This window comes from Tasmannia lanceolata, unplaced genomic scaffold, assembly GCF_043159265.1.
Source record: "Tasmannia lanceolata isolate RefF3 unplaced genomic scaffold, GAP_Taslan_0.1 ptg000003l, whole genome shotgun sequence".
Classification (NCBI taxonomy): domain Eukaryota; kingdom Viridiplantae; phylum Streptophyta; class Magnoliopsida; order Canellales; family Winteraceae; genus Tasmannia; species Tasmannia lanceolata.
Genome location: NW_027518680.1, coordinates 16,787,228 through 16,931,406, shown reverse-complemented (window position 1 = coordinate 16,931,406; position 144,179 = coordinate 16,787,228). Strand labels below are relative to the sequence as shown.

Sequence of the window (144,179 nt, the reverse complement as noted above, 5' to 3'; positions counted from 1 at the left end):
AGAACCTGATTTTATACCCCACAACCACTATGGAACCACATTTTATAGCCCACAACAACTATGGAACCACAATTTATACCTCAGAACCACTACGGAACCACATTTTCTACCCCGGAACCACTAGGGAACCACATTTTATACCCCGGAACCACTACGGAACCACATTTCCTACCCCGGAAGCACTAGGGAACCACATTTTATACCCCGGAACCACTACGGAACCTGATTTTATACCCCACAACCACTATGGAACCACATTTTATAGTCCACAACAACTATGGAACCACAATTTATACCTCAGAACCACTACGGAACCACATTTTCTACCCCGGAACCACTAGGGAACCACATTTTATACCCCGGAACCACTACGGAACCACATTTTATACCCCACAACCACTATGGAACCACATTTTATACCACGTAACCTCTACGGAACCACATTTTATACCTCGGAACCACTACGGAACCCCATTTTCTACCCCATAACCACTATGGAACCACATTTTATACCCCGGAACCACTACGGAACCACATTTTATACCCCGGAACCACTACTGAACCACATTTTATACCTCAGAACCACTACGGAACCACATTTCCTACCCCGGAAGCACTAGGGAACCACATTTTATACCCCGGAACCACTACGGAACCACATTTTATACCCCACAACCACTATGGAACCACATTTTATACCACGTAACCACTACGGAACTACATTTTATACCTCGGAACCATTACGGAACCACATTTCTTACCCCGGAAGCACTAGGGAACCACATTTTATACCCCGGAACCACTACGGAACCACATTTTATACCCCACAACCACTATGGAACCACATTTTATACCATGTAACCTCTACGGAACCACATTTTATACCTCGGAACCACTACAAAACCACATTTTCTACCCGGAACCACTATGGAACCACATTTTATACCTCGGAACCGCTACGGAACCAGATTTTCTACCCCGGAACCACTAGGGAACCACATTTTATACCCCGGAACTAGTACGGAACCACATTTTATACCCCACAACCACTATGAAATCATATTTTATACCACGTAACCTCTACGGAACCACATTTTATACCCCACAACCACTACGGAACCACATTTTATACCTCGGAACCACATTTTATACCCCAGATCCACTTGGGAACCACATTTTATACGCCAGACCCAGTAGGGAACCACATTTCATACCCTAGAACCACCACGGAACCACATTTTATACCCATGAACCTAGTATAGAACAACATTTTATACTCCGGAACCACTTGGGAACCACATTTTATTCACCGGAACCAGTACGGAACCACATTTCATACCCCGGAACCACTACGAAACCATATTTTATACCCCTGAAGCACTACGGAACCACATTTTACACCTCTGAACCACTAGGTAACCACATTTTATACCCCGGAACCACTAGAGAACCATATTTTATACCCCGGAACCACTAGGGAACCACATGTTATACTCCAAAACCATTACGGAACCACATTTTATACCTCGTAACCACTAGGGAACGACATTTTATACCCTCGAACCATTAGGGAACCACATTTTCAACCCTGGAACCACTTCGGGACCACATTTTATATACTGGAACCACTAGGGAACCACATTTCATACCCTAGAACCACTAGGGAACCACATTTTTTACCCTTGAACCTAGTACGAAACCAAATTTTATACCTCGGAACCACTTGGGAACCACATTTATATGCCGGAACCAGTACGAAGCGACATTTTCTACCCCAGAACCAGTACGAACCAAATTGGGTAGAAACAAGTAATGGTCTTTTTCCAACAGAGAAAATGGTGGTTCTGACTTTCTTTTAAAACCCAAGAAAAGAATGAAAACAATTATACAACCTACAACAACTTCGGTAATATCTCTGTTTTTTTCAACACAAAACAATTGGGCTTTTCTACTCCGGAACCCCTTTCGAACCACATTTTATACCCCGGAACCACTACATTCTAACATGTAACCAAACATGATTGTATGCATAGAGAGAGATAAAGAGAGGTCAAGATAAACATTGCAACCAAACAAAGAGTCTCATAAATAGGGTGAAAAAACCTAACCTCAAAAAACATGAAAACATTAACAGAAGATGTTAAACCTAACCGAAGCTATGTTGACCACCCAAATAAGCAATGGGGATTTTTTTCCCAAACTACAATGGCGCCATTGGAGCTATATCACGTTGGCAATGGCCTTCTTTCGAAAAGTACAATGGCAATGGACCTTTATCACGTTCCAAATGGAGTTTCTTTTTCAACACTAAAATGCTACTGGAGCTTGGAAACATTGGCATTGGAGCTTGGAAACGTTGGCAATGGAGTTTTTTCCCAAAACTTCAATGGCAATGGCAAGCTTCAAAAACCTTCCATCAAGCCTTGAGGAAGAAGAAGGTGGTAGGTAAATGGCAACCTTCAAAACCCTCTCATGGAGTTTTGCACGTTACAAATGCCTTGACGAAGAAAAAACCCTCCCATGGAGTTTTCCACGTTATAGATGGGTTGAGGGAGAAGACGGTAGGTGAGAACGTATAGGGATAGGGGAAATAGTGGAGGGAAAAAAGAGGAAGAGGGGTATATTTGTCCTACATCCCATCTTCTCTCACCTCACTACACGTTTTTTCTAATTTTCAAATTACTACCCTCTATTCACAATTTCAAATAAACTTTGCATTTTTTTCATCATTTGCCCTTTTTTTTTTCCTGTGGTCTCAATCTGTGTATCTTTTGCAGTACTTTTAGTTTGTGACTGATATTTGCAGGAGTTTGGCATCAAATGGTTTTTCAGGAACATTCTCACCTTCAATTACCAAACTAAAGTTCTTGGTTAGCTTGTAAGTTATCATCTTCGTACTGTATCATTTGTTTTGTACTCAGGATTTATTTCTGTAAAATTAATGTGTACCAAATTAAGATGCTCACCTTAATTGAGTGAACGATGTGTCATGAGGGTTAACTGACATGAATTTACGATGATTTCAGCTTTTATTACTGATTTATGCTTTATACCTTTATCTGTTAGGAATGAGTGTTATATAGATTGAAAAAATGTTCTTCCTAACTGTTTCGTTTCTTTTTTATTGGTATCTGACATGAATTTACGGTGATTTCCACTCGTACTACAGATTTATGCTCTATATCTTAACTGTTACGAATGAGAATGTTGTATAGATTGAAAAAGTTCTTCCAAATATGTTGGTTCTTTTTATTGGTCTGTGTGATGAAATTAAAGAAAGCTACTCATATAATAACATTTAACAACTAACCAGCAGTCGGAACTTGGAATGCCTTTTGCATTGTTGTACCTTTTATATTTAAAACTTAAACTTAATCAATGTTCACTTAATATGCTAGCATTATTTGGCTTTCTTATTGTTTGGTTTGTATTTTCAGCATGATATCCTTCACATTTGGAAAGTAATGTTGGTTGTGGTTATGCGCTTTTCTTGAATTGTATTTGTATCTACTGGAGTCATTGCTTCCCTTATCTGTGGGATGCTTTGACAGTGCTATGACTGACATATGTCAACCTGCTTGTAGCATTTTTTTAGAAAAATAAAATTTCAAGACCATGAATTATGTGGTTAATGGATATTTTTATGGGTTTATTTGAATGAAATTCATGCATGAATTCATCTGTATCACTCTATGAGTCTGTCATGTATGTATGGCATAATATGGCAAGGTTTTAAAGAACAAGAGCACAGAAAAACAGAGCATGCTGCTAAAAACATACATTTCTTTTCTTTATCAAAGTAGAACATGTAATTGTCCATGTCCATTGAAGTTCAAGAAATTGATACTGATAGCAAATAAAAGCATTGCAAAGCAGAAAAAAAAAGACTAAAAAAGATTGACACTAGATCTTATATTGTTCGAAATCAAGTTCCCAAGCATACATATTCAACTTCAAAACATTACAACCCAAAAATAGTGAAGAAGTGGTCACAATCTCAAATAAACTCCACAAAAACACCAATAGGTAACCTAGATACAATCTGAATGTTACAAGGAATATATGATACCCATATGCGGCCACAATCCATTCAATGATTGAAACATTATGAGATAAAAGAAGGGAACAAACCTAGTCAAGAGAAAGGGATTCTGTCACCTTGTATTTTAAAGATGTTGCATAGGTGCTGTTTCTATGGCAAGAGAAAGCAAATAGGGAGTCGAAAGGAAGGAATTCTCCCGCATAATGTTTTTTCTTGTAAAGAAATTTGTTTGTTTTCCATCAGCTGTAGCTAGGGAGTCATTAATTGATGAGAGTGAGTTTCCTGAAACTTTATTTTACAAAAGAGGTTATATACTAGGGGATATCTGCAATGCGATGGTTCCTGGATGGGGAATTTGTTCAATGGGGTGAGGACGAGAGAGAGGGAAGGAGGGAGATTTTCGTCTCACCTCACACCATTTTTTTAAACAGTGTAAAAGGTAAAAACCTAAACTAAGGGTAATTTTGTCTGTATACATTTTTTCTCTCACCTCACACCCTTTTTTTATAATTTACAAATTACTACCCTTTTTTCAGAATTTTCAATAAACATTGCATTTTTTTCATCATTTGCCCTATATCAAATGAATGCTTTGCATCACCCAAATATGTGGGACCCATGTGTTTTTGGGTGGCGGACTAGAGAATGATCTCTAGTCGGCCGGACTAGAAACACTTTCCTCATATATATATATATATATATGAGGAAAGTGAAGCTACACCGCCGGTGTAGCTAACTTAGCTACACCGCCGGCTTAAAATACAATGGGCCCACATTGTTTTGGTGATCCAAACCATTCATTTGATTGGCTCTCACATAGATAGGGTGTCCACCAAAAATCAGCTCCATATGATCATCCCAACCCTACGATTTGTGGAGGCAAAAATGAACGTGTAAAAACCTTCAAAAATTTGTCCATTTTTGCCTCCACAGTTTGAAGGGTTGGGATGATCCTATGGAGCTGATTTTTGGTGGACACCCTATCTATGTGAGGGCCAATCAAATGAATGGTTTGGATCACCAAAACAATGTGGGCCCATTGTATTTTAAGCCGGCGGTGTAGCTAAGTTGGCTACACCGGCTGTGTAGCTTCACTTTCCTCTATATATATATATATATAGAGGAAACTGTTGGTGAGCTTAAGCTCACCAAACTTATGGTGAGCTAGCTTGCCCAATCACATGGGGGCCCACTTTCTTAGGATGATCCAAACCATTCATTTGAAAGCCCCTTACATAGATGGGGGGTGTACCAAAAATCAGCTCCATAGGATCATCCTAACCCCTCCATTTGTGGAGGACAAAAATGGACAGACACAAATTTGCCCCATTTTTGTCCTCCACAAATGGAGGGGTTAGGATGATCCTATGGAGCTGATTTTTGGTACACCCCCTATCTATGATAAGGCCTTGCAAATGAATGGTTTGGATCACTCCCCAAAATGTGGGACCCATGTGATTGGGCAAGCTAGCTCACCATAAGTTTGGTGAGCTTAAGCTCACCAACAGTTTCCTCATATATATATATATATATATATATATATAGGCACGGGTTGAACTCCGGTCGGATTCGGGTTCGGGTTGGAAAAAACAAAGTTTCATCGCGTTGAACCTGGTCAGGTTGGAAATCAGATCGGGTTCGGGTTGAGTACCACTCTCCGAGTCCAAAGGTATGCCGGTTTTGTAATCTTCTGTTGCAAAATACTCACTGCATTTTTCAAATCCCACATTTTGCTTCCTACAAAATGATGTCTGTTTCATTGGGTTTGGTAAGATTTTTTTTTGTTTTTGTTTTGCGTTTTATGAGCTGATTGCTTGAGAGGTTTTCGTTCTGAAGCCTTAGTAATATGTTTCCATTTCCTTTTTCTTTATCCCTGTCTTGGAATGGTAAAGAAGAAGAAAATAGAAAAACCCATTACCCTTCAAAAAAAAAAAAGAAGGAAATCCCATTCCTCTGAATTCTCTCAAGAATTTTCTGGGTTTCGGGTTTGTGACGGTCATCTTCATTGATTTGTTACAGTTTGGCCACAATCCTCAGTTTTTTTTGTTTCAAATTCCCGTTCAATTTGTTGGGTTTTTTGTTATAATATAGCCTATTTGTTAAAAAAGAACTCAATTTTTTTTAACTATAATCTCTTGTCCGTTCTCTTTCTTAGTATCCAAATTGTTTGTTTTAGTGATATTTGCTTCATTAGTCCTTAAAGGCTGCATGTTTGTATAAATGCCTCAATGAGAAATTCTATTCATTCATTTTCAAATACTCTTGCAGCAATAGTAGTAGTCTGTGCAGAAATAGTGGGTGTAGAAGTACATGAGAGTTTCATTTGAAGCTTATGCTCATCTCCTAGAATGGTTTGAAGAGAAATTACTTATCAAAATATAATATTATGAACTAAAAATCTATCCATGATGCAGTCTTGAGTGAGATGTGATGAGATTGCCCATAATAATTTCTAGTGGAATAACACCCAGCGGATAAAACAAAGGGATATGTGGGAAGCAAGATGGAGAGGGGTAGTGACTTCGAAGCGGGATTTAGAATAAGGCCTCATTCAATGGGTGGAAGGAAGAATTCAGAGATCACTATTGAACAGTTCGTAAGGGGCAATGTACGGCCAAGTGGTCCTGCAACTAGGACTGTGATAAATACATTCTTTGGTGAAGGCATGCTGCTATACTCTGCTTTAATGTAACGAACTGCAGTTGAGTATTCTTTTGCTGGAACGAAGGACGGCAGCAAGCCTTCAAATTTGCTGTTGCTGAGATGATGGAAACAACAAACCTTCAAGAGCTACTGTTGTCTTAACTACTGTCAAGTGGCTGTGAAGTGGCGGCTTTGGGTTGACTGGTCGAAGGTTTGATCAGTCCTGTAAGGCTTAGATCTTATGTGAAAGAAGATGAAAAGAAGAAGAGAACTGAAGAAAAGAAATTATTCAATCTCGTAGTCTCTGGTTCAAGAAAATAATATAAAACTAAACTCCACGATGGACTGAAAAAACATAAATTTTCATCTCAACATCAACTGTATTTCTTCACACTTATTCCACACTCACGCACGCATGCACGCACGAACGTATATAAGAACTATCTTCTCTTACGAACAATGGCTGAGAAAATTCAGCACCACTTCGACAGTTCAGGGTTGTAAGCCCCATAAGGGTTGTAGATTGCGGAGATTAGAGCGGTTCATCAAGGAATTGGGATAATTGAGCCTACTGATTCCCTCAATGTTATAAAATGGCGGAAGGAATATCTCATTCTTGGCAGTTTGCGTATTGGATACTTGAAATTATGAATCAAGTGGCAGGATACTACATCTCCTTTCATTATGTAAGAAGATCGGCTAATAGTGAGGTTGATAGACTAGGCAGGGGAGGGCCTCTATGGTGGCCTTTGGAAATGTTCGACTTCCTTCCCCTCGACGGGTCTTTTGTTTGTGTTCTCTTCTTCCCCCTTGTTTGCTCTTTTGTATTGATCATTTAGTTCTGATTTCTGAAACTCTTTTGTATTTCTCTTTTCTTATTAATACAATTCTTTGACATTAAAAAAAAATCAGAACTTTTAATCTAAGGATTTCATGTAGCCATGCATATATGTTGAAGTGCAGTTATTATTCTTGGATTAGGCAATTCTGAAACTTCTCATGGTTAAAATAAATCAGATTATATAAAACCCTGTGAACATCACGAGTTTCAGAAATGGAAGCATTTCTGTGGCACATGCAACCTCCATGAACTCGTATACAGAAGCATTCACACTGATCTGCATCTTGCAAGATCGGCTATAGTTTTTTTTTTGAATGGTAAAGATCGGCTATAGTTATGACTAATATATATAGTAGCCCGATGTTTCGGAGCTCTCCAAGTCTGAGTTGGTAGATGTTGGACTACCCTTGTTCCTTGGGACACGTAGCTCATTGTCCACATGACTACGCTACTGGACGGACTCCCCTTTCTCTTCTCCTTCTTCTTCCTCCACTCTATCTTCCTTAACCAATGCCTCGCTAGCAGCAACGCCAAAGTCACAAAACACAGACCCCATACATCCCCCTCCAACTAATAGCAAAATGACTAAAACCCAGCTGGTTCCCCTACCAGTTGGCATGATCACCCACATGGCTGCTATGTAAGCCATTGCCATGAAAGACACAGCCACCCACATGACCTTATGTGTCATTACTAACAATTTCATCATCGATTTACGTCGGAAAGGTATGATGCTTACAAGGACGATGACAATGCCAAGTGACAAGAACAATGCCATGTTGTTGCTGACTAGGAACACCTTGAAAGGGGTAGTTCTTCCCATAGTTGATTTTCCGGCCAATGTTCCATCTTGGTAGACACCGCCCGGTGGGTTGATGCCGGCAGCAAAGGTGACAGTGGCAATAAGAACAGCGACTATCGTTATCGTGTTTCGGGCATTTCGGAGCCCTTCAAAGTGGATCTCGATCTGCTTTTCTTGGTGATTGTGATGCCGTCGGCGATGCGAATTGTTGTTTGAGGAATTAGGGACCTTCTTTGGTGGCAATAATGGTCCGTTCAAATTCAATTTGGGGAACCTTGTAGAGGAGGTCTCTATTGTTCTTTGTATTTCAGGTGATCTGGGTGGCAAATTAGTGCTTCCTTGACCACCAACGCCCTCTAGTATGGAAGTAAGCTGGAGCGCACCAGAATTACTAACATCAGTCTCAACGATGGGGAACCTTGTAGAGGAGGTCTCTATTGTTCTTTGTATTTCAGGTGATCTGGGTGGCAAATTAGAGCTTCCTTGACCACCAACGCCCTCTAGTATGGAAGTAAGCTGGAACGCACTAGAATTACTAACATCAGTCTCAACGATGTCAAGAGCCGTTGATCCACTGTGATTCAAGGCATTGATTTCAACATTGGTCTTGCTGACAAGGTATCTCACCATCTGTGCTCAAAAAAACCAATTCTTTCATCATGTTGGCAAGTTTTCAAATTTTATATGAGAATAAAACAAGAGATATATTAATAGGAACTGGTTATCCCAACCATAACTTATAGCGTTGACCCTAACTTAGACCTTTGTTCTCACATAGTTCACGTGTGGTCGGGATTATAAATCTTGTGTGCAATCACATGGTGGCCCACATAGTCCTTGTTAAATGTCGGAGAGACCTTCCATTTATTTATGAAACCAATATTTTTGCAACTCTTTATGGAACTTTAAACATTTCTCTATATCAAGGGGTTAGAATCATCCTTTTCTGTTGGCGGGATTGTGTCCTTTCTCACAACTCGAGTGGTTGTACCCTCTTGTAGGTTTGGATTTTATTAGAAAATAAAGATAGAAAGTTATGATGTGAGAGGCTTATACTTAGGTTTAGACGTAGTCTATATATGGTATGAAATACCTTATGGTACGGGTTGTGGGAGAAGAGAATTTCTCTTTGTTTCTTTTGGTTTTGTATTGTGAAGAGATGTGTTGGGTCTTGGTTGAGAGAGAAGAGAAATAGTTACAGATTGTGGGTTTGGGGTTAATCCTATTATAATCTTGCGTTATTTATTTTGCACAATGAAAGATTAGTTCTCTGAGTCCAAAAAAGGATCTCTCCACATGGCCATATAAACTTTATTATTATTTTATTAGTTTTCACTTGATCAGATTGGTTTTTACTTGTTAGATTTTTTACAAAGTGGTATCATAATTGTTGGTTCAAACTAATCGAAGAACAATAATGAAAGGTAGAAGCTTGTTCAAGAAATTCTCATTGGGCATAGTGTTCTGCGACGATGTATTTATCATCTATATTTCTCCGTGATTTTGAAAAGTTGTTGAATCAATTGTTTAGATTTATCAACATGTTGAAAGAGAATTATTTGCTCGTCTTTCTCAGGTTTCCTTGCTTTGTGGGTGACCAAATTTACGACATATTGTTTAGAAGTGTGGCGTGATTTGGAATGGAGACAAAGGGCTAAACCTTGAAATTATTGAAAATTTTGATGAAAAGTGTAGGTTCACTCTTTATTGTAGGGAGACGTAGAATGCCGGGCTGGATGACATCGAGTTGAGGGTTTTCAACACTATTTGATTATGGCTACCAGATAACATTATGTTCAACGTTATAGGGAAAGAAACAGTGCCAAAATTATGGGATAAGTTGGACAAACTTTATATGTTGAAAAGCTTGTCAGAATGAGGCAGAAATCTTATGAAAAGAATGAATAGGTTCAATGAGATTGTGGAAACTCTACAAGGCTGATGAAAAGATTAATGAAGAAGGCGCGCATTGATCTTTTTTCTTCCTTTCCATATTTAAACCCACCCCCCCCGGAAAAAGTAAGCCGAACAACTCTTCCTTCCGACTAAAAAAAACTGTTGCCGCATCAACATGGGAGAATCAAAGCCAGTCTTGATATTGTTTGAAGCGGATCTTCGGAAAGAGAAGAAGCAGGGTTGTTGTTTAACTTTCAAAAAAAGGAAAAAAAGAAGCAGGGTTGTCAAACAAAGCGGGAGAACTGAGAAGTGAACCTAGTCAAATGGAGCTGTTGTCAGTCATTTGGCTGTGGTAGAGGTGGCTAGCATGTGGGCACAGGTTCCACTTAGGAGATACTCTACTCTTTCATTAAGGGCTGTATTGCTTCTTACTTTGCTTAATGATTCGTACAATAATATGGTGAATACGCTACTATAAGGGAAGGCAATAAGGAAGTTTGAAGATGTCACGACAACACTATTGTGAAATGAAATTATGAGATGGCCTAATCAAGATGATACTCAGGACCATATATTGATTGTTCATTAGGAGAATTAGAGAAGGTCATCTGAAAGATTCGAAAAAGGCAGGTCAGGATCCAAGGTCGGCGAAAAGGTGTGTGTGTTATCATTGCAATAGTTACAATTACATCAAGCAGGATTTTCCAAAGCGAACTAACAAGTTGGACGCTGGTGCTCGAAATACAGTGGTGGTGATAACGAATGACCAAAGTGAAATGGTTGGAGATGTTCACATTTTCCTCAGGTAATCACAATTTTACTCGTGATGAGGGAATTCTAAATTCAAGATGAGCTATTTATATTCTTGGAGGGAATATTTTGATTCATTCCATGAGAGGAGTTGTGTCCTTAGGTGTTAGGTTCACTTGTGATGTCATGAGAATTGAGGTATTGAATAATAAGATATTTGATGGAGTAGTACGCGCTTTGGGTGGTGTAGCATATGTGCCAAAGATATAGAATAATTTAGTGTCTCTAGGCTATATGGACTCAAAGGGATGCATAAATTTAGCAGCAGGTGGAGACATGACAATCACATGCATTTGCATAGTTCTGGTTAATAGTGAGAAGTATGAAGGAGTGTATCCTCTAGTGGGGAACACAGTGAATTGTGATATTTCTTGTACTTAGAAATGGAATGACATTAGCCATGTTGATTGAGTCGGGTAGAGTTAGAACCAAGATGATTCGATTGTGTATAGCTAGTGATTCAGAAGGACAATAGTTTGCAATAATAGTTGACCGGTGGTGGCGCCAAAATATTTTCAGGTGGTTAAGAAACGAGCCGAGTTGGAGATTGTTCGGATTGCCACTTGTCTCCCAAAACCTGAGTGGAACCATCCCAGTTTGACTAGGAGTGGGACTTTCTTGTAGGTTTTCTTTTCTCTTAAGAAGGAAAGAGAGGAGTATAGGACTTGGGGTTTCTCTTGAAGTTTCACTAGTTGGAGAGAGAGAGAGAGAGAGAGAGAGAGAGAGAGAGAGAGAGAGAGAGAGATTTATAGACTTAGGTTTAGAATACCTTACTCTACGGGTGAGTGTCTTTTGTGAAAAGAGAGGTTTTTTCTCTTGATTTTCTATTGTTGTGAGGAGAATGGATTTTTTTCCTTATATTTCTCTAGATAAGAAAAGTGCAAGGTCCTGGTTGAGAGAGAAGTGAAAGTGTTACGGTTTTGGGGCTTTAGGTTAAATCTGGTGTAATCCTGTATTATTTCTTTCTCATAGTGAAAGATCAGTTCTTGTCTAATGGACATAGACATTGTTGCCGAACCATGTATAACCATGTATACCTTGTGTTTGAGTTTGTGTTTAGATTTTGATTATCTTTGTGACAGTATAAAAGATTAAATAACGCCTTCTCCAAAAGCTTTAGTAACTGAGAGATGCAGTTTTCATATTGATTATCTTTGTCGAACCATGTATACCTCGAGATGAAGATTTCATATTGATAGTTTCAGGCTGGGATGTGTGGTTAGTTGTAGTTTACACAAGGATTGAAATGTCAGTTTCGAACTTTTGATGTCGGTTTTGGCCACAACTGAAACCAATTTTTTATTTTTTGAAATTTTGGCCGAAATTTCGCCGAAATCTTGACCAACACCGATTCTATGTTCTCTTGGTGTCGGTTCCGACCGAAATCCGAAATTTAAATCTGTTAAAGTATGAAAGAATAAATAACTCCTTCTCCAACAGCTTAAGCTTTTGGAGTAACTGGTAGTTTAACATGGTATCAGAGCTTCAGGTCCTGGGTTCAAGTCTCACAACTCGCTGTTATTAAAAAAAGTCCACATGCAATGGCCAAACCCAAAAGAGGGGCCACATGTTCCACGTGTAGGCCAACCCAAAGAAAGAGGGGCCACACGTGAGGGGGAGTGTTAAAGTATAAAAGAATAAGTAACGCCTTCTCCAACAACTTAAGCTTTTGGAGTAACTCGTAGTTTAACAAAAACTATGTTAGTACAGTTAAAACTCTCACTCTATGCTTATGTGAACTAAAGCTGGTACTTGATTTGCAAGAGATTCTTACCGTAGAGAGTTTTGCAGCAGTTGCGAGGTGTAACACGGTGTTCCCATTGTTGTCAGGTGAGTTTACGAGTTCTGTAATGTCAAGCTTTTCCACCAAATACCGAACAACCTCATACTGGTTGTTCCTCACGCCTAGATGTAGAACCGTTTCTCCCCCTTTTGTTAACATCCAAGCTGGTTCGAGACTTATCGAGAGGATCTCATCGAGGATGGAAACTCGCCCTTTGGTTGCTGCTAAATGGAAAGGTGTCCTTCCCTCATTATCTCTTAGGAAGCAGAGGTCTGAATCGACTCTTAGAAACTCTCTTGTTATCTCCAGGTGCCCTTTGCTTGAAGCTAAATGCAATGGAGAAAATCCTTGCCCATCTCTTTTCCATGAGAAATCTGGACGAACATTTAGTATTTCTCGAAGAATATCTGTAACAATTTTTTTTAATGTAATATCTGTAACAAATTTAATAATTATACTATAAAGAGAAGCATGCTTAGCTGTTTAGGCTAAGTGAAGTTTCTCATTTCTTTTTCATTCTGTTAATAATTTACAGGTGAATGTAAGCATGGCATGACTAGAAAAATCTAACTTTCAAAACAAAAGTGAGGGTAGCTTACATCCAACTCTGGCGTGAGTTAATTTTTCTGGGCTGTTTTACTTGGAAAGATCACAAAGTGAGGGTAGCTTATTCTGTTTTTGGAATTTGGTATGCATCTTATGTTCCTTATTCTGGTGTAATAGTGTTTATATTAGGGAAGATCTGAGTCAAATGTCAAACTCTTGGTGTTTCATTAGGCTTCAGAACAGATTCTAGGTGAGGTGACCTAATTTTTTTTTTTGGTAGGGTAGTAGATGAGGGTGAATTTGTGTTTCTTTTGCACCAGTGTCTCTTCTTTAGTTCTGTCCTTTTGATGAACATATAGCTGCAAGAATTTTGGCAATGTGTTGGTTAAAAGAGCCCCACAACACTACATGAAATATAGGTTTTGGCATTGGATTTCAATATCTGTCTCTAAAAAATTAATATTTGCGTTAGGTTTCAAAAGTCTGTCGTTAATTTTCCATTAATAGAGAACTAATGTCCATTGCTAAAAAAATATTTTTTTCCCCACGGATTTATACGTGGTTTTGCTTGGAGTGCAAGTAGTAATCCTAGCACTAAATGGAGATTATGGTAAATCAATTCCAAGGCCCATTTATAATCAAATGTGATTAGATGGATGACTAGAGGTGAGAGGTTTCCTTGGAGACACCCAACTTATTAAGGGGATTTTAGACAATGTTTTACTGTTGGCAGTTGAAGTATCATTTCAGCATGTTCTTTGGGAGGCTAATTTTGAGGCTGATTATTTTGCAAATGAAGGGTTGGAGAGCGAAGAACTTGTCATGGGAGATTATGTTGGCATTTGAAATAGAATTACATTTCGTTACTGCTGTTATTGTGTTATTTTCTGAAGACCACCATGGTCAATCTCTTTGCACTTTAGTTCTTTTTTTAAATGTTTGTTTCTTTAGTTCGTGTCTGGTATTAATTGTCCTGAACTTGTTTCGATTGTCGTATTTTCTGCTTAAAGATTTGGCAAGTCTGTTTCCCCAACAATGGGAAATCGATTGGCTTATCATGTTTAATGTGGAACGTCCAGTGTTTGTTGTTTTATGTCTGTGAAAAGCTTTTTACTTGCAGAAGTATAATAGTTTGCATTTGGTTCCAAATGGTTTTCATATTTTTTCCAAGTGCTACAAAGATTGCTAGCGTTTGTTGTTTATTTATGTGGAAAGCCTTTTACTTGCAGAAGTATAATGGCTTGCATTTGGTTTCAATTAGTTTTGTTGGGAAAGGTGCCTTATTTCCCACCGCTCAATGGGAGGCAAAAATAGAAAGAGGGTTTCTTGGCTTTCTAGGAAATCTAGATATAAGTCTCAAAACCCTTCTGTGAATAGTGTGCGGCATGAGACTTGGTGCTTGGGGTGTGTCGGCTGCGCAGAGAGAGAGGGTCTCTTCTTGGGTTTCTCTCGGGGTTTCTTCTTGGGTTTTCTCTTGGAAATTCTCTTGAGGGTTTTTTCTCGTGGGTTTATCTTGTGTAAGGTCTCGAGTGAGAGAAGCAAATAAAGGTTTGCATGTTGTGGGTTTTGGGTTTAATTCATTATAATTCTTGTATATTGTTTTCTCATAGTTGAAGATCGTGTTTCTCACCCGTGGATGTAGGCTTGGCTGAATCATGTAAATCTCGGTGCTCATCTTTTGGCTTATGTTTATTTTACTTTTTCGTTAATTTGTGCACGATTGGATCAGATTTGCCCGGCAGATTTTCTCAACAAGTGGTATCAGAGCTGTGGTTGGAGTGATCGTTGAGTCCGGGTGGAGTGATTGTGGCTGTTGTGGTTGGATCACGGCTAGTGGGATCTTTGGGAGTAAAAAGATCGTCCAAGAAAGATTCTCATTCGAGGTGGAGCGCCACACCGAGAAGTGCGGAGCGATCTGAGATGGCGGTAAAATCGAATTCTACCCAATTCAACATCGACAAGTTTGACGGAGAGGGCAATTTCACCCTGTGGGAGATGAGGGTGAAGGACATCCTAGTTTAATGGGGACTGGATAAGGCATTGGAGGGAAATGATGGGAAGATGGACAAGATGACGGATGTTGAGTGGGAAGACATTGAGTCGAAGGCAGTCATCATGATTTTGCTGTGTGGCAGATAACGTTATGGAAGAAGATGAAGCACCTAAATTATGAGAGAAGTTGGAAAAGCTTTACATGTTGAAAAGCTTGGTCAACTGATTGTATCTGAAGCGACAGTTGTACGAGTTGAAGATGCAGGAAAGCGGGAATCTTCTTGAACACATTGCGTTGTTCAATGGGCTTGTGGATCAACTCCACAGGATTGATAAAATGTTGAAGGAAGAAGACAAGCCCTTTTACTTCTTACTTTGCTTCCTGATTCGTATGACAAATTAGTGACGCTTTATTGTATGGTAAGGATACAGTAAAGTTAGAGGAAGTCATGGCGTCACTCTCATCGAATGAGATGGGGAAGAAACATGTTCTTGATGGGAGTTAAGAGCATGGGTTGGTTGTCCATGGTAGTAATTAAAGAGGAAGGTTGTCTGACAGGGGATCAGGAAAAGTCATGTCAAGATCTAGGGCCAACGGAAAGGGCATGCAATGTGGCCGTTGCAAAAAATATGAGCAGATCAAGTGGGATTGTCCGAAGCGAGCCAACCAGGCGAACAATGGTGCTACAAATACAGTGGTGGTCGGAATGGATGAGCAGAGCAAAGAGGTTGGAGATGTTTTCACAGTCTCCACAGTTAATCACACTTCTTCTCATGATGAGATGATTTTAGATTCAGGGTGCTCTGTTTTTGTATGCTCCAGGAGGGAATATTTTGATACGTTTCAAGAGACGAGGGCGGGTGTAGTGTCCTTGGGTGACGAGTCTACTTGTGACATCATGAAAGCTGTAATGGTGAAGATCAAGATGTTCAATGGAGTAGTTCGTACTTTGCGTGGTGTGCCCAATGTCCCAAAGACACGGAAGAATCTAGTGTCGCTTGGCCGGTTGGACTACAAGGGTTGCAGGTATTTAGCTACAGGTGGAGCCATGAAAATCACATGCGGCGGTATGGTTCTGATGAAATGAAAGAAGTGTGATGGATTATATCGTATAGTCGGTGACATGGTGACTAGTGCTCATAAGATCCCAATGGCTAGCTGGAAACAGAGTGAAAGCGAGTCACGCGTAGGGTCTCTTTCGCAGTTGGTGAAGAGACAGGTTTCCAGGTTGTAGACGATGGTGAGAAGGTGACAGTACCTGCGTTGGGGATGATGGATCAAGTTCCCTCTCCATGGTTAATTATGTGAGTCAATGGGTTGGCAGCTACACGTGCACTGGCTGTGTTGATCGAATCAGGAGGAGTCAGAACCAAGATGATTCGAGGGTGTGTGGCTAGTACTTTGGAAGGCCAATGGTGGTTTCCGGCCACAACGGACCAGTGGTGACATCAACATCAAGGTGGAGATTGTTTGGTAAGTTGCCTTATTTCCCACAGCTTGATGGGAGGCAAAAAATAGAAAGAGGGTTTCTTGGGTTTTTAGGAAATCCGGATATGTCTCAAAACCCTTCCGTGAATACGGTGCGAAAAGAGACTTTGGGTTTCTTCTTTGGGTGTCTTCTTGGGTTCGTCTTGGGGTTTCTTCTTCTCGAGGTCGAGAGAGAGAGAGAGAGAGAGAGAGAGAGAGAGGGGTTCTTCTTGGGTTCCTTTTGGGGTTTCTTCTTGGGTCTTCTCTTGGAAATTCTCTTGTGGGTTTTTTCTCTTGGTTTCTCTTGTGTACGGTCTTGGGTGAGAGAAGTAAGGAAAGGGTTGAGGTTTATGGGTTTCAGGTTTAATCCATTGTAATCCTTATATATTGTTTTCTCATATTGGAAGATCCTGTTTCTCTCCCGTGGATGTAGGCTTGGCCGAACCATGTAAATTTCAGTGTTCATCTTGTGACTTGTGTTTATTTTACTTTTCCATTAATTTGTGCACGATCGGATTGGATTGCCCGGTGGATTTTCTCATCAACTTTGCATATTGTTTAGAAATGCTTGAAAGATTCCTACCCAAAAATTACCCTAGAGTCTGTTCATCTATGTTAAGAGCAAAAATCACTTCACATGTAATGCAAATTTTTGTTCGGATTGGTGGGCCAAAACGTGGTCAAAGCAGATCCTAGTTTCGATCGAGTACTCAGTTGACTTCGTCATAACTGGAGAATCATAAGAGATTAGTAGACTTTCTAGAGCAAAAAGCCGTATAGAACTCAACCAAGGTAAAAGGGAGTCGACTCGGGCTAGTCAACTCGCTTTGCGAGAGAGTTATGAAACTATAGGGCTGCAACAGGGTCGGGTTGGGCCGGGTTTTTCAAAACCCTAGCCCAACCATGGATCCTATTATCTTGGCCATGGCTAGCCCTGACCCTAGTCAGGGCCAAAGAAACCTCAACCCAATCCTGCCCTGCAGGGCTCAGCACTGCCCTGGCCCTGATTGAGCCGGGCTGGCCCGAATTGCCCCTAGTGCAATTACCTGTTAAGAGTGCCAAAAATAAAACAACCACATATCATATAGAACAAAATGATCAATAAACAGAGAAAGGGAACAAAATAAAACAATATGAATTCAACAACAACAGAGACAATAATAATAATATGAAGAAACCTCAATCCAAGAGAATAGAAAACATTAACAAAGAAACATGCACAGATGGTTCTATTGTTTAATAGAAAACTTAGGGTTCAATTCTTTAATAAAAAATTTAGGGTTGGGCCGGGTCGGGCTGACCCGAGGTATCAACCCTAAACCCATCCCGACCCTGAGTCAGGTGATATATCTGCCCCCTTCTTTACTTGCGACAACCCCCTCTAGTGTGTTTATGAATTCACTTTTACACTATAGGGGGTTGTCCCAAGTGAGAATAGGGGGTGGATATATCACTTCACTTTTACTTTACGTTTTACACAAGGAAGTGATATATTTGCCTCCTTTAGTGTATTTATGAATTCTCTTATACACTATAGGGTGTTGTCCCATGTAAAAATGGGGGGTGAATATATCGTCTCTCTCTGTATCTCTCTCTCTCTCTCATCTCTCTCTATCCTCTCTCTCATCTCTCTCTTAGACACTATGAACGACCATTAGACCCTCTAACCATTATGAACCACTAATTTCACCCTCTGAAATATTATGAACCACTAATTACATCCTCTGAACCACCACGAACCACTATTAGACCCTCTGAACCACTATTTAGACACCTCTTAGCCACTATTAGACCCACTGAACCACTCTCTATACGCTATGAACCACTATTAGACCATCTGCTGAACCACTATGAACCACTAATTATACCATCTGAACCACTATTTAGACACGATGAACCACTATTAGACACTAGAACCACCACGAACCACTATTAGACCCTCTGAACCACTATTTAGACACCTCTTAGCCACTATTAGACCATCTGAACCACTCTCTATACCTTATGAACCACTATTAGACCCTCTGCTGAACCACTATGAACCACTAATTACACCATCTAAACCACTATTTAGACATGATAAACCACTATTAGACACTATGAACTACAATTTGAAATGGAATGAGGTCGACTGTGCGGTCGACCTCGTATTAAAACTGATTTAACTGGTCGACTTAAAGGTTGATCATTGAATGTGGCTCATAGAATGTGGTTCATAGTGTCTAATAGTGGTTCATAGGGTCTAATAGTGGTTCAGAGTGTGTAATTAGTGGTTCAGAGGGTCTAATAGTAGTTCAAAGGTTCTAAATAGGTCTAATAGTTATTCAAAGGGTCTAATAGTGGTTCAGATGGTGTAAGTATTGGTTCAAACATTCTAAATAGGTGTAACAGTGGTTCATAGGGTCTAAATAGTAGTTCATACATTCTAAATAGGTCTAATAGTGGTTCAGTGGGTGTAAATAGTGGTTCAAACATTCTAAATAAGTCTAATAATGGTTCATAGGGTCTAACTAGTGGTTCATACAGCCTAAATAGGTCTAATAGTGGCTTAGAGGGCCTAAGTAGTGGTTCATATTGTATAATTAGTCATTTAAACATTCTAAATTGTGGTTAACTGTCTATAATTAGTCATTTAAACATTCTAAATTGTGGTTAACTGTCGCAAGAGTTCTAATTAGTGGTTTAGAGGGTCTAAGTAGTGGTTCATATTGTATAATTAATTAGTGGCTCGGACATCCTAAATCGTGGTTAACTATCTAAAGAGTTCAAATTAGTGGTTCAGAGGGACTAATAATCGTTCAAACATCCCAAATAGTGGTTAAGGCTGCCTAAATAGTTCTAATTAGTGGTTCAGAGGGCCTAATAATGGTTCGAGTTATAAAACTACTATTTGCCCATTGTTTTTACTCAGGACATACCCCATAGTCTAAAAGAGAATTCATAGATACACTAGAGGGGGCTATTCCAAGTAAAAAAGGGGGCAAATATATCACTTTCCACCGTAAAGAAGGAAATGCTATATTCACCCTACTTGGAACAACACCCTATAGTGTAAAGGATAATTCATAAATACACTAGAGGGGGTTGTCCTACGTAAAAAAGGGGGCGAATATATCACTTCCCAGTGCAAAACATAAAGTTCAAGTGAAATGATATATACGCCCCCTATTTTTACTTAGGACAGCCCCTAAAGTGTAAAAGAGAATTCATAAATACACTATAGGGGGTTGTCCCAAGCAAAAAAGGGGGCGAATATGTCATTTCCTATTGTAAAACATAAAGAAAAAGTGAAAATGATATATTCGCCCCCTATTTTAATTGGGACAGCCACATATAGTGTAAAAGAGAATTCATAAATACACTAGAGGGGGCTGTCTCAAGTAAAAAAGGGGGCAAATATATCACTTCCCTGTGTAAAATGCAAAAGTGAATGATTGTTGAAGATGACTTTAATAAGCCATAAGGGCATTTCTGTCCTCTTTGGCAAAAGTCGTTAATTTTCTCCTTTGGTCATTTCCAAAATACCCCCTCATGAACGCTTATTGCACGCTATTTGAGGAAAAGAGCTTATTATTCCAGTCATTTTCCTTAAATAAAATTGTTCTTTGGAATTTAGCAAATTTTGATAATAGTAATTATTAGATAATTTATTTTAGGGAAATGATGTGAGCACAACCATGTTTTAATAATTGCACTAGCTCTTCTTTTTTAATTGGCTTGTCGCCTTTGACAGCTGAGCTTGCGCACTTGAAAAAGCTCAGTTTGTACAATTTTTAAAACAAGGTTTGATTTCATTTCCCTTGTTATATATAGAATTTTGCGCGCATAACAACCTTGAAATTTTTTGTCCATCGAACACTTCTATGAACGATTACTATGCCATCGTTTGTGTCTGATTTCTGCTCCATGAATTCAATCAAAATTCCTTTCACTCGGTGTGGGGAAAATTTATCTTATCATTGACTTGCCTGACTCAACTCTTATTTTACCTTGACTAAGTTCTCAGATTCTAAGATCATAGGAGGATGATCTCATTCAAGGCCAGAATCAGTAAACCCTCAATTGTCCCAATCCTCCGAGTTAGCTCTTATATAACCTTCTAGCTTCCCCAAGTCATCAAAATGACTTGAGGAATCGGGAGGCAACTGATGGGGTATAAAAAGAGCCATCCAATCGCCGGTCGACACCTGGCATTATGGCAAAAAGGGAGTTATGCACCAAGGTTAGGGGTAAATAAGTAATCATACCCCCGGGAGAAAACCCTAAATCAAATTCTACCTAGTTAGAGGTTGACATCTGTCTAAGGGTGCGAAGGTAATCTGGCACCTGGGCTCCCACTATAAATAGCCTTCATAAATTCAAAGATAGAGGGCCGAATTTCAAAATTTACTATTGATAGCTCTACTTTCCTTATCTGATACAGTTACTGACTTAAGTATCGGAGGACCTATCCGGAGTTACCACTCCGGGTCGGTCGTCTGACCGGGTGCTACAAGATACAGCTCTGTACTGAGCTAACTCTTACAGCACTTTAGATCAACCTTTAATCACTTTCATCCCAGCCGGGTCAACATATCGTGTTACAGATTTTGACCGTAACGAGTACTCTGAGTTGACTCAGGTCAATTTGCGATTGACTAGGAAAGCTTCCAATAAACAGTGATTTTAATGATGTAAATTCCATGATTTACACCCAACAAGATTGAAATTTACCTGTATATCCTCCAGCCACAGCCACATGAAGACAAGTCGATTCACAGTCCTTTTCAAAGGTAAGAAGAAACGAGAACTCTCTCAAAAGATACTTCACCACTTCCAAATGCCCTCGAGCAGAAGCAACAAATAGAACGCTTTCATTCTTTTGGTTTAGTTTATAGGCCACACTAGGATCAGTCTCTAACAGTAGCTTCACCACTTGGACATGCCCCTCGTAAGATGCCAAGTGCAGTGGTGTCTCCATCTTCACATTCACCCCTGAAACCATGCCGGGCATTATTCTAATTATCTCCGATACCAATTTGATGTGTCTCCACCTCGAAGCAATGTGCAACACTGTGTTTGATGATCTCTGAGTCACTTGTTCCAGGATATTCGGATTTTCTAGAACAAGACTCCTAAAGGTGGGTATGTCTCCTGTCAGAGTTGCCTCGTAAAGCCTCTGATCCATTTCCGAGTTCCGAGGTCTAAATTCCGTGGAGAGAGGATCACAAAAGATTGGGGATGCATACATGGTGCTTAAAAAGAAGAAAAGCTGTTTTGGGAATATTTTGGAAAGGGTGCATCTTTAGATATTTTAATTTATTTTGTAGTGGCCTCCTTTGGTGTTTTTCTCGTAGCTGCCACGAAGTTGCTTTTGCATACTCTTTGTTATTTTTGGTGTCCCACCCCCGAACCCTCTTCGGGGGTAAGACCATTTCCCTACGGATGCGCGCAATCACTAGGAAACCACGCGCATCGTGTAAGCAAGGGGGGTTCTTTTGCATACTTGTGAAGGGGTAGGAGTAATGGTGATTTGTCATGGCTATTTAGACCATATTGTTCTATCAGGGACCACACGAAAGGTAGGCCAGCAAAAGATAAGGATATTAGTGGCTGAGGAAATGCTTCAGTAGGGGGTGACATCATTCTAATATAATGAGGCCCACCTAATAGGGGGACGACCTCATTCTTATACAATGAGGCAGACCTAATATTGCATAGTAAGCCCAACCTTTGCATAGAGTAGGATGGTAGGCCCTATGTTGGATCCCAGATATTAAGATTGCCTAATTGGATTAATTTTGGGGACATTGGAGATCCAACATAGATCCTGCGGTCCAAAAAAAAGTGGATCACAATAATTGTGCAACAGTGTGCATGCCTGAGTATATTATAATTACAACCCTTTTGTCTACCAGAAATGCCTCCATTCAGTCGCTTTATGACCAAATAGTTCGGGGGAGATTTGAGAGGGCATGATTGAGATGAGAGTGAAAAGTGGCTAGAAATTAGGAAAAAGTCCTTTTTATTTAATTGTTTCCTGATTTTTAGTCACTTCTCACCACTTGGAGACACTTGTTTCTTGTTTTTTGTTTGCTGATATTTAGCCACTTCTCACCACTTGGGGACACTAGTTTCCTGTTTTTCGTTTCTATATTTTTAGCCACTTCATGTGTTGTCACGCCCCAAACTGTATACACGGCCTAAGACGGGATAACGTCGTATACTTACAAAGAGAACTCTACAAGTATACAACGCTAGCAAAACAATAACAGAACCATCTATGGCAAACAAATTCTAGAGAGATAATAAGGTCATAAATAAATCAATCAATCAAAACCTTTCACTCCCAATACCCAAAATTAACATTTGAATGTAGTCTTATACAATGGTTCACATCATACTCACTATTTGAAGGTTCAAATAAAACTAACAAAGACTCTAAAAGCTATGTCTCTGCTTCCTCGTTCACACCACAAGGATCAAAATTTGAAAAATTGTTAAAAAACCACAGTCAAGCGAAGCCGGTACATAATAGCATGTTACTTTAGTATAGGATCTAAGATGTCAAGAACAAAGGGTTAAACAAAGAGGTCAATATGGGGTACCAGGTTTCAGATATAGTGGATTTCATAAAGCCACAGGATATGCATCACAAAATAAGGTTAAGCATAGGAGCAGTGTGATCCAATCAAAAGCAAAACATGGACACCAATGCAAAGAGACCTTATTTCAAGTTTATTCTATGGTCACAATCAAACGAAGAACAATACCACTTAGAGGTCATCCGCTTAGTTCAAAAAGCTTGTTGTTGCTGCCACTGACCGCCCCACGGTGTCGGAACAAGTTCCTCACATATCACATACCTGTCGACAGGGCCAACGTTCTTTCCCACTAACGGGATCCATTTAACCAGTTTACTACCCCCAAAATGGTAGGGCCCAATCAACTACACCCACTTGGTAGGGTACATATAACCCAAGTTTCCACAAGAAGTATTAAAGAGCAAAGGGTCGCATTGCAAGTACCATTGCCAATATCATGAGATGTGCTAATGTCAAAATGGCATAGGGGAATGACAAAGTAAGCATGCTAGACGCAAGGTAGTTGGTGAGATTTTCTTCATATGCATATGACCAGAAGTACACAAGTCTCACAAACAATGGTCGCAATCGAATAAGCATAACAAATCCCCGAAGTAATACACTATTACGTACCTCAAGGGGATCTGTCACATTTTTCCGGATTCAAAATCAATCACCTAACATCGTAATTTATTCCATTAATAGGGAGGTTTTATAGTTAAAGGAAACCTGAGACAAGAGTACATGAATTTCAACTCGAACGGAAAAAAAAATTCAACACAACAGGGTGCAGTGCGACTATCATAGTCGACGAAAAAAAAAATCAACACAACAGGGTGCAGTGCGACTATCATAGTCGACCGATGCTGCCGTGAAGTTTCTTTTGCATACATGTGAAGGGGAATGGATAATAGTGATTTGCCGTGTATATCTAGAAGTTAAAAGCCAATTGGATTAACAGTAGTCAAGAAGGGAGGCCAAGCAAGAGATAGACCGGCAAAAGATAAGGATATAGGTGGCTGAGTAAATGCTTCAGTAGTGGGATGACTTTATTATTCTAATACAATGAGGCACACCTAATAGGTGGTGCCCTCATTCTTATACAATTAGGCACACCTAATATTGCACAGTAAGCCCGACCTCTGATTAATCACAAGCGTTCATCGAGTAGGTCCCATGGTGGATCCCAGATTTTAAGATTGCCTAATTGGATTAATTTTTGGGACATCGGAGACCTATGTTGGATCCAAGATTTTAAGATTGCCTAATTGGATTAATTTTTTGGACATTGAAGATCCAACATAGATCCTGAGGTTAAAAAAAAGTGGATAGCGGTACTAATGCAACAGTGTGCATGACTGATTATATTATAAATACGAGTTTTTATATGGTGCCCGACCGTCAAGTACCGTGTGTGCGGTACCACCTTTGATATTTGATCCAACAGCAGCGCACTTTTTAAGAGGCTGCTGTCGGATCAAATATCAAGGGTGGTATTTTGATCATCCACATAGGCAGGACTCGACGGGCGGGCACCATATAATTTCTCAAAAAGACAGCCCTTTTGTTTACTACAAATTCTTCTATTCAGTGATTTTATGACGAAATAGTTCGGGGAAGATTATTTAAGATGGCCTGCTTTTTTGTTACCTCGATTTTTTAAGTGTAAAATAGGTGTAAAATTTTTGTATGCCCATTTTATGTATAAAACCTAAGGAAAACGATCATGTACATATGGGGTTAACCATAACAAATCCAGTCCATTGACATTGGTCAAATATCAAGGGTGCATCTTGAGATATTTTAATTTATTTTGTAGTGGCCTACTTTGGTATTTTTCTCCTAGCTGCCACGAAGTTTCTTTTGCATACTACGACTATTTCCCTACGGATGCGCGCAATCACCAGGAAACCACACGCATCGGGTAAGCAAGGGGGGATTCTTTTGCGTACTTGTGAAGGGGTAGGAGTACTGGTGATTTGTCATGGCTATTTAGACCATATTGTTCTAGCAGGGACCACACGAAAGGTAGGCCAGCAAAAAATAAGGATATTAGTGGCTGAGGAAATGCCTCAGTAGGGGGTGACATCATTCTAATATAATGAGGCCCACCTAATAGGGGGACGACCTCATTCTTATACAATGAGGCAGACCTAATATTGCATAGTAAGCCCAACCTAAGCCCAACCTTTGCATAGAGTAGGATGGTAGGCCCTATGTTGGATCCCAGATATTAAGATTGCCTAATTGGATTAATTTTGGGGACATTGGAGATCCAACATAGATCCTGCGGTCCAAAAAAAAGTGGATCACAATACTTGTGCAACAGTGTGTATGCCTGAGTATATAATAATTACAACCCTTTTGTCTACCAGAAATGCCTCCATTCAGTCGCTTTATGACCAAATAGTTCGGGGGAGATTTGAGAGGGCATGATTAAGATGAGAGTGAGAAGTGGCTAAAAATCAGAAAAAAATCTTTTTTTTTTAAATTGTTTCCTGATTTTTAGTCACTTCTCACCACTTGGAGACACTTGTTTCCTGTTTTTTGTTTGTTGATATTTAGCCACTTCTCACCACTTGGGGACACTGTTTCCTGTTTTTTGTTTCTATATTTTTAGCCACTTCATGTGTTGTCACGCCCCAAACTGTATACACGGCCTAAGACGGGATAACGTCGTATACTTACAAAGAGAACTCTACAAGTATACAACGCTAGCAAAACAATAACATTTGAATGTAGAGAGATAATAAGGTCATAAATAAATCAATTAATCAAAACCTCACTCCCAATACCCAAAATTAACATTTGAATGTAGTTTTATACAATGGTTCACATCATACTCACTATTTGAACGTTCAAATAAAACTAACAAAGACTCTAAAAGCTACCCCTCTGCTTCCTTGTTCACACCACGAGGATCAAAATTTGAAAAATTGTTAAAAAACCACAGTCAACCAAAGCCAGTACATATTAGCATGTTACTTTAGTTTAGGATCTAAGATGTCAAGAACAAAGGGTAAAACAAAGGGGTCAATATAGGGTACCAGGTTTCAGATATAGTGGGGATTTCATAAAGCCACAGGATATGCATCACAAAATAAGGTTAAGCATAGGAGCAGTGTGATCCAATCAAAAGCAGAACATGGACACCAATGCAGAGAGACCTTATATCAAGTTTATTCTATGGTCACAATCAAACGAAGAACGGCATCACTTAGAGGTCATCCGCTTAGTTCAAAAAGCTTGTTATTGCTGCCACTGACTGCCCCACGGTGTCGGAACAAGTTCCTCACATATCACATACCTGTCGTTAGGGGTGTAAATGGATATTTGAAAATTCGATTACCGTCCGCATCCGAATCCGTTTAAAGCGAATATTATCCAGATCCGTTTCAAGCGGATATTATCCGAATCCGTTTATGAGATATCCGACTCTTAGCGGATGCGAATCTGGTAAATAGTATATCCGATCCGTTTAACATCCGAATCCGAGAAGTAAATCTTTTTTATTTATTATTAATAATATCATTAATATTTATTTTTAGTAATGACACACTATCATTTGTTTCTAAAAGAAAAGTGAGTTTCTTTTTAGAAAAAAAAACAAAAAGTGTTTTGGGTAGGAAATGAAGTAATCTCTCATTTTAAGGGCATTCTTGGAGTTTGATATGGCTTCTTTATGAAGCAACAAATGTGGGCTGTAGGATGAAAGAGACAAATGGATGATGGTGATTGAAAGAAGAAGTCATAGTTTCTAGAGAATTCTAGAGCAAAAAGGCCATAATCATAGATGGTAAATGGAATTAAAAGAGGGGACTCCTAATGTTTGCAAGGAGAAGCAAGAGAGAGGAGAAAGGAGGAGGCTGAGACACCATCTTCGGCATTCCTTGGTGCTTCCAACCCCACCAAAAATCCACCGCCGTCCCTCTCCACCTTCTCATAGCCACCTCCATCACCGCCAGTCACTTCCATCTCTAACTCAATCCCCATCACCATCACCGCCAGCCACCTCCATCTCTAACTCAATCCCCATCTCCATCCCCATTTCTCTTCATCTTCCACAATCAGCACTCCCACTTCCCCTATTCAAAATAGTCCAAACCCATTCCATCATATACATAAAAAAAAAAAAAAACCCCAAAGACCACTACCAACACCATCATCTATCCCCACCGCCTCTCTTTCTCTGCCTTTGTTTTAAAAGGAAGAAGAGGATCTTATATACTTTAGGATTTGAGAGTTAATTTTGTGAAGAAAAGGTAGAGGTTTGGTTTTAGGGTTTGGAAAATTATTCGATGAGTAAGAAGGAGAAGAAAGATAAAGTGCTGCAATAAAATGCTTGAATTTACCGGATAAACGGATATGGATAATATCCGAATTCGAACAATATCCGACGGATACGAATTCGGTAATAGATATTAAATATCCGTCAAATTCGAATCTGAATCCGAATTCGGATAGTGTATACTGTAATCGAATTCGGATATAGCCATATCCGATTCGAATTCGATCCGTTTACACCCCTACCTGTCGTCGACATGGCCAACGTTCTTTCCCACTAACGGGATCCATATAACCAGTGTACTACCCCCAAAATGGTAGGGCCCAATCAACTACACCCACTTGGTAGGGTACATATAACCCAAGTTTCCACAAGAAGTATTAAAGAGCAAAGGGTCGCATTGCAAGTACCATTGCCAATATCATGAGATGTGCTAATGTCAAAATGGCATAGGCGAATGACAAAGTAAACATGCTAGACGCAAGGTAGTTGGTGAGATTTTCTTCATATGCATACGACCAGAAGTACACAAGTCTTACAAGCAATGGTTCGCAATCGAATAAGAACAACAAATCCCTGAAGTAATACACTATTACGTACCTCAAGGGGATCTGTCACATTTTTCCGGATTCAAAATCAATCACCTAACATCGTAATTTATTCCATTAATAGGGAGGTTTTATAGTTAAAGGAAACCTGAGACAAGAGTCATGAGACAAGAGTACATGAATTTCAACTCGAACAAAAAAAAAAAATCAACACAACAGGGTGCAGTGCGACTATCATAGTCGACCGATGCTGCCGTGAAGTTTCTTTTGCATACATGTGAAGGGGAATGCATAATAGTGATTTGCCGTGTATATCTAGAAGATAAAAGCCAATTGGATTAACAGTAGTCAAGAAGGGGGCCAAGCAAGAGATAGTCCATCAAAAGATAAGGATATAAGTGGCTGAGTAAATGCTTCAGTAGTGGGATGACTTTATTATTCTAATACAATGAGGCACACCTAATAGAGTAATAGGTGGTGCCCTCATTCTTATACAATTAGGCACAACTAATATTGCACAGTAAGCCTGACCTCTGATTAATCCCATGCGCTCATCGAGTAGGTCCTATGGTGGATCCCAGATTTTAAGATTGCCTAATTGGATTAATTTTTGGGACATTGGAGACCTATGTTCGATCCCAGATTTTAAGATTGCCTAATTGGATTAATTTTTTGGACATTGGAGATCCAACATAGATCCTGAGGTTCAAAAAAAGTGGATCACGGTACTAATGCAACAGTGTGCATGACTGATTATATTGTAAATACGAGTTTTTATATGGTGTCCGACCGTCAAGTACCGTGTGAGTGGTACCACCCTTGATATTTGATCCAACAGCAGCGCACTTTTTAAGAGGCTGCTGTCGGATCAAATATCAAGGGTGGTATTTTGATCATCCACATAGGCAGGACTCGATGGGCGGGCACCATATAATTTCTCAAAAAGACAGCCCTTTTGTTTACTACAAATGCTTCTATTCAGTGATTTTATGACCAAATAGTTCGGGGAAGATTATTTAAGATGGCCTGCTTTTTTGTTACCCTTATTTTTTAAGTGTAAAATAGGTGTAAAATTTTTGTATGCCCATTTTATGTATAAAGCCTAAGGAAAATCCTATTAGATGCCTTTAAGCAGTTGATTTGATTTTCGCACCCTTCAATCTTGCAGAATTTTGTCACCGGCATAGTCTTTATTTTTCCGGCTCTCTTACACTTGAGGCTTACATAATACGATGATCTAAATCATTCATTTATTTAGATAGGTCGAGCCCTGAAAATAGACAGCACGGTATAAGTCAACAAATGAGGGGTAAGGATGATCACATGGAGAAGATTTTTAGGACAGAAAGATGAAAGCTTTCTCATTATTGTAGAAAAGAAGAAGAATTGAGCTGCGAGTAGCTGCCACGAAGGGGGACCAAGCGAGGGATGGGCCGGCGAAAGTTAAGGATACTGGTGGCTGAGTAAATGCTTCAGTAGAGGTGTGACTTTATTCTAATACAATGAGGCACTCCTAATAGGTACTGACCTCGTTCTTATACAATGAGGCACAACGAATATTGCACAGTAAGCCCAACCTTTGATTAATCACGAGTGTTTATCGAGTAGGACCTATGTTGGATCCCAGATTTTAAGATCGCCTAATTGGATTAATTTTTGGGACATTGGAGACCTATGTTGGATCACAGATTTTAAGATTGCCTCAACTCAATTCAGTTCAACTTAACTAAGCCTTTGTCCCAAACTAGTTGGGACTCGCTAATGAATCCAAAGATTGCCTAATTGGATTAATTTTTGGGACATTGGAGATCCAACATAAATCCTAAGGTTAAAAAAAAAGTGGATCACAGTACTAATGCAACAGTGTGCATGCCTGATTATATTATAAATATGAGTTTTTATATGGTGACTGACCGTCAAGTACCGTGTGAGTGGCACCACCCTTGATATTTGATCCAACAGCAGCGCACTTTTTAAGAGGCTGCTGTTGGATCAAATATCGACGGTGGTACTCGATGGTCCACCCACGCAGGACAGGCGGGCACCATATAATTTCTCAAAAATAGTAAAATACAACCCATTTGTTTACTACAAATGCCTCTATTCAGTGATTTTATGACCAAATAGTTCGGGGAAGACTGTTTAAGATAGCCAGCTTTTTGGTTACCCCTATATTTTTTAGTTTAAAATAGGTGTAAATTTTTTGTATGCCCCTTTAATGTATAGAAACCTACGGAAAATGATAATGCATAGGGTTATTAGGTCCATCAATATTGTTGACCATAACAAATCCAGTCCATTGACGTTGGTCCCACTCTCTTGGGATGATTCTATAAGTTCGATCAGATGAAAAAAAAATCCTTTTAGATATCTTTAAGCAGTTGATTTGATTTTTTAACCCTATAATGTTGCAAATTTTTTTCACCGGCATAGTCTTTATATTTCCGGCTCTCTTTTTTTTTTTTTTGGTGACGTAGGGTGTCCCCACCCCCTTTGGAAGTAGGACTATTCCCTACGGATGCGCGCAATAGCCCGTAAACCACACGCTTCGGGTAAGCCCGGGTGGGATTCAATCACACGTCCCCAGGGAGCAAACCCGAGACTTATGCCGAAGAGCCACACCCGTCCGGGCTCTATTTTTTTTTTTTCCGGCTCTCTTACACTTGAGGCTTACATAATACAATGATCTAAATCATTCATTTATTTAGATAGGCAGAGCCCTGAAAATAGACAGCACGGTATAAAAAAAAGTCAACAATTGGAGGGTAAGGATGATCACATGGAGAAGATTTTTAGGACACAGCCTATATAGATTGGGGCCCAACAAATGAATGTTTTAGATCATCCAATTTTGCAGACTTCGTTGTACTTATTGCTGTATGTACTTGTACTTACACAATACGTATAAAAACTAATTTTTAGGGGTGCCTTTGAGGTCTTATGTTCTGAAGGCCATCTGACATATTCATTTGTCTATTTTCCTTTTTCAGATAAGCTGAGATTGAACCTCAGAGTTGAAGAACAGGGCCTTGACCAATGGCGCTAGAGGTTCAATCTCATCATTTCCAAATGGTCACTTTGATTGGTGTAGTATCGGCCAGTCCTATACGCATATAGACGATAGACCATAGACCATAGACCATAGACCATAGACGATAGACATAGTAAACGCACCACAAGGCAAAATTCCCCACATCCATCGGGGACGTAGAGAAACAACTATAACATAAAAATATGATTATAAGTTTTCCCCTAATTAATCTAAAACTCGATCAAACTCAAATGCTTACACTAATGTTTTCTCCTATTATTTCACGCAAGAGCAGTCCTCTCAATTTGACGACCACAGTCACGCTCCCCATATCGTATTCAATATCTTAATTATATAATTAGGTTTTCCAAACCTATGTGGCTTATCTCTTCTAATCTAATTAGCAAACAACAAAGTCCTATGGTTTTAGAAAACAGAAATTATATATTTGCCCTTTTTTTTACTAGAGACAGCCCCTATAGTGTAAAAGAACTAGAGGGGCTGTCCCAAGTAAAAAAAAAACAGGGGTGAATATATGGCTTCCCTTTAAAAATTAGTCTCTTTGTACCTTGTTCAACCAAGGAGGCCTCCAAAAGTAGAGAACTCTAGTCAAATTATGGTGGGCTGCCCTTCTCTAGTCGAAAACGAGACATAATCCCAACACACCATAAGAAATATTGATTTACTGATGTACTTTTACCTGCCACCATTACAAACAGCGCGCATATACAATCCAACCACGGTTTTTATGGCCGTCGATAAATCTATGTTAGTTAAGGGCTGATTAAAGGGATTCACAAGCACAGCGGAATGCCTGGGAAGAACTAAATAAAAAACTTTTGATCCCTTTAAGTCCTTTTCCAAAGATCCTAGGCACTGGATGATCAATGGTTGTCAAAATATGTTGGAAAAATCCACATCTTAAGAAGTCCAAATATTATGATTCTTAAGATTGTTAGATAAAATGGACAGATCAGATTTCTACAGATCTTCTTATAAACAAATAATGAATAAAGGATATATGGCTTAGTCGAACCCAAAACAGAAAGTTGAAGTGCAAACAAGTTATTCTAACCCAAAACAGGTTACTTGAATCGAAAACATGTAACTCAACCTCAAAATAGTGCAACTCGAAGCCAACAATCATGTACTGTAAATCAAACCATAATTGAAATAAAACATGGAAAAACATATTGCATTTATCTCTTTCGATAAAAACCATTTGGAAAAACCAGATTTGAAGAGAGTAGGCTGAGTCACGCCATATGATCACTCTCCTTAAGAATCGTATCCGCCCCTACTGGTGTAGCCGGGATTCACGAATTGACGCACCAGGATAAAACAGTCAAATATGGCTACAGTCCACGTGAACTCGCTGACTGGTCCACCAAAAACCAACTTAGAACTGTGCTCAGACGCGAAGGAATGGAATGAAGGATATGAAGCAAACCAGAAAACAGAACCCTTTTTCTGTTGGCAAAAGGCAACCCAAAACGTCTATCCAGATTCGTAAGCCTTGCCCCAAAACGTGTTCTCTTCTCCCTTTTATAAACCTAAAGTGTCTGTTGGAAAGAGCCACTATTTATGGGTATGACTGTTAAGAAAAGCTATCATTAAGAGCCTTAACGTTTCTCTTCCAACATCACATTTGTTATCGTTGGAGATGAAACGGTTGTGCAACTTTAATGGGTGTTATTATCACAACTGTTTGGGGTGCCAAAATAAAAAAAATGTTTAGCAATTAATGGGGGTGTCTATAACAAAAACGTGAGGTAAAATGGAAACCTTTTTTGGTACTAAAAAGTTTTTTTTTTTAAATTTAAACCTGGGACCTGGGACCTTGGACCTCGGACCATGGCCCAGCCCGGCGCGCACGTGTGTGTGTTTTTACATATGGGCTTGTGTTCATATAAAACCCAATGATCCAACAAATTCTAGTCCCTTAAAGGCCCAAGCCTTTTCTCAACTTTTTCCTTTATAATGATTAGAGCCACTTTCTTTCAAAGTAATGTGCGACTATTATTGATTATCCGACTCGTAATCTCTGCATGTTCTATTTCCGGCTTGGCTGCACACTTTCTCAACAAAGACGCACTAGAAGTCGAAGGGATGCCTTCCTTTGGATCTGCACGAACACGTAAGATTGATTAAGAACTGTTCTTCATCTATTGATTCAAAACAAAAAAAGAAAGATGATTTCTCATGGAAATCAAAGAGGTAGAGAGAGAGAGAGAGAGAGAGAGAGAGAGAGAGAGAGAGAGAGAGAGAGAGAGAGGAGTTGGAAAAGGAGAGAGGAGTGCCAAAAAGTCTAAAAACATTCTACCTCTTTTTCCACTTCACCCTATAAATAGGTGAGAAAATGTCCACTTATAGTTGGACATTTTCGTCCCTTCTTTCTCTCACTTTAGATTTATCATATTACCGTTTATTAGTTTCTAACACTAGTACTTTTAAATAAGGAATCTTCTTTCATTTTCATTTCTTCTTTATTCCCAAATAGAAATTCTAGCTTTCCATCTTAATTAATTAATCATGTTAATTAGTTAGATAATATACACCGTATATATCTGAACCATCGCTTCTAGCATTTGATGCTATCAGTAGACCTTTGTTCCCACAAACCCGACCCTAATTGCATTCCAACTCAACCTAAGTTGCACCCTCAATCCAACTCGAGTTCCCCCCTTATCCAAACTCAACCCAAGTTGTACTCCTACTCTAAACCTAAAGACCCACTCTGCCTAACCTCGTCCATAATCTCATAAAGACCCCTTGGGTCTAAACCTTGAAAACAACCTTATCCTAACCTTGGCTCAACCCCGCAGCCCACTTGGCTTAACCATTTTCCCAAAACCCAAAGGGCCCACTTGGCCTTGAACTCAAATGGTTACCGTAAGAACATGTTCTAAGAGTTAGGGTCATTCAGAGTTCCTCTGAGTTCACAGCGTCAACCTAGAGTTCCTCTGGAATGACACAGAGTACCCCAGAGAGCTTCAAAAAATACACTAAACAGTCTCCTGGACTGAACCAGAAGACACTAGAGTGCTCCGAAAGTGACACCAGTTTCATAACCAGAGTTCCCCAGAGTCCATCCGAGTTAGACACTCATCATGACCAATTCCAAGCCCTTGGAAATTCTACTCCTTTGGAAACCAAAGTGTTTGGAAATTCCAATTCTTTGGAAAACTAAAGCACTTAGGAATTCTAAATCCTTAGAAAACCCATCCTAGGAAATCCCTTTCTATAGAAAACTCATCCCTCAGAAATCCAATACCTCATCCTAGGACATCATATACTAGAACCCTGACTTAGGATACCCAATCTTAGAACTCAAACCTAGGATACCCCAATCCTAAAACCCAAACCTAGGATACCCAATCCTAGAACCCAGACTTAAGATACCCAATCTTAGAATCCAAAACCGGGATACCTTATCCCATTTCTCTAATTCCAAAACTAGGATACCTTATCTTAGGAACCCCTCACCTAGAACCTTGAAATCTAGGACACCTTATTCCTCACCTGAGATCAAGCCTTAGCTTAGGTTCTAGGATTCCCTGCATTAGTTCTAGGGTCATATAGAATCAACATTTTAGGCATATAGAGATTAGCTTTCACTAGTTGCCAAGTAACCATAACACCTAATTATCAGGCTCATTCAACTATATTTAACTTCATAGGACTCATGCTAGGCATTAGGCATCTTAGCTAGGCTTTTAGGACTGAAACTCCTGGCTCGCATGAGTTTAAACTGTGAAAGGCGAAAATAACTCAACAAAATATTAGGCCAGTCAATTCCCTTTAAATGAATCACATCAATAAACACTTTAACCCCCTTTTAGTTAGCATTTAAATAAATAAGTTCTCAAATATAAAGACCGGTTTTTAACGGGCGAGAATGGTGCCTAACACCTTCCGTTCTCGTAATCAGGCAACAAACCGAATCTTATTGGATCACGGACTTCGTTCGCAGAGTCATTCATGGGTCATAGGCCTTAACTGTAGACACCCCATTTTGAGCGGACCCTAAATCATCATGTGTGAATAAAAATTCCTCAAATAAATGAATTAAAGTCTCAAAAGTCACCCTAGGGTAGGTTAGGATCCCAATAAGGGACCCATAAAAAAAGGATCCCAATAAGGTCCTCGCAAAATTTCATCAAAATCGGATAAAAATTACCTAATAGGACGAGCCTAGTTAGAATAGTAGTATTAAAAGGGGAGTGAATTAGCCAAATAGCCAATCAATTAATGCACTAGAGCAAAAAGGAGGGTGAACTTAGCAAAGAATGATGAGCACCTTAGCTTAAGATCTGATGCTTGAGTAATTGTCCTTCAAATAGTATTTCATCTTAGATTGTTGTATTCATTATGTTTGTTTTTCTTTCTTTGATCTTTAGTTTTGCAATAGTCAGTGTATAGTTCATTTCTAGTTAAGATTTTGGTTAATCTAAGATAATTTCACTTCAACTTCTTGTGAAGTATTACATTTCTGATGATGAAAAATGATTAGTTATTTGACAAAATTTTAGGCTCTGATTAAATTGCCTAACGAGAGTGCAGAGAATTGTATGTTGTTGTTTCAGAATTGTTATCTGATTCCTAATTTTTTTCAGAGATGTATACGATTTTTATGCTTAAAATTTAGGAAATATAATTTAGGATTGAATCCTGTCCATGCATGATGGAATGGTTATTTAGATGTATAATTCATTCATGTATATTTGAATCAATAATCGTTATACTATCATGGTCACAATTGATAATTTTTAAAGACTTTCCAAGCATTTTTATACTTAAGAATTCTCGATTAGTTATAGTTTTATGGTTTGCTTGGCTGTTGTTCATTAAATGATATAGTATGGCTCATTGTTGAAATGGATTCAGCTTCCTTCTCTTATATGGCATAATGTAATTCATAACATGAAAATGCTTAATTTTATTCATTAGACAGCACAATGTTAATTGTTGTAGAAGGTTTGCTCAAAGTATAATATCAGTTCATAACTTTCATTTGTTAAATAGCTTGATGGACATGGTAAAAAATTCATTTTGCTGAAGATGTTAGTGCAAGATTTCCTTAGGATTCCTTAATTGGGTGTCACAATGTGATGATGGTGTTGAATTTTTCCTATTTGCTTTATTTATATAACAAAAGGTGTACATAATGTAAATTCTACTGAATTGTCTTTGCATGTTGTGTTGTTGATGGTAACACAAAATAGGCTTAGTGTGTTACTATCAAATGCTACTGAGTTAATCATAGTTAGAAATTTCATTTAGTAATAAAGCATGGACGTATAATGTTGTTAGGACATTTGGTTCATTTGGCTTTATTATGTCAGTACAATACCATCTTAGTCAAAACAGGAAATGTTTTTGTTGATTGTCTTAATAGTTAAGTTGTATATCATCAGTGGGAATATGAAAATCCAAGGGTGGTCCCGAGTTGGCAACTTATGAGGAGTGGAAAAATTAGGTTGCTAACAAGTTTTAATCATTTGAAAAACTCAAACCCAATTTTGAAGATTAAGAGATCAAGATGAAATTCAAGCGTACAAGTTAAATCTAAAGGTGCAATGCAAATGTAAAGCAAGAGATTAAGAGAGAGTGCACCCGAGATTTAAAGTGGTTCGGTCCTCCAAACGCAAGGCCTACTCCACTCCACCAACCAAATCCGTTGATGGCTTCACTATGTGATCTTCTTAACTTCGGCGAAGATCAATGCCGATTACAATTCCGATCGCCTTTAACCTTGGTGGCAATCTTCACCACGGAGAGTGGGCTTCGCTTCTCCGAACACTCGCCCAATACAAAGTTCTTGAATAAGAAAGAAGGAACTAAAAATCCCTCACAAGGGTTTACAACTTTGAATAAGATTTACAACTTTGAGCCTAATGATCCAAATCCTAATCTTAGAGGATGAGAGGCATAAACAAGCTTTGATTCACTCTTAAGATGTTCAAGTAGAGTTTTTGAGTGTTAGGATTGATTGTTGGGAAGTTAGGAATGCCCATATATATAGAAAAAACCAATCTGACTGTTTGAGTGGCATAGTGGTAATTCTGGCGAAATCCCAAACGACTATTTTTCTTACCGTTATAGTGGTCTCGGAGTTCCGAGAATACAAACAGAAGTTGGAAAATTTCTACTAGACCATTTCTCGGAGCTCCGAGGAATCTCTCGGAGTTCCGAGAAGCTTATGTCAAGCAGATTTTCAATTCTTGTTTCTGGACTTCCAACTTTACACCAAGTTGGGATTGTTATGAGGGTTCCAAAGTGTTGGAACACCACAAGGACAATTACTTAATTATTTAGGGTGTGTGAGATTACTTTATTTATGCCTCTTAAAATCTAAATTAAGATTGGATCTTATACAATCTAAATTGACTTCGATCTTCAATGCGATTCTTCAAGTCATCAATCGTCTTGGATCTCCGAGTTCTTTGGCCTTCCGAATGTGGTCCAATGAGATCTTCTTGGCCTCAATCCAAGCAATGTTGTCTTAGCACAATTAAGATCTACAACTTAAACAATCAAATACATTAGTGATCTTAAATCACTTGTGTATTGGAATCATCAAAATAAGATGGGAATGCCAAGGTGGGAACCATTGAGCTTACAATCTCTCCCTTTTTTATGATGACAAGCACAAGAGATTTTCCAATAAAAGCAAGCATATATTTCCTTACACTAAATTCTCTCCCCCTTTGACATCTATCAAAAAGATGGGGTAAAAGAAAATTAAAGGGATAAAATTTACAAATTTTAAGCTCCCCTTTTTTTAAGGAAAAAGACAAATAAAGAACTCCCCCTATTTGGAAAACAAATTCAATACAAGAGGGGATTTTAAAATTCAAAGATAAAGATATACAATATTAAAAGCAAGCCCTTAATCTAAGCACATATGATGAAAATCATATGGGGGCTTTAGGAACCCAAGTTTTCTTGGTTCCACAACAATCCCTAATCTTAGATGCACATTGGAATTGGTAATGACCATTTATTCCACAATAATGGCATCTAACATGAGGGTTAGATAAGCTAGTCCTATCATAAAATGCATGATTAGATCTATGACTAGCCTTATTTAAGATTATGTCAATAATTTTATCTCCGTTAAGGAAACCATGGAGACATAATCTTTATCTTTCATTTTCATTATGCAGATGGGTTATTTGATTTAGAAAATCATTTGTGTCATCTTCATAAGATTTGGAAGAGCTTGCCACATCTTGAAGTTTCACAATTTGGCAAGTTTTCTCATCCAAACAACCCTTAAGGGTTTTAATCTCAAGTTTAAAAATTTCAATTTATGCTTGAGATTTAGATATGGAAGAAGATGACTCATTTTTCAAGAATCAAGTTCATTTTCTAATTTTGAAATGAATTTTTTAAGAATTTTATTTTTTAAAATTTGAGAATGCAAGGTTGTGCACAATTCATCATAAGATATTCTTTCACTATCACTACTTGATGAATTACAAGAGGGGTTTGAATTTACCTCATCTTCATGAGTGAGTGCCATGAAGCAAAGATCATCTTTATTTTCTTCCCCTTCACTTGAGCTTTTGCCCGACGTGCTTAAAGCATCCCAAGCGCCTACAAGAGCCTTGTTCTTCTTCCAATCCTTCTTCTTTCTCTTGTACTTCGAGGAAGATGAGTTGAGAAGTGGACACTCCGATCTTTTGTGTCCCGTCTTCTTGCAATTGTAACACCTTATAACTCCCTCAACATCACTTTCTTCTTTCTTCTTCTTTTATCCTTTTTATGCTTCTTTCTCCGTAAGCTTTTAAATTTTCTTAAAGCTTCTTCTTCATCACTATCCGCCCCACTTGAGGATGATGAGTCCGCTTTTACCTTGGAGACCTTTAGAGCTAGAGATCGACTTTCTTTTTCTTTTTCTTTTGGCTTCTTCTCCTCTTGTCGGCTAGTGAGGAGCATCTCATGGGTGATGAGAGATCCTACGAGCTCTTCCATAGTTAGCGCCTTGAGATCCTTTGATTCTTGAATGGCGGTGACTTTTGGATCCCAATGTGGAGGAAGTGACCTAAGCAACTCACTCACAAGCTCATCAGTAGGATAAGATTTACCAAGATTAGCTAGTTCATTAGAAATTTTAGAAAATCGGGTATACATTTCGGAAATACTTTCATTTTGACCCATTCTAAACATTTCATATTTGCTCTTTAACAAGTTTATTTTGGAATCCTTGACTTGTGATGTTCCCTCATGAGTAACGGCAAGAGTATCCCAAATAACCTTGGCGGAATCAAAAAGAGCTACTCGATTAAACTCCTCCGTAGATAAGGCGCAAAACAAAGAGTTTATAGCTTTGTAATTTAAATTTGCATGCCTTTTCTCTACAACATTTCATTCTTCAAATGGTTTGGAAGGCAACATGTATCCATTTTCAACAATGTGCCAAAGCTCTACATCTATCGAAAGAAGATAGATGCGCATCCTTGTCTTCCAATGTCCATAGTTGGACCCATCAAAGAAAGGAGGTCTAGTTGTGGAATGGTCTTCCGGAAGTCCGGTTCCATTTATATTTGCCATTTCACAATTAGAAGGTTGCCAAAGATCTTATGATCTTTCCTTTGTTGAAATTTAAAGAAAAATTTACCAAAGATTTTAAGAAAAGAAAATCTTTTAAAAGCCAATGCTCTGATACCAAGTGAAAATTCAAGGGTGGTCCCGAGTTGGCAACTTATGAGGAGTGGAAAAATTAGGTTGCTAACAAGTTTTAATCATTTGAAAAACTCAAACCCAATTTTGAAGATTAAGAGGTCAAGATGAATTTCAAGCGCACAAGTTAAATCTAAAGGTGCAATGCAAATGTAAAGCAAGAGATTAAGAGAGAGTGCACCCAAGATTTAAAGTGGTTCGGTCCTCCAAACGCGAGGCCTACTCCACTCCACCAACCAAACCCGTTGATGGCTTCACTATGTGATCTTCTTAACTTTGGCGAAGATCAATGCCGATTACAATTCCAATCGCCTTTAACCTTGATGGCAATCTTCACCACGGAGAGTGGGCTTCACTTCTTTGAACACTCGCCCAATACAAAGTTCTTGAATAAGAAATAAGGAACTAAAAATCCCTCACAAGGGTTTACAACTTTGAATAAGATGTACAACTTTGAGCCTAATGATCCAAATCCTAATCTTAGAGGATGAGAGGCATAAACAAGCTTTGATTCACTCTTAAGATGTTCAAGTTGAGTTTTTGAGTGTTAGGATTGAATATTGGGAAGTTAGGAATGCCCATATATATAGAAAAAACTAATATGACCGTTTGAGTGGCATAGTGGTAATTCTGGCGAAATCCCAAACGGCTATTTTTCTTACCGTTATAGTGGTCTCGGAGTTTCGAGAATTTCTCTCGGAGTTCCGGGAATACAAACAGAAGTTGAAAAATTTCTACTGGACCATTTCTCGGAGCTCCGAGAATTCTCTCGGAGTTCCGAGCTCGGAGCTCCGAGAATTCTCTCGGAGTTCCGAGAAGCCTATGTCAAGCAGATTTTCAATTCTTATTTTTGGGCTTCCAACTTTACACCAAGTTGGGATTGTTATGAGGGTTCCAAAGTATTGGAACATCACAAGGACAATCACTTAATTATTTAGGGTGTGTGAGATTACTTTATTTATGCCTCTTAAAATCTAAATTAAGATTGGATCTTATACAATCTAAATTGACTTCGATCTTCAATGCGATTCTTCAAGTCATCAATCGTCTTGGATCTCCGAGTTCTTTGGCCTTCCGAATGTGGTCCAATGAGATCTTTGATGAGCACATTTATGTGTGAATTGTAGGTAGAAAAATCATGTAATTCTCTCATTTAAAGCGGTGCTACTAATGTATTTTCCTTATTTTTTTTGTCTCAGGGTTATTTATGGATTATCGTGGAAAATGGAGCTAAAGCGATGAAATTCTAAAGAAAGATTCAAGAGCGGAAACATTTGTTGGATCAACACCATTGTGGCTCATCATTTGAAGGATTTGGATTATTTTACGATCCACCGATTGGTTGGTTCAAAATAGCCTTGGGAAGTCATTTTAGGAGTGCAACTAATTTAAATGGTGGGTTATAAAGTGGACGATCCAGATTATGCTATGACATGGGCTTGCAAGAATACTCTATTCATTATGGTCCATTAAATTGAATGGCTTGGATTAGCCCACGAAAATGATTCTTGGGGGCACAACTAATTCGCAGGTTGATCCAACAAATGGACGGTTTTGATCACTCAAGAAGTGGGCGCGCATATGCTCATACATGGAACCCATTTGGGCGTGTTTTTTTTTTAGAAGCCACCAACATATGTGTTTGCAAATAAATTGGATGGTTTGGATGACACTAAGGTGCCCACCGCGTACTCTCTCTCTCTCCTCCATATTGGCAATCCACTATTTTCCCCTATTTCGTCTCTGTCTCTCTCCCCCTAAACCAACACAGTTTGCACCGTTTGGATCATCCATGTGATGAGCTGCTAAATGGGGGGTTCGGATTAACAAAATCAATGGTTAGGATCATCTAAATGGGTTGTTTGGATGAACAAAATTCAAGGGCTGTTATTAAATGGGTTGTGCATGGATCGGATGATTATAAAATGGCATACATGCATATTCATGGGAAGGTGACAACAAGGACTTTTGTTCGTATAGAAACTTGTTTTTTATAGCTTGATGGGGGCCCACTATATATATATATATATATATATATGTGTGCATGGCATGAATTGTTGCCCAAGTGGAGTTAACCAAGAAGGAAAAATACTATAAATTGCAAGGACGGTGGTAATGAATTTGATACTTTGTTTTCTTCTAAGATGGGCCCCACGTTACTACTTTCACACGGATTGATTACATGGTGTAAAATGGTGGTGCCAATATCGAATTTGCCAAATGATATAAGTGAAGGAATTGTATGTTGCCCACATAGTATTATCATGAGAAGGAGAAGGAGTGTCATTATCAAGAGAAGACAATTAAATTTTGGTTAATTTAGGATGGAGCCTGCCAACGAATTTCTTTTAGAAACTTCTCCACCGAATGACCTTCACTCTTTGTATTGCAATAAAGGATCATTGCCTATTTATTCATGGTAGTTGGAATAGCAACTAGCCATTTGCTCTCAACTAATAAAAGGAAAACTTGAAATTTCAAAGAAGGCAAGAAGCCATATTCCATAGTTGGGTGACGTCCAGCACTATTTATGAATGTATCACTTCAGTTTCAACGTGGCTGACATAGTGCCTTTCCAACGGCAGAAACGTTAAAATGGAAGTTGCTGAAATTACATAGATGCGAAGTTATTGCTTGGAAGAGGAGAATAGAAAGAGATTTCCTCTTCAAATTGAAGTGAAGAACATAAAAGAACCGACTCTCCTCTCACTCCATTCTCTCTAGAATTCTCTACCACTCTCAAGCTCTCTCTCTTAGGGTTCTTGTTCTCTTTTTCTTTTTCAAGTTTTTATCTCTTCAACCAAGGATCAACCATCCAAGGCTCCACTCCAAGGTGACATCAAGAGACGGAGAAGGACAAGTTGGCCGTTGCTCGAAGGAGAAAAAGACTAAGTGTTCTTTAATTTCTGTTATTTCTTTCAATCCTAGTTAACTGTATTTTTGTTTAATTTTAATTAAAAGAGAAAATACTTTGTGTTTGATTTTTCTTTTCAAGTTCTTAATGGCAATTCTCTTGTCTATTCTCTCTATTTTCTTTGTTTCTTTCCCCTTCTCCATGAATAACTAAATCCATCTACTTGGGGTTTAGATGAAGCCATAGGGAAGGAGAAAGATGATTAATTAAAACCAGTGGCTTATATAACAACTTATGTAAGGATTTGTATTTGTTGGATCCCAATCACGTATGCCACTGGCTTTCCCCACTCGTATAAGTGATTGCCGATAAATAAATATAATTTCTTATATAATATCTTTAAATTGAGTAGTATATTTGATAAAACACTCATGGGCAATGACATCAATAGATCTTATTCCCCATAGACTAAATTTATCAAATACACTATCCAATACAGAAATTGGTTTAATTAATCAATCCAATCCAAACACATGGTGGATTCTAACCCTAAGTAATCTTTTATATTGAATTAAGTTTTTTACACTATTCCAAATTACTTTCGTAATTTTTCAATTAACTTAGGCCTTAGAATTTTAGTTTTCTAATTAAATTAGATAAGTAGTTAATCAAGATCATTAGAATTTTGGTACACTTTGCCTAAATTAAGATTTCTAAATCAAGATCGTAGTTGAATTTGATTCTTAGATTGAATAGAATACACGCTTATATATAGTGTTGGCTCCGAGGTCTAAGTCCACGGAAATCCTGAGTCCATTCCAGGCAACATTATATCATAGCTAGTATTCTAATCGGTACAAGAATAGGATTGACAACTAGATTTCTCTTCCCTGAGTTCGACCCGTATTTACACGATCCGTGCACTTGCGGTTATTTAATATTTCGATCAATCTTCTTGGCCTCAATCCAAGCAATGTTGTCTTAGCACAATTAAGATCTACAACTTAAACAATCAAACACATTAGTGATCTTAAATCACTTGTGTATTGGAATCATCAAAATAAGATGGGAATGCCGATGTGGGAACCATTGGGCTTACAGAATATTTTTTTCCTCTACATGTATACTCAAGATCAAGTGAATTGAATGGTTATTCCAAGTGTTCGAGTTCAGATAATCATATGATTTCTTATTCATTTGTTTTAGTTAGTGAGAGAATCATTTTAAGTTTCCTATGTTGCAAGTTTTATATGGAAACTGCTTGTAGTATATCTGTTGATATCTCCATTACCTGATTTTGATGTTAATATTAAGCGTGTCTGTGTTTCTTTCATTTAGGAGCCAATGACCTTCGCTTGTTTATTCTATAGTTAAAAAATTGCATGATTTTTTTCTTAAAAAAGGGGGCTTTTGTAAGTCTTAAGTAATTTGTTGATTTTGCAACAATGACTAATTGAGTATTATATGCTGGGGGTGTGGATACTATTGCTTAAGCTTTTACCGCAATACTTGTGATTTATATCTTTTCATTTAGATTTGTTGTGTTTTGTGAGATCTTTCTATAACAAAAGCAAATAGTGATTTTAAAATGATTTGATGTTGCCTTGTTGTCAAAGGGTAATAATTTGTAATACTTGGATAGTCAATTACTGCAAGCTTATAGGGTACATGTGTACTTTGCTTATATCTTTATTTATTTTTTTAAATAAGGGAATAAGGGCCATTGAAGTCATATTCCACAAATGTTTTTTCCAATTTCAATTCCTCTTATGAAATAATATTATTGATAATCAGTTGTGAGATGAGATAACCCTGAAACCTAACATTCTATCCATCGTCCAATATGAAGTTTTCGCAATAGCATATTCATTTTATATCTTGTAGTGATTGTGCTCGGCAAATCTTTTCTTATTTGAGCAGTAGAAATATGGCCTGAACATGGTTTTATGATAACATGAGAAATATTAATATATATGCTCAAATCTTTTTTTTTTTATAAGATCATTATTTAGGTTTTGGGTTCCACCTCTAGGGTTCTTTGGGTTGAATGTTTTAGCTTCAATTCTTTAACTGTCCTTAACTCACAAAATGGTTGTTTAATTGAAAGAGGCAAGGATTTGGATTCATATCTTAGTCTTTGTTTCAATTTATAAGCACTTGTTACAGATTTGAAAGGACATGTGACTATTTGAACAATCTGGTGAAGGTAACTTGAGTTTTTCTTATTTCACTATTCTAGAGAACTTAAAGTTGTGATAGGGTTATTCACAGTCTAGTATATTTCCTTTTCTGCTAAGGCATTTGTCAGTTTGAGTTTTCTATAGGCCTTAGTGTTCTCATAGGTTTTCTGAGTTCATTCATTGATTTTATAAATTCTCCTCATTGCAGGGGCAATGATATGGACATATGGAGCCCATTCCTAGGGGACTTGCTTAGTCTCTATAGCATCCCCTCTTCCTTCCTTCTTTTATTAGAAGACTGACTAAGTCTTTTAGGTTAGCTCTCCTCTATCATAATAGGGGGATATCTAGAGCCCACTCTTAGGAGACTATTTTAGTCTCATTAGTAATTTACCCTTAAGACACTATTTTAGTCTCATAAGAAGAACACCCCCCTTGTGATTAGATAAAGACTAACTTAGTCTTTCTAGACGATTACATCTATTTATCATTATATGGGCAATGATAAGGTCACTTGGAGCCCTTCCCTAGGAGAATGCTTTGTCTCATTAGCACTCCCTTTCATAGGGTTGTTAGTTTAGAAGCCTATCGGAGTTAGTCCATTAGCATAGGAGTCTGTCCTCTAGGTATCTATCCTCTTTAGCGACTAGCTCGGTCTTACAAATCTTGTCTACCTTATTGGGATCAATTTTATTCGTGGACTCTAGTTCACTTGTTTAGGGATTTTTCCTTAGGCTCTAGAGATTCTGTTCTTAGTGTTGACACTCCGGCAGGATGTGGATCATGGGGTGTGGTCTTATAGGTTCCCTTTGGCTAAGAGGGTGAAAACACTTACAACACCAAAAACACCGAAAAATCTAAAAAACACAAAAAGCTAAAAAACACTAAGAATGTATTTTGGAAAAGCTGTTTCCGAACTACGTTGGCTTGATCCCTTTCCACATGATACATAGACAGCTTAGGTCTTCCCAAGTCCAGTCAAACCTTCTTTTCAAACTTTTTAAACCTTTTCAGCAGATCTTTTCTTCAAATCTTTCAAACTATTTCAAACAAAAACTTTTTTCAAGGTTTGTTTTCAAAGCTAATAAAACGGTTTTCGAAAAACCTAAGAAAAAAATAGTTTTCAACCAATAACAAGGAAGAAAATGTTGTTGTCTACGGCACTATGAAATCAACACTCTTCTTTGAGAGTTGATTTCATTGGACACATCCTATAGGAAAGGACGATTGCCCTCTCAAGTCTATAAGCCCATTTTCTTTCGCAAACCCCTTTACTGGTTCATAGATTCATTGACTTATGTGTTGACATGTTTTTTATTTGATCACATATTTGCTCATGTTTAGTGATAACACTACTTTTCTTTTCCTTGCTTTGATTACATGCTTAGTTGTAGCATTACTTGCCTTTATTGCTTAGCATTGTATATAATTTTATCGCTTTGATCACATGCCTATTCACATGCTTAGCTGTAGCATTATTTGATTGCTTTATCTCTTGATTACATGCTTAGCTGTAGCAAGTATGTGTATGTTTACTGCTTTCTTAGATGAGATGAGTTAGGATATAGTGAAGACAAATATCGAGGTCATCTGATATTAGATTGGCACTATTCTTCTCTGCCTCCCCACGAGTGATGTGAGGATTCATTGTATATATGGTATGTATATCAGAGAGGGGGAGACGACAGACTATAGTGTTCATTCCCATGTCAGGTGATACTGATATCAACCCTCCTTAGGCCATGAATGTTTTTTCCTTTCTTTTGTGCATGTGATTGCCCATACTCGGGCCATGCATGCTTTAGATAGGTCGTACTTCTCGGGGGTGTAGGTTCCCATTACATGTTTTGGCCCAAAACTCTTCAAAATTAAAAAAAATGGCATAAGAGACCTTCCTGGCTGAGTGGGATGCCTAACACCTTCCCCACTCGTAACCAGGTACGGATCCTTTCTTTTCCCGTTATCCGTTGCACAGAGTATTTTATGGGTTCCAAGCCTAATCCTAGATGGCGACTCTTCTTTTTAGTTTCCCATAAGATCTTTGGATCTGTGTGGGGACACATAGTCAGGTACGACTTGGTTCTGTGTTCTTGCTCTGAATCAAGTGGTATCGAATGCCATAGACTCATGTTGTGAGGGCACTATCTGAGAGGGCCACTGTGGAGCTCTCCAACTCATGTGGAGATCGAGGCTGAGGGGATATCCGTCCCCGCACTCTCTCGAGGGTCCCACATTAACCTAGGTGGGGACTCTGGTCAATGCCATTTTCATGAAATTCGGATTCCTTTATCCCTAGTTCATGGAAAAGCGAGGAAAATCGAATATAAGACTCCTAGATCGAGCAAACGGCAACAAACGTTCAACAAAGCCTACAAACAAACAACAAACACACCTGTGGGTGCGCAACCAGATCCTAACACTGGATCCCAGGCGGGGCTCCACACCACCCAAGTGACTTGCACATTGAAGTGCTTTTGTTGTTTACGTTTTTATCTTGATAGAGTTCAATTCAACTTAATATTTATCTTCTTATTGTTTTAGGAGTTTATTTATATCTCTAGAAGTTGTTATTCAGCAACGCATGGGTTTTGGACAAAGATGGAGGAAATGGACTAAAGTGGTTGTGTCTTCCAATAGCTTTTCGATTTTAATCAATCGATCGGCGGAAGGATACCTCAAAAGTTTCAGGGGTCTCCGCCAAGGTGACCCCCTTGCGCCCTATCTATTCATTATGGTGGTTGAAGCCTTAGGTCTAATGCTAACAAAGGCAAAGTGCTTGGGGCTGATACATGGCCTGAAATTGGGGGCAAGAAGCGATGTAATAAACCACCTACAATTTGAGGATGATACTCTGGTATTCATTGAAAATGAGGACTCTTTTGTTGCTAATATGAGGCGCATTTTCAGATGGTTTGAATTGGTTTCGGGTTTGAAAATTAATTTTTGGAAAAGTATGATGACCGGAATCAATGTGGAACAAGACCTAGTTAGGAAGTATGATATGATAATAGGCTGCAAAGCGGGCTCTTTACCTATAACTTATCTTGGTCTACCTCTAGGCTTCGGAATTCCTTCAGTAGCTCAGTGGAATCCAATCATTGAAAGAATTGAACGAAAATTGGTGACTTGGAAGAGAAGATACATCTCACTGGGTGGAAGAGTTACATTGATAAAAGCAGCTCTAGCGAACATGCCTGTATACTTCTTGTCATTATTCAAAATACCAGTGAAAGTGGCTCAAAAAATTGAAAGACTTCAGAGAGATTTCTATGGGAGGGGATGGAACCACCAAAAAAATGAAACATTTAATGAATTGGAAGAAGGTATCTCAATTGAAGAAGAGTGGAGGCCTTGGAATAGGCAAAATTACAGCCCGGAATACGTCATTACTGGGCAAATGGCTATGGCGGTTTGGAAATGACAAACTTGCGCTTTGGCACAAAGTCATTGGAAGGAAATATAGAACAGAATGGGGTGAATGGAACACTAAAATCCCAGGCTGTGGCAAGGGGTCTGGATCCTGGAGGTCCATCTGCTCTATGAAGTCAGATTTTGAAGCTCACGTTCGTTATAAGGTTGGAAAAGGACTAGAAGTCAGATTTTGGCATGACTTACGGTGCGGCGACAAAGTGCTTTATGAGTCTTTTCCGAGGCTCTTTAGGATAGCTTCAAATGCTGAGGCGTCTGTGGTAGATTACATGGCAAGAGAGAATGAAATGGGTAGGGGTTTTTGGGATTTGAGACTAAGAATGGACCTCAAGGATGAGGAAATCTTGGATCTCCAATTGCTCCTCACACAACTAAGCTCCATGTACTGCTCGAATTTCAAAAATGACGAGAGAATATGGATACCAGAACTAAATGGGGACTTGTCTGCTAATTCATTTTTTGCCTCTATTAATAGTGGTCGGGCTTCTGCTAGTAGCATAGTATGGAAATCAATGGCTCCACCAAGAATAATGGCGTTTGTTTGGACACTTGTCCACAAGCAGATTAACACTTGTGATCGGCTAAAAAATGCATTTCCATCTAGCGAGTAGATGATGCCTATGTTTGGAGGCGGAGGAAACACTCGATCACCTAATGCTTTAGTGTCCCTTTTCTTTAGAACTTTAGACTAAATATTTTAGAATCTTTGGTGGGTTTGTCCTAAATCTATCAGGAAAATACTGGTAAACTGAAACTCTGGTCTTTTTGGGGATTTAGGCGTTTACTATGGAGTACCATTCCGTATGCCATTGTATGGAATATCTGGAAAGAACGCAACAATAAGATCTTTGAGGAATTACAAAGGAGTGCAAGCCGTGCTGTTGCGGATATTAGAGTGGAAATCATCTTCTGAGCAAAGCAAAAATGAAGTTCCATATAGATCCTCTGACATCCTTTGAAACTGGTGGGCAATCATATGGGACAGAACTATTCAGACGAAACCGATGCCAAAATGGAAGCCACCTCCCTCAGGATGCGTCAAACTAAACTTTGACAGGAGCTCCATAGGTAACCCAGGTATGGCTGAGATTGGGGGAATGATAAGGGATGAAAATGAATTTACCATCATGTCCTAATCGAGACCGGTAGGAGAGTGTGATGCTATAACGAGGTAGGAGTAAGAGCCCTTCTTTTTGGCCTAGGATGGGCTTTTGAACATGATTTGAGACATATAATTGTGGAAGGGGACTCAGCTAATGCAATTATGTTGGGCTTTGAATGCTTCAAGGGTCCCTTGACGGATTCAAGGGCTAATTACTGAAATCTTGGACCTTATAAGAATTTTGGAACCTAGGATTGAACATAGAAGAAGATCGGCTAATGAGGCAATAGACATCTTCGCAAAAGGAGTATTTAAGGAGACCATGTTGGTCACTGCTTCTTACAATTAACTAAGTTGGAAGACTCTGTAATTGATTTAATTTCTACATTTGTACTTGGCGTGGGACATCTTTTCCCCTCCCTGATTAGTAATGAAATTTTAAATTTTCAAAATAAAAAAAATTCTAGAAGTTGTTGGACGAGTGGAGTCTTTGGTAGTTCTTATCTATTATTTGAGTTGTGATTAGATGATTATCTAGTAGCTATTAAGTAGAAAGTTGATTAGGAATATAAATAGTCCATAAGTGTGTGGGTCTTTTAAGATGATAGTCGTTCAAGCAATTATATATTCATGTGTGCTTTTGATGTGACATTTTCCGCATTAATAAAAGGCCTCTTCGATTTTTCTCTTGTTCTTGTTCTATAGATGTTTTTTTTTTTCAAGAAAAGCATATTATATTCTTTGTGTGTTAAGTATTTTTGTTCTTAAACTCAATAGACAAAAGGGTTGTATTAATAATATAATCAGGCATGCGCATTGTTGCATACAGTCATGCCCCCAAGCCGCACACACAAGGCCATGAAACACGACATCGCCGTATACCTGCACGAAAACCTTACAAGCATACAAAGCTAACAAAGCGATAGCAAAACCATCCATATCATAGCATCCATAAAGGTCCACACTTGAATAAATAATCCAAATAATTAAATGTTTAACTCTTTCTCTGACTCTCCCCAATCACCAACAATGAAATAAAATAACACAGTCTTAATGATGTCTAAACCATACTCACTATCTAATAAAAGTAAAAGAATCAACTAAAGTATGAAATCGAAAAGTCATGCCTTTGCTCCCTAATTCGCACCACGAGGGTCAAAATCTAAAAATGATAAACCACAGTCAGCTGAAAAGCTTAGTACATAATGACTCAATACAAAAGTGGGGTCAAAGTATGCTACAAATAGGGAATCAATAGGTAAATGAAGATGGTATAAGCTACATATGAAGTAACTAATATAAGTAGAATAACTAAGAAACAAAGTCCACAAAGTCACATCTCAAAGTATTACATCAAAGAAGGTCCGAATAAAGGGAAACCACGAAGTCTGGGGGATGACTGATAGCAATAAAAAAGGGACAAAAACCACCAAAAGGTCATCAGCTTAGCCCAAAAAGCAACTTATTTTACCCGACTGCCTGCGGTTCAAAACTAGTTCCTAAGTTCACATACCTATCGACAGGGTCAGCGAATAGCACCCACTGACGGGACACAAAAGCCAACGTACAACCCCTATTGGTGTGAACCTTTGCAGTTCACATATATACCTAAGCCCCCACGAAAGGTGTCCACATATACAAAAGATCCAAAAGGACTTACAAAGTTCCAAAGATGGTAATTCAATTTGATTCCACATAAGTTCATCAGAATAGTTGGGCATACAAAAAGGAAAAAAGTTCTTTCATAAAAAAGGGTGACATATTCAATACAAAAATCATAAGTTGCCAATAAGTACAAAATTCAATAGATTGTATTAAAAGAAGGATAAGCATGCAAGACCCAAATCAAAGGCTAAGGTTACCAGAGGTTTCACATATTCAAAGATATTAGAGAGTTGCAAATCAAATGGCGAATCATATCACTAAACTAGTACGGAATTACCTACCTCCAATGACGGACACTTTCCTTCTCAAATTCACTTAAAGGACCAATACCTAATTCACATAGATCATATTAATCAATAAGGGGACGTAAGAAGTGGCCCAAACAAAGAATCAAAAGTCCATAGTGCTTAACTAACTCACAAAATTTGGTGGGTTTTTGGCGCCCGACCAAGGTCTTCGGGCGTCCGAACACTTCCTTCGGAAGCCACATCTGGTGTCTTTGAATTTCTGAAGGAAATCCACACTCTCGGGTTCTCAGATCACACACGTTCGGGCGCCCAAGTTGGACGTCCGACCTCCCTTCAGGCGCTCGAATAGCCTTGATCGCGTGTCCGAATCTAGGGGCTGGATTTTCTTCCAGAATTCGAGTTTTACACCCGATTTTTCGAAAACTTTAAAATTCCATATCTTCTTCGTTCGGACTCCAAATCGCACGAGGTCGAATCCGATGGATTCCTTATGAGTGGGAGAAATCCACTAAACCTGATTTCACGCTCCGAATTGACCCACGCAATTATTGTAAAGTACTCTAAGCTTTTAGGTTAGAATCTCTAAAATCTAAAATTTTAAGGGCACAACAATCTGATCTTCTGTTCGTTGGGGATCAGTGAAAGATACAACCTCAAAGAATCTGAGATCAATAAGAAAATTCTTATTACAAAGCATATCGATCAATAAATCTTATTCTTTGATTAAACTATTCTTTGTTTTAGGGTTTCTAAGAACATACATCGATAAAGAACGTAGTTCTTGCCTTGATCTTCACTCTCTGATTCCAAAACTTGGTTTTCTTCTCTTCCCACACGAAAATCTTCTCTAAGGGCTGTAGAAAACAAGTTTAGGATTTAATTAGACTCCCAAAAGAGTTATTTATAGGCTTTCTTGAAGAAGCCCTAATTAAGTAAACCACTCCTGGGACAAAAATGCCCCTCCCTAAAAGGGAAAAACGAATTTTGCTTTAGGGGTGTTTTGGGTATTTACACATAAGTACCCTGATCCACTTTTGTTTGAACCGTAGGAACTATGTTGGATATCCAATGTCCCAAAAATCAATCCAATTAGTCAATGCTTCTATCAAGACAAAATGTATTTTTGATAAATGAATTTCGTCCATCCGAGATCTAACCGTGGAATCTATATGGTGGGGCTTACTATGCAATATTGTGTGTGCCTGACTGTACTAGAATGAGGTCACCCCAGACTAAAACATTTCCTCACCCAACAATAGCCTTATCTTTTGCCGTCCTGTCTATGATTTATGTCTTGTAGCCTTATGAAAAGACCTGTCGAATCACAATCAATAGAAACCGTCGGTGGCTATGAATTAACCACATTTTCCATCTAGAATTCTGATCAGGCTTTTCATCTCCGGTCTCGCAGCTCAAAGCATAGCCACAAATATCTCCTACGTTTTTTGCGAATTCTTTTTCATAAAATGATGTAATCCCAAAATTTTTCCGAGATTTTGAAAACTGATACCGAAATTTGGTAATTTCGTTCCAAATTCCGGACCCAAATTTCAAAATTTCGGACCGAAATTTTGCAACACTTTTTTTTTTAATAAATAATGTCTTTAAACCAAAATTTCAGACTGAAATTACCGAAATTTGGTAAATGGCGAAAAATTGAATTTAGGAAATTTTCGGTTTCGGTCCCACCAGTATCTGAAATTTCCGTTTGAAATTTCGAATTTCGGTCGAAATTAGTTTGGCCATTTTCGTTGAGATAAAAGCCAAAAATCAGGGAAAGATTTCTAACGTACGTGTCAAGAGTCTATTTGTTCAGCTGCACTCTATTCTTTATTTGGAAAATTCTCAAAAAAATGTGATTTTTATCTGAAAATCTCAGAAAAGGGTTAAGTTACTTCTTTTTCATACCAGCATTGTTTTCGTTTTCCTATTACCTGACTTGGATTTGGAAAACCGGTTGGGCTGTTAGCTCATTATGTGGTTTAACAATTTTCAGATACAAAGGAACAGCAGTAGACTTGCTGAGATCAGGCACTTGGATTTGAGCTTAGGAGATTTCTTGCTCTCTTTAATTATTCCAGTTAGAGACTTTTGTTACTTTTAAGGTGATTGTCATCGAATAAGGATTGTTTGGATTTAGACTTATGGATTTATATATATATATATATATATATATATATATATATATATATATATATATATATATGTATGTATTTCATTTGAGCTTTAATTGAGACTAAAATTTTCACATTTATTAGTCGCTCTAAATGTTGGAAATAGTTGATTGTAAAGGAGCCTTGCACGCTTGTAGGAGCGACCCTATGGGCGTGTGGCGGCTGTCACGTGCGCCTTACGTCACCAACCTAGGTCTATCACTTTCGTTGTCTCTTTAGCTCTGTCTTGATGCAGTGCTTTCTCAAAAAAAGAAAAAGAAAAGTGGGGTCGTTTTGGTCAAAATTTCTTTATTGACACTGCGTTTTGGTACAAATTTTCTTTTTAGGCCTCTCTTTCGTTGTCCCTTCGCCTCTGTTCTATTGCAGTGAAAATAGAAAAACAAGAAAAGTGGGGTGGTTTGTCAAAGTCTCTTTCGACGAAGTTTCTTCTTTTTAAACACAATCTTTGCAGCCCAAGTGGTTGGAACCTGTTCCGGGAAAGAGGGATAGACTAGATGTGATATGGAGCAAGGTTTGGAACCCTCCATCCATAGTTAGTAAAAGAATGTATTTTTCTTATGTAGCTTATGTAGAAATGATTTTCTTGCTTCCTATCAATTTCCGCATTGGCTAAATTTCTATGGCATGCTACTTCTTTTTCACACCAGCATTGTTTTCGTTTTCCTATTAGCTGGCTTGGATTTGAAAAACCTGCTGGGCTGTTAGCTCATTATGTGGTTTAACAATTTTTAGATACAGAGGAACGGCAGTAGACTTGCTGAGATCAGGCACTTGGATTTGAGCTTAGGAGATTTCTTGCTTTTTTTAATTATTCCAGTTAGAGACTTTTATTACTTTTAAGGTGATTGTCGTCGAATAAGGATTGTTTGGATTTAGACTTATGGACTTATATATATGTATTTCATTTGAGCTTTAATTGAGACTAAAATTTCCACATTTATTAGTCGCTCTAAATGTTGGAAATAGTTGATTGTAAATGAGCCTTGCATGCTTGTAGGAGCGACCCTATGGGCGTGTGGCGGCTGTCACCTGCGTCTTACGTCACCAACCTAGGCCTATCACTTTCGTTGTCTCTTCAGCTCTGTCTTGATGCAGTGCTTTCTCAAAAAAAAAAAAAAAAAAAAAAAAAGAAAAAGAAAAGTAAAAGTGGGTCGTTTTGGTCAAAATATCTTTATTGACAATGCGTTTTGGTACAAATTTTCTTTTTAGGCCTCTCTTTCGTTGTCCCTTCGCCTCTGTTCTATTGCAGTGAAAATAGAAAAACAAGAAAAGTGGGGTGGTTTGTCAAAGTCACTTTCGACGAAGTTTCTTCTTTTTAAACACAATCCTTTTCTTTTTTGTTATCTTTCTCTCCAGCAAATTTTAGACTTCTGAACTCTCAAATGGATCGGAGGGTTTATGCGGCAACTCTGAGGGGCGACGTGCCGACCTTTCTGAGTCTCGTTCGAGAAAACCCGGATGTCCTCGAACAAGTGTCATCAAACACCGTGTTGCACATTGCATCGAGGTGTGGACATTTCGAACTGGTATCGGAGATCATTAGATTAACGCCCAAAATGCTTTCGGCGGAGAATGAGAAGATGGAGACACCACTGCATGAGGCATCTAGGGAGGGGCATGTCCAAGTGGTGGTACTACTGTTAGAGACCGATCCTTGGATCGCATATAAACTAAACCGCAAGAACGAAAGCGCTCTCTTTGCAGCTTCAGCTCATGGGCACTTGGAAGTGGTGAAACATCTTTTGATCAAGTTCCCAATGCTTCTTAAGTCCGAAGAGGACGATGCGTCAACTTCTCTTCATGTGGCTGCTGCTGGAGGATATACAGGTAAATTAAAAGCTTCCTCTTCAAACTAATGAAGTGACTTGAATCAACTCCCCTTTTTACCCTCACAGAGAGTAGTCATCCAAGAAACCAATGTTTTTTAACGTTGGGCTTTCTTGGATGAGACACTAGTTTCCTTCTTTCTTTTTTTTTCCTGAATTTTAGTCCCTTCCCACCCGTTGTTGGCCTTGTTTTCCTGTGTTTTGTTTTCTGATTTATAACCACTTCACCTGCCCAATCCCTCTCTCACCACTTGGAGGCGCAAGTTTATCATGAAAAAAAAATTCATGGTAGCCAAATGTGCCCTAAATTTGTTCTCAACTAAGACAAGCTAAAGCAGTTTTTATTGAATTGGTATGGCAGTACTCAGACTGAAGGAAAACTCGCCAAAGGATTTTGCTAACTGAGTGCCCTATGGCGCATTGGATACTTAATTTTGCAATCAATTTACACATGTTTTGGTACTTGAAAATTTGACACATGGGGGACAAATAAATGACATAATATCAAAGGGTTCAAGTGTTTGTTGAAAATCACAGAAGGGGGTCAAAATCCGGTTAACGAAAATTCGAATGACGAGAATGCCTCTCTGGCAGAAACAGAGTGATTTGACTTAGAAAAATAAAAAAATATTTAAGTTTTCCCTCTTCTCTCTTCCCTCTTCTCGTCTCTGTTTTATTTTTTTCCTCCTCTGATCCGGCGATCTCTACGGCAATCTCTCCGGCGATCTCGACGAAGTTGAAGCATGTATCACACCTCGCATTTGAAGGACACCCATACCTGGTACGTCGTTTCCTTCCCTTCCTTTATTCAATCTCTTTTTTATTTATTTTTTAAAAGGAAAATCAGGTTGAGAGAGATGCAAAAGGGGGGGAATCCTTTTTTCATGCAATATGTCTTTTATTTTTTTCAGTTGATATACATGTCAGTTACTCTATTTCCTCCTACAGAGTAAAATAGTTGTAAATGCTTGTAAATGTTGTTTGTTGCTGCTAGGGTTTTATGTTTTCCAATAATTTGTGAAATGAAGAAAAGTTCTGCTGTTTTTTTATTCTAGGGTTTTATTTTGTACATTAATTTGTGAAATGGAGAGATGTGATTTCATTTCATATATGCGTATCCACCTACAGAGTAAAATAGAGTTGCAAGCTATGCTATTTGTTGATGCTAGTGTTTTTTTTTTTTGTTTACGTTAATTTGTGGAATGGAGAAATGCGATTTCATTTCATGTACATATCACTTACCGCATTTTCACCTACAGAGTAAAATAAATGCAAATGCTCGTCTGCTATTTGTTTATGCTAGGCTTTGATTTTTACAATTTGTGGAGTGGAGAAATGAGATTCCAAAAACACCTTCTTCAATGCCAGGTAGAGCTCCCCTATATTGCCATTCAAAACTCTCTTTAGGTACTAGTAACCCCACCTAGGTAGCTGAAAACCCTTTTCTGTGAACTTGGGGACCATGTTGGGCAGTTCATGGCCCCTCTATGGGGACTTCTTCTACCCCATTTAAGGACCCATAACACCTTCAATACCATGTAGAGCTCCCCTATATTGCCCTTCAAAATCCTCTTTAGGTACTAGTAACCCCATCTCGGTAGCTAAAAACCATTTTCTGTGAAGCCCCCCTTAGGTACTAGTAACCACATTTATGTAGCTCAAAACCCCTGAGTTTGAATTTGAAGTCCATCTTCTGGATTCGATGGACCCTCCATGAATTCTTCTTCTACCCCATTTGAGGGCCCATAATCCCTTCTGTAATACCATTCACAGCTCTCCTATATTGCCCATGAGAAGCCCCCTTAGGTACTAGTAACCCCATTTTTGTAGTTGAAAACCCATGACTTTGAACTTCAGGACCATCTTCTGGATTTATGCTAGGGTTTTATTTTTTACGTTAATTTGTGGAATGGGGAAATGCGATTTCATTTCATGTACATATCACTTACCGCATTTCCACCTACAGAGTTAAATAAATGCAAATGCTCGTCTGCTATTTGTTTATGCTAGGCTTTTATTTTTATAATTTGTGGAGTGGAGAAATGAGATTTCAAAAACACCTTCTTTAATACCATGTAGAGCTTCCTTATATTGCCCTTCGAAACCCTCTTTAGGTACTAGTAACCCCACCTAGGTAGCTGAAAACCCTTTTTTGTGAACTTGGGGACCATGGTGGGCAGTTCATGGCCCCTCTATGGGGACTTCTTCTACCCCATTTAAGGACCCATAACACCTTCTTCAATACCATGTGGAGCTCTCCTATATTGCCCTTCAAAACCCTCTTTAGGTACTAGTAACCCCACCTCGGTAGCTGAAAACCCATGAGAAGCCCCCCTTAGGTACTAGTAACCCCATTTATGTAGCTGAAAACCCCTGAGTTTGAATTTGAGGACCATCTTCTGGATTCGATGGACCCTCCATGGATTCTTCTTCTACCCCATTTGAGGGCTCATAATTCCTTCTGTAATATCATGCACAGCTCCCCTATATTGCTCATGAGAAGCCCCCCTTAGGTACTAGTAACCCCATTTTTGTAGCTGAAAACCCATGACTTTGAACTTCAGGACCATCTTCTGGATTTATGCTAGGGTTTTATTTTTTACGTTAATTTGTGGAATGGAGAAATGCGATTTCATTTCATGTACATATCACTTACCGCATTTTCACATACAGAGTTAAATAAATGCAAATGCTCGTCTGCTATTTGTTTATGCTAGGCTTTTATTTTTACAATTTGTGGAGTGGAGAAATGAGATTTCAAAAACACCTTCTTCAATACCATGTAAAGCTCCCTTATATTGCCATTCAAAACCCTCTTTAGGTACTAGTAACCCCACCTAGGTAGCTGAAAACCCTTTTCTGTGAACTTGGGGACCATGGTGGGCAGTTGATGGCCCCTCTATGAGGACTTCTTCTACCCCATTTAAGGACCCATAACACCTTCTTCAATACCATGTGGAGCTCCCCTATATTGCCCTTCAAAACCCTCTTTAGGTACTACTAACCCCACCTCGGTAGCTGAGAACCCTTTTCTGTGAACCTGAGGACCATGGTGGGCAGTTGATGGCCCTCTATGGGGTTACAGACACGATACATATTTTCAGCTTAGTATGAGAATTGTAATAATTGTTGGTTTGCTTGCTAGCTTTTCTTCATAATAGTAGTGATTGGGAATATGAGTTTATGCTATGGGTTGGATTTTATTGATTTTCTTCGTAATTTCTTTTAGAGATGATGAGGATCAGAATTTTAATGATGGTCAATATAACTGAGTTTTTGGGTTATGAATTGATCTCGGTGATTTTGATTTGGTTGTTCATTGCCATAGAGTTTTTATCCGGTCAGGAGCCATTGCAAAGCCTTGAAAAATGTTGATGCGAAAGAGTGATAGACGGAAAGTAACAAAGCCTCCAAGAAGGTCAGAAAGGAGTTTAAAAGGGGAGGAGACGAAAATAGGAGCTGTGAAGAAGAGACAAACACATGTAAGTGTGTATGTTGTTAATTGTATCAATCATAGTAAGTTAATTCATTTTCCACATATATTTTGGCGATGTAATTTGTTTTGCAGGCTCCATACGTCCCAGCACGATGTTCTCCAGCTTCTTTCAAATCGGCAATGGACAGGATAAAATTCAAGCCAGTCCATTTTGATGCCATAGAAAAAACTCCTTTTCGACATCTGTTTGGTATGGAGGACATTATCATGCACAAGCCTCTCGTAAGAGCTATCCACGATAAGTGGACTCCTGGCAGTAAGACGTTCACGTTAGGGAGTATAAATGTCCCCTTCCTTCCAAGAGATGTTGCATTGGCATTAGGACTGCCACTTACTGGAGAGAGAATGGAGGTGGTGAGGGTTCTGTCATTCGACAGGACAAAACCCCAACCTAAAGTGCTTGTGTGGCCATTTCCAGAGGCCAACGTGAAGGCACCGGTTATCGAGAATGAGATTACTGCAATAGTTAGAGAACGAAATCAAGCTTCGATAGAGAAGACCCTCAAATATGTTCTCCTGCATCTTTTTGCCTCTGTCCTTTTCACAAAAAGCGCACATCGAGCTGACGAGCTGTTCTGGCCCTACATCGACGACATAGGAAAGATTGGGAAGTATAATTGGGCGATGACAGTGTATGACTGGCTCGTAGATTACCTAGACAGAGTCAGCAAGGGTGGCAAGTGCCTTGGTGGCTGCTCGTTGGTGATTCAGGTAATATGGACTCATGACATTTAATATTCTAACTGCGCTGTTTATATTATGATTAACATGGTGTTTCATATGTATGCATGTATGGTTATACGAGCATACCACATTTTGGATGCCCACCAATCCAACTGCTCGTCCACGTGTGCTTAAATGGGACTGAAAAGCAAACGAATCAAAGACATATCTATTAGTGGAGCAGAAGCAGATAAAGAAATCGGAGGTGAGATATTAAAAATTTGTTAACGTATATATCAATACTACTATTTTGTTAACTGACTATGTTTTTCAAATATTCAGGTGCTGGTGACATTGAAAGTCTCTCTGTTAGAGAAGTCACAGTACGTAAAGGATGAGGTAATGTAGTCGAGCAGGACTTTGTTGCGTACGTTATTTTATTTTACTTGTTGATATTTAAAATTTGATCATTGACTGTCATGTTTAAATATTAGGATGTTGAGGAGACAATGGAAGCCGATAAGGAACAGTTGGAGTCCGAGGGGATAGTTTTGGGAGTAGAAAGTGAATTGAAAAAAGGAAGTAGTGAAGATGACTGGAAGCATATAAAAATTTTGGCGAGAGAGAGAGATGTAGTCGATAGACAGTGGCAGATGATTAGAGCAGCATGAGGAGAAATAAGAAAAAGAGAGGAAGATGTTGGAAAAAGAGAGGAATATGTGGGAAAGATAGAGTAGGAATTGAAAAAATGAATGGAGCGTATGCAGAGAACAAATGAAGGGACAGGGGGAAGAATTGAGGGGGTTGAGGAGAGGAAGGGCAAAAATGCATCTCAAGGTGCACGATTATCTTCGCAGCTGTGCGAGGATTGGACGGATTTAGCTGACCTTGGATGTGACATGGATGCAGCCGCCACCCTAATAGATGTATCGTGTCAGTACCCCAAGTCACATGAAGAAAGATTTGGTACCACACACGGGGTGATCGTTAAACCTTTGCAACGATTGTTCGAAATGGAGGTGAGGAAGGAAGTGGCACCATCTACTGAAGTTGAGCTGAAAGTGGTGCTGGATTCCGAATTAGGGAGCATTGTAAGGGGTGTGAAGATGGATGGAAGGAGTAGGAAACCTGGGAGAACCAGAAAAAGCCCCTACTTATCAGGGAAGACCCGAAAGAGAAGGCAGAAGGAAGGAAAGGAAGAGGGGGAGGACCCCAACATACCTAAACCACCCCCAAGAAGAAACGGGATGACGGGAAGTTGCCTAAGGGAAGGAGACCAGCTCTGATAGAGAGACTCCTAAAGCATGAGAAAAGGCAAGTAGATGTGAATTATATTAGACCATGATTTAAGGTGATCATAAATGAAAATTATTAACTAATAATTTAATACAATTCTGCAGTGATATTCTCATGGAAAAGGATGATGTACACGTAATAGCCGAAGACCTACAACATCTTTGGAATGTCAGACAATACCTGACTGGCACTATAAGTGTCATTATTTATCAATAAAATCTACATTACCTCACATCTCACATTTACTTCTCTTCCTTGAAGATCGTGGATATATATGGGAAGCACGTACAGTCCTCGAACGAGGATGGGTTAGCAGATCCGAGGGGCGGAATTGTCTTCGTTCCTTCGGTGGTACATGTAAGTGTAATTTCTATCATCCCACATTTCAGTTTACATAAGATTATATCTGTAGTATCCCATTGAATTCCCTTTTTTTTTAGGGAACTCTTACTGCAGTGGGGAGCGAAGTGACTGAGGAGCTGAGGGTAGAAAAGTGGAAAACGGCGAAGGACGCTCTCCACGGTAGACTTATAGACCACCAGCTAGAAGTAGTACAAATGGTACTATTACCATTATGTCAAGACAGCCACTGGGTTCTTCTCATTGTCGATATGATCACCAAAATCTTCAATGTTTTCCTACTTATAAATCTATACGTATAACAGTTATGTTTCCTAAACCTGTCAATGTTAACCACTTGCAGGTAGCGTTGTTGAATGAGTACTTCAAGGAAAGGGGCTGTGATATAGACCATTTTCAATATGCTCAGATGGATAATTTCCCACAACAGGCCAATGGGTCAGTATATTTAAATGTTTATTTTTCTAGGGTATGAATTTGATTCGCTCAATACAACCGTTGTTATGCAGGTTCGACTGTGGTTTGTTCGTGCTTAAAGCGATCGACCATCTGTATGCAAAGGATCCATTCACTTTCAGCAAGTGTGACATTCCCGCTTATCGGCTGCAGCTGTGCGAAAGATTCTTGCGCGGAAAGTTCGGGGACTGTGGCGATTTTCTTAAGGGGGATATATGAGTGAAAAATGAAGAAGAGCTCTTGAAGTTCTCATGGATGTTGTAAACAGGATGGACATTGATGCTCTTTGCAGTGAAGTTTTGTGTCTATTTGTAAGCAAAATGGGGTAAAATGGGGTATATTTATTTGTAATTGTTGGGCGCATTTGTATAGGACAGAAAGCAGGCTGTAGAGACACAGAGGGAGGGTTTGTTTGTATCTCAGCATACTGAGAACTATGTATTTGTAATTAAAAATCAAGTTCTGTGAAGTGATGGTGGTTGTGGCATTGGGTTCATTGCGAAATATGGTAAAGGACTTTGAAAATCATCAAATATTTGTTCATAAAGTTTTGGGGGAATTTATATTTCTATTGGATGGAAATATGATTTATTTGTATTTAATTGTGGTTATTCTCTCTAGTTTTTATTTTCATCGTCATAGTTGGCAATGGGACCCCTGCTTTTTGTTCTGTTTCGTGATTTGTTCCATTCTCCAAAATGAAAAACGAAATCTAATTCATAACTACAATTTAGAGCATTTGAGACTCATCCAAAAAAGTTCAAGTAAACGGTATTGTTTCAGTTATTTACACTAAAAAGTGAATTGATTCAGTTGAAATGGATTATATATATATATATACAACCAAATTTCTTTTCCAGTTGTTGATCTATTTTCTTAGCAGCAGGGAAAAACTTATTTTAACAATGCTTGCAAGGTAGAACTCATTCCAGGTTTAGAAAACTGGGGCAGCCTTCAACTATGAAAACTCATTCCACCTTCAGAAAACTGGGTAACCTTCAACTTTCAGAACTCATTCCACCTTCATAAAACTGGGCAGCCTTCAACTACGATGCCTTTCGCAGTAGGACAAGAAGCGAAGGGGCACCGATCCAAGTAATTTCCCCACCGGTTGAGGCTAAAATTCTGCAAGAGCCACCATGCAGTTCCCAAGTACAGAAGTCCTGCTATCAGGGTACTCACCACCTGAAATTTTCATTCCATTCGTCTTCATTGTCATTATTTACAATGAAGATGGTCCTTGGAGGGTCCATCAAATCCAGAAGATGGTCCTCAAGTTGAAAGTGATAGGTTTTCAGCTACAAAAAGGGGTTACTAGTACCTAAGGGGGGCTTCTCAAGGGCAATAGAGGGGAGCTGCGCATGGTATTACAGAAGGGATTATGGGCCCTCAAATGGCGTAGAAGAAGTACCCTTAGAGGGCCCATCAAATCCAGAAGATGTTCCTCAAGTTCAAAGTCATGGGTTTTCAGCTACAAAAATGGGGTTACTAGTACCTAAGGGGGGCTTCTCAAGGGCAATAGAGGGGAGCTGCACATGGTATTACAGAAGGGATTATGAGCCCTCAAATGGGGTAGAAGAAGTACCCTTGGAGGGTCCATCAAATCCAGAAGATGGTCCTCAAGTTGAAAGTGATGGGTTTTCAATTACAAAAATGGGTTACTAGTACTTAAGGGGGGCTTCTCAAGGGCAATAGAGGGGAGTTGCGCATGGTATTACAGAAGGGATTATGAGCCCTCAAATGGGGTAGAAGAAGTACCCTTGGAGGGCCCATCAAATCCAGAAGATGTTCCTCAAGTTCAAAGTCATGGGTTTTCAGCTACAAAAATTGGGTTACTAGTACCTAAGGGGGGCTTCTCAAGGGCAATAGAGGGGAGCTGCGTATGGTATTACAGAAGGGATTATGAGCCCTCAAATGGGGTAGAAGAAGTACCCTTGGAGGGTCCATCAAATCCAGAAGATGGTCCTCAAGTTGAAAGTGATGGGTTTTCAGCTACAAAAAGGGGTTACTAGTACCTAAGGGGGGCTTCTCAAGGGCAATAGAGGGGAGCTGCGCATGGTATTACAGAAGGGATTATGGGCCCTCAAATGGGGTAGAAGAAGGACCCTTGGAGGGCCCATCAAATCCAGAAGATGTTCCTCAAGTTCAAAGTCATGGGTTTTCAGCTACAAAAATGGGGTTACTAGTACCTAAGGGGGGGCTTTTCAAGGGCAATAGAGGGGAGCTGCGCATGGTATTACAGAAGGGATTATGAGCCCTCAAATGGGATAGAAGAAGTACCCTTGGAGGGTCCATCAAATCCAGAAGATGGTCCTGAAGTTCAAAGTCATGGGTTTTTAGCTACAAAAATGGGGTTACTAGTACCTAAGGGGAGCTTCTCAAGGGCAATAGAGGGGAGCTATGCATGGTATTAGAGAAGGAATTATGGGCCATAAAATGGGGTTGAATAAGTCATCATGGAGGGCCCATCAAACTCAGGGGTTTTCAACTACATAAATGGGAATCCTAGATCGAAACTTGTCCAAAACAGGAGCTGATTCATGGGTTTATCTTGTGCATAAACAGAGGTAGGCTGTTCACTCTTCTTTCCCTATTTGCTTTTTCTTGCCTGGTTTAAGCTCGGAGAAAATGGTGGGAATGATGGCTATAAATCTGTTTTGTTTTTTTTTCTCTAAAATCTGCAAATGCAGCTCCTTCATCATCCTCTAATAGGTTCTAAAAATAGGCAATGTTTAACGAAGAGAGAGAGAGAGGGGTTTTAAAGTTTGATGAAATTGGAGATAAATAAGACCTGATCATTGTTAGAGGGCTAAAAGGTTTGTATCAAAGCCAATAGAGGTGATAACTGTAGTATAATGAAAGCCTGATATTGAATGAGAAAGATCTCGAATTGGTCTAGGCAATAGAATTGCAGGTGCAACTGATGATGGAGTGCAGAAATAAAAAGGGCTGAAATTGGAGTTCTAAAAAAATAAGCTCTCAACAATAAATTCTTCATCCAATTGGAGCATTGCCACGACCCACCTGGATATTTTCTTTGCTTATTTTGATAGAAGCGAACCACAGACTTGGCTTCATCAATCTCAAATGACTTGAATTACCGTCATACTTCAAATCGTGATGTTTCTCCTACACATTGAATCTGCTCTTTTCCTCTTTTCAAATCGCCACATGAGACTTCTAATATGAGTTGCAAGATGAAATCATTGCCATTTGTTTTACCCAATGCTCAATAGAGAGGATATTAAAAAATAAAAATTAACAGGGACCGAATCTCTGATGTCACTAACAAATCACAACATGAAAAATTCAATCCCTACACTCATCAAACTCATGTCTGTCTTGTTTTCGCAGGCACTTTCACATTTAACACCAAAGCTAAATGGGATAGCATGAGTTTTGAATTACTAATAATAGCAATATCTTATGGAGCACAACCACCCTTTGCGCATTATCAAATCACACTGCCAGAATTGTCTTAAATAAGATCTTTGGAAATTATTTCTTTCAGCTAGTAAAGAAAATAATATGAAAGATAACAAGAGGGTGAAGGCAACGGACAAAGATATGTGATTGTATAAGAATGCCATCTGGAAACATGTACCCCAACTGTAAGAACGGTGTGTTTGCCACAAATGGTTTATTTTTTTTCTAAATATACACTCAACCCCTATTGTTAAAGCATCAATTTCCTTAACGTTAATCTTTATTTGTTAGTTTGAAGAATTTGATGCTCAAGATAAATGGATCTTAAGAAAGCTTTTATTCATGGAAAGTTCAAAAGCATAAATGCAACTAATTAGAGATTGATGTCATTCGGACGATGTTTGCACTTGAGATGAAGAAGTAGAAGACATATGAACCTGTTTTGATACCTTCTTTTCTTCAATGGTTGTTTTCTTTTGATACCTAATGTGCCCAAAGAGTGGTTGCCCTCGTAGCATAGTTGAATGTTCCCCTTTTACACCTTTTTTTTATTGGTTGTTTTGTTTTCATACCTAATGTGGCCTAAAGAATGGTTTCCCTCATAGTATAGTTGAATGTTCCCCTCTTAAAGAATGTTTCGAAAGTAAGATTTATGTTTAGTGATAACAACTACTTTCTAAGGTAAGATTAATAGCTCTTGGACAAAATTCTATTCACACCGAAGACAAATCATGAAAAGGAACAAGAAGGAAACTTGGTGACATGTTTTATTGTCTAAATTTTGTGGAAGATAAAATATTGCTAAGTCACAACTTTCATCAAACACTAAACAAGCAGAACTGTTGGAAACTTTAGTCATTTCAATTGATTCAATCCGACACTCATCACAGTTCAAAAATTCTATATTTCAACCATTGAAATCCTATCACAAATCCAAGCACAAATTAGCAGAAAAATGGTTACAAATCAAAGTTTACCCATCAAAAATAGTTCATGGTTACATAGGTCAAGAAAAAAAAAAAAAAAAAACATGGCATGGCAGTTAGGAGAGGGAGAGAGACGAAATAACTCACATTTTTTGCACCGTAACCGTGTATATGCTACACGTTCGCGCTCACCGTCGAGATTGCCGCCGAAAATGACGTCGCCGGAGGAGAAGAGGAAACAAACCAGGGAAGAACGAAGAGAGAAGAGGGAAGAGGGAAGAGGGAAAAACTGATTTTCAAGTCTAATCATTGTCTGCTTTTGTTTATATGGCAGATGGGCATTTTCGTCATGCCTGCCCTCTTTATCTGGGTTTTGACCCCCTTGTGTGATTTTCAACAAACACTTGACCCCTGTGATATTATGTCATTTATTTGTCCCCCCTGTGTCACATTTCTTCTGTCCACATCCTATATGAAATGAAATCCTATTTCTCCACTCCACAAATTGTAAAAATAAAAGCCTAGCATAAACAAATACCAGACGAGCATTTGCATTTATTTAACTCTGTAGGTGGAAATGCGGTAAGTGATATGTACATGAAATGAAATCGCATTTCTCCATTCCACAAATTAACGTAAAAAATAAAACCTTAGCATAAATCCAGAAGATGGTCCTGAAGTTCAAAGTCATGGGTTTTCAGCTAAAAAAATGAGGTTACTAGTACCTAAGGGGGGCTTCTCATGGGCAACTTAGGGGAGTTGTGCATGGTATTACAGAAGGGATTATAGGCCCTCAAATGGGGTAGAAGAAGAATCCATGGAGGGTCCATCGAATCCAGAAGATGGTCCTCAAATTCAAACTCAGGAGTTTTCAGCTACATAAATGGGGTTACTAGTACCTAAGGGGGGCTTCACAGAAAAGGGTTTTCAGCTACCGAGGTGGGGTTACTAGTACCTAAAGAGGGTTTTGAAGGGCAATATAGGGGAGCTCCACATGGTATTGAAGAAGGTGTTATGGGTCCTTAAATGGGGTAGAAGAAGTCCCCATAGAGGGGCTATGAACTGCCCACCATGATCCCCAAGTTCACAGAAAAGGATTTTCAGCTACCTAGGTGGGGTTACTAGTACCTAAAGAGGGTTTTGAAGGGCAATATAGGGGAGCTCTACCTGGTATTGAAGAAGGTGTTTTTGAAATCTCATTTCTCCACTCCACAAATTGTAAAAGTCAAAGCCTAGCATAAACAAATAGCAGACGAGCATTTGCATTTATTTTACTCTGTAGGTGGAAATGCGGTAAGTGATGTGTACATGAAATGAAATCGCATTTCTCCATTCCACAAATTAACGTAAACAAAAAAAAACCCTAGCATCAACAAATAGCATAGCTTGCAACTCTATTTTACTCTGTAGGTGGATACACATATATGAAATGAAATCCCATCTCTCCATTTCACAAATTAATGTACAAAATAAAACCCTAGAATAAAAAAACAGCAGAACGTTTCTCCATTTCACAAATTATTGGAAAACATAAAACCCTAGCAACAACAAACATCATTTACAAGCATTTACAACTATTTTACTCTGTAGGAGGAAATGCAGTAACTGACATGTATACCAACTGAAAAAAATAAAAGACAGATTGCATGAAAAAGGATCCCCCCCCCCCCTTTTGCATCTCTCTCAACCTGATTTTCCTTTTAAAAAATAAATAAAAAAGAGATTGAATAAAGGAAGGGAAGGAAACGACGTACCAGGTATGGGTTTCCTTCAAATGCGAGGTTTGATACGTGCTTCAACTTCGTCGAGATCGCCGGACCAGAGGAGGAAAAAAAATAAAACAGTGACGAGAGGAGAGAAGAGGGAAGAGAGAAGAGGGAAAACTTAAATGTTTTTTTATTTTTCTAAGTCAAATCACTCTGTTTCTGCCAGAGGGGCATTCTCGTCATTCGAATTTTCGTTAACCGGATTTTGACCCCCTTCTGTGATTTTCAACAAACACTTGACCCCTATGATATTATGTCATTTATTTGTCCCCCATGTGTCAAATTTCCTTGATACTTTTACATATCTTTTGATAAAAAAAAAATCTCTAACATGTGTAAATTATACTTCCAATGCATCTTAACGGGTGCCCTAACAGCACTAGTTTGCAAAACCCTTTTATTTATTATTTTTACTTTTCCTTTTGTAAAACATCTCTTGTTTACATCTCATATTACTCTCAATTTTGAGAAAAAAGAGTTGTATTGGCTTCCCCTGTGTTTCCTGCTGTCACTCTTTTTACTACGCTTTTGACAGTAAAAAGGACGCCAACAGTAGAACAAAGGTGCTAAAAGCACCTACTAATCCTCACAAATCCCTTTTTGCATAACACGTGCCATGATTTTTTTAGGGATAGCAACAATTGTTTCAATCACGCCCCAAACCGGGGTCCCTCTAATACCCACAAATATAACCAACCACATTAACAATAACCACTAATCAAAATTTCAGAGCAACTAGCGGAAAAGCATTTAATTATCCAAAGGTTCCAGAAATTATTCATCACATTAAATCCACAAGCCAAAACGCTCAGCATCCAACTACAACTATAAAAGAAATCCCTACCAATTACGTAAAGTAAATGTCTACTAAAGACAACATGGAAAGAGCTTTTACACTAAATACATAACAAGGATTCTATATAAGATAGATCAAGTACAGAACAACACATTATGGTCAAAAGCATTTAATAAAATGCAACAGTTTCTTAAAACGTGTGATGTATCATGGCATAAACATGAGAGGAATATATACAACTTGTAAATAACAATGAGTTTTCATGATACAGAATATGTAACAATTCTCAATCCACTAGATATAGCTATGGCCACAACACCCCCACAGTGACAAGCTACAAGGAACACCAGCTTCACATCTCCTACTGGCAAAGGTTGTCGATCGGCCCTACGTAGTCATGGCTAAGTCTCACAGCCCCTACTGGCAAAGGTATCAAATTTCAATTGCGCAACCTCACTGTGAGAACAAAAGAACGACCTTGCATCACTACGCACCAGTTATCAACCACCAACCACAACATAGCTATATCGGTCACCGTGCATATAGCACCAATAGGTCTCGTCGGACCCAACAATAATTCCATGGAACAAATCTCAACACACCACAAAACATGAACATCATGCAAGTATGTGCCACAAAACATATGCAAACAAACAATGTACTTGATATAGGCTTTCATGTATTTTATACATAGTGAAAGATGCTTTTTAGTACTAAATAACAATATGTCGGTTCAAATCATGAATTTCAGTTCACTTATCATGGCTTATAAATCAGAATTTATATGCAGTAAAACTCCTATATAGAAGCACAAGGAATGTATCAGTACTATCAATTGACTCCTTCACGTAACTCCAAACTTTTATCACCCAATTCACCTAATATGCAAGAAGTATTCAATTTAGAAAGTTGGTAACTCTTTTAGAACAATTTACAGGTCTTTACAATCACAGAATATCAAAACAAGGGCTGAAATCCGAATCTACAAACCTGGGTTCTATGAGTTGCGCGATTTGGTTCTCTTTATTGTCGAACAGCATCCAAAAATCCTTGTTTTTCCCCTTTAAAAACACATGAATCCTTCCCTTCATTAACTCTTTAACCTAACAAAAATTTGGGTTCTGTAAACATGAAAAGATCAATTGTAAAACTTGAGAAAAGATGAATTTCAAAAGTCAGTTATCTCTAAAATTAGACCCCATAACTTTTCTCTCTTTAAAACTGGTTTATCTTTCATTAAATAGCACATGATGATCAAGATCAGTATTGGGTTGGTGGTTTTCATCTTTAATTCCTCATCCGAACCAAAGAATTTGAGAATAACTCGTTGGTTTGGTTTAACAATTCAACAATCTCACAATCTATTCTCAAATTCAAGACCTAATCTTGTTTTCTCCCTGCCACAATCAGTAACTACAGATTTAGGGAGGTTTTTCAGATCTAAACAAGAAGATTGATTGAACTTTTATATACCTTTTTGGGGAAAAACGTTTTCTCTCCTCCCAAGAACGTCAAGACTCCACATGATTTCTCTTAGGGTGACAATTCTGCAGGATTTTGGCTTGCAAGTGTATTTATAGACTCTAAAAAGAGTCCTAATTTAATTCAACTAGAGTATCCCTAGTTCAATTAAACTAAGCTAACATTCCTTAGTTTGGTTCTAACTTGGAGATCTTCCTTAATTGGGTTTCTATTTAATTTTGGACAAAAATACCCCCACCCCTATACGAATTGTGTTTGGGGGATCTTGGGCTATTTCAGTTTCAAAACTTCCCCATCATCCTCTTTTATTGGACTACTTTTTTCCTTGGCCAAGATATCCCTACAAAGTCTATCAAAATTCCTTTGATTCTCCCATTTATGACACATCAACCGAGTAACTGATCGTGCTGTGCCGAGTCGAGTAGGATTTGCTTTGACTGCGTTTTGAGCCGCATCGGCATGTTTCAAACACCGATAACAACCCTGTTTTATCTTCCAATCAAAACAAAAATAATCACTACATCTGCATCTGCCTTGACTTTTGCTCTGTTCATAGATGAACAGACTGGAATGCAATTTTTGTAGGCAATCTTTCAAGCACTTCTAAACAATGTACAAACCAATTGAAGCCAAAAGCAAATTATAATACTTCTATTAAAAAATGATAGATGCAAAGGCCCTCTTTATGCAAGGGCTAAAGAAGGGCCTTTAATAGATCCACGTCATTAACTGCAACTGAACTCATTTTCTCAACCGACTTTAAAAATGATGCGGATCTATTCAATGGCACTTCTCTGGTCCTTACATAAAGAGGGCCATTGCATCTATCATTCCTCAAACAACAAACACCGGCAAACTTTAAAGCACTTTGAAAAATATGAATATCACTGGGAAACAAATGCAAACTAGTGTACTTTTCCAAGTAAAAAGCTTTTCTCCGACATAACAACAGACACTGGAAATGCAAACTAATTTACTTTTGCAAGTAAAAAGCTTTTCTCATACCTAAACAACAAACACCGGATGTTCCACATTACAAATACTATATACCAATCAATTTCCCATTGTTGCGGAAATAGATTTCCCAATTCTTTAACCAGAAAATACAACAATGAAAACAAGCTCAGGACAATCAATACCAGACATGAACTAAAGAAACAAATATGTGAAAAAAGAACTAAAGCGCAAAGAGGGTGGCCATCAGAAAATAATAGAACAATAACAGCAGTAAACAAACTAATGGTATTTCAATTAGCAACATAATCTCCCATGAAAAGTTCTCAAGGCTCCAAACCTTTCACAAAATAATCAATCCGGGCATTAGCCTCTTCCCAAAGAACATGCTGAAATGAAACCTAAACTGTCAACAGTAGAACAATGTCTAAAATCCCCTCAATAGGTTGGGGTCTCCAAGGAAATCTCTCTCTTCTGTTCATCCATCTAATCGTATTTGAAGAATCACATTTGAATACAAATGAACCTTGGAGTTGATTTAGTATAATTTCCGTGTACTACTAGGAATACCAATTGAACTACAAGAGAAACCCCTTTTAAGGACGGATTTATAGACCGACCTTATAAATCTGTGAGGAAAAATGTTTTTTAGCGAACATACGTTAGTTCCGTCTCTATTAATAGAAAATTAGCGACAGATATTTAAAATCCAACTCAACCTATGTTTCTTGTAGTGTTGTGGGGCTCTTTTAACCAACACATCGCCAATTTTTTTTTTGGTTGGTAAGCTTGAAAGAACCTGTGACCTCATCTTGAAAAACAAAGCCTCAACCATTGAACTAGAGGCCCAAAACCTTGCCATTGCCAAAATTCTTGTTACTATATGTTCATCAAAAGGCCGGAGCAAAAGCAGAGACTGCTGCTAATGAAGCACAAATTCACTCTCATCTACTACCCTAGAAAAAGAAATTAGCTCAGCTCACCTAGAAACTGTTCTGAAGCATGATGAAACACCAAGAGTCAGTCTATTGGCTCAGATTTTCCCTAATGTAAATCCAAGAATAAAGAACATGCATCATACCAAGGGAATGTGCATCTAGGGTAGAGTTAGAAGTTTTTTATTTTCTCCCTCCTTATTGTTTTGTTCATTTATGTTACTTTCTTTTTCTTGTGGTTTGTATAGTCTTGTTCATCTCGATTGCTGGGTTCTTCCCGGTCTTTCTTTCTTTCATCTTTAATTTAATTCATTACCATAAGAAGAAGAAAAACATTCGAAGCATACCAAATTCCAAAAAAAAGAATAAGCTACTCTCACTTTTGCGTCTTTCCAAGTAAAATACCTTGAATTGGATGCAAGCTACCCTCACTTTTGTTCTAAAAATTAGGGTTATCTTGTCATGGCATCCTAACATTTACCCGTAAGTTGTTAACATAATGAATAAGAACTGAGACATTGAACTTAGCCTAAACAGCTAAACATGCTTCTCTTTATTGTTTATAATTATTATTAACTGCGTTACAGATATCGTTAGAGAAATACTGAATAAAAGTCCAGATTACGCACGGAAAAGAGATTTTGAAGGATTTTCTCCTTTGCATTTAGCTTCAATGAAAGGGAACTTGGAGGTAACGAGAGAGTTTCTAAGAGTCAACTCAGATCTCTGTTTCCTTAAAGATTATGAGGGAAGGACACCCCTCCATTTAGCATCAAGCAAAGGGCACTTGGAGGTAACAAGAGAGTTTCTAAGAGTCGACTCAGACCTCTGTCTACAAGAAGATAAAGAGGGAAGAACACCTCTCCATTCAGCAGCGACCAAAGGGCGAGTTTCCATCCTCGAAGAGATCCTCATGATAAGTCGTGAACCAGCTAGGATGCAAACCAGAGCGGGAGAGACAGTCCTACATCTAGGCGTGAGGAACAGCCAGTATGAGGCTGTTCGGTATTTGGTGGAAACGCTTGACGTTACAGACCTTGTAAACTCTCGTGACAACAATGGGAACACTGTGTTACACCTCGCAACTGCCGCAAAACTCACCACGGTAAGAATCTCTTGCAATTCCAAGAACACTTTTGGTTCACATAAGCATAGAATGAGATAGTCAGGATGTTTGGCACATAGTTGCCAAAAACTCCTTGGGCAAGTGGGAAATCCCTTTTCCCTAAAACGCGTTTCTCACGGGTGGGAAACTCGTTTCCCATAAAACGTGGGAAACACGTTTCAGAAACGTTTCTGAAACATGATAAAAAAAAAATTGGAGAAATGTTTTTCGTGTTTAAATCTACAAAACCACATATTTCGTGTTTTCCTTGTGTTTCATGTGTGTATTTTATATCGCTTTTGAAACGCTTCTAATGCGTTTCGCGTTTCTAAAGATGTTTCTCATACGATTTCCTATTGTTTTTTTGTTTCTCGTTTCCCCTATATTTTTTTTCATGCTTTTCCCGTTTCCGTTTCACGTTTCGTTTCCCGGATTCGTTTCCCATCCTGGTACTTTGGCATATCTTAGCATGCTAAGAATTTTTGGTCCATTTATGAGTTAGGCATTTAACTCTACTAATATACCCATGACTAACCCCATCCTAGAATATCAAGGAGAGAGTCAAATATAAGAACTACATCTGGAGTTACTAACAATCGCAGGTAGATTTGTCGTTACGATCCTTCCATGGTAGTGGCAGAGCCAGGATTTACACATTAGGGGGGCAGGCTTATATATAATGGGAGCTGGCTTCCAATTTTAAAGGGGGCTGGGCCCAATTGAGTTGGGCCTATTAAGGAGTTTTGCCCAACTCAACAGGGGCAGCTGCCCTCCCCGGGCCCACTATCCTACATGTAGCTCCACCCCTGCTCCTGGGGCTCGACACAGGTGACCAAAAGTTTGACCCCAATTAACATTGGTCAGAACTTTATAGTGTAGAAAAATCTAATGGACAAAAACAATGTAATGAAAAGATTACAAAGACGCAAACGCATACTCAAATACAAGATATACGTGATTCGGCAACAATGCCTACATTCATGGGGCAAGAACTGATCATCCATTTCAGGGGGTTTAACCCAAACCCCAAAAGCTGCAACCTTTCGTTTCTATGTCAGCAAAGATCTCTTTAGAAGAGAAATAACCACGATAAAATCCTTTCTTCTCACCACAATTGAAAACTAAGAGAAAAAACCTCTCTTTCTCTCTTTTTAGAAAAGACAATTTCTCATTTCGGACCACACGTAGTGTCAGTCCATACTTTTTATATACTAGGTCTAAACTTAAGTCTCTCTCTCTCTCTCTCTCATAGTCTGATTAACTATGAAAATTTCATGAGAAACCCTTACCTCCTGTACCCTCTCTTTTTTTTCTTAATAAAATAAGGAAACCTAAGTCCATACTTTTTATATAGTATGTCTAAACCAAAGTGTATAGCTCTCTCTCTCAGTCTAATTAACTATGAAAATTTCATGAGAAACCCTACTTCCTATCCCCTCTCTTTTTTTTCTTAATAAAATAAGGAAACCTAAGTCCATACTTTTTATATATTAGGTCTAAACCAAAGTGTATAGCTCTCTCTCTCTCTCTCTAATTAACCATGAAAACTTCATGAGAAACCCTACCTCCTATCCCCTCTCTTTTTTTTCTTAATAAAATAAGGAAACCGAGCATCTCACTCCTAGTCAAACTAGGATGAGTACACTCAAGTTATGGGAACCGAGATATAATCCTAACAACCTCCACCTCGGCTCGTTTCCAAGCTACCTAAATATTTTCTGTTGGTCTCACCACTGTTCCACTATTACCGCTATCTACCCTTGGCCTTGTAAAACACCACATACAATCGAATCATCATGCTTCTTGTTAGAGTGAAAGAAGAGAATGAGAAGAAAAGGAAGAAGTGAAGTCCACTCCCCCTTACTTTGGTATTTATATAAAGAGAACATACAAATGACCACTATGCCCTTAGGCTATGCAATACACCTTCTAATACTCTCCCTCAAGCTGGAATGTATATATTGTACATTTCAAGCTTGTTACATATGTCACTCAATTTTGTATAGCTTAAGGGCTTTGTGAACACAGCTGCTAACTGATCAGCAGATCTCGTGAAAGAAACATGAATCTCACATCTTTGTATCCTTTGGCGAATGAAGTGGCAATCAACTTCTATATGCTTAGTTCTCTCATGAAAGACAGGATTGGTAGCTATATGAATTGTAGCTTTATTGTCACAATAAAGCTGAGCTAGAGCAAATGAAGAGAAACCACTCTAAAAGGAGAGAACGTAACCAAATAAGCTCCCCTCTGGTATGAGACATAGCACGATACTCTGATTCGGCACTCGACTTGGAGATTGTCCTGCTTCTTACTTTTCCACGACACTAGATTGCCACCAACAAAGGTGCAATATCCAGTGGTGGATCTCCTATCTGCTAGAGATCCTACCCAGTCTACATCATAGAAGCCTTCTACCCGGGTATGACCATGCTTCTTGAATAGGAGTCCTTTCCCTAGTGCTTCTTTCAAGTAGCGAAGAATCTGAATCACTGTTGCCCAGTGAGAAGTACGGGGTGAGCTCATTTGTTGGCTGACTGCGCCAATAGCAAATGACATATCTAGACGAGTGACTGTAAGATATATGAGCCAACAAATGAGCTCACCCCGTACTTCTGAGGCTACTGAGGCTCCTGGCAGATATAAGAGGCTGGTGGGAGGAGGAGCCTCAGTAGCCTCAGGAGCCTGTAGTGAAGAGCAGGGATCAAAGACAGGAGTAGTCTCAGGAACCAATACAGGAGGGGAGAGGAGAGGAGCCGGAAGGGCTAGGAGGGGAAGAGAAAGGTCCGAGTCAAGAACTGTGGAAGGAGTCTCATGAGAAGATACAAAGTAGGACTCGGACTCGAAGAATGTGACATCAGCCCACACAAAGGACCGACGCAAGCAAGGACTGTAACAACGATAACCTTTCTGGGTACGAGAGTACCCAAGAAAGATGCACCGTTCAACCCGAGGGTCCAACTTATCAAAGCCAGGACCAAGGTGGTGAACAAAACACACACACCCAAAGACCCTAGGGGTGATAGGAAAGGGGTAATGGCCAGGGTATAACATAGCATATGGGGAAGAGCCACCAAGATCCGAGGATGGAAGCCGGTTGGCAAGGTGGCATGCAGTAAGAACGGCATCACCCTAATAGCTCTTGGGAACTCGCATCTGAATAAGAAGAGAGCGAGCCCCATCGAGTAAAGATCACATCTTCCTTTCAGCCACACCATTTTGCTGAGAGGTGTGAGCACAGGAAGACTTGTGGAGAATACCCCGACTGGAAAGAAAATCCTAGAACCCATGGGTAGTGGAGAAATATTCTCTCGCATTATCTGTGCGCAAGCATTTGAGGGTACAATCAAACTGATTTGTAACCTCAGAATGAAAAGTATGAAATGTAGAGAAAACCTTAGAACGATCGTGAAGCAAATACAGCCAAGTCATGCGAGAATAGTCATCAATGAAAACAACAAAATATCTATATTAAAAAATAGAAGGAGTTCTCAGGGGACCCCATATATCAGAGTGCACTAAAGCAAAAGGGTACGAGGCCCAACTAACAAGCCTAGAGGGAAAAGACACACGGTGATGTTTTCCAAGTTCACAGGCCTCGCACTGAAAAGACTGAATAGGAATAGAAACTATAGAGGTGCACCGTAAGCGCTCAATGCATGGATGACCAAGGCGGCAGTGCCACTGGTAGGCGTCGACAGAACTGTGTAAAATGGTACGGGGGGGGACCTCCATCCAGACTATACAGCCCATCTACCTCACGTCCTCTACCAATCGTCCTTCTAGTCGCAAGATCCTGAAATAAGTAATAAGATGGATAAAATGAGACATAACAGTTAAGAAATTTAGTGAGCTGACTAACTGAAAGTAAGTTAAAGGGAGACTGAGGAACACAAAGCAACACAAAGCACAGAGGAGAGGGTAAGACCAGGGTAGGGAGAGGTACTCCCTGTACCAGAAATGGGAGTAGCACGGCCATCAGCGAGGGTCATAGACTGAGAGGAAAGATGGTGAAAAGAACTGAGTGATGATAGAGTACCTGTCACATGGTTTGAGGCTCCCAAATCAATGATCCAGGAGCTCGAGCTACTGAGAAGAGAGGCAGGAGTGCTACCTGGCTTTGCAAAGCTAGCACTGGGAGGATGGGCGGCCAAGCGTAGGCACTGGAGCTCATCATAGTCGGCTTGAGTGAAAGACGGTACAACTGGGCTAGAGCTGGAGGAAGATGCTCGAGGGTCAGAGTCGTCTAGAGTAGAAAGGTGCACTGATCGCTCAAACTGAGAGGGCGGCGGGGGACACGCTCAGGATGTAGCACATAACAGGTCTCATCATGGTGGCCCTTGCGCCGGTAATGTGTACAATATGGACGAGGTCGACCACCATATCCCTTGCCACCAGAAAAATCCGTACCCATGGTACGTCCGCCACGGCTAGAGTCACGGCCATGGCCTCGGCCAAACGTCCCACCACCATGGGCAGGACGATCTCCTACTGCATATGCCGTGGTAGCAGGACTATAAAAAAGCAGGAGTAAGAGAGGCTCCACCTAGACACTGTTGTACCCGCTGATAGACCTCCTTGAGGGAAGGCATAGTGCCAGAACCATAAATCTGCTGGCGAAAAGACAAACTCGGGGCCCAAGGTCTCGAAAAACTGAACAACTCGGAGCTGATCCCGCTGTCAAGTGGTGAGGGCTAAGTCTGTCGTCAAAGGCATGAAAATGTCAAGTTGTTGACAATGAGAGACGAACTAACCATAGTATGTAGAAAGAGGGATGTCAACACGCCGAAGATGCATCCACTCAAAATATGTGGCAGACATACGGGAGAGGTTATCCACGCCTGAAAAATATGACCGCAGTATGATCCCAAATCCTCTTTGCAGTCGGAAGCTGCATCATAGTCCCTGAAATCTGTGGGATCATACTCTGCCAGAGTAAACTACGGATATGAGCATCATCCATTTCCCACTGCTCATAAGTGGGACCGAAAGCCGCAGGAGGGTCACGGCGTATGGTGTAGACCTTCCTTTTGGCAATGAGATAAACTTCCACCGCCACTTTCCAATTCATGTAATTGGAACCATCAAGCTTAACCGTGGTCATCGGGAGGAAGGAGGCATCACCTGATGAAGAGGAAATAGGGGTAGAAGAAGAAGAGGCTGTGTGTGTGAGAAGGACGTTCGTCGAAGGGGTTTTCCAGAGAGAGGCATTTTCTATAAGAGGAAGCTCCATAGAATGATGAAGATGAAAGAGACACAACACACCATGTCCAAGTAAGGCCGAAGAGAAATGAGAATGCCTCTAGGGCATAAAGGGACCACTGTGTGGCGAGAGAGTGTGTCGCCGCTCCGATGAGCTTGAAGAGAAAAAGAAGACATAGTAGAACCTCTAGGACATAAACAGAGAAGGTGAGGGAGGGACGGAAGGTGAGAGAGGGGCAAGGGACATGTTGGGTTGAGTTGGGTTGGGGCGTGAGGGAGAGAGGGGCAAGGGTTAGAAATGGAGGTTGGGTTGGGACAGGGGAGTGGGAGAGGGTCGATGGTTAGAAATGGAGAGAGGCGGGAGGTAGAGAGTGTGGGGGGGGGTGAGGAAGGAGAATGGAGAATGGAGAAGAGGGGTGAGGAAGAAGGAGAATGGAGAAGAGGGGCTTCTCCAATGGTCCCTAGGGCACAAAACCCCTAGGGCTTTGATACCATGTTAGAGTGAAAGAAGAGAATGAGAAGAAAAGGAAGAAGTGAAGTCCACTTCCCCTTACTTTGGTATTTATATAAAGAGAACATACAAATGACCACTATGCCCTTAGGCTATGCAATACACCTTCTAACACTTCTAACTCAATCTGACTCATTTAGAATAGCTCTAATGAACATGTGTATCTTTCTTGAGTCAACTCACCTAGTCAACGCTGGAGAGGAGACATCTCCACAAATAAGAAATATCACCTCACCATTATTTACGACATAAAAACCCATCTGTGCATCAACTATGAAAGAGACCATATGCAAGTACACACCGCTTCATTTCTAATTATCCATTAAGGTACTATGAACACCACAAGTTACTGTGTTCCTCACTAGATGATACAATCACCCATGCTTCTTTCTATTTCCATATGATTTTCATGGCTCCATCTACTTCTCAACGCCCACAACCCTTCTTGTCAAACTAGATTAGATACTCCAAATTCTTCTGCATATTTGGGATACACACTCACCACAAGAAGTACGAACTACTCTATCCGACATCTTAATCTTTACTATCCCAATTTCCATGACATCACAAGTGCACCTATCACCTAAGGACACAACTACTACCCTTCTCTCATAAAATGCATCAACAGATTCCCTCCTAAGATATGATAGTATTTTGAATCTAGAATCTAGAATCTACTCATCATGAGGTGAAGTGTGATTACCTGTGGAGAATGTGAGAATGTCTCTAATCGCTTTGCTTTGCTCATTCGTTATAACCACCACTGTATTTTCAACACCATCGTTCGACTTGTTAGTTTTCTTCAAAAAATCTCTCTTGATGTGACCATAACCCTTACAATTATACACTACATGCCCCTTCTCCGACCATGGATCTTGACCTACCTATTTTGTATCCTCCAGATGACCTTACTCTTGAATTCTCCACATGAACAATCAATCTATGTCTTAATCATCATCTTGGTAGGCCTCCACATATTTCATTTGAAAATAATGATGATGTGACTTCTGTCAACTTTACTGTATACTTTCGTAACAGTAATATAATCATCATATTATTGTATGAATCAGGAAGTGAAGTAAGAAGCACTAAGGCATTGTCTTCTTCATTCTTCTTTTCATGAATCTTGTAAGTTGATCCGCAATCTCATTGAACATATTCATGTTTTTTGAAGATTTCTACATTCCTGGATTTTTAGTGGTACAAATGTCGCCTCAAATACAATCAATTAGTCAATATTTTTGATATAGAACTTCTCCAACTTATCTCATAATTTAGGCACCAATTTTTTCTTTATAACGTTGAAAATAATGTAATCTATAATCAAATTATGTTGATCGCCCTCAACTTAATGTCATCCTACTCATCATCCAGTATCTTCCACAATGAAGAGTGGAGCTTTCCTTTTCAGTACATTTTTCAATCTCAAATCTCAAGACCCTTTGCCACCATTTCATACCACGTCACACATCTAAACATTATTCTCTAAAGTTGGTCACCATACACAGAGCAAGGAAAACTAGGAAAGACAAGTATAATATTCTTTTTCCACATGTTGATAAATCTAAAAACATCCTTAGGCTGATTTTGCTACATTACGAAAACGAAGAGAAATATTTAGATTGTAAATATGTTGTTGTAGAACTCTACCTCTAATGAGAATTTCTTGGAAAAGCTTTCTACCTTCTGTTAGTCTTCATTAATTAATTTAATCTAACAACTTTGGTACCAATTTTAAAAAAACACATGGGACGTAAAAATCGATGAGGGGTAAAAACTGATCCAATCATGTGCGAATTTATAAAAAGATAATAAAGTGTTAGATACAGACTCAAACACAAGATATACATGATTCGACAACAATGCCTACATCCACGTGGTGTGAATTCATCTTTCACTACGAGAAAGAAATTATAGATTACAACGTGCGAGAAAGAAATTAAACAGGATTACAAGGGGATTAATCCAAAACCCACTGACTGCAATCATATCCCTTCTTCATCAACCAAGGCCCTGCACTTCTCTTCATAAGAGAAATGAAAAGAGAATAATTTTTTCTTCTTACCACAAGAGAAAGAAACCTCTTTCTCTTCTTACAAGAGAAAACCTCACTTCTCCCACCATCCATACTGTTAAGTATTCCATACCTTATAAAGACCAGATCTAAACCCAAATCTCTCTCTCTCTCTCTCTCTCTCTCTCTCTCTCTCTCGTTGGAACCTAGGTAGAAATCAACCTTGAAAGCTAGCCGTTAAGGGGAGGGTACTCAAGTCCTTATAAGCCTATCCACATCTCTTAACTTTTCTGATGTGGGATCTCTGCTTTTGCGTGGAACCCCAACAATTCCCCACTCCACATGGAAGCAACGTGGACAGTCTTGACCCGCGAGGCGGGAGCAACATAGGAACTACGAGATCTTACTCCGAGGGAAATTTCAACATCCTTGGAGGCACACCGGGGTTACCGATATCTTCCCAAGGGATTTTTCCATCCTCGGAGGCACATCGGGATTATCATCCCCGACTTTAAAACCACTTGTAGGGTTTTTGACAAAAGAAAAATAACTAAAATTCAGAAGCAAATGTGTGTGTGTGTGTGTGTGTGTGTGTGTGTGTGTGTGTGTGTGTGTGTGTGTGGATTAAAGAATCAAACCATCAAGAGAACAATAACACAAGAGGACACAAAAAGATTTACATGGAAAGCCCTCCAATGAAGAGGGAAAAGCCACAGGCCAAATCCGTTGAAATCTCCACTACTTAAAATGGGTAATACAACATCTCTCTCAAGTTTTCACCCAAAACTTGAGGAAATACAATAAATTAGAGAGATACAATGGTTACCTCATTAGAAATGACAAATCCCACTTTCTGACCATAAATACGCACTCTGATCTTCAAATCGGAGAAAACCAATCCTCGTGAAGTCTCTGTGCATCTAGAGGTTCAAAGCCGCAATGAAAATCTTTAAGAAGAATGCTCTAAAACCTAGGTTTTGATACTGATAGAAAAACTCCAGAAAGAGTACACAAAGAAACCCCCATTTCTTTCTTCTTCTCATCCCTCTTTTCTCTTTCTCTCTTTCTCCTCTAACATTTTTTTACTCGTCAAAACAGCCCACTCCTGATTCCTTTTTTTATCTTTTAGTTTCCTTTTGTAATAAGGAAATATCTCTTACTTGTGGGTGTGGGACCAACATCATGGGGTTGGACACCACAACAATCTCCCCCCTCCAGGCCCATGAAGTAGGGAACACCAACCTCGACTCTCACTTGGAGTCCATGCTGCTATGTATATGCATAGCTCAAGCTTTTCTCTAGGATCAACCTTAGTCATCATATCTAACGGATTTTTATGAATCTTCTTCAGTTGCATCAACTGCTGCTTGATCACATCATGGATCCAATTGTCATGCTCTGAACTGTGCCCTTGGCCAGATACGTGGCAGCGCCGCACACCTGCAAGAAAACTCAGAGACATGCATGGCTAAGAAACTAATAACTAATAACCTTTTATCTAACTAGTTTCCAATCATCCATGATCATGAGCATCCAGTTTCTCACAAAAGATCTAACAATATGTGTATTTCTAAAATCCATCTCACACCATCCCCATAAAGTCAATGAAAATAAAAACTAAATCACCTGTACAAAGTTCATCAAACCATAACTACTCACTAGAATAAAATGAAATAACAATGTAAACCTCAAGAATCTCGACTAGTCCATGCAGCTAGCTTCTCCAGTTCTACTGAGCTCGATCCTCAAGATCTGTAAAAATATAATCAACGGAGTGAGATAGCGCTCAGTATGTCATATGAGGATCCTTAGCAGATCTAGGCATGACAAGAGAAATCATGGGGTCAATGCATGAATAAGAGTGCAGTTAGCCAGGAGGGAATAACCGAGGATTACCAAGATACGATAAATGAAATACATGTCTAATGAACTCATAAAAACCCTGTTTCCTCGAAGCCAAGTGAAATAAGTAAATATTTAACCAGCGATTAATCATGCAATGACACGACCTGGTTACCAAGTTACAAACCTCATTGACTCCAACTGCAAAATCGGTGACACTATTATTTGCACTAGCAGCTCAGGGATACTAACTGTTATTCGCACCGTTAGCTCAGGCATACCCTTTAGGGTACCACTGCTATTTGCACTGGCAGCTCGGGGTCACCACCCATTAAAGGGATTTGTTCAGGTCTTAGCCCTTGCGAAATGCAAATCATGATAAACATCCGCATATTGAGAATATATAACCCATGCCCATCATGGCATGATCATGTAACTCATGTACCAAATAACATGAGCATGAAGACTCATGCACAACATCGCAAGATAATGAGGCCAAAGCTTAACATAGAATATTGTCAATGAAGCTCAGATATAACATGGCATGGTGATGCAACCGATATGCAATAGAGAATATTCAAGTGATTTGAAATCAATTCAATAATTCATGGAAATTTTATCAATGGCATGCTAGATCCTAGTGCATTAAACATTGGGATCCTAACTGCTAACATGGTTCAAAATCAACCATCCCAAATCATCAGTTGGAAAAGACCAAGTATGGTTATTTCAGGGGAACCGAAAACACTAAAGATTCGTCTCGAATGGAGCTATTTGATTTTCAAGTCAGATGATAGGTTCACTTATCAATTTCAACAACAACACCTTTAGATAGGTTCACATGGCCAAAACATGAAGGAAAGAGTGCGAGGAACGAACCCAAAAAGGAGAGATAATAAAATCCCTGCCAAATATCCCAGCCTTGGTCGACCGAACCTACAGCGGTCGACGGGTCAGGTTGACCTTCATACATCGGTCGACTGACGGATGACATAACCTCAATTTTTTTGTATAACAGAGCCTCGATCTCGGTAGACCAGACATCCTCGGTCGATCGGACCCAACCTTAGTAGACCATCGAGGTGATTTTGGGTTTTACCCTATCATGATTTTTGTCCAATTTCATTCGATATTCAACAACTTTGAGGGGCTATAATTTCTTCATCGAGCGTCATAACTGACCACGGTTGGATCCGTTTGAATCCTCTTAACGAGAGGGTTCCATTGAACCTAATTTGGTCACCGAAATCTCTCCGGACGGCGATCGGTGGAGAAACTAGAGTTTAGGCTCCAAATTCTCATATTTCCTTCGTCGGGTGTCAAAACTGATCAAACTTGAGTTCGATGACATTCCTTGGATGAGGAAATTTCAAGGTACCCAAGCTCGATGATGGAATCATGTCCAATGATGAAAATATTATACCACTCTCAAGAAGGAACCCAAGAGCAACAAATACTAGGTAATCTGAAGGTAACAATGATTCGTTAAACGGGATTTCTAACCTTAGATCTAATCCTCTGATGTCCTCTTCGTTCTTTGGCAGCCTCTCTCCATGTCTTGGAATTTCTCCAAGGTTCTCTTCTAATGGAAATCATGAAAGAAGCAAATATTAGCTTTATACTTAGGGTTAGGTTTACCCTTTTCTGTAACTGACCAAAATACCCTTATAAACTAAACTAATACCCAATTTGTGTTGGGATGAAATTACCCCTATTTAGGATGAAAACTATTTTGGGGTGTTTCACCAGTAGTACCTAACATCAGTGTGCTTGGTACGAGCGTGGTATGTAGTTGTAGACACCCCATTTTGTCAGGATTGGACTAATGATAGGTAGCTGCGACGATGGCTCTTATGATGATCCCTGAAGCTTCTCTAGCCCTTCCCTCGGTGTTTCTCGGGTCTTCAAAACAAAAGGTTTGTTTGCTGAATACAATAAACAAATGAACCCTTCAACCAAACTCACTTCAAACCCACTCGAATCCACCATATTCTTCAAACCGAGCCCCGAGCTTGCCAAACCAAGATCCTGGACATACAACCAAAAGCCCATATCCACACGGCACCCGCACCCCACCTTTACCGGCAACCGAAAATCAAAACCCAACCAAAACCCGAAAACACGACCCAAAGCAACCTTTTTGGGAACCGGGGCCACTATCTGCTATTACCAGTAATCGCAAGTTGCCCTTGTGATTATGGTTAATCGAAGGCTGCGATTACATTTGGTTTCTGTCATTTATTTACTAGCTTTCTGTTTATAAATGAAGTGAACCCATTCATTTATTTACTAGCTTTCAATCATTTACATTTGAGTGTTGCTATAAGATTTGGGGATCCTGTAGCCCTAGGTCTTATAACGAAAAGCCCTTTTTACAGTTAGAGGTCTTTTCTCTATTCGTTTCCCCCTACTCTATCTTGGGCCATACCATAGGTCGTGAGAGATAGAGAAGAGAGCTTTATGCTCCTTGAGGTGAGGGAAAAGAGAGAGAAATGAAATTATTCCTTTATTTCTGCTTTTCGTCTTTCATATTTTGTTAAATCCCAGCCTGGGAGCTTAATAATACCAAGAGTTTAAAACCAATCTTTACTAAGTTTTCTCAAAATCGGCCAAGTCAAGTCAAGAGGTCGGGTTAACCCGGCCATGGGGGTGTCTAATCCCTTCCCCTCATGTAACCATATACCTTACTCAGATTTCTGTCGAGACCATGCTTACAGAGTTAATTATGGGTTCTAGGCCCTAAACTAGATGGTAGGGCTGGCAATTAAACATGTTAAAAAGGGGGGGCCCACGCCGAACAGGGTGGGGATCGCCGAACAGGGTGGGGATGGGATAGGGATTGGAAAAATTCCCCGAAGCAGGGATGGGGATTGCTTTGGCCCCGTCCCACCCTGCCCCGCCTCGTAATCCCCTCACAAAACTGAATTTTTTGTTATTAAATTTGGATTTTTCACTTTTAATTTGGGTAGCTGTACTTGTCATAACACAAATTTCGTTTAGTATTCCTAAATTTTACCTACTATCATTCTCAAATGCATTTTTTGTAGAATTTTCTTATAAAAAAATCCATTAAACACATTTCCCCATAGTGTGTGATGCGGGGATGGGGATTAGATTTTCCTCGCCATCCCCGAAGCAGGGACTGGGCGGGGAAGGGGAATTTTCTTGGAGGCAAGATGGGGACGGGGAATGCAACATCCAACCCCGCCTTGCCCCATTGCCACTCCTACTAGATGGCGACTTTGACCGTTGCTTTTTTTTTAAAATTCGCCCAAGTTCACAGGAAATACAAAAACAATCCCCATCCCACTTTTCATCCGGGTGGACAAAATGAGTACAATTCGCTTATTGATCTACACTGGTTGAGAGCAAAGTGTACCAGAGTTTAGATTTCATTTATACACACTTCCGCGAACAAGACAGAGATCAACACCTCGTGTGGGCGACGAGGGGGTTATGACCTCCCCCGAGACCCTATCCACAATAGTGTTCTTGCTTAAGTCTATGTCACTCTGCCTGTCACGGTAAACCACACACTCTTCTTGCTTTCTTGAAGAAATATTTTCATCCATAGCATCTCTTTTCTTGCTTCGGTAACAACGATATATTCTGCTTCCGTTGTAGATAAGGCAACATATTTCTGAAATTTCGACTGCCAAGAAATGGCTCCCCTCAAAAAGTGAACAAATACCTTGAAGTTGACTTTCTACGATCAAGGTCACCCACCATGTCAGTATATGTGAAACCTTCTAACACTGGCTTCGAACCACCAAAACTCAAGCAAAACTTGGAAGTTCCCTCAAGTAACTCATTATCCATTCCACTCATTCACAATGTTCTCTTCAAGGATTAGAAAGGAACCTGCTCACTACACCTACTACATGAGCAATTTTAGGACGTGTGTGTGGACCCCGATCCGAGAACGACGAGGGAACGGGTCCCTAACACCCAACGTGAAGAAGAGCTCTGCCAAGGAACTCTCGAAACGGATGCCACCCTCATAGCATAGCACGAGTGGCGATATAAAAAGAAAGAGATATGTCTTGATCCGGAACCGAGGTTCGAAACCGAGACATACCTAAAATAAACTCAGAGTCGCCACCCATGGATATGCCATGGAACCCTAAAATCAAATCCTCTGTGCAATGGATAACCAGAAATATATATGGGTTCGTGCCTGGTTACGAATGGAGAAGGTCTGAGAGCACCCCCAATTCGTCCTAGTGCAAGCATTTGGTCTCTTATGCCATTTATTATTAACTCCAAAGAAGTTTGGGTAAAAATCATGTGAAATGGGAAGAATCCTCAGGAGTCGTCTACCTAAGCATGCATTTCTTGAGGATAAAGATAATAAGCACACATAAAATAAAATGAAAGATGTGTCACCTAAGCATAGCTAGGTTATGAGTGACATGCCTAATGGGTGTCTAAGTTCTGATGTGCAAACACATGCAAGCTATAGCTAAAAGGTATAGGATCAGTACTAGAAAGTAAGAAAACACATCAAAACATACAATAATTAAACAAATCCTAAAACTCTAAATGATTAGCCCGAGTCCTCGGATGGTCTGGTATTCATCCAAAAAAGCCTACGTATCCCCGCCTCCACGAGAATCAAGGCAACGTAGTTCTTCGTGCCTATTCTAAGCTAGGATGCCTAAGACACCTAGACCTCTATCCTAGACTCGATCTAAAAGATCGGACTAGTTATTAAAGTTTCTTGTACGATTATTTAAATTCCAGTGAATGATGGATTTTAGGACACCCTATATGCCCTAACTAAATGTAGATTAGCCCTAAGCTAATGCAGGTGGTTCCTACAACCTATGTGTAACTAGGCTGTGTTTCCTAAGGAAAACAAAGGGTGGACTAGCGTATCCTATTCTAGTCATCACTCGGCGATGTGGATCGCCGACTGACCGGACGGAGGCGCTCCTATAACTCTAGGACAGACCCCTAACTCTAATAACAAGCACACAACAAACAAACAAACAAACAACCTATCAAAAGAAACTCCTAACTCTGTAACTCTCTATCTAGGAGAAACTCCTAACTCTAGAGGAAGATCTTTTGAAAACAAGGTTTTAAAGGTTGCTTATTCAAAAGATTTAAAAAATGCTATTTACAAAAGTTTGCTGGACTTGGGATATGGATCCCAAGCTGCACTACGTACCTCGTGGATGAGGATCAAGCCAACGTAGTTCGAAACAAACTCTCCTAATTGCTAATTCTAAACACTCAACACTCTGGGCCTTTTTAAGGTTTTTTCAAATGTTTTTGATATTTTAAATTTCTAATGTTTTTAGATTTTAAAATATTCAATGTTTTTTTGGATTTTAAAACTTTTTCCAATGTTTTTGAAATTTAAAGAGCTTTCATCATTTCGGTCAAATACCAAGGAAATAAACTAAGCAAAACCCCAAGGCCAAACCCTTAAACTAGGTAAGCTAACTGCCAAGGATGACGAAATGATCTAAGACCCACAAGGCAAAGCTCTAATGAGACTGGACGAGTCTCTAACAAGTAAAAGCGATGACAACACTAAGAAGAAGCTCCTAAAAATAATTAAAGGAACGGAGAAATGAGTCAAAAACTCTCTAATACCGCTATTAAAAGACGAGCGAGTCAAAGACGAGCGAGTCAAAGACTCTCTAATAAGGACAAATGAATCAAAGACTCCCTAATAAGAACAAACGAATCAAAGACTCTAATAATACAACTAAAGAAAATAATGGAGTCAAAGACTCCCTAATAACGACAAATGAGTCAAAGACTCTCTAATAATACTAACTAAAAGATGAGTGAGTCAAAGACTCTCTAATAAAATCACCTGAAACGAGAGTGCTAACGAGACTAAATAAGTCTCCTAAAAAAAAGGCTCACAGTACTTCCATCATTGTCTTGGCAATGATTAAAGACAAAGGCAACTAACAGACCAAATTGGTCTCCAACTAGCAAGGGTACAAGTTGAGATACAACTTGGAGGAGAACTCTATAAATGAGGCAAGGCATGCCTCCTATGGGTACACTATCTATCAAGATCAAGGTGATCTCCCCGAGGGTAGACTCTAAATGAGGCTTGTCTCCAAAGGAGCAAGGCCTAATGAGACATAGCATGTCTCCTCGTAGGGGTCTAATTTCTACCGGCGCCCAAAAGACTAGTAAAGTCTACTATACAAAGGAGGGGAGCTCTACTCGGACTGAGCAAGTCCCCTAAGGATGAGCTTGGGCTAGCGCCTTCATCGCCCCCGTAATGAATGGGGCTACTAATATCTAAAAGACATCTAAAAGACTAAGCAAGTCCCCCTAAGGAATGCCAACCCATACAAAGTCATCATAACTCTTCGAACAGACTAAAACCTGATGCAATTTATAATACCAACACATTTTTTTTATATACATGGTATTGATACAATTGAACATTCAATCATCCCCTGCCCAAGGACTAAATATCAAATGAGGCTCTGTTAAGGGATTCCATAGAAAAGTAATTCACAGCCATTTATCAACTCATTCAACAGACATACATGAGTAGCACTATACCATTTCCAAAATGCAACACCATACTTATTCCATCATGTTCATAGCGTAAGCATTATCTGTTGTGGAAGGAATGGTATAATAAGAGAATTCATTATGGACTATTCAGAACATCTCAACAATCAATGAACTTCCAACTGAAATGAAACCATAGCCTTCAATTCAGACACTAAACTACATTAATTTTCAGCTAATTAAAGAAGCACAATAAAGTGAATTCATGCTGTATCCTTTCGACTCAGTAATGAAGGAATATGAAAGCTTCAGTTCTACTGTACAAACACTATGAGAGGAGCATCACTAGCATATAATACTATCAATAAGCTTCCAAAATACCGAGCATATGACTGACAATTTGGGATCAAATCTACAACAATGCCCTAGCCACTTTTTAACTGATGGGGCATTTCTCTTCCAAATAAACAAACCGAACTAAATCAATTCATGTCAACTTGCTATCTTACTACTTACAGAATAGTGATGTATTTCAGCACTTCTAAACAATTCTCACAACAGATCAAGTGGAAGAACATGATTGAATATGAGTAGCTACAAAGTTATACATTTGACTCCAAATTCCCACAATATTAATTTCAATGAATATTCATTCACACATCATTAAAGGAAATCATAGAACCTGACCAAATGAAATTCAGATCTAGAAATTTTGCAAGGAAATGACCAATCCAAGTGTAACAATATCAAGCTTGAATAAACCCAAGAATGTTCTAAAGATAAAAGAAAATAAAATGATCAAATAATTCCTACTCCCGCACCCTTGACATGGGGTAAAGAAATGAGATCAAATAAAGTACACAATCAAACCCTCGACAAGGGGTCTCCTGTGAAATCAGATGGTACTCATACCCTCGACATGGAGTAGAGCGATCATCTGATTTCCTACAGCCATTGAACACACATAACTTTCCAATTCATCTCCAACACAATTTACACCATACCAGCAAAACCACGGATAATCAATAGCATGCAATGAACAGAAATTAACATAACTAAAGCTGTTTCGGGATTAAAAGGAAAAGCATATGAAGAATACCTGAAATATGAGATTTCTTCCCTTTGATTTTTTTTTATATCTACAGATCTCCTCTTTTGGACAAATTGCAATCGGACCTAGGCGAAAACCACGGTGAAGGTGCATGATATGACCGGAGATAATGGTATCTTGTCCAATATAGCGATGATCAGCAAGGCAGATGAAAGTAAAGACAATCAGAGATATGATCCAAGGCAATCTGAGCTTAGATTAGGCTATTAGCAAAGGTAATCGGATTCCGGTGAAAATTTCCAGAATCAATGGATATCAGATCTGGATCAGAAATAGAAATGGTTGGATCTAAGGTTTAAAATTGGGAATTGAAAAATAAAACTCAGATCGGGAATCAAAGAGGTGACAACATGCGGGTGATAGTAACCGGATTCAGCTTAAATGGAGGTAAAAGATGAACTGATTGTAAGCGGATCTGAGACTTAAGTCGCCGGATTCCGATGGAAACTATCGAAGAAGATGAAGACTTAGGGTTTCATATGGCTGAAATAGAGAGGCCATGGTATCTGAAAGAGTCATGATCAAATGTACAAGAGATTAACACTGGCAAGCTGCCGGAGAAGAGGGAAAACGAACAAGATGTAAGTCTCTCTCTCTCTCTGAAACCCTCTGCAAATGAGAAAATCCTCGATCCCCTTTTCTCCTCTCTCTGCTAATCTCTCATCTCTATTGTTTTTCAACGAGAATCAGAATCATCTCCCCCTCTGCTTTTCTCCTCAGATCTCAGATCTCAGATCTCAGATCTCAGATCTGAGATAGCAAGGATCGGCCGGAGCTTGGAGATTCTCGATGGGGATTTGGGTTTAATGGAGGTGGAGGAAGCTGGAAGAAGAAGAAAAAGGAGAAGAGGAGTCGGGGATTGGAATGGAGAGATGGTGGTGCAGACCAGAGCTCCGGCACCGTTGCCGGAGAAGAAAAACCTCCCTCTCTCTGTCTCCCTGGAAATTTTCTCCACGAAAATGAATTCCTCCCTTCTGATTTTTTTCTCGCTGGTTTTTATACCCACACGATGGTTGTTGATAGTGGCACACCTCAAATTGATGGGCGCACAAAATCTGATTGGCGCGTCCGTCAATTTGTCCTATTATTGCTTGGGTTGGCCCGCTGCAGGATAAATCACCCCCCTTTTGGATTCGCTACGCACACTGCCCTGGTTCGTTCACTGAGCAAACGCGCTTGGATCTTGACGAAATTTTACAGAGACCTATAGGAGACTTTAAGCTACCCCAGGGTTCAATTTGGGACCCTAGCTCACTGATTTGACGAGGCTTCGCACAAACATCGCGAACATGGGTCAAGTTAAAATGGGGTGTCTACAGATGCCCCTCTTTGGCAGAGCGTGCTTGTCACGCGAATGGCAAAGCTGAACAGACGACCCATTTTGATTGACCCGAAAACAAAACAAAGCAAATTTTTAGCTTTTTTGGTTCTAAGAACGGTATTCACAAGAATAAGATTCTACCAATAATAGGGAGATAGCCTCTCACCGACTCTTAACTCGGCAACTAAGATATCTCAAAGAGATAGCCTCTCCCTAATACTCATGACTCAACTATCTAAACTAGTTAAAAAAGATGAACGAACAATTGTAAAACACAAACACACTAATTTTTTTTTTATATCAGGCTAAACCAAAGTAAACATAACAATTGCTCAAAGAGCACCAACCAAACCAATCACTTCAATCACTCAAAGAGCTTTCATTTTTTTTATTTTTTTAAGAAACCACAACGCCACTTGTCTAAGACAAGCATAAATCCAAACACTCAAAGAGTTTTTCCTTTTCAGAAACCTGCAAAAATAGGCCAAAGACCAATGTATTGAGACTCGTCCAAAACATGTTCAAAACCAAACACTCAAAGAGTTAAAAAAATTTATTTATTTTTATATCATGCCGATCACTCTAAAACTTGACCAATTACTAGGGTACTCGAATATTTGAGCTAAACTCAAACATCTAATACCGAGGCGAAACTAAGTCTCAAGCCTGGCGATAGATATACAGATCATTACTGAAAATAAATCTGTTTAACTATCCGAGTAACTCTGACTCATTTCTTTCAAGGTAGCGAATCACTCCGGATCACATAAACCCAAATTCGTATGTCCTGCTAAACAGTCCCATACAAACCTCTTCACAGATACGCATGACTCCTAACACGTTAGGAAGCTGCACATTGCGGAACGATGATTAGGCAAGTCACTACTTGACGTTGCACTACTAATCATCAGGGTACTAAATATCCGGGCGAAGGAAGGAAAGACCAATCTGCGTAACACTGGATCGGAAATATTTTCCTTATTGCAACCCTCAAAATGATCGAAGAAAATTTCAAACCGTGTAACACAGGTTCAGCGAGTTCCTCCATTAAAAACCTTTCAAAAAGACCAAACCGTGTAACACAGGTTCGGTAATTTCTATTTTTGTTAAATTCTTTCAAAAAGACCAAACCGTGTAACACAGGTTCGGTAATTTACATTTCTAGTAAAATCTTTCAAAAAGACCGAACCGTGTAACACAGGTTATGTAATTTCTATCTCAGTTAAAAACCTTTCAAAAAGAGCAAATCGTGTAACACAAGTTCGGTAATTTCTATCTCTACTAAAATCTTTCAAAAAGACCAAACCGTGTAACACAAGTTCGGTAATTTCTATCTCTGCTAAAACCTTTCAAAAAATACCAAACCGTGTAACACAGGTTCGGTAATTTCTAAATCTGTTAAAGTCTTTCAAAAAGACCAAACTGTGTTACACAAGTTCGGTAATTTCTATCTCTGTTAAAACCTTTCAAAAAGACCAAACCGTGTAACACAAGTTCGGTAATTTCTATCTCTGCTAAAACCTTTTAAAAAGACCAAACCGTATAACACAGGTTCGGTAATTTCTATCTCTGTTAAAATCTTTCAAAAAGACCAAACCGTGTAACACAGGTTCGGTAATTTTCATCTCTGCTAAAACCTTTCAAAAAGACCAAACCGTGTAACACAGGTTCGGTAATTTCTATCTCTGTTAAAATCTTTCAAAAAGACCAAACCGTGTAACACAGGTTCGGTAATTTTCATCTCTGTTAAAATCATTCAAAAGGATCAAACCGTGTAACACAAGTTCGGTAATTTCCATCTTTGTTAAAATCTTTCAAAAAGACCAAACCGTGTTACACAAGTTCGGTAATTTCTATCTCTATTAAAATCTTTCAAAAAAAGACTAAACCGTGTAACACAGGTTCGGTAATTTTCATCTCTGTTAAAATCTTTTAAAAAAGGACCAAACCGTGTCACACAAGTTCGGTAATTTCTATTTCGTCGATCAGTCTAAAACTTACTCAACCATTTATTAGGGTACTCGAATATTCGAGCTAAACTCAAACATCTAATACCCGAGGCGAGACTAAGTCTCAAGCCAGGCGATAGATATACAGATCATTGCTGAAAATAAATCTGTTTAACTATCCGAGTAACTCTGACTCCTCTCTTTCAAGGTAGCGAATCACTCCGGATCATGCGGTTCTGGTAAACAGTTCCACATAAACCCAAATTTGTATGTCCTGCTAAACAGCCCCATACAAACTTCTTCACAGATACACATGACTCCTAACACGTAAGGAAGCTGCACATTGCGGAACGATGATTAGGTAAGTCACTACTTGACATTACATTACTAATCATCAGGGTACTAAATACCCGGGCGAAGAAAGGAAAGACCAATCTGCGTAACGCTGGATCATAAATATTTTCCTTATTGCAACCCTCAAAATGATCGAAGAAAATTCCAAACTGTGTAACACAGGTTCAGCGAGTTCCTCCATTAAAAACTTTCGAAAAGACCAAACCGTGTAACATAGGTTTGGTAACTCATCCTTCTTTTTCTTTTATTTTCGTATTAAAATTTTGTTAAAGCAAACAAAAATCAAACACTCAAAGAGTACAAATGAGATAAGTACACACTAATCACTCAAAGAGTTTTTTTTTATAGCTGTATTAAAAAAAAATTTCAAAACAAGTGTAAACCAAAGGTTTTTTTTTAATTTTTATTTTTATGATGGAAGAAAAGATCAAACCGTATAACACAGAATATAGTAATTTCTTCCTTTATTGAAAACTTTCTAAAACCATGGGAGAAAAACCAAACCGTGGAACACGGAACCATCAATTTCTATCCTTATTAAAAACCTTCAAAATGAATGAAGAATTTACCATCTTTGATTGATTTCAATAAAGGGCCAATCATCTCTTACCGAGAATAACTACGAGCGCATGATCTTTGCTGAAAGCAAAACTCAAGTAAATTGATGAGATTTTCAGGTGCTGACTCTCTTTAACAGGTGAAAAGCATTCTGATGAGGTTTGAAGGATGCATGAGTAGATTCTATATTCCGTTGGGAATTGAAGTTTCTGAAATTGACTCCTGAAGGAACAATTTGACCAAGGAATTCAACTCAAAGAGTATGTTCAAGCTTCTCTGGTTTCTATTTGCTAAGAATAGATATCCCAGTTATCATTGTGTAATATCTTTTATGACGCAAGTCATAAAAGATGCCCCTAGTATGATGTGCTTCCATGACAAGGTCTTAAGAAAGCAGAACCAAGGTAAGTAGGAAAAATTTGAGTTTGCATGGGTTCTTTCTTTGGTATAGTGGTAAAACCAACTCCACAAAGGTTAGATCTAAGATTCTTCCTTTTATTGCTGAACATTACTTGAGGCTTGATGTCTCTGGTAAGTTTGAACCAAATGTTTCTTGCCCCTTCCTTGATTTCCAGACCAGGATCTACTCTAGATTTTTCTTTACATTTCGGGAGGTGTACACCCATTCTCTCCAGTGCCAAACACTTTTGATTCTAAAAGAAAATAATGATAAACAAGGAACAAAATTCTGAGGACTCTTTCAAAGAAGATTTACAATATTCAAGGGACTTGACTAAATTTTGATTCACCCTTAGATAAAATGTGTTATTTTTAAATGGTAAGGTCAGCCACTCTCAGAGTAGTCTCAAAAACCAAGTCAAGAAGCTCTAATTTCTTCCATCGGAATTTCCGTCATGGTTATTACTTCCTTCGGATTGCTCAGTCTTAATGCCCCTAGTTTAAAAGGATATCAAAGTAAGTCTTGTCGACACTATTTGGATTCCGGGATCCTGCCCTGCGTAGAGGTTGCTTCTCCGTCTCCTTGATTTCTCTTTTCGGAAGAAGTCAAAATTAATGTCTTCCAAGTTTTCAGTCTAAAAGACTACCTATCTCAACTTTTGCTTGCACTCAAACTTGGGAATTCTACGTAACTGAGGAACTCCTTCTGCTTCTATTCAACTCAACTTTTCATGGGAAGTATTTGCCTCTGACTAGATTGTCTCTTCAAGTTTTCAATCCAGCGTACCACTACCCTTACTTTCTGATAAGTCAGTCCCTTTGCTTATTGACTTAGCAAGAAAGATGACTTTCACCTTTCTCTAGGCCGCCCTTCCGGGTTTTCAACATAGCGGGTCTTCAGACTCTCATTCTTTTCTTTTTGTTTTTCTTTTCATTCGTCTCGAACCTTTGCTTGTTTCACCAGAAGGACTTTCTAGGTGGGCTCGGGTTCAAAAGGGTTGAATACCTAAGGTTCTAAGGATTTGGACTGAATCTGGTCTAGCCAAACTACCTACGTACCCCAAAAATGGAGGATCAGGTCCGCATAGTTCGATGTGGGATTTTTCAAAGAATGGTTTAGCATATAGCTTCAAAATTTTCAAAAGGGATTTTTTCCCAAGGTTTGACCGAACCTGAATTAATCAGGTTGCCTACGTACCCCTACAGAGTTAGGGATCAGGTCCGACGTAGTTCGGGTGCATAAATGCCCTGAGTTTATAATGTGTTTGAAAAGAAGTATTGGCTTTAAATTGTTGGCCCAAAGGGTTCTCAAAAGGATTTTAAAATGTTAGGATTTTGGCTATTAAGGCTCAAACGTCCAATGATGGCCTCTTGATGTATTTGATGTACAAGCTCTTTTGCTTAAGGTTCAAAGGCTTAAACAAAATTTCTAGGAGTCTGACGGCATGCCAGGCAAAACTTCAACCACTGTGCTCCACTCCCATCTCAAAGATCTTGGATTTATGCTCAAGATTCCACAACTTCTTGTCTGAAAATCTTCTCTCAGTATCTCATCAGCTCCATAGGATGTCTGATGCTTATCTCTTTAAAATTTTACTCTTCAACTGGATGTCTAAAGCAGAAGAAGTCTTGCTTTGCTCAATGACAGAGCATTCCCCTGGTTTATCCTTATAGGATCAAGCAAAACTACCTCAAACCCCTATAAACAGGTTTATCAATTCTTTGCGCTCCTCGGGAGATAAAGTTTTGCCAATCTATCTTTCCCGAGTTTCGGATTTCGATACCACTATCAATGGCGCTTTGATTTCTTCTTTAAGTGGCTATGCTCAACGCTCTTCCTCTCGTTTGACCATCTTTCAGATCTCGAGGTGAATTCCGTCTGCATTCTCATCCGAGAAGGGGGTCTTTAGTTGTTTAAACATTAGCTCTAAGAGTGAATCATAAAGTATCAAAGATACGAAATCAACCATTTTATTGAATTGAAGACTGTAAGTACATTGATGATTTTGGACATACCTCAAAGGGTTCTTCATCAGTTCTGATAGAAAACAGAACACTGACTCTATATAAGAAAGACTGACAGATATGACACTTCTCTCTCTTTTCTTTTTTTTAACGTCTACATAACTGAACTTTTTCAACTTAGAGAAAAGAAAGTTGATGTACACTCAATGAAAGGCAAATCTAAAGACACAGGACACTTCTTCAAAAGTAGTGAACTGACACTGAAAGTTTATAGATGATACACCTTTCCTCATGAGAATGATAACTATAAAGTTCGATCCTGGAGTAGGAATCCCAGAAAAGGCAATTCCACAAGGTCTAGGTTAAATGGGGCAACAAAAGGCTTATGTTGACACTGTGGGTAAAACAATAGACTGCCTGGATCAAGTATGATTGAAAATGGTCAGACTTTAGAAAGAATGGTCTTTCGCTAAACATAGACTCTTGACTTGGAAGCACACACACTAGATCAATAGTCATGGGATAAAGATTCTGAACAAATAGAGAAAAGAGTAATCTTGAAACACACCAAAGGGTATTTTATTATGAAAATCAAAAGAAATACTGTCTATGAAGGTTAAAGAAAAATAGACAGTGATAATATGACCTACATCAACAGGGTCTCAATGAATTCTCAATCCACACTTTTAAGTCTCATTTGAGTATAACTGCCCTTCTTTTGGGAATGAAAGAGTCAGGAACGATAAACATCCCTAATCAAAATAAGTTCCAATCTCAACAATGATCATGCACCCAAAGAATACAGGTAAGATCAAACTTTTGCATCAATGATTTCGATATGATCCAAAAGTAAAAGATATATGATAGGTAAACACGGATCAATGAAAAATCAATGGCACAGATAATAGACCATGGCCATAAGAATGACAAAAGTAGGGTCAAAGACCAGATCTAAAATCTGAATGATGGATATCAACAAATGTACGATCAATATGATCAGAAATGATAGACCATGGTCATAAGGACAGCAAACGAGCTATCGGCCAGATCTCAAGATAAAACAGGTAAGGATCTAATCCTACTAAGCAATGTATATATGGGAATCAAGACAAAGTAAACTGACTCTAAAGGATAGCAATCATGCTTAACATGTTTTTGGATAAAATCCAGCAGCATAACGGCTATACGAGGAGGTCAAGGTCCAGACTAAGTAAACTGACTCTAAAGAGTAGCAGGTAAACTCATGATTTTCCTAACTCTAAGAAATAGCGGTCATGCTCAAAATATTCTAGATAAAATCCGGTAGGATAACAGCTATACAAGGGATCCCCATAGCTCAATCAAAGGTATATGAATAATGGTTACCAGAGAAAGGGGATCAACTGAAGGACTGACCAAAGTTGAGATCATACAACAACGGGTCAAATCCTATAATCAACAGATCAAGGAATAAACATGGCCAAGGTAATGGTAATCAAAAGCCACTGACAAGATCTAGATCCGAATAACGAAATGGATACAACTGATTGAAAAGAATAAGGAACTCTAACTAAGAGAACCTTAATATACATATAATCAGTATATATAGGTATATACACATACACACAAATCCTAACCAGGGGCACCAGCCCTAATTCTAATCTAGCGGAGTCAAGGAAGTCTCGACTCAAGACAGACTGGTGAGTGTACTAGGACCGTGCTGTAGCCATATAAAATGAGCTACCCTAGTCTACAAATGGGACAAAGCTCCTAACTCTAAGCTGTACATGTGTAAGCAACACATGTTCGACCCTTATATGAATGCAATATACTTATATAAACACGTGTACTTCCTAGTTGGATTTCACTAAGTCAGTAAGTATATACATAATATATAAAACAAAGTAGGGCTCCAGACTCAATCTATCGGGTACTATGCGTATGAAACATACTTACTATGTATAACACAAGTACACCTAGTGTTATACATAGTATGCTTCATTGCTCATCGGCTGCTGTAAACACAAGTACACCTAGTGTTTATGGCTGCAGCACCGGCGCATAGCTTGGAAATAGATACAACAGCGCCATCAGGGTAATGACATCCCAGTCGGGCGCACATTGTATCTATCCCGTGGAGCCAAGAATAATGAAAAACAATGGAAAAAAAGTAAAGAATAAATAATATGATAACATATGATGTGCAGTGTGTGAATCCCTTGTTTTAATTATGCACCTATCTGGTGCCCCTGGATTCTAACGATAGAGTTCCCATTTAAAATGAATTTAGCCTAAATTTCTCCAAAGTTAGTAAAAATGGCATTTTTATAGAGTTAGGCAATGTTTCAAGCAATCCCCAGCAGAGTCGCCAGCCTGTGGACCCCGATCCGACAACGACGAGGGAACGGGTCCCTAACACCCTCTCTGGATCATCCACAACGTGAAGGAGAGCTCTGCCAAGGAACTCTCGAAACGGATGCCACCCTCATAGCATAGCACGAGTGGCGATATAAAAAGAAAGAGATATGTCTTGATCCGGAACCGAGGTTCGAAACCGAGACATACCTAAAATAAACTCAGAGTCGCCATCCATGGATATGCCATGGAACCCTAAAATCAAATCCTCTGTGCAATGGATAACCAGAAATATATATGGGTTCGTGCCTGATTACGAATTGAGAAGGTCTGAGAGCACCCCCAATTCGTCTGAGTGCAAGCACTTAGTCTCTTATGCCATTTATTATTAACTCTATAGAAGTTTGGGTAAAAATCATGTGAAATGAGAAAAATCCTCAAGAGTCGTCTACCTAAGCATGCATTTCCTGGGGATAAAGATAATAAGCACACATAAAATAAAATGAAAGATGTGTCACCTAAGCATAGCAAGGTTATGAGTGACATGCCTAATGGGTGTCTAAGTTCTGATGTGCAAACACATGCAAGCTATAGCTAAAAGGTATAGGATCAGTACTAGAAAGTAAGAAAACACATCAAAACATACAATAATTAAACAAATCCTAAAACTCTAAATGATTAACCCGAGTCCTCGGATGGTCTGGTATTCATCCAAAGAAGCCTACGTATCCCCGCCTCCACGAGAATCAAGGCAACATAGTTCTTCGCGCCTATTTTAAGCTAAGACACCCAGACCTCTATCCTAGACTCGATCTAAAAGACCGGACTAGTTATTAAAGTTTCTTGTACGATTATTTAAATTCCAGTGAATGATGGATTTTAGGACACCCTATATGCCCTAACTAAATGTAGATTAGCCCTAAGCTAATGCAGGTGGTTCCTACAACCTATGTGTAACTAGGCTGTGTTTCCTAAGGAAAACAAAGGGTGGACTAGCGTATCCTATTCTAGTCATCACTCGGCGATGTGGATCGCCGACTGACCAGACGGAGGCGCTCCTATAACTCTAGGACAGACCCCTAACTCTAATAACAAGCACACAACAAACAAACAAACAAACAACCTATCAAAAGAAACTCCTAACTCTGAAACTCTCTATCTAGGAGAAACTCCTAACTCTAGAGGAAGATCTTTTGAAAACAAGGTTTTAAAGGTTGCTTATTCAAAAGATTTTAAAAAATGCTATTTACAAAAGTTTGCTGGACTTGCGATATGGATCCCAAGCTGCACTACGTACCTCGTGGATGAGGATCAAGCCAACGTAGTTCGAAACAAACTCTCCTAATTGCTAATTCTAAACACTCAACACTCTGGGTCTTTTTAAGGTTTTTTCAAATGTTTTTGATGTTTTAAATTTCTAATGTTTTTGAATTTTAAAATATTCAATGTTTTTTTGGATTTTAAAACTTTTTCCAATGTTTTTGAAATTTAAAGAGCTTTTATCATTTCGGTCAAAGACCAAGGAAATAAACTAAGCAAAACCCCAAGGCCAAACCCTTAAACTAGGTAAGCTAACTGCTGTGGACTCCGATCCGAGATAGGCGGCGGTGAGAACGGGTCCCTAACACCATCTGGATCATCCACGTGTGAAGGAGAGCTCTACCAAGGAACTCTCAAAACGGATGCCACCCTCATAGCATAGCACGAGTGGCGATATAAAAAGAAAGAGATATGTCTCGATCCGGAACCGAGGTTCGAAACCGAGACATACCTGAAATAAACTCAGAGTCGCCATCCATGGATATGCCATGGAACCCTAAAATCAAATCCTCTGTGCAATGGATAACCAGAAATATATATGCGTTCGTGCCTGGTTACGAATGAGGAAGGTCTGAGAGCACCCCCAATTCGTCCGAGTGCAAGCACTTGGTCTCTTATGCCATTTTTAGTAACTCCAAAGAAGTTTGAATAAAAATCATGTGAAATGGGAACAATCCTCAGGACTCGTCTACCTAAGCATGCATTTCCTGAGGATAAAAATAATAAACACATATAAAATAAAATGAAAGATGTGTCACCTAAGCATAGCTAGGTTATGAGTGACAAGCCTAATGGGTGTCTAAGTTCTGATGTACAAACACATGCAAGCTATAGCTAAAGGTATAAGATCAGTACAATAAAGTAAGAAAACATATCAAATCCTACAATAACAGCACAACAAATCCTAAGACTCTAAACGAATTAGCCCGAGCCTTCGGATGGTCTGGTATTCATCCAAAGAAGCCTACGTATCCCCGCCTCCACGAGAATCAAGGCAACGTAGTTCTTCGCGCCTATTCTAAGCTAGGATGCCTAAAACACCTAGACCTCTATCCTAGACTCGATCTAAAAGACCGGACTAGTTATTAAAGTTTATTATATGATTATTTAAATTCCGGTGAATTGTGGATTTTATGACACCCTATATGCCCTAATTAAATGCAGATTAGCCCCAGGCTAATGCAGGTGGTTCCTACAACCTATGTGTAACTAGGCTGCGTTTCCTAAGGAAAACAAAGGGTGGACTAACGCATCATATTCTAGTCATCAGTCGGCGATATGGATCGCCAGCTGACCGGACGGAGGCGCTCCTATAACTCTAGGACATACCCCTAACTCTAAAACAAGCACACAACAGACAAACAATCAAGCAACCTAACAAAAGAAAATCCTAACTCTAAAACTCTCTATCTAGGAGAAACTCCTAACTCTAGAGGAAGATCTTTTGAAAACAAGATTAGAAAGGTTGCTTATTCAAAGAAAAAGATTTTAAAATGTTATTTACCAAAAGTTTGGCTGGACTTGGGATATAAATCCCAAGCTGCACTACGTACCTCGGAAGAGGATCAAGCCAACGTAGTTCGAAACGAACTCTCTACCTAACAAACACTTACAGCAAATCAACTATTTTTTATGCTTTAAGTTTCTAATATTTTTGAGATTTTTAATGATTTCAATGTTTATGGATTTTAAAATTTCTGATGCTTTCACCCTTTTGGCCAAAGACCGGAGGGAATATACAAAATAACACCCTAGGGACAAACCCTAGGGTGAATAAGGGAAACTATGCTCTAATATTACCGTTATAAGAGCAAATGAGTCAAAGACTCTCTAATAAGAGTAACCGATAACACTGAAAATGAGATAACGGAGTCAAAGACTCTCTAATGACCGCAAAAGGAAAGGCGAGTCAAAGACTCTCTAATAAATCCAACTGAAAGTACAAATGAGTCAAAGAATCTCTAAGAAAACTGCGAAAGAGATAAATGAGTCAAAGACTCTCTAATAACATCACCAAAGGAATAAATGAGCTAAATATTCTCTGAAAGAAATGGAAACACGATTCAAAGACTCTCTAAGAGAGATGAAAACACGAGTCAAAGACTCCACTGACAACAACTAAAGGATATACGAGTCAAAGACTCTCTAAGAGATGAAAACACGAGTCAAAGACTCCACTGACAACAACTAAAGGATATACGAGTCAAAGACTCTCTAAGAGATGGAAACACGAGTCAAAGACTCCAAAAACACCGACTAAAGGATATACGAGTCAAAGACTCTCTAAGAGATGGAAACACGAGTCAAAGACTCCACTGATGCTAATTAAAGGATAAATGAGTCAAAGACTCTCTAATAACACTACATTAAAGACAAATGAGTCAAAGACTCTCCTATAACACCACCTAAAAGGCAAATGAGTCAAAGACTCTCTAATAACACCATCTAAAGGATGAATGAGTCAAAGACTCTCTAATCAAGGGCTAACTCCTATGCGAATGAACTATCGAATAAGGAGAAGATCACAAGTAAAAAGGAATAAGAATTTGTGCACATTTGGCGGAGGTAAAAACACCCAGTCGGGCCGGACAGCTACCTAGCCCTAGGGTGCAACAAATGTGCAACCCAATACCCATAAGGGTAGGGGTATGAAGCCAAGCCGAGTAGGGTGTTCTCCCAAAACCAAACGGCGCACAAAGAGGAGGTTTAGCAAGAGAATGAGACCGGACGGGTCTCCTAAACACACACAAAGACGGGCTCTAAGCAACCTTATCATTGCCCTTGCAAGGGGGAAGCAAGGCTAAGACAACTAATTGACCAAATTGGTCTCTAATTAACAGAGGTACAAATTGAGGTGCAACCTCGGAGAGGATTCTACAAATGAGGCCAAGCAGGCCTTCTAAAGGCTAATCATTTATCAAAATCAAAGCAACCTCCCTGAGGTTAAGCTAAAAATGAGGCTTGCCTCCAAAGGAGGATCGCCTAACGAGACAAAGTATGTCTTCTAGTACGGGTTATAGTGTCTAAAGAAATCTAATCAGAAACCAAAAAGACTGTGTTAGTCTAACCAAAGAGAGGAAAAAGGATACCAGATAATCTCAAATTTTCAATCAATTATTATAAAAACAAATCAAATATCAGCAAAATATGATCTACAACTAAAGAGTGCACAACCTGTAGCAATCATAAAATGATAAACACTCATTAATTAGTCCAGACCAGCCGCTGGATAGCCTAATAAAGCAAAAACAATATCAAACACTTTTATGCCCAAACACAAACACCACCCCAATATGGGGATGAAATCAGATGATGCTAAAGTAATCATCTGATATCATAATACACATGATAATATTTCTAATCCCGCCTTGAAATCAGACAGTACTCATGTCGATAATATCGAATAAAGTAGTCATCTGATCTCCTTCTTTCTTAAAACAATTTATTTAAAATAAAATTAATTATGATAAGCTTTCAAGATAGTCTCACCTGGACAGTCCATTCATCTTCAGAATCTAACTCAAAACTTAACATAAAAGAAGAATCTTAAATTTTCAACAAATTATACAAATGCATTGAATGAACAGAAATTGACATAACTAAAGCTGCTTCGGGATTAAAAGGAAAAGCATATGAAGAATACCTGAGGTATGAGATTTCTTCCCTTTGATTTTTCTTTTACATCTACAGATCTCCTCTTTTGGACAAATTGCAGTCGGACCTAGGCGAAAACCACGGTGAAGGCGCATGATATGACCGGAGATAATGGTATCTTGTCCAAGATAGCGATGATCAGCAAGGGAGATGAAAGTAAAGACAATCAGAGATATGATCCAAGGCAATCTGAGCTTAGATTAGGCTATTAGCAAAGGTAATCGGATTCCAGTGAAAATTTCTGGAATCAATGCATATCAAATCCCAATCTTGCCCTAACAATCTGAGTATGTATCTCTTTGCCACTTCTAATGGCTGCCAGTAGTGCACACGCAGGAAGAACCGTAGTGAGAGTAACCCAACTGAAACTTAAACCCTCACTCTGCATCTTCCTAAACACATCCAGACACTCCCCAACTCGATCCCAACGGACAAACCCAACAAGTAGAGTATTCCAAGAGACAATATTTCTATGAGGCATATCATCAAACAGTTGGCGAGCATCATCCAAACACTCCCCACATTCAGCATACAATCTAAAAAAAACATTGCTCACTACCTTATCAGGAACAGTAACATCTCTAGACTTTAAAACCTCCGCATGGACCGCCCGGCCGAGGCCAAATTCCGAAAAATCGGAGCATGCTTTGAGCACAGACGAAAAGTCAAAATTACCAGGCGGCAGGAGCTTCGCCGGAGCTCTGACGAAAATAACCGGAATTAGAGACGGCGATAAGAGGTAGATGATGATGATCTCGGTGTTGGATCGGAATTTTGAGCTGGACGGAGATGGAGCTACCCTTTTCTTCCTCCCTCTGTTTTTCTCTTGCGGCTGCCTCCTGCAAATCCTTTCTCTTTAAAAAAACAGATCTAAGTGCCTCCTTCTTGATGGTGGTTTATGATGATGGCAGCAGAGATTTGCGTGAAAATGAGGGTAGAGATGAAATTAGGGGTGAAAATCGGTGGAGCTCGACGGTGAGAAATGGTGGTCGGTTGATGGCGGCTGAATGGGTAATAACGGGTTCTGTAGAGGGAGCGGTCGGATTCCGGCAAGGTCCCGAAATTAATGGAGGTGATGAGGACGATGGTGGTGGTAATGGTTGGTGGGTTTGGGTTTTGAGAGTTAGTAGCAGATTTGGGAAGGGTAGATGGTGATTTTGAGTTGGAAAATGGGTTTTAATGGTTTGAGAGGGTGAAGATGTCTTGCCGGATTCCGACTAGGGAGATCGGAGGAGATGAAATGGGTTTTTAAGGTTCTGGATTTTGCAAAGAAATGAGGATGGGGTTTGATGGTGGGAGATGATGGGTTTCGGTGGTGGGAGATGATGGGTTTCGGTGGTGGTAATGGATCGGAGGTGGGTGAGGTAGAGGTGTAGCAGATTTAGAGAAAAATGAAAGGGGTTTGGGTTTTTGGGCTTTTGCAGAGAAGAAGAAGAAGAAGAAGGTAGGGTTGCTGGTGGTCGGAGGTGGTGGTAGGTTCGGGGAAGAAGAAGAAGAAGAAGATGTGGTTGCTGGCCGTCGGAGGAGGTGGCCGGCCGATCGGAGCTCCGGCACCATTGCCGGAGGAAAAGCACTCACCCTTTCTCTGCAATCTCTCTCCTTTTGTCTCCCCTCCTTTTTTTTTTTTTTTTTGAAAATTCAAGAAAAACCATCTCTAATCTCTGAAAATCTCAGATCTAGATCTGAGATTTTCTCTCAAAATCTCAGATCCAGATCTGAGATTTTCTCTCTGATTTTTGAAACGAAAATGGATTTTTTTTTTTTCTAAACTTCGTCCGATGGTTTTATCAAAGGGAAATGATTAATTTTTGACTCATCTATTCTACTCCAGGACAGCCCCCTTGTAGATGATTCACTCCCCTTTTGGGAGCGAACTACATTCATTGCCCAGGTCTGTTCGCTGAGCAAAATGGCTCCGATTTCGATGAAAATTTGCAGGGACCCCGGTAGGACCCCAACCTAGTTTAGGATGAAATTTGGGGCCTAATTCCAAGATTTGATAAGGTTTCACATCAACGCTACGAATTTGGGTCCGGTCAAAATGGGGTGTCTACAGATGCCCCTCTTTGGCAGAGCGTGTGTAACACGCGAATGGCAAAGCTGAACAGACGACACATTTTGACTGACCCAAAAGCAAAACAAATTTTTGGGTTTTCAGTTTTAAAACGATATTCACAAAGATAAAACTCTACCAACAATAGGGAGATAGCCTCTCACCGACTCTTAACTCGGCAACTAAGACATCTCAAAGAGATAGTCTCTCCCTAATACTCATGACTCAACTATCTAAACTAGTTAACAAAAAACGAACGAACGATTACAAAAACACAAACACTCTTTTCTTTTTTTCAGGCTAAGCCAAAGTAAACATAACAATTGCTCAAAGAGCACCAACCAAACAAACAAACAAATCATTCCAATCACTCAAAGAGTTTTCATTTTTTTTAGAAACCATAATGTAACTTGTCTAAGACAAGCATAAATCCAAACACTCAAAGAGTTTACTTTTTTTTTTTTTTACCACCGAGTTTTTATCCTGGAATCGACAGCCAGAAAACACCTGACATAACAAAGTTAGAGGTCGAGGGAAGAAACAAAGTTTATAACAATACAAAGCTAGGAGCAAGGAGATACATCGAGTTTTTATCCTGGAGTCGATAGCCAGAAAACACCTGACATAACAAAGTTAGAGGTCGAAGGAAGAAACAATGGCTATAACATAGCAAAGCTAGGAGCCAAGGAGATACATCGAGTTTTTATCCTGGAATCGAGAGCCAGAAAACACCTGACATAACAAAGTTAGAGGTCGAGGGAAGAAACAATGGCTATAACATAGCAAAGCTAGGAGCCAAGGAGATACATCGAGTTTTTATCCTGGAATCGAGAGCCAGAAAACACCTGACATAACAGAGTTAGAGGTCGAGAGAAGAAACAATGGCTATAACATAGCAAAGCTAGGAGCCAAGGAGATACATCGAGTTTTTATCCTGGAATCGAGAGCCAGAAAACACCTGACATAACAAAGTTAGAGGTCGAAGGAAGAAACAATGGCTATAACATAGCAAAGCTAGGAGCCAAGGAGATACATCGAGTTTTTATCCTAGAATCGAGAGCCAGAAAACACCTGACATAACAAAGTTAGAGGTCGAGAGAAGAAACAATGGCTATAACATAGCAAAGCTAGGAGCCAAGGAGATACATCGAGTTTTTATCCTGGAATCGAGAGCCAGAAAACACGTGACATAACAAAGTTAGAGGTCGAGGGAAGAAACAATGGCTATAACATAGCAAAGCTAGGAGCCAAGGAGATACATCGAGTTTTTATCCTGGAATCGAGAGCCAGAAAACACCTGACATAACAAAGTTAGAGGTCGAGGGAAGAAACAATGGCTATAACATAGCAAAGCTAGGAGCCAAGGAGATACATCGAAAAACTTTCAAAAGGAATGAAGAATTTATCATCTATGATCAAATTCACTAATGGGCCAGTCATCTATTACCGAGAATAACTAAGAGCGCAAGATCTTTGCTGAAAACCAAACTCAAGTAGATTGATGAGATTTTTAGGTGCTGACTCTCTTTAACAGGTGAAAAGCATTCTGATGAGGTTTGAAGGATGCAGGAGTAGATTCTATACTCCGCTGGGAATTGAAGTTTCTGAAACTGACTCCTGAAGGTACAATTTGATCAAGGAATTCAACTCAAAGAGTATGCTCAAGCTTCTCTGGTTTCTATTGGCTAAGAATAGATATCTCAGTTATCATTGTGTAATATCTTTTATGACGCAAGTCATAAAAGATGCCCCTAGTATGATGTGCTTCCATGACAAGGTCTTAAGAAAGCAGAACCGAGGTAAGTAGGAAAAATTTGAGTTTGCATGGGTTCTTTCTTTGGTATAGTGGTAAAACCAACTTCACAAAGGCTAGATCTAAGATTCTTCCTTTTTGCTGAATATTACTTGAGGCTTGATGTCTCTGGTAGGTTTGGACCAAATGTTTCTTGCCCTTTCCTTGATTCTTAAACCAGGATCTACTCTAGATTTTTCTTTACATTTCGGAAGGTGTACACCCATTCTTTTCAGTGCCAAACACTTTGGATTCTAAAAGAAAACAATGATAAACAAGGAACAGACTCCTGAGGACTCTTTCAAAGAAGACTTACAATATTCAAGGGACTTGACTAAATTTTGATTCACTCTTAAATCAAATGTATCATTTTTTAAATGGTAAGGTCAGCCACTCTTAGAGTAGTCTCAAAAACCAAGTCAAGATGCTCTAATTTCCTCAATCGGGATTTCCGTCATGGTTATTACCCCCTTTGGGTTGCTCGGTTTTAATGCCCCTAGTTTAAAAAGGTGTCAAAGTAAGTCTCGCTGACACTATTCGGATTCCAAGATCCTACCCTATGCAGTGATTGTTTCTCCGTATTCTTGAGTCTCCTCTTCAAAAGAAGTCACAACTTTTAATTTTCAAGTTTTCAGTCTAAAAGACCACTTGTCTCAACTTTTGCTTTCCAAGTTTTCAGTCTAAAAGACTACTTGTCCTAACTTTTGCTTGCACTCGAACTTAGGAATTCTACGTAACTGAGGAACTCCTTCTGCTTCTATTCAACTCAACTTTTCATGGGAAGTATTTGCCTCTGATTAGATTGTCTTTTCAAGTTTTCAATCCAGCATACCACTACCCTTACTTTCTGATAAGTCAATCATTTTGCTTGTTGACTTAGCAAGAAAAACGACTTTCACCTTTCTCTAGGCCGCCCTTTCGGGTTTTCAACCTAGCGGGTCTTCAGACTCTCATTCTTTTCTTTCTGTTTTTCTTTTCATTCGCCTCGAACCTTTACTTGTTTCACCAGAAAGACTTTCTAGGTGAGCTTGGGTTCAAAAGGGTTGAATACCTAAGGTTCTAAGGATTTGGACCGAATCTGGTCTAGCCAGACTACCTACGTACCCCAAAAATGGAGGATCAGGTCCGCGTAGTTCGCTCTGGGATTTTTCAAAGAATGGTTTAGCATTTAGCTTCAAAATTTTGAAAAGGGATTTTATCTCAAGGTTTGACCGAACCTGAATTAATCAGGTTGCCTACGTACCCCTGAAGAAATGGGGATCAGGTCCGACGTAGTTCGGGTGCATAAATGCCCCGGGTTTATAATGTGTTTGAAAAGAAATTGTTTAATTTTGCTTTTGGCCTAAAGGGTTTATAGAAGGATTTTTAAACGTTGGGATTTTGGCTATAAAAGTTCAAACGCCCAAGGATGGCCTCCTGATGTATTTGATGTACAAGCTCTTTCATTTAAGGTTCAAAGCCTTTGAAAAAAAATTTCGAGGAGTCTGGCAGTTTCTGGCAAAACTTCAACCACTGTGCTCCGCTCCCATCTCAAAGATCTTGGATTTATGCTCAAGATTCCACAACTCCTTGTCTGAAAATCTTCTCTCAGTATCTCATCAGCTCCACAGGATGTCTGATGCTTATCTCTTTAAAATTTTACTCTTAAACTGGATGTCTAAAGCAGGTGAAGTCTTGCTTTGCTCATCAACAGGGCATTCCCCTGGTTTATCCTTATAGGATCAAGCAAGACTACCTCAAACCCCTATAAACAGGTTTATCAATTCTTTGCGCTCCTCAGGAGATAAAGTTTTGCCAATCCATCTTTCCCGAGTTTCGGATTTCGATACCACTATCAATGGCTTTGATTTCTTCTTTAAGTGGCTATGCTCGACGTTCTTCCTCTCGTTTGACCATCTTTCAGATCTCGAGGTGAATTTCGTCTGCATTCTCATCCGAGAAGGGAGTCTTTAGTTATTTAAACATTAGATCTAAGAGTGAATCATAGAGTATCAAAGATACGAAATCAACCATTTTATTGAATTGAAGACTCTAAGTACATTGATGATTTTTGACACACCTCAATGGGCTTTTCATCAGTTCTGATAGAAAACAGAACGCTGACTCTATATAAGAAAGACCAACAGATATGACACTTCTTTCTTTCTTTCCTTTTTTTTTTAACATCTACATAACTGAACTTTTTCAACTTAGAGAAAAGAAAGTTGATGTACACTCAATGAAAGGCAAATCTAAAGACACAGGACACTTCTTCAAAAGTAGTGAACTGACACTGAAAGTTTATAGATGATACACCTTTCCTCATGATAATGATAACTATAAAGTTCGATCCAGGAGTAGGAATCCTAGAAAAGGCAACTCCACAAGGTCTAGGTTAAATGGGGCAACAAAAGGCTTATGTTGACAATGTGGGTAAAGCAATAGACTGCTGTATCGAATGAGTTCAGAAATGGTCAGTCTTTTGAAAGAATGGTCTTTCGCTAAACATAGACTGTTGACTTGGAAGCACACACACTAGATCAATAGTCATGGGATAAAGATTCTAAACAAATGGAGTTATGAGTATTCTTGAACACATCAACGGGTATTTTATTCTGAAAATCAAAGAAATACTGTCTATGAAGGTTAAAGAAAAATAGACAGTGATAATATGACCTACATCAACAGGGTCTCAATGAATTCTCAATCCACACCTTTAAGTTTCATTTGAGTATAACTGCTCTTCTTTTTGGGAATGAAAGAGTCAGGAACGATAAACATCCCTAATCAAAATAAGTTTCGATCTCAGCAATGATCATGCACTCAAAGAATACAGGTAAGATCAAACTTTTGCATCAATGATTTCGATATGATCCAAGGGTACAAGATATATGATAAGTAAACATGGATCAATGAAAAATCAATAGCTCAGATAATAGATCATGGCCATAAGAATGACAAAAGTAGGGTCAAGGACCAGATCTAAAATCTGAATGATGAATATCAACAACTGTACGATCAATATGATCAGAAATGATAGATCATGGTCATAGGGACAGCGAATGAGCTATCGACCAGATCTCAAGATAACACAGGTAAGGATCTAATCCTACTGAGCCATGTATATATGGGAATCAAGACAAAGTAGACTGACTCCAAAGGATAGCAATCATGCTCAACATGTGTTGCGAAAAATTCGGCAGCACAACGGCTATACAAGGAAGTCAAGGTAAGGCAAACTCATGGTTTTCCTAATTCTAAGAAATAGCGGTTATGCTCAAAATGTTCTGGACCAAATCCGGCAGCATAATGACGCTAAACAAGGAAGTAAGGTAGGGTAAACTGATGGCTTTCCTAACTCTAAGAGATAGCGGTCATGCTCAAAATATTCTGGATAAAATCCGGCAGCATAACGGCTAGACAAAGGATTCCCACAGCTCAACTAAAGGTATATGAACAAGGGTGGTAGGATAAACTTGGAATATGGTTACCAGAGAAAGGTGACCAAATGAAGGACCGACCAAAGGTGAGAATATACAACAACGGGTCAAACCCTATAATCTACAGATCAAGGACTAAACCTGGCCAAGGTAATGGCGGTCAAAAGTCACTGAGTAGATCTAGATCTGAATAAGGAATGGATATAACCAATTGAAATGAATAAAGAATCTCTGACTAAGAGGAGAACCCTAATATACATAAACAGTATATATAGGTATATACACATACACACAAATCCTAACCAGAGGCACCAGCCCTAATTCTAATCTAGCGGAGTCGAGAAAATCTCGACTCAAGACAGACTGATAAGTGTACTAGGACCGTGTTGTAGCCATGTAAAATGAGCTACCCTAGTCTACAAATGGGGACAATGCTCCTAACTCTAGGCTCCACATGTGTGAGCAACACATGTTCGACCCTATATGAATGTAATATACTTATATAAACACGGGTACTTCCTAGTTGGATTCCACTAGGTCAGTAAGTATATACATAATATATAAAAACAAAGTAGGGCTCCGGACTCAATCTAAAGGGTACTATGCGTATGAAACATACTTAACATGTATAACACAAGTACGCCCCATGTCATACATAGTATGCTTCATTGCTCATCGGCTGCTGTAGACAAAAGTACGCCCAATTTCTACGACTGCAGCTCTAGCGCATAGCTTGGAAATAGATTCAACAGTACCATCAGGGTGAAGACATCCCAGTCGGGTACGCATCGAATCTATCCCGTGGAGTCAAGAAGGAAAAATAATGAAATAAATAACAAATATGATAATGCATGATGTGCAGTGTGTGAATCCCTCGTTTTAATTACGCACCTGTCTGGTGCCCCTGGATTCTAACGATAGAATTCCCATTTAAAATGATTTTAATCCAAATTTCTCCAAAGTTAGTAAAAATGGCATTTTTAAAGAGTTAGGCAATGTTTCAAGAACTCCCCAGCAGAGTCGCCAACCTGTGGACCTCGATCCGAGATAGGCGGCGGTGAGAACGGGTCCCTAACACCATCTGGATCATCCACGTGTGAAGGAGAGCTCTACCAAGGAACTCTCAAAACGGATGCCACCCTCATAGCATAGCACGAGTGGCGATATAAAAAGAAAGAGATATGTCTCGATCCGGAACCGAGGTTCGAAACCGAGACATACCTGAAATAAACTCAGAGTCGCCATCAATGGATATGCCATGGAACCCTAAAATCAAATCCTCTGTGCAATGGATAACCAGAAATATATATGGGTTCGTGCCTGGTTACGAATGGGGAAGGTCCGAGAGCACCCCCAATTCGTCCGAGTGCAAGCACTTGGTCTCTTATGCCATTTTTAGTAACTCCAAAGAAGTTTGAATAAAAATCATGTGAAATGGGAACAATCCTCAGGACTCGTCTACCTAAGCATGCATTTCCTGAGGATAAAAATAATAAACACATATAAAATAAAATGAAAGATGTGTCACCTAAGCATAGCTAGGTTATGAGTGACAAGCCTAATGGGTGTCTAAGTTCTGATGTACAAACACATGCAAGCTATAGCTAAAGGTATAAGATCAGTACAATAAAGTAAGAAAACATATCAAATCCTACAATAACAGCACAACAAATCCTAAGACTCTAAACGAATTAGCCCGAGCCTTCGGATGGTCTGGTATTCATCCAAAGAAGCCTACGTATCCCCGCCTCCACGAGAATCAAGGCAACGTAGTTCTTCGCGCCTATTCTAAGCTAGGATGCCTAAAACACCTAGACCTCTATCCTAGACTCGATCTAAAAGACCGGACTAGTTATTAAAGTTTATTATATGATTATTTAAATTCCGGTGAATTGTGGATTTTATGACACCCTATATACCCTAATTAAATGCAGATTAGCCCCAGGCTAATGCAGGTGGTTCCTACAACCTATGTGTAACTAGGCTGCGTTTCCTAAGGAAAACAAAGGGTGGACTAACGCATCATATTCTAGTCATCAGTCGGCGATATGGATCGCCAGCTGACCGGACGGAGGCGCTCCTATAACTCTAGGACATACCCCTAACTCTAAAACAAGCACACAACAGACAAACAATCAAGCAACCTAACAAAAGAAAATCCTAACTCTAAAACTCTCTATCTAGGAGAAACTCCTAACTCTAGAGGAAGATCTTTTGAAAACAAGATTAGAAAGGTTGCTTATTCAAAGAAAAAGATTTTAAAATGTTATTTACCAAAAGTTTGGCTGGACTTGGGATATAAATCCCAAGCTGCACTACGTACCTCGGAAGAGGATCAAGCTAACGTAGTTCGAAACGAACTCTCTACCTAACAAACACTTACAGCAAATCAACTATTTTTTATGCTTTAAGTTTCTAATATTTTTGAGATTTTTAATGATTTCAATGTTTATGGATTTTAAAATTTCTGATGCTTTCACCCTTTTGGCCAAAGACCGGAGGGAATATACAAAATAACACCCTAGGGACAAACCCTAGGGTGAATAAGGGAAACTATGCTCTAATATTACCGTTATAAGAGCAAATGAGTCAAAGACTCTCTAATAAGAGTAACCGATAACACTGAAAATGAGATAACGGAGTCAAAGACTCTCTAATGACCGCAAAAGGAAAGGCGAGTCAAAGACTCTCTAATAAATCCAACTGAAAGTACAAATGAGTCAAAGAATCTCTAAGAAAACTGCGAAAGAGATAAATGAGTCAAAGACTCTCTAATAACATCACCAAAGGAATAAATGAGCTAAATATTCTCTGAAAGAAATGGAAACACGATTCAAAGACTCTCTAAGAGAGATGAAAACACGAGTCAAAGACTCCACTGACAACAACTAAAGGATATACGAGTCAAAGACTCTCTAAGAGATGAAAACACGAGTCAAAGACTCCACTGACAACAACTAAAGGATATACGAGTCAAAGACTCTCTAAGAGATGGAAACATGAGTCAAAGACTCCAAAAACACCGACTAAAGGATATACGAGTCAAAGACTCTCTGAGAGATGGAAACACGAGTCAAAGACTCCACTGATGCTAATTAAAGGATAAATGAGTCAAAGACTCTCTAATAACACTACATTAAAGACAAATGAGTCAAAGACTCTCCTATAACACCACCTAAAAGGCAAATGAGTCAAAGACTCTCTAATAACACCATCTAAAGGATGAATGAGTCAAAGACTCTCTAATCAAGGGCTAACTCCTATGCGAATGAACTATCGAATAAGGAGAAGATCACAAGTAAAAAGGAATAAGAATTTGTGCACATTTGGCGGAGGTAAAAACACCCAGTCGGGCCGAACAGCTACCTAGCCCTAGGGTGCAACAAATGTGCAACCCAATACCCATAAGGTTAGGGGTATGAAGCCAAGCCGAGTAGGGTGTTCTCCCAAAACCAAACGGCGCACAAAGAGGAGGTTTAGCAAGAGAATGAGACCGGACGGGTCTCCTAAACACACACAAAGACGGGCTCTAAGCAACCTTATCATTGCCCTTGCAAGGGGGAAGCAAGGCTAAGACAACTAATTGACCAAATTGGTCTCTAATTAACAGAGGTACAAATTGAGGTGCAACCTCGGAGAGGATTCTACAAATGAGGCCAAGCAGGCCTTCTAAAGGCTAATCATTTATCAAAATCAAAGCAACCTCCCTGAGGTTAAGCTAAAAATGAGGCTTGCCTCCAAAGGAGGATCGCCTAACGAGACAAAGTATGTCTTCTAGTACGGGTTATAGTGTCTAAAGAAATCTAATCAGAAACCAAAAAGACTGTGTTAGTCTAACCAAAGAGAGAGGAAAAAGGATACCAGATAATCTCAAATTTTCAATCAATTATTATAAAAACAAATCAAATATCAGCAAAATATGATCTACAACTAAAGAGTGCACAACCTGTAGCAATCATAAAATGATAAACACTCATTAATTAGTCCAGACCAGCCGCTGGATAGCCTAATAAAGCAAAAATAATATCAAACACTTTTATGCCCAAACACAAACACCACCCCAATATGGGGATGAAATCAGATGATGCTAAAGTAATCATCTGATATCATAATACACATGATAATATTTCTAATCCCGCCTTGAAATCAGACAGTACTCGTGTCGATAATATCGAATAGAGTAGTCATCTGATCTCCTTCTTTCTTAAAACAATTTATTTAAAATAAAATTAATTATGATAAGCTTTCAAGATAGTCTCACCTGGACAGTCCATTCATCTTCAGAATCTAACTCAAAACTTAACATAAAAGAAGAATCTTAAATTTTCAACAAATTATACAAATGCATGCAATGAACAGAAATTGACATAACTAAAGCTGCTTCGGGATTAAAAGGAAAAGCATATGAAGAATACCTGAGATATGAGATTTCTTCCCTTTGATTTTTCTTTTACATCTACAGATCTCCTCTTTTGGACAAATTGCAGTCGGACCTAGGCGAAAACCACGGTGAAGGCGCATGATATGACCGGAGATAATGGTATCTTGTCCAAGATAGCGATGATCAGCAAGGGAGATGAAAGTAAAGACAATCAGAGATATGATCCAAGGCAATCTGAGCTTAGATTAGGCTATTAGCAAAGGTAATCGGATTCCAGTGAAAATTTCTGGAATCAATGCATATCAAATCCCAATCTTGCCCTAACAATCTGAGTATGTATCTCTTTGCCACTTCTAATGGCTGCCAGTAGTGCACACGCAGGAAGAACCGTAGTGAGAGTAACCCAACTGAAACTTAAACCCTCACTCTGCATCTTCCTAAACACATCCAGACACTCCCCAACTCGATCCCAACGGACAAACCCAACAAGTAGAGTATTCCAAGAGACAATATTTCTATGAGGCATATCATCAAACAGTTGGCGAGCATCATCCAAACACTCCCCACATTCAGCATACAATCTAAAAAAAACATTGCTCACTACCTTATCAGGAACAGTAACATCTCTAGACTTTAAAACCTCCGCATGGACCGCCCGGCCGAGGCCAAATTCCGAAAAATCGGAGCATGCTTTGAGCACAGACGAAAAATCAAAATTACCAGGCGGCAGGAGCTTCGCCGGAGCTCTGACGAAAATAACCGGAATTAGAGACGGCGATAAGAGGTAGATGATGATGATCTCGGTGTTGGATCGGAATTTTGAGCTGGACGGAGATGGAGCTACCCTTTTCTTCCTCCCTCTGTTTTTCTCTTGCGGCTGCCTCCTGCAAATCCTTTCTCTTTAAAAAAACAGATCTAAGTGCCTCCTTCTTGATGGTGGTTTATGATGATGGCAGCAGAGATTTGCGTGAAAATGAGGGTAGAGATGAAATTAGGGGTGAAAATCGGTGGAGCTCGACGGTGAGAAATGGTGGTCGGTTGATGGCGGCTGAATGGGTAATAACGGGTTCTGTAGAGGGAGCGGTCGGATTCCGGCAAGGTCCCGAAATTAATGGAGGTGATGAGGACGATGGTGGTGGTAATGGTTGGTGGGTTTGGGTTTTGAGAGTTAGTAGCAGATTTGGGAAGGGTAGATGGTGATTTTGAGTTGGAAAATGGGTTTTAATGGTTTGAGAGGGTGAAGATGTCTTGCCGGATTCCGACTAGGGAGATCGGAGGAGATGAAATGGGTTTTTAAGGTTCTGGATTTTGCAAAGAAATGAGGATGGGGTTTGATGGTGGGAGATGATGGGTTTCGGTGGTGGGAGATGATGGGTTTCGGTGGTGGTAATGGATCGGAGGTGGGTGAGGTAGAGGTGTAGCAGATTTAGAGAAAAATGAAAGGGGTTTGGGTTTTTAGGCTTTTGCAGAGAAGAAGAAGAAGAAGAAGGTAGGGTTGCTGGTGGTCGGAGGTGGTGGTAGGTTCGGGGAAGAAGAAGAAGAAGAAGATGTGGTTGCTGGCCGTCGGAGGAGGTGGCCGGCCGATCGGAGCTCCGGCACCATTGCCGGAGGAAAAGCACTCACCCTTTCTCTGCAATCTCTCTCCTTTTGTCTCCCCTCCTTTTCTTTTTTTTTTTGAAAATTCAAGAAAAACCATCTCTAATCTCTGAAAATCTCAGATCCAGATCTGAGATTTTCTCTCTGATTTTTGAAACAAAAATGGATTTTTTTTTTTTTCTAAACTTCGTCCGATGGTTTTATCAAAGGGAAATGATTAATTTTTGACTCATCTATTCTACTCCAGGACAGCCCCCTTGTAGATGATTCACTCCCCTTTTGGGAGCGAACTACATTCATTGCCCAGGTCTGTTCGCTGAGCAAAATGGCTCCGATTTCGATGAAAATTTGCAGGGACCCCGGTAGGACCCCAACCTAGTTTAGGATGAAATTTGGGGCCTAATTCCAAGATTTGATAAGGTTTCACATCAACGCTACGAATTTGGGTCCGGTCAAAATGGGGTGTCTACAGATTGCCAAGGATGACGAAATGATCTAAGACCCACAAGGCAAAGCTCTAATGAGACTGGACAAGTCTCTAACAAATAAAAGCGATGACAACACTAAGGAGAAGCTCCTAAAAATAATTAAAGGAACGGAGAAATGAGTCAAAGACTCTCTAATACCGCTATCAAAAGACGAGCGAGTCAAAGACTCTCTAATAAGGACAAATGAATCAAAGACTCCTTAATAAGAACAAACGAATCAAAGACTCTAATAATACAACTAAAGAAAATAATAGAGTCAAAGACTCCCTAATAACGACAAATGAGTCAAAGACTCTCTAATAATACTAACTAAAAGATGAGTGAGTCAAAGACTCTCTAATAAAATCACCTGAAAGGAGAGTGCTAACGAGACTAAGTAAGTCTCCTAAAAAAAAGGCTCACAGTACTTCCATCATTGTCTTGGCAATGATTAAAGACAAAGGCAACTAACAGACCAAATTGGTCTCCAACTAGCAAGGGTACAAGTTGAGATACAACTTGGAGGAGAACTCTATAAATGAGGCAAGGCATGCCTCCTATGGGTACACTATCTATCAAGATCAAGGTGATCTCCCCGAGGGTAGACTCTAAATGAGGCTTGTCTCCAAAGGAGCAAGGCCTAATGAGACATAGCATGTCTCCTCGTAGGGGTCTAATTTCTACCGGCGCCCAAAAGACTAGTAAAGTCTACTATACAAAGGAGGGGAGCTCTACTCGGACTGAGCAAGTCCCCTAAGGATGAGCTTGGGCTAGCGCCTTCATCGCTCCAGTAATGAATGGGGCTACTAATATCTAAAAGACATCTAAAAGACTAAGCAAGTCCCCCTAAGGAATGCCAACCCATACAAAGTCATCATAACTCTTCGAACAGACTAAAACCTGATGCAATTTATAATACCAACACATTTTTTTTATATACATGGTATTGATACAATTGAACATTCAATCATCCCCTGCCCAAGGACTAAATATCAAATGAGGCTCTATTAAGGGATTCTATAGAAAAGTAATTCACAGCCATTTATCAACTCATTCAACAGACATACATGAGTAGCACTATACCATTTCCAAAATGCAACACCATACTTATTCCATCCTGTTCATAGCATAAGCATTATCTGTTGTGAAAGGAATGGTATAATAAGAGAATTCATTATGGACTATTCAGAACATCTCAACAATCAATGAACTTCCAACTGAAATGAAACCATAGCCTTCAATTCAGACACTAGACTACATTAATTTTCAGCTAATTAAAGAAGCACAATAAAGTGAATTCATGATGTATCCTTTCGACTCAGTAATGAAGGAATATGAAAGCTTCAGTTCTACTGTACAAACACTATGAGAGGAGCATCACTAGCATATAATACTATCAATAAGCTTCCAAAATACCGAGCATATGACTGACAATTTGGGATCAAATCTGCAACAATGCCCTAGCCACTTTTTAACTGATGGGGCATTTCTCTTCCAAATAAACAAACCGAACTAAATCAATCCATGTCAACTTGCTATCTTACTACTTACAGAATAGTGATGTATTTCAGCACTTCTAAACAATTCTCACAACAGATCTGGAAGAACATGATTGAATATGAGTAGCTACAAAGTTATACATTTGACTCCAAATTCCCACAATATTAATTTCAATGAATATTCATTCACACATCATTAAAGGAAATCATAGAACCTGACCAAATGAAATTCAGGTCTAGAAATTTTGCAAGGAAATGACCAATCCAAGTGTAACAATATCAAGCTTGAATAAACCCAAGAATGTTCTAAAGATAAAAGAAAATAAAATGATCAAATAATTCCTACTCCCGCACCCTCGACATGGGGTAAAGAAACGAGATCAAATAAAGCACACAATCAAACCCTCGACAAGGGGTCTCTAGTGAAATCAGATGGTACTCATACCCTCGACATGGAGTAGAGCGATCATCTGATTTCCTACAGCCATTGAACACACATAACTTTCCAATTCATCTCCAACACAATTTACACCATACCAGCAAAACCACGGATAATCAATGGCATGCAATGAACAGAAATTAACATAACTAAAGCTGTTTCGGGATTAAAAGGAAAAGCATATGAAGAATACCTGAAATATGAGATTTCTTCCCTTTGATTTTTTTTTATATCTACAGATCTCTTCTTTTGGACAAATTGCAATCGGACCTAGGCGAAAACCATGGTGAAGGCGCATGATATGACCGGAGATAATGGTATCTTGTCCAAGATAGCGATGATCAGCAAGGCAAGTGAAAGTAAAGACAATCAGAGATATGATCCAAGCCAATCTGAGCTTAGATTAGGCTATTAGCAAAGGTAATCAGATTCCGGTGAAAATTTCCGGAATCAATGGATATCGGATCTGGATCAGAAATAGAAACGGTTGGATCTAAGGTTTAAAATTGGGAATTGAAAAATAAAACTCAGATCGGGAATCAAAGAGGTGACAACATGCGGGTGATAGTAACCGAATCCAGCTTAAATGGAGGTAAAAGATGAACCGATTGTAAGCGGATCTGAGACTTGAGTCGCCGGATTCCGGTGGAAACTATCGAAGAAGATGAAGACTTAGGGTTTCATATGGCTGAAATAGAGAGGCCATGGTATCTGAAAGAGTCATGATCAAATCTACAAGATATCAACACTGGCAAGCCACCGGAGAAGAGGGAAAATGAGCAAGATGTAAGTCTCTCTCTCTCTCTCTCTCTCTCTCTCTCTCTGAAACCCTCTGCAAAAGAGAAAATCCTCGATCCCCTTTTCTCCTCTCTCTGCTAATCTCTCATCTCTATTGTTTTTCAACGAGAATCAGAATCCTCTCCCCCTCTGCTTTTCTCCTCAGATCTCAGATCTCAGATAGCAAGGATCGGCCGGAGCTTGGAGATTCTCGATGGGGATTTGGGTTTACTGGAGGTGGAGGAAGCTGGAAGAAGAAGTAAAAGGAGAAGAGGAGTCAGGGATTGGGATGGAGAGATGGTGGTGCAGACCAGAGCTCCGGCACCGTTGCCGGAGAAGAAAAACCTCCCTCTCTCTGCCTCTCTGGAAATTTTCTCCACGAAAATGAATTCCTCCCTTCTGATTTTTTTTTCTCCCTAGTTTTTATGCCCACACGATGGTTGTTGATAGTGGCACACCTCAAATTGATGGGCGCACAAAATCTGATTGGCGCGCCCGTCAATTTGTCCTCTTATTGCTTGGGTTGGCCCGCTGCAGGATAAATCACCCCCCTTTTGGATTCGCTACGCACACTGCCCTGGTTCGTTCACTGAGCAAACGCGCTCAGATCTCGACGAAATTTTACAGAGACCTATAGGAGACTTTAAGCTACCCCAGAGTTCAATTTGGGACCCTAGCTCACTGATTTGACGAGGCTTCGCACAAACATCGTGAACATGGGTCAGGTCAAAATGGGGTGTCTACAGTGTGCAAACCATCACATACATAAGACTCCCTACAGCAGAGGAGTAAGGAATCTTTTATTTCTCTTCCTGCATAGCCATCACCCAACTATCTCTGCCTTTATGAGGCTGTGTGTCCTGAAAAGTTTCTGACCCCTCTCATCAGTAACCAAGATATAATCTGAGGTGGGGTATATTGATGATGGTCAATACTCTCTCGTAGATCTTCTAACTTGGGTTTCTAATTTATCTGCATGTGGGGGCTGCTCTCCCTGCTCATGCTCTATCATATCATCATGGTCACCTACATCTTATCCATAATCATTATCTTCTTCTTCCTATACTTCTCTGCCATATGTAACATGTTGTGATGGACAATGAATAGATGTATGATCTGGAATACCATCAACTACATCCTTAGGTTTTTTAACCATCTAAAAATCTACAAAAGTTAGGTCTTCATGAAACACAACATTTCTGCTTATAACCATCTTCCTCTTTTCACGATTTCATAGGCCGTAGCCGAATTCTTCATTTCCATAACCCACAAATATAAATGATGTGGCTTTATCATCAAGCTTTAACATTTTCTCTTTGGGCACATGAGCAAAGGCTTTACACCCAACACATTCAGATGAGAGTAGGAAACATCTTTTCCTGTCCACACTCTTTATGGAATATCAAAATTCAAGACAGCTAAAGGAGTTCTGTTAAATAAGGAGAAAGCGGTACGAACTGCTTCTCCCCAAAATGACTTTGACAGCTTAACCATCTTCACCATATATTTGACCCTCTCGTAATAGTGCGGTTCATTCTTTCTGCTATCCCATTATGTTGTGAAATACCAGGAACCGTTTTCTCATGCCTTATGCCATTTTTAGAACAATAACCTTTAAACTCATTCGATGTATACTCTCTTCATTATTAGTATAGAGTCACTTCAAAGGTTTTCCTATCCCTCTTTCTACCGTAGCTTGAAATCACTCAAAACATTGCAGCATGTGGTCTTCTGTTCTCAACAAGTAAACCCACACTTTCCTCGATGCATCATCAATAGAAGTGGCAAAATAATGATTCCTATAATGGGATTCCACCTTAATAGGACCGCATACATCAGAGTAAATCATGTCTAAAATATTAAATTTTCTTCCTGATGACATACGAAAAGAAACCATATAGTACATAAAAAATAATCATAAGGGTCAAGATGCTTACCATCGTATGCCAAAAGCTAGGAAAATTACTTTCAGCAACATTCACCACATCCTTGCACACTTTTACATGAGTTGTATCGTGTGCAACAAACCTTCCCCTTTGCAACAATGAGTGAACTTTTGGTAAGTTTTCATGTTCCCTTACTAAAGTATCTTTCATAGCCTTGTTTATTCATGGCTATCCCAGAAATCATATTAATGCTTAAATTAGGGAGTCAAAGTGCACCCATCATTGGTTTCTATAAACACATCACCAATTCTAATAATCTTTAAGAGACTAGTGTTGCCCATCTTCACCATACAAAAAGTCCCTTGCTTTATATCAAGTGAAGAACTCTCTATTGGGATTAGTATGGTAAGATACACCTATAGCAACAATCCACTCTATACTCTGATCTACAACATGCAAACACTCTTCTTCTCCAAAAGAGAGTGTCACCGTTTCTATATTAGACACAGTAGGTGTAGTGTTCTTATCATTATCCTTCTTCTGAGTTTTACCTTCTTTCTGTTATCTTTCTAGACCCAACAATTCCTCTTTATATGAGCCTCTTTACTATAGTGGTAGCATTTATTCTTTTCTCTTGACTTCAACCTTTCTTTGGATTTGTCATGATTTTGTGGCAAATATTTTGTGGCTCTCTGTTTTTACTTTTACCTCGTTTTCCACGAAAGGAGCTTGTGCATAGTCTGTACCCATTGATTTCCTTGCAGTCTCTCCATTCAGCAAGTTATTAGTAACTTGACTCATAGTAAGCACACCATCGGGAGCAGAGTTACTAAGTGGTAACACCAAAGTTTCCCAATTGTCAGGTAATGAGCTTAAAAGTAACAATGCCTGTAACTCACCATCTAGCACCATCTTCATTAAAGACAACTGGTTCATTATGCTATGAACTTCATTCAAATGCTTTGCAATTAAATCATCATCTTTGACTTCCAATTCACAAGCTTTCTAATTAGGAAAGTTTTGTTCCCAAGCCGATCGCTCTTTTGACTTTGGAAAAATTCTCTTTATCAGTATAGCATTCTCGTCTTTCTCTCATAGAGAGTCTCTAACTTCTTCCAAAGAGAATTTCCAGATGTTTCATTAGAGATATGGTGGAACCAAGGTCTGAAATTTCGGTTTCAGCCTCAACCAAAAATGAAATTTCGGTGTAAATTTCGATGGCAATTTCGATTTCGGTACAAATTTCTGTGAAAATAATATAGTTCGGCCGAAATTTTGAAATTTTGGTTTCAGTTTTAAATTTCGGTCCCAACAAGAATCCGAAATTTTGGTCGAAATTTTGATATTTCAGCCGATATTTAAAAAACATGGGTGGAAGTACACTGTCATTCAACCATTGCCTAATATGTCTGATAGCCTTTCTATATAATTTTTCTAAGCTGTATCAGATATATTAGTCAGCTTGGCCTCATCGCCTTCAATGGGTTCATACAAATCCTTACAATAAAGTATACCCTCCATTTTTAATTTTCAATTTCCAAATAATCCAATTTGATCTCGTAAGTTTGATCATGATTCCTGTAGGACTCTCCATTTCAATCCGCACATAACTACACTTTTAAGCAACCAAAGCTTTGATACCACTTGTTGAGACTTGGGTGAACTCATGCTTAAAAGCTAGCCGTTAAGGGGGAGGGTTTCCCAAGTCCTTATGTTAAAGCATAAATGATTAATTAATGCCATCTCCTACGGCTTAAGCTATTGGAGTAATTGGTTGGTTCACAAGGAATCATCGCAAATTGCCTGGGTTCAAAACTGCTTGTTATTAAAAATCCGCATGTAATGGCCAACTCAAAAGAGGGGCCACATATGCCACGTGTAGGGAAACCCTAAAAAATAGGGGCCACATGTGAGGGGGAGTGTTAAAGTATAAAAGATAGATTAATGCTATCTCCAACCGCTTATGCTTTTGGAGTAATTGGTTGTTTCACACCTTATAAGCCCATCCACATCCATTCACTTTTCCAATGTGGAATCATTGCTTTTTTGTGGAACCCCCAACATCTCTCTCTCTCTCTCTCTCTCTCTCTCTCTCTCTCTCTCTCTCATTGGAAAAACTTCAAGAAAAATTGCACATCCTATCTCCCTCTCTTTGTTTTCTATTAAAATAAGGGAAATGATATTTTCACCCCTTTTCATCCTTGGCCCACGGCCCTTCTAGTGTATTTTGGACTACTCTTTTTCCACTAGAAGGGGTGTAGCCCAAGGACGAAAAGGGGGTGAAAATATCACTTCCCTAAAATAAGGAAACATATAAAAGTATAACTCCTTATCAAATTAAGAAGGGGTCTGCTAGCGTCCATTGCAAAAGGCATTTCTCAGACGGTCTGTCACATGTCAGAGCAACCACACAGGCTCACTTTTCAGCAGATTTTGTCTTCATTCATGAGGTGGCTGCTGTGAAATGCGACAAACCGTCTGAGAAATGCCTTCTACGATGGATGCTAGCAAATCCCAAACAGGAATAATCCACTCAAGTTGTGAGAAACTATACAAAATCCTCACATATAGATGATTCTAACCCCTTGATATATAGGGAATGGCTAAAGTTCCCTAAAGAGTAGCGAAAAAATTGGTTTGATAAGGATGGAATGTCCCTCCGGCATCTAATGTGGACAGTGCGGATCACCTGGTGATCGCACACCTATTTGTAATCCCGACCACATGTGCACCATGTGGTAGCAATGGTCAAATGTTAGGAACCAATGTGTACCTTGTGGTAGCAAAGTCCTAGGCCCGGTTTGTTTGAGATTATGATAACCAATACTGAGGCCCTAAACTGATTATCGAACTCAAAATTAATGTAATTTGAGTCCAATAATTGGTTTGGTAGCTCACCATCGGTTGTTGTCATAATCGCAAACGAATAGGGTCCTAATGTTACAGACGAATCCTAGAAGTGATGGTTGGGATTGCCGGTTCTTATTAATCTATCTCTTGTTTTGTTTATTTTTACTCTTAGTAGATTTAACTCAAATTAAAGTATCTAAACATTTTTTGTGTTAGAGGTATTAGGTCAAGCAAGAGGTTGCTTGAAGCATTACACCCAAGGTATCTAATTTGGAATACTAAGTTTGTTGCCCCCAGCCCCTATATATAGAGATACACTAGGGTTAATGACTGGTTAATGGACTCTAGCCCATGTAGGACCACTACACCGGTCCATTACCTTATTGGGCTTATCTTAGAACATACATGAGTTATATCATATACCCAACAATCTCCTCCTATGTTCTACTTATAGCACAATCCAATAGATAGATAATGTGATGTCCAAACAAATATTGAATCATCCATAGCGGCATATCAAAAAAGATTTGTAATCTAACTGAAAACAATACTTTTAAGACTAACCAAGAGTTTTAGAAATAATCTAAACTCAAAAGAAAGGTAGTTTCACATATAAGTGAACCCCACCTATCTTAGATGAATTCATTCATGGGGTATGATTCTCATCGAGATCCAAAATAATGTTCTACAAAAAGGTGAACTCTATACATACTGAAATGAAAGCATAGCCTTTATGACTTTAGAAGATTTACTCATCAAGTAAGTCATCTTCAACAAAATCCAAATCGGGACAAGCTCCTCCTTTTTCGCCAATTCCTATGAATTACCAAATATGGATTTCAAGAAAATGAATCCAATCATTTGTGTAAAACACTAAGGTATCTAGTTCTACTTGAAGAAGAACTTAGTACAATTCCATAATTCACGAAAGTATCTAGTTCTACCTAAAAAAGAACTTAGTACAATTCAAAAATGACTGAAAAAGTATCAGTATCACTCTCACCATAAGCATCATTGTCAAGTTTCAATAAAGAACAAGACCTAAATAGCTTCTTTTGCAAAGAACAATTCCTAATTGTCAAGTTTCAATAAAGAACAAGACCAAATAGTTTCTTTTGCAAAGAACCATTTCATGTTTCTTTTTAAAATGTTACAGTCATCTTATCCATATTTGAGTTAAGATGTATCATCAAGTTTGAAATGTACAACATTTCCCAAAAAGGACATGTCATCAAATGTCGAATGACATACAACAACTGTAAACATCATCGAAACATATCAAGTGCCTATCTTGGCCAAGAGAGGGAGATTCAAAAAATTCAAAATAACATGGATGTAGGTTAAGACATGTCTACACGGTCTTTAACCCTATCTCCCCCACAATTTTGAATATTCGATTTTTGGTCAGTCCCTTTTGTGAGAGCTTCGGCCTATTATCCTTCGATTTCGTATCAATCAAAGTGATAATCCTGTGTTCTTGAGATAATTCAGCATATGGCCTGTTTCAACCTAAGATGTCTCCTCTTACCATGAAAGAGTAAGTTCTTCACAATCGTAATAGTAGCTTGATTATCACAAAACACACTTAAGGAATTAATCCTTAACCGGGTCAGTGGAATGTCCATAAGCAGATTCTTTATCCATTCTGCTTTATCACCAGCAGAAGCTAGAGCATAAAGTTCTGATTCCATGGATGACAGAGCAATGCAAGTCTGTCTCTTCGACTTCCACGCAGCAGCAGCTCTACTCAGGGTAAACACATAACCACTGGTATACTTACTGTCTCTTAATTCTAAGCCCCATGATTCATCAGAATATTCTTCCACAATAAGTGGGGGGCCACCATAGTTTTGAGCATACTCTTGAGTACACGAAAGGTATCTCATCAGCCTCATAAGGGCATTTATGTGCTCATAGCCAGGATTGCTAGTAAAACGACTCAGCATGCCAACTATAAAGGCTATGTCTGGCCTAGTGCAACACAAATCATATATGAGACTATCAATCAGTTTAGAATAATCTAACTGACTCACTCTGTCTCTTCTTTAGAGATCAGCTTCTTGGTATAATTATAATGGTGTCTCAATCGATTTGCACTCACTGCATCCTCAGAAGGAAAGTAGTTTTTCATATAATGGGCTAGGCCAAAGGTGATTCCTTGCCTTACAAAAACTTACTTTCATACCAAGAATGGTGTTAACAATACTCAGGTCTTTTCATGTCGAATTTTGTACCCAAGATTAGTTTCACATTACTCATCACAAAGAGATATTGGAAACAAGAATCAACATCTACATACAAGTAATAATCATGACCTTATTCGACACAAAACGATAAGAAAGACATTTATCCGAGTAATTTGTCAGAAATCCAAAGCTCTTTACTACTTTGTTAAATTTCTGATGTCACAATTTAGGTGCTTGATTAAGACCATAATAAACTTTGTATAATCACATACAAATATCTACTTACAACCCATAGTCTTAGCCCCTTTTGGCAAATCGACTAGCTGCCAAGTTAGATTTTCTAACAGAGAGTTCATTTCATCATGAATGGCTTCTGCCCACAATATAGAGTCCCTAGATCTCATCACGTCCTGATAGGATGATGGATCATTCTCCAATTGGTAGGTCACAATGTCCTCACCAAATTCTTGGGTACTCTATCACATGGAGGAGCATATAGAGATGTAGGATGTGATTGGCAGTCAAAGCTGCCTCTCTCCAAATGCAACTAGGCATGCCAGCTGACATTAACATGGAGTTTAACACTTAAGTTAACGCCATGTTCTTACACTCAGCTATGCCATTTGATTGAGGCGAGAGAGGAACAGTAGTTTCAAGGATTACGCCCTGAGAGGCACAGAATTTCTGGAACCCTGTCAATGTGTATCTTCTCCATCTCTATCACTCCTAACTCTCACACTTGTCAAATGTAATTAACATATATAATGGTATCTTATGAGTATTAGTAAGTTAGACCATTTTCTGATAGTGCACATGTCCCAATCGGTTGTGTAACAACTTAGGAGCAATTAGCGATGAACTATCCTAACTATCAGTTTCATTATCTAAACTCAAATCAAACATATCATCTATCAAATATGCACAATCAAAATAGTATGAGTTAACAATCAAAATTACTCTACCACACATAAATGAAGTACATATGCCAGCATAGTCTAAAAGACTAATAGAAATTAAATTCTTTTTAAGAGCAAGAACTACTTTAACAATTTTTAAAGTTAGTATTTGTCCTGAAAAAATGACCAAGTTCGCAGTACTAGCTTGAGTCACCTCTACCTCTGCTCCACTGGCCACTATAACGGTCTCTTTCGCGGCAACAACATCAACTAGTAGTTTCTTAGAGTTGTAAACATGACAAGTGGCTTCTGTATCTAACCACCAATCTGAAGAAGTACTAGCCTTACCGTTGCCTAACGTAGCAACAAAACTCTTAGGCTCAGTCTTACCCACCATCATATGAGCTTCCTTCTGTGGTGTGTCAGATTTAGACTTGTTAGGTCGCCTACAATCTGCCGCAAAGTGATCACATTTCCCACAGTTGTGGCACTTGCCCTTCTTTTCTGGAAGATAGGCTTTTTGGCCTCTAACTTGGGATGTTCAATTTTAGGTAACTTGGGTTTTCGAGGAAATTTCTTGGGATATGTTATCGTGTTAGCAGCAGACTGTTGCTGTCTAACCATCTCCAAGTTATTCCTAGCTCGATTCTCATCTTCAATTCGAATGAATCGTTTGAGATCATCCAGTCTCACTTGCACCTTTTTTCGATACATCTCGGTTTTGAAAGAGTGCCATACATATGGTAACTTATATATAATTGCACCCACAAAAAACGAATCATAGACAACTATTTTTCATCATGTAATTTAGATCTCAAATTCTCTAGATCAGTAACTTGCGGAGTGATTTCCTTGTCTTCTTGAAACTTGAAATCCATGAATTTGTCCACAAGATGGGTCTTGGACAATTCCTCCTCCTTCTTTAATTGAGCATCTAAGTTGTCCCATATTTCTTTAGCAGTGTTATATTTGCTATAGGTTTTTGCAAGACGATCTGAAAGACAATTCAACAAGTAGTCTTTGCAGAAATACTCATCTCTAAGCCATTGCAATTCATCAACTTCTTCATCCGTCTCAGCAAAGGTACTCAAAACGATGGAAAAACAATTCATATATTTTAGACCAAATTGAGTTTTTCGCTTCCATGAGTTAAACTCAGATCCACCAAAGGATTGAAGTTTGACCATCTCAAAAGGCATACCATTATTTTCCATAATATAATATAGATGAGAGGAAAAATTAGAAAGAGTACACCAGATTGGCGAATCGCAAGAACCCAATCCGAGAACCGAATCGAACCGCGAAGAATTCGACCAATAACAAGGTTTGATCCCTCTTAACGAAAAGCAATTCGGCTCCAATAGATTCACTAGCAAGAGGCGGCACAGAGAAAGAGTCCACCTTTTCCGTATAGTTCACCCAAGTTTCTGCTCGAAGAAGTGGCCCCACAAATAATTGGATCCAAAGAGTTTCGGCTCCAAAAAATTAAGCCACAAGAAGATCCTTCCGCAATAGAGATCCGTGCACATCCAAAGCGAGGATGTGTATGCTTGGTCACACCAGAACAGGAAAGCGTTTGAACTAGTATTTGGGCGATCCCACACGAGTGCACCAATGGATGTTGCACTTTTCCACCGACTTGATCAAAGAGAAAGAAACTCCACCTTTGAATTGAGGAGAGAGTGATACCCACGCCCTAAGAATCTTGTCGGATGGATTGAATTTTGGGAAGCAGTAATCACACAAGTCGATTGTTCCTCTTGATAAAATTTAGTGGAAAGTGCATGATTTCGTCAAGAGCCGATCATCAAGGGCATCTTACTCTGTAATATAAAACAGAGCATAAAACCTAAGCCAATCAACGAGAAGGGCAGAACTTACTCGAGCAGGTTTAGAAAAGACCAGGTGGGTCAAATTTCCTTCTCTGATTCACTTTTCTTAAACCCACATTAAACAATCCTAGTAGAAACGATCCCACGTTAGAAACGCCCAAATCGATTTTGTTTTTCCGTTTCAATGGCCTACATATGGGAAAGTCGTAGACGATCCCTCTTTTCTCCTTGATCCCAACGAATTGAAAAATCAAAACCCAATAAAAATCAAAAAACGTGAGAGAGGGGATTAATGCTTCAAGATTGTTAGAGGTATTAGGTCAAGCAAGAGGTTGCTTGAAGCATTACACCCAAGGTATCTAATTTGGAATACCAAGTTTGTTGCCCCCAGCCCCTATATATAGAGATACACTATGGTTAATGACTGGTTAATGGACTCTAGCCCATGTAGACTCACTACACCGGTCCATTATCTTATTGGGCTTGTATTAGAACATACATGGGTTATATCATATACCCAACATTTTGCTCTCATATATAACTTGAAAACTTTTCCAACGTACATGAAGTTTTTTTTTTTTTTTTTGGTTTAGCACAGATGGTGAGGTTCCTACTCTGCGAGACCAAAGTTGATGTAAATGCCTTGAACAGCAGTGGATCCACGGCTCTTGATATGATCAAGAGTGACTCTTTCAATTCTAGTGTGCACCAGCTTGCTTCCACCAGCAATTCTAGTTTGTCCCAGCTTGCTTCCATGCTAGAGGACACCGGTGGCAGGAGGAGCAGTAATTTGGTATCCAGATCCGCTGAAACACAAAAAAAAAAAGGGGTCTCTGCAAGGTTCCCCAGGCGACCAAAGAAGGTTCCTAATTTGTCAAACAAACATTCAGAACACCGACAACGACGATCGTGGCATAACAATCACCGAGAAAAGCAGACTGAGATCCTCTTCCAATCGCTCAGTAGTGCCCGAAACAGAATAACAGGAGTCGCTCTTCTAATTGCAACTGTCGCCTTTGCTGCCGGGATCAACCCACCGGGTGGTGTGTTCCAAGATGGAGCATTGGCAGGGAAATCACCTCTAGGAAGAAAGACCCATTTCAAGGTCTTCTTAATCAGCAACAACATGGCATTGTTCTTGTCACTGGGTATTGTCGTCATCCTAGGAAGCATCGTACGTTTAAGAAATAAAACGGTGGTAAAATTGTTGGAAATGACACATATGGTCATGTGGGTGGCTGTGTCTTTCTTGGCAACGGCTTATTTGGCACCATGTGGGTGATCATGCCACATGATAGGGGGAGCAGATGGGTTTTGGCGACTTCGCTAACAGTTGGAGGGGCTTGTATGGGATCTCTTTTCGTGACTTATGCCGTGTTGGTAATTAGGCAATGGCTAAGGAAAAGGATGCTTCCGCCTCCACCTAGGATGCCTGAGGCGGAGATGATGGTTCCGCCTCCACCTAGGAAATCTTCGCATCCGCCTCCACCTAAGCCCAAGGAAAACCCACCTAAGAAGCTTCTTAAGACAGAAGAGCGGCCTATGGAAGACAGCGCTAAGAAGTCAGAATCCCTGTTAAAGTCGGAAGAGCCTCCTATGATAATCCAAGATTTTCTTAAGCAGATCCCTGAGCCTGAGCCTGAGCCTGAAACTGAGCCGTTTCTCCTCGGTAACTTCGGACGTGTGGGCGAGGAGTCCCTTTTATGTCTGGAGCCACCTATGAAGATCCCTGAGCCTGACCGTGACCCTCCTATGATAATCCAAGCTTCTCTTATGAAGATCCCTGAGCCTGAGCCTGAGCCTGAGCCTGAGCCTGAGCCTGAGCCACCTATGAAGATCCCTGAGCCTGAGCCTGAGCCGTCTCCCCTCGGTATCGTCAGACGTGAGGACGAAGAGCAGAATATTCTAGCATCTACCAATTCGGAGTGCTCCGATTTGGCTACCGATTTGGAGGGCTCCGATTTGGAGGGCTACTATACGTATTAGTTATATATATAGTTGATCGACCTTGCAAAATGCAGATACATATATGTATTAATTAGTTATAAATATAGTGGACCTTGCAAAATGCAGATACATATATGTATTAGTCATAAAAATAGTCGACCGTGCAAGATTCAGATAAGCGTGAATGTTTGTCCGTGCTTCCTCCCAATTCTGAAAGTCGTGATGATCCTTGGGGTTTTATATAGTACAATTTATTTTAGGTATGTGCCTGAACTTTCAGAGGGGCATACTTCAACACATGACTCAATGAAATCCTCAGAATAGCCACACAGGCTCAATTTGTAGCAATTTTTTTCTTATTCCTTTAATGCATATGAGGTGACTGTTCTTTCTGGCAAAAGTGAGCTGGAAAATGGCTTTCCACAAACTGTCCTAGCAATTGTTGGCGACTTTTGTTTAAAGGCATTAGGCGGCTGGCTGTTGCATGAGAGAGCCGCCACCTCAGATGATGTTTGGATGCGCGGTGTGGACTCGGAAAGTAGTGGAATAATGGTCAAGAGGGACGAGACAACCATTGGATTTGCCTGGAATTACCTCATAATGAAGTGGTAAGTAGTGTCACGACCCTAACCGAGATCACGGCTAGGCACGTGACAACGCGGTTTACCCATGGATTCAAATTCCATAGGGATGCAAGGCTAATTATCCTTCAATAAGCATACATAACAATCTAAACTTTCTAACATATGAGTAAATAAATCCACTAGAAATTAAATTCTCAATGAAACTCCAAATGACAAATATGTCTTACAGTACCTGAATGAGAATCTTACTAAAGTCCCGGGTAATCAGCCAATCACTCCCTGAGGTCCAGCGACGTAATTGAAAATTAATCCTCGTATCTAAAAGAGGAAGAAATAGAGTGAGCTCGACAGCTTAAAAAGTAATATGTCCCTATATCAGTTGGATCAAGTAGATTGTCTATATATAGGGAAATGTTATCAGCACTCTTGTATTTTGATAATCGCACTCCTCACTTTATTTAAATGTACAGTATGGCCCACACCATAGGATGACCCAAACCGTCTATTAGATGGGCCACAAGTTAAATAGGTTGTGCCCTGAAAATCATTTCCATAAGTTGATCCAAACCCTCCGATCTATAGAGGGACTGAATATTAGATATATATATATATATGAGGAAAGTGAAGCTACACCACCGGTGTAGCTAACTTAGCTACACCGCCGGCTTAAAATACAATGGGCGCACATTGTTTTGGTGATCCAAAACATTCATTTGATTGGCCCTCACATAGATAGGGTGTCCACCAAAAATCAGCTCCATAGGATCATCCCAACCCTTCAAACTGTGGAGGCAAAAATGGACAAATTTGTGAAGATTTTTACACGTTCATTTTTGCCTCCACAAATCGTAGGGTTGGGATGATCCTATGGAGCTGATTTTTGGTGGACACCCTATCTATGTGAGGGCCAATCAAATGAATTCTTTGGATCACCAAAATAATGTGGGCCCATTGTACTTTAAGCCGGCGGTGTAGCTAAGTTAGCTACACCGGTGGTGTAGCTTCACTTTCCTCATATATATATATATATATATATATATATATATATATATATATATATATATATATATATGAGAAAACGGTTCCTACATACTAGTGTAGATAAGTTATCTACACACTAGCTTAAAATATAGTGGGGGCCCACATTGTTTGGGTGATCCAAACCATTCATTTTTAAGGACCTCTGTAAGCCCTAGGATTCCATGGGTTCATACATTCACCTTTACCTTGTTGTTTTGATGCTAGCAAACCCAAATTGATTAGTCTTTATGGAGTAATGTGTTGTCTTTGACTGTTGTGCCTTAGACAAGAACTTGACATGTCATATCGCCATTACACAACACAACACATGGCTTGCGAATCAACATGCACAATGTACCAAGGAGCTTGCACATACATTAGAGAGATCATCCTCGGAAGATACTCTAGTCAAGAGCTCAAGTCAAGGATCCCAAGTTGCCTAGCAAGTTCCAGTAGAAGCTTGGAGTTAAACAAGCCTTGATGACCACCTCATAGGCCATTCAACATGCTCAAGGAATGGAGGATGTCACAAGAGCCAAATCAAGTCGGAGAGTTCACTCGCAAGTTCAAGTTGTCCAAGAAAATGCGGAGGAGCCAAGCAATCCAAGAAGACTCAAGGTTTTATCTTTTTAGATTGTATTTGGAGTCCTCTTGTTATTTGAATGTGCACTTTCAAAAATGTTTTCAAAATTGTTTTCACAACAATTTAACGTCTTTGAAAACCATCTACACACTCCCCAAAATGTATTTGAAAACCTTGGACAAAAGCCCAAATACCATGGCCCAAAGTCCCTAAGATTTGAACTTTAAAATGAATTTTCAAACAGGGCCGGTCTACCAGGGTTCCCCGGGCGACCGCGGCAAGGTGGCTGGAAATCCAGCACCTGCCGAAGCATAGCGAGCCGGTCGACCGGGGAGTCCCGGTCGACCGCGGAGGTGTACCTGGAAATCCAGAAACACTCCATCATGGTCGAGCCAGTCGACCGCCATAGGGTCGGGCGACCGCAGATAGGAAACTGAACAAAAATAAAAATGTTCAGGTAGCTCTCGCAAGGCAACCTCCATGACTCGGTCAAAATCTATTAAGGAAACCTCTATCAATTGGAGGGCTAGGATCAGCCTATATCGATTGGAGGTCTAGGATCAACCTATGAAAATGATTTTATGACCACAACCGATTGATGTTGTGTTCCATCACATGGACGGTTTGGATCAATCTATAACCCTCTATAGATCGGAGGGTTCGGATCAACCTACGAAAATTATTTTTGGGGCACAACCTATGTAGGCAGTGGCCCATCTAATGGACAGTTTGGATCATCCTATGGTACGGGCCATACCGTACATTGTAATAAAGTGAGGAGTGTGATCATCAAAATACAATGAGTAGTGCCATTATAAAATATGGTAGTGAGGACATTAGCACTATATATAATTTGAAATCATCGTTGTTACTTGGATGTTCCCACGTGGGTTAGGTTCAACCTGAACCCAACGGGTTCAACCTGAACCCAACGGGTTCAACCCAAATTTGGGTTGGGTTGGGTTGGGTCGGGTCAAGTTAAGCTTTTTCGCAAATCGGTTCGGGTTGGGTTGGGAAAAATAAACCCGAATTTGAAATCGGGTCGGGTCGGGTTGGGCTGTCGGGCAACCCGACCCGACCCGAAACCCAAATTTGGGTTCCAATTTGGGTTCCATCTGAAGAAGTTCTGTATATGTGTTTTTTCTTTTTCAACATTGAAATAGTATACACAGTCCACAATGGACGGTTTGGATGATCCTATGGTGCGGGCCATACCGTACTTTAATAAAGTGAGGAGTGTGATCATCAAAATATAGTAGTGCGGATAACATTTCCCTTTGTTAATTGTTAGTCCCTGTTTGGTTTGGATTTTCAGAACCTATTGTGAGTTAAAACTAATTATCGGTGACTCACTATTGGTTCTCAAAATCCAAAACAAGCCGGCTTGGGTTGAGATGGTCAACAATTGGTACCATATCAAATTGGGTCAACCCAACCCAACCTGAATTGGAAATCGGGTTGGGTCAGGTTGAGGAAATTGCAAATCGGGTTGGGTCGGGTTGAACCCAGTTGGGTTGGAAATTGGGTTGGGTTGGAAAATATGGGTTCCTCGGGTTGGGTCGAGTTGGGTCGGGTTGAGACCCAAGTTGCACCCCTAATGGTGACGAAAAAACTAATTTTCCTTAATCACTATGTGCGGGTCAAATTACGAAAAGTTTGATATTACGAATGCAGGACACCTGTAAAAATATTGACGAATTCTGGGCACCTTAAGAGGAACAACAATTATGGAAACCTCTATAGATTGGAGGGCTAGGATCAGCCTATGGAAATTATTTTAGGGGCACAACCTATTTATGTTGTGTTCCATCACATGGACGGTTTAGATCAACCTATGAGGTGGTATGTACAGTTCTTTGTCGGCCCGTGCATCGCACGGAATTATTTTTGCTAGTTATCTATTATAATATAGCGGCTTATATGTGACGTGGCATGTGATATTTACGTCCTGCAAAATTCAAAAAAGGTAAATTTGAAAAGAGAAGGAAAGAAATACGTTTTCCTATTCCATCTAAACACAAAAAACCCTAAATGGAATCCTTTCGTGATTTCCGAACTTATCGCTTGGTTTTGCTCACCACGGTTAAAAATGAAAACACCTCCTATTTAGATAGATAAATCTAAGATCTTGCTGATTTTCGTTTTGGACTCTTTCTAGCGTTAAACAACCGTAACTTTTACTTAAAATCAGCAACCTTCCTCTATCTCTTGCAAATCTCACACTGTCTTGCCCATTTTATTTCAAGAAAATCCGTGCTATTGCTCTCCTCGCCGTTTCTGATTTTTGTGGTCCGCCTTTGAATGATCTGAACCGTTTATTTGTGAGGCCTTGATTTCTAGCATATAGAAACAACAAATCCAGCCAACCAGCCATCCTAACATCCAATACTATGTTATTTTCCTCTCTTTGAAGGACTAAAGCCATTACATAACCTGATAAAACATTCCAAAATATTCCTTAGAATTGGATCGATCCATACCAACAAAGAGTATTCCATAACCATTACTAACATCCAATACTATGTATTTTTCCTTAGAAGTCTGTAAGGTTATGTTCATTTAATTATCTGTCTAATATTATCCATATTTATTGATGTGAAAATCTCAAACCCTAAGTTATTCACTTTTCTTCTAGAGTTGCATACTCTGGAATCATCAGAAGGAGATAGACAACAAATTGGGTATTCAACATGAAATCCAATCCATTGTCCATTTTAGAATGTTCTTTAGAAACTTGACAGCATCTATATGTTTTTGGTTGAGAATAATTATTATTTTTTAATGTAATTATTATTTTTGATTGATAAATTTTCCAAACTTTTGAGAGTAAGCAATTACTGATGAATTATTCTTTAGAGGTGGACATTAGGACCTTTGATTTGGTTTATATTGGATGCTGATTATGATGGCTTTGTTGTTGCATGACCATTTATATCTTGATCTGGTCATTTGTATTACCACTTCGGCACTTCCACCTCTCTCTCTCTCTCTCTCTCTCTCTCTCACATGTACTATAACAGTTTTCCCTTTTCAATTTTGAAGCAATTATGGCCGACAATAATGTACTCGAAGTCCAATCCAAGAAACTCCAACCCCAGGTACAATTACAATTTGGCATTCTGACGTTGTGCCTCCTCGATTGGCATTAACTGACCCTAAAGATACATGGTAATTATTATATAGATACATCTTAACAAGAATTCTTGATTATTATTTTCTGCCATTAGGATCCATTTCTCTTTAGAATCTATCGTTCTCTCTTAGGTTGCGCTAATTTATGTTTGGCTTTTCTTTCTTCTTTTAAATGGTTTGAATTTTTTGTTGAGTCATTTTTTCTATCGCACGGCTTGCATTTAAAGAAAGGGGTCTTAATTGTTCATGCTGGCATGTCTATAAGGTTTTGGTTTTGGTGAGTATGGTTAAACACAACATTTTGTTGATGGACAATAGGTAATTTTGTTAAAAGTTAACTTTCGATTTTCATAATCTAGCCCTCAAATTTTCTAATTCTCTTATGTAAGTTGAGTACTTACTTTTGAGTAATTTTTAAATTGGTTTATGTTAAAAGCCCACTTTTGATTTCTAATTGAACTTTATTGGAGAAGAAACAAAGAATCTTCTTACGGTACATACGTAAAGCATACCGTCCTTAACTTTTCCTGTAGGCACATTGTCTACCGTTGATAAAGGTTGTAATACAAAAACAAGAAAGAAGAAACAGGAAAGAAGAAGAAAAAACAACAAAAATTACAATATTATACTACGGGGGAAGATGATCGAACTAGAGAATACCCCCCCCCCCCCCCCAACACCCTGCTTGGCTAACACATCCGCCTTTTCGTGTGCCAACCTCCAAACGTGTTTAAAGACAATAGCCGACCCCGCAACAAAATCCTCAATTTCATCAAATAATGCCAAAAATCTCCAAGGAAGAGCTACTCCACCCTTCAACCACCGAATCACATTCAATGAATCCCCTTCAACAATAATATGGTCCAAAACTTCCCTACTCAACTTCTTGATCCCAAAATAGGCCGCTTTGACTTCTGCCTCTGAAGAATCACACACACTAATAGGGCCAAAAAAAGCCCAAAGTATCTCACCAAACTCATCACGACAAAGGCCCCCCACCCCCACCGGACCCGGGTTTCCAAAACAAGCACCATCAAAGTTAATTTAGATATCTAACTTCTTTCTATTTCTACTTCATGTCAGTTACTTTCTTTCATTGTTTTTCCCCTTAGAATACACAGACAAAAATTTGTGATAGTGTTGAGTAGTGAATTCTGGCAATATCTTCATTTAGAAATCCAACTTCATAGTGCGTGGTATGTATTGCAGTCTGGTGGTATGGGTCCGTTGTCATAATAATGGTGTTGTCATAATAGTGGTGAGAAGATCAAATGATACCATATAACTTATCTTATCCATTTAAATTCATCTAGGCTAAATTCTTAATTGAAACATCACATTGTTCAAGTTATATATAATTTTATGTGTTGAAAAACTCATAATATTTGGTGAAGTGATTGAATTTATGTATTGTTGATACAATTAACAGTTGAAAGTTTTTCTATTTACTGGAGACACATATTCATTTGGTTCACTATTCCAAAATAGAAAAATGGAACACCCAGAGGGCCTCCACTCCATGTCGTTTACATTCAGGGGTAGAGCTAGGAATTTACACTGGGGGACTAATTTACACTTTGCCTGCACTGGGGTGGCTTGGAATTTCTACACATATTAGTACTAATAAAAGGAATTTTGCAAGTCATTGCGCGCGCGCGGGGGGTGGGGGGGGTGTTATTACATTTAACATGTCATTTAAATGGATATTTATTTTAGGGTGATGATATTCTCCGCCCCCCCCCCCCCCCCCCCCCCCCCCGGCATTATGTGCACCCACCCACCTTATTATTTGATTTGACATAAAGTTGCCCACTTTTCACATCAAATCAGGTTATAAGGGGGGTGTGCACGTAATGTAGGGGGAGTGAAAATATCATCTCCCTTATTTTAATACTATAAAAAATCCAGTGAATCATTTATTACTCTTTCTCTGTCTTTCTTTTTTTTCCTTTTCCTTTTGGATTTCTTGAATTTCATGCCGTTTTCACACACTTAATTCATCAGTTCAAAATCAGTTCTGCTGATGCTTTTGAATATGTGTGCGCGATATTTCATTTTGATTTATTCTAAAGCTTTCTGCTTTATTTATAGGGTATTAAATTTCAAAGTTTGTTGTTTGTGCTATCATTTATTCCATCCTCCACTTTTCGACATTGAAGCATTTTCCAGCTTCAGAATGTATTGCAAAATTCATTTAATCTTATGCAAACTCTCCTCCTCTATCTTACGGGTAATGGTGAGATTCTTTCGTGGAATTCTAATTTGATTTCAGAGCTCCATTGGATCATGAAAGAACTTCCAATTACTTTGAGCAAACAGTTCAAGTTGTAGCTGAGGATTGGTACATATTTCTTAAACTACTAATCATTAGACAACAGGTATGTGTGTCAATTGGTTGGATGATTGGTATGGTTCAAACACCGAGTCTCAGTTTATAGTACACACACATTTCGGGTTTTTTTGGTGTACTTTTGTTCCCCCCTAAATCTTTTTATGAGTGCATTCCCTCTCTTCTTTTTAAATATTCTAACTCACCTTTTTATGAATTATTTGTTATTTTTTGGTGTACTTTCCCCCCTACATCTTTTTAACTTATCTTTTTATCGATTATTTATTTTTCTTCCAGTAACAATAACATTCAATATGAACTTAAAATAAGGTTTGAGTTATTTGGGTTTGGTTTGGCCACTAATTTAGTAACATTAGCATACGACTTTATATGCATGTATATTAATTTCAGAGTTAGTTGTTTGACAAATTTAATTATTTCCATGCTCAGCTTCTCACTGCCTCCCCCTCCACCATCTTTAACTCCTTGAGATTTTATGCAGCTGGAAATGTCACCTTCTAATGTGTCTACTGTGCCTAATTTAGGTCACCAAGACTTCGTGCGAGCACATGTATCTTTTTTTCTTTCATTGATCATTTCCCTTTCATTTTTTTAAAGTTTTTGATATATCCGTTGTTTTGTTCCTCCATTAAAATTTTAAAGTGTATGGTGTATGTATAAATATGTGACAATGGGTTTGTTCATTGTAATTAATCTATTTACAGTAATTTTATGAATGCATCACCTTTTTTAAATATTTTACTTATCTTTTTAAGAATTATTTAGTTTTTCTCGCCCCGTGCATCGCACGGGTGTCCCACTAGTAAATGGTTAAAGAAGGTATTAGTTAATATAAATGCTGAAATGCATAAAGAAGTTTCCAATGGCACCACAATGTTTTAAGTTATTTTTTTACCTTGTGCTGTGAGAAAAGGCGAAGACAGGAGAATAAGGGGAAAGTTTTCCCGATCATGATAAGTTTGGAAAACCTTTGCGCGCAATTCAAAATTTGACCTCATTGAAATATAACCAAACGGTCCACTTTTTGGCATATTTTTTACTCTATAGGCTCTCTCAATTTCCAAATAATGCAAGTACATCATGCCTACTAACATCTAATAATGTTAATTTGTTATTGTTGAATGTGAACTATGGTCATATTTAGTTTAGGTCGTCCATGATAAAATGTACCAGTGGTGGATTAAATTTGTTGGGCTTAATTTTATGTAGCGAAGCTTGGAAATGCATGTCGGCTTGTGATTTTCATAATGCCCGTGGCGTAATGAAATTTAAAAAAATCAGCAAATACCAAAAAGAAGAGAGGTGATTTTACCGCTGATATGGGACATGATATAATACAAAGCCGGTCTTGATACTGTTCCTCCAAGTAATTGAAGTGAGTGGATACATGGATAAACAGTTTTGTATGATTGTATCTTCAACAACCATAACCAAAGGTTCATGTTAGAATAAGCTACTGACCTAAATGGATATGTCAATGACACAATATCTTTTTTTTTTTTAATTGCCAAATAATATTGAATAAAAGGAGGAGGGGGGGCTGAGAAGGGAAAACCCAAGAATACAGAAAGAAAAAAAAAGAACGAAAAAGAGTACAACGCAGAGGACACCTCAAGAAGGAAGATGATCAAACCATCTCAAAAATCGCTCCCCACCCCTCTCCTAGCCAACAAATCCGCCTTCTCATTTGCAGACCTCCAAACATGGTTCAATTCAATATTTGATTCCACGAATATTTCCTCCATTTCATCAAAAAGAGCCAAGAATCTCCAAGGAGGAACTACCCCACCCTTCAACCATCGGATCACATTTAGAGAATCCCCTTCAACAATTAAGTTCTTCAAACTATCCCTCCTAATCTTTTTTAGTCCTTAAAAAGCCGCTTTGACTTCCGCCTCCGTAGCATCACACTCTCCAATCGGACCGTAAAAGGCCCAAAGCACCTTGCCACTATCACCCCGACATAAGCCTGCCACCCCGGCCCGATCCAGATTCCCAAAACAAGCACCATCAAAGTTCAATTTTAGCACCCCATTAGGAGGTGGTTCCCAGCTATGGACAATGATAGTAGCCCTCTCACTACTAAAGCACACTTCTCGCCAACCTTCTCAGAGATCATAAGCCAATACAAACCAGAACGATGGATGACATCTCGTCCATGCTATAGCCACCACAATAATGCGCATAAACAGATAATGAGGAGATTTTGATACTCCCTCAAACACCCTAGCATTTCTCTCCTTCCATACTACCCACCAAGTAGCAAATAAACAAACTTCCCATAAGATTTTACCCTTTCTTTTCCAAGGCACAAAGCTCCAAAGATCCAGCAACATCTAAATAGATCTTGGGAATACCCAAGTGATCCCAAATCTCAAGAAAATACGACCCCATATAGTCTGGGTAAACAAACAGTGCATGAAAAGATGATCCACATATTCCCCATCCTCAAGACATAGGGGGCAATGATCAACAAGCCACATTCCACAATTTCTCAGAAAGTTAATGGTTTGTATCCTTTCACGACACATAGCCCAACCAAAGATGCTAACCCGAGGCGGACAATGAAATTTCTATAACTTTGCTGAAAAAGAGGGAGCAAAATAGGGCATCAAGCTTTTAGAGAATGATTTGACAGAGAAAAATCCAGAAAATCCGCAATCCATAATCTCCTATCCTTCCCTACTCTTTTAATGTAGCAGCTATCAAGGAGCCTCTTAAGATCAGACACAGACTCTAGCTCTCAAGCAAAAAAACTTCTTCTATAAGCCGGACACCACACCAAATCACCGCCACTACGATCCAAGCATTCACTCACAAAAGCTTCTTTATTTAGGGCCACCCTATAAATTTCCGGGAACAATAACCTAAGCAGCCTCTCTGCACACCACACATCTTTCCAAAATTTTATTCTTTCCCCTCCATAAACTCTAAATCTAATATTCAGGTTAAATGAGAAAGACATTTTTAAAATATCTCTCCACACCGTCAGACCCTTTTTCTTAAAGTTTTCAAGTGATTCCCAACCTCCAGACTGACACCCATACTTACTACAAATAACCCTGGCCCACAAATGAGACTGCTCCTCACCAAACCTCCATAACCACTTCCCTAGCAAAGCATGGTTGAACTCCCTAAACCTCCTGATACCCAATCCACCTTCCTTAATGGGCAGGCAAACATCCTTCCAACTCACCAGAGAAATTGCTTTTTTCTCCTTTGTTCCGCCCCACAAAAATCTGCGTTGAATCATTTCTATTCGTAAGGCAACGCTAACTGGACACTTAAATAAAGACATAAAATATACAGGTATATTTGCCAAAACTGCCTTGACTAAAACCAACCATCCTCCTCTAGACACTAAATTTCTCTTCCAAGTGTCTAGCCTCCTCTCTATCCTCTCAATTATTGGCTCCATAATACCTTGTTTGGTCTTCCAACCCCCAAGGGCAGACCCAAATACGAAGAAGGTAAATGATCCATCTCACATCCCAGGATCCCAGCCAACTCCAAGGCCTCCTCCATAGGGATATTCAAAGCAAACATCCTAGATTTATGGAAGTTGGATCTTTGCCCCGATATGATTTCATAACATCTCAATATAGATTTCAAATTTAACACTTGGAGTCTCTCTGGCTCACAAAACAAAAGGGTATCATCCGCAAACTGAAGGTGTGAGACCTCCACGCAATCACTTCCAATTCTGAAGCCTTTAAACAGTCCCACCTCACAACCTTTGGCCAGCAACCTACTCAGGATTTCTGCTACAATAACGAACAAGAAAGGGGATAGGGGTCCCCCTGCCACAGGATGACTTAAAGAAGCCAAAAGGGGATCCATTTATCAAAATTGAAAACCATGCAGAGTCCACACACGACTTAATCCACTGACGCCATCTATTTCCGAAACCCATCTTACCAAACAGAAAGTCTAAGCAGTCCCATTCCACTCTATCGCAGGCTTTTTCCATATCCAATTTGCATAAAATTCCTCTCTTCTTAAGCCTCCGGTAATAATCAATGGCCTCATTGGCAATGAGAGAACAATCCAATATTTGTCTCTTTGCTACAAAAGCACTTTGATAGTAAGATATTATTACCGGTAAGACTTTCTTCAGGCGCTCAGCTAGAACCTTAGCCAAAACCTTATATAAACATCCCACAAGACTAATAGGACAGAAATCAGTAATTTTTTATGCCCCCACTACTTTAGGTATGAGAGCAATGAAGGTAGCCCCAGTACCCATGTCTAACTCCATACCATTGTAAAACTCCTTGAAGAAATTTGGAAAAAGGCAAGGCAAAAACCATCCGGCCCCGGAGCTTTATCTTTACTTAATGATAATACCCCTCTCTCAATCTCCTCCTCCTCAAAAGGTTTTTCC

The 144,179-nt window shown here is 39.2% G+C and overlaps 1 protein-coding gene, 2 long non-coding RNA genes and 1 pseudogene across 7 annotated transcripts; 2 read left to right on the top strand and 2 right to left on the bottom strand.

The window, feature by feature from the left end:
- Window positions 1-7,685: 7,685 nt before the first annotated feature.
- On the bottom strand, window positions 7,686-22,179 carry LOC143852863 (uncharacterized; annotated as a pseudogene). The gene is made up of 3 exons (XR_013236879.1): window positions 21,537-22,179; window positions 12,809-13,224; window positions 7,686-8,958 (listed from the first exon to the last, which is right to left on the bottom strand). The product of XR_013236879.1 is annotated as an uncharacterized LOC143852863 (transcript).
- A 32,679-nt stretch (window positions 22,180-54,858) lies between these two features.
- Window positions 54,859-131,492, top strand: LOC143852839 (uncharacterized). The gene is made up of 3 exons (XM_077362462.1): window positions 54,859-55,417; window positions 72,560-73,077; window positions 130,778-131,492. The coding sequence occupies exons 1-3, from the start codon at window positions 54,973-54,975 to the stop codon at window positions 131,459-131,461; spliced, it is 1,647 nt and encodes a 548-aa protein (XP_077218577.1). The 5' UTR covers window positions 54,859-54,972; the 3' UTR covers window positions 131,462-131,492.
- On the top strand, window positions 55,453-62,174 carry LOC143852851 (uncharacterized). Of its 4 annotated transcripts, none has more exons than XR_013236876.1 (3): window positions 55,453-59,840; window positions 59,918-61,669; window positions 61,741-62,174. It is a non-coding gene; the product is annotated as an uncharacterized LOC143852851 (long non-coding RNA). The 4 variants fall into 4 exon arrangements; XR_013236875.1 differs by having other exon boundaries at window positions 55,453-61,228; window positions 61,312-61,669; XR_013236878.1 differs by having other exon boundaries at window positions 55,453-61,431; window positions 61,575-61,669.
- LOC143852844 (uncharacterized) lies at window positions 68,695-70,188 on the bottom strand. Its single transcript, XR_013236871.1, has 3 exons — window positions 70,075-70,188; window positions 69,592-69,722; window positions 68,695-69,057 (listed from the first exon to the last, which is right to left on the bottom strand). It is a non-coding gene; the product is annotated as an uncharacterized LOC143852844 (long non-coding RNA).
- Window positions 131,493-144,179: the final 12,687 nt, after the last annotated feature.

What these genes read in the sequence shown, in the direction of transcription:
- LOC143852839 (XM_077362462.1), top strand. Translation starts at nt 54,973, where the DNA reads ATGGATCGGAGGGTTTATGCGGCAACTCTGAGGGGCGACGTGCCGACC. An exon ending in TGCTGCTGGAGGATATACAG is followed by an intron (nt 55,418 to 72,559) that starts GTAAATTAAAAG and finishes ACTGCGTTACAG; the next exon opens with ATATCGTTAGAGAAATACTG. An exon ending in CTGCCGCAAAACTCACCACG is followed by an intron (nt 73,078 to 130,777) that starts GTAAGAATCTCT and finishes GGTTTAGCACAG; the next exon opens with ATGGTGAGGTTCCTACTCTG.